Source organism: Mytilus trossulus, unplaced genomic scaffold (assembly GCF_036588685.1).
Source record: "Mytilus trossulus isolate FHL-02 unplaced genomic scaffold, PNRI_Mtr1.1.1.hap1 h1tg000373l__unscaffolded, whole genome shotgun sequence".
Lineage (NCBI taxonomy): Eukaryota > Metazoa > Mollusca > Bivalvia > Mytilida > Mytilidae > Mytilus > Mytilus trossulus.
In genome coordinates this window covers 1,896,293-2,024,782 of record NW_026963340.1, presented here as the reverse complement: position 1 = coordinate 2,024,782, position 128,490 = coordinate 1,896,293, and the positions used below count along the sequence as shown (strand labels likewise).

Below are 128,490 nucleotides of genomic sequence, written 5' to 3'. Positions count from 1 at the left end.
ATAAATTTAGAGTAGAATGTAGAGTGCTCTGGATTATAAAAAAAAATATCTGCTTTATGTCATGTCTGGTGTACACTCTTATATTTTGCATCGCCAACTATTCTCGTTATCTACACTTATGTTCTTTTTCACGGGTTCAACCGAACATAAAGCATTTCTTTTCTATACAAGGCTTAATAACACAAAACACAAATATACTATGGGATGTAGGTTTGCAGCATCCAGTCTTTTAATAATTTCATTCGGAACATAATAACATGTGAAAAAACAAAATTTAGAATGGCAGGTATTACGCCAAAAGACAGTCCTTAACACATTATCTTCACTAGAAATATGATCAACAGCCTGAACAATCTACAAAATATAATTACAAAAATTAGAAACAATTCACAACTACATGTAAATGAATGAAAAGAGAAAATTGATTAAATACTGTAACTTTGGACAGTATACATGTGCATCTTTTGAATTGTACAATTCTATAACAATAATCTTAATATACGTGTGAAAGACAGTACCAGTCATATAGAACAACAATTGTTTTTGTTTCAAATCAAACAAAAAAAATAGATAAAAGTCAAACAGACCTTAACAGCAATTGAATTAAACGTGTAGACTGATTGAATGCAAACCGTCGTATGATTTAAATCCCGCTTAGGTATAAACGGGTGAATCTACCCGTGCAAATGACTACGCATAACGGTATTCGTTAAGCCTTATAACGAAAAGAAATTTATTTATGTTCTTTTTCACGGGTTCAACCGAACATAAAGCATTTCTTTTCTATACAAGGCTTAATAACAAAAAACACAAATATACTATGGGATGTAGGTTTGCAGCACCCAGTCGAGACAAAAGGCGAAAGAGTGCCAAGGTATAAGAAACAGAAGCGCCTCCTCATCGTAAACTATACAAACTAAATTGTTTTTGTCTAACCCTATTGCGCTTAAAGCTTATCTGGTTCTAGTATAAGATGAAGGCTTATATATTTTACTCAATACTAAGGTATCTTCTTGTGGCTGCAAAGAACAAAAATGTACTCCGAAGAATCAATCTTAAGACTTGCTAATTAAGTGAATAAGTTGGTTTATCAGTAATTGCTATCATAACTATACTACCTTGTCAATAAATATCGGTCTTGCTATTGTGAACTATAGTATCAACGTGTGTTTTATGAAAACTGATATCACTCAATATTATAAGCTAAAAGTCTTTGTATCTAAAAAATCAAGCATACGCCAATTATAACATACAAAGTAACATATATATTGTTGAACAGGTTAGAATTATCATGATACAGGTTAAATAGAAAGTTAACTTCTTTCTTTTGTATGGGTTTCGCCTATCCATCAAGTACAGAGAATCACGGCCAGGTCCGCATATTACACACATGTACACTGTTTAATCTACAGTTACAACACCAAAAAACATAAAGCGGCAAGGTCCACATAAAGATATTTTTAGCATCAAGTTTCAATACAAACATGGAAAGATATGCAGTATCCTATCCTTCAAGGACAGAAAATCACGGCCAGGTCCGTGAAACAAGCGGCCAGGTCCACATATTTAACATATGTACACTACAATCTACAGTTACAATATCAAAGAAACAAAACAAAATATCAAGGTCCGCATAAAGACATTTTTACTCAAAATTCATTCATTCATTTAAGAATCAAGTTCCAATCCAGACATGGAAAGATAAGCAATATCCTATCCTTCAAGGACATAAAATCACGGCCAGGTCCGTGATACAAGCGGCCAGGTCCGCATATTACACACATGTACACTGTACAATCTACAGTTACAACATCAAAAAACTTAAATGCGGCAAGGTCCGCACAAAGATATTTTTACTCAAAATTCATTCATTCATTTTAGCATCAAGTTTCAATACAAGACATAAAAAGATATGCAAAATCCTATCCTTCAAGGACAGAAAATCACGGCCAGGTCCGTGATACAAGCGGCCAGGTCCGCAAATAAAACACATGTATACTGTACAATCTACAGTTACAATATAAAAAATTAAAAAGCGGCAAGGTCCGCATAAAGATTTTTTTTTTTTCCCAAAAATTCATTCATTCACTTTAGCAACAAGTTTCAATACAAGCACATTTGAAATAAACCTATATTCGTTTAAACCGAATTCTCAGCACATCCCCCGTTGTAAAAATTAGGAGGGGTTTCATACTCATCAAACTCTTGCACTAAACCAACAAACTTGCCGGTGTCAACAGACTCCAGTATCGGCCACAAAACTGTTGATTTCATGTAAAGGATACCCAATGTACCGTTAGCTTTACATATAATTGATTATGTTTTACAGTGTAAGCTATTAACGATACATGTGACAAGAGCAAATTATTATCGATTGACCAGTCAATCGTGAATGCATCAATTATAAAAATATCCTTTTATCAAAGGATAAAAAAAAACTTTAAATTATATCTTGGGAGTTAAGCATTGTCACTTTTAGCAAACCGATCTAATCTAAAAGGTCCCAATATTTTATTAAAATAATGGAAAATTCTGTCGGACAACGACCAATCGTCAAAATCAAATATTGTCTTATACTCATCCGCGGTAGTATTCAAAGTTCTTGGTATCCACTCAATTTTTAAACACATCGAGTTTTCTATACAAAAGATAACAAATCTCAATAGCTAATTTGGGCAAATCCAGTTTCATACTGCCAACTGCAGATATTTTAGCTACGTTTTGTTAATCAGTGTGTAGTTTAAAATTTATTTTAAATGATCCGAATGCTTTCCAAGTCAAAATCACTGCCTTAAATTCTCGCAAAGTTGACCTTGAAATTTTAGTGAGACACGAGATCTAACTTAGCTCCAGAGTCCCAAGAGGATCGATCATTTACTAAATGATGAAAGTGACTTGTCAACATTATACATAATTTACCTAATACGGGTGATAATGCAATAAGTTTACCAATATCCGCTGCAACTTTCTTTGCAGTCGTATTACAAAGATTTATAAGTGCTAAAACAATACTATTCAAAATATTCGTACATTTTCTATGTCAAAATTTTACAAGAGGGCGTACCATTTTAGTGAAAATGGAACAAGCTGAGCTCAGCACAAAAGACAAAGCTGAAGTGTTATATTTAACTTGAGTGTAACTTTTCTATGAAAAACACAAGAAATTTTGTGATTCAACATGCATTTTTATATGAAGGTACCCCGATGATGTTTTGAATCAAACTTAAATGCAAATTTTTTAATTTTCTGCATACGTTTTGGACTCTTTTACAACCTTGTATTTAATTTTAAATAACATTTCGTATTGAAGTACGTCACTACGTGTCTGATGTCAAGAATCAACACCGATAAAGAATTTTAAAACAACAAAAGGGGGAGTGCTAACTTCCTTAGCGACTCCCGTAAAATACCAAAAATACAGAAGTAGGTGCATCGGTAATTTTCAAAATATAGCCAGATTCAAGTATAGGCAAAACTAAATTTGTTAAACTGAACTCGGCCAATAAAAGTTTTTCTTTCCAAAAATGTAGGCTATAATATAATTGACCTTTTACATTATAAACTTGTACCAACTCGTTGTCATACTCATATATGTCTAAACATAAATTGAAGTCAATCAAAGATAATACCTCATTTGTAACTGCTGGTGTTGTAAGACCGCTTATTTCGGGACAGTTAGACGACCAATGTCCAGTGGAAAACAACGAGAAAGCATCAGCTGTAGGGTTGCTAGTGGGTTTTTCATCTTCACTCCTATGATGACTTCTTGCAGGTGCACGTTCATGAGTACTTTGGATTTCCTCGTCAGACATGAAGGAGAAAAAGTCAAACAGACCTTAACACCAATTAAATTAAACGTGTAGACTGATTGAATGCAAACCGTCGAATGATTTAAATCCCGCTTAGGTATGCACGGGTGAATCTACCCGTGCAAATTACTACGCATAACGGTATTCGTTAAGCCTTATAAAGAAAAGACATTTATTTATCGAATATGTTTCTGAGTCCAACGGATTCAATTTCTTGTACATTTGGAAGACCAACGAGACATAGAAGCATGTATTTTGGTGACACATAAGCTTAACTTAAAAATGGATTAGCAAGAGTAAAACGTATTTCAAGATCTAGTTTTAGAATTGTTTAGCGAAATGAAAAGGGGTCCACACGGGATAATTGTAAACTTTTGATATTCCGATGAGCACAAAAAAATGTGAATACTAAATTCAATTCAAGTATATAATGTATTGATATATATTTCTGGAGTTTTATTTACTTTTATGATTTCCTTGATAGAATGTTGCTGATTACAAGGAAGCTATAAAATCTAGAGTTCCTAATGATGAAGTTGAAATCACCCCTTCGTAAATTTAACAGTCTTCATCACCAGTTGTTTAACCGTTATGGAATTCCCGTCCCACAGATGATATCGGAGATGTTCCTCGTGCTGTTGCTACAATCCCATTCCCTTTTTAAGAATGTGACCTACCAAATTAGACTATTTACCGGGTTTGAAATAACATGAGCTACACGACGGGTACCACATGTAGTACAGGATCGGCTTACCCTTCCAGAGCACATGATATCACTCCTAGCTTATTGTGAGGTTTGTATTGCTTAGTCTTTAGTTTTCAATGGTGTGACCTATTTGTCCGTTTGCCTTTTTCAGTTTATTTTCGATCTATAAGTTTGAATGTCCCTCATGTATCTTTCGGCCCTCTTTTTCAAACAAGTTCAAACATGTAATGGTATATTAAGTGTGCGTATAATGGGTTATGCTAGTTTAGCGTCAGCTCAGTATGGTAACGTCTATCAATATGAAAACCAATCCCACGAATTTGCATAATTCTTGATCATCAGATTGAATTATGCAGTTTAAATAAGTCTATCCTTGTAAAACTTATCAGAAAATTCTGACACAGAAAACTTTCAGGTTCTTATGCCTGATTTCCAAATTATTTTACCAAATCTCGATTAAAAAAGCAAAATCAGGATCAAATTAATATATCGTTGACCGAAATTGTCTTTCAAGGGTGTCTAATTTAAAAAAAAAATTCTTGTAGTTACCATCCTTGTGTACATAATCATTGTTGTATTATTCAATATTAAATTAGTTACTCAAACAATTCTTATACGAGGGTTATAAACATACGAAAATAGAGCGTTAGTCTTGTTATGAGATGTTGTACGAATGCAGTAGAACCACTGTATAAAGTACACATGAATTGTACAATTAGTTCAACAATTGATTTCTTAGAATGTTTAATTGTTATTGAAAAATAACTTATGATCAGACCGAACCGTCACTAGCATTTTGTTATAAGGATTGTGCGATAAATATTTTTTAGTTTCCTGATAGAAGTTCTTTGAATTCACCGTTTTTAATGACCTCGTTTTGATTTACTGTTCACAAGACTTGTAATGCTACTTCTTGAATTGATGGGTTTACAACTTTCTATGTCAATAAATCTATAAATATCAGAATCGCTAAATACCCGAACAGTCGGTGTGATTCTCTACTGTAATATCTCGCCAATTCTATGTAAACTCTTTTGTTTTATGAATCAAAATTCCTAGACTTAGCAATTTGATCTATTTAAAAGTTTCGTACTGTAAAAATAACAGAAGAATACATTAAACAGATACATTTAACCTACAATGTTTTATTTATTTGAATTGTTTTTATCTATGGGTTGTTGTTAAAAATCTACATAGGACAAATTATATCACATGTTATTTAAAAAACGTCATACATTGAACTAAGATAATCTAAGCCTGGAATAAGAAAATCCTTAGTTTTTCGAAAAAATTCAAAGTTTTGTAAACAGGAAATTTATAAAAATGACCACATCATTGATATTCATGCCAACACCAAAGTGTTAAGGTGGTATGGGTGTCTTTCGCCATCTTGGATTGTAAAAAAAGAAAATCTAAGGTCCATATTTTCTATCAAATTAGCAAAATTTAATGCAAAAATGCAGATATTTCATGTGTTTTTACATTTAAAAGATCCAATTTATAAGAATATAACTTACAAATATAAATATATGTACAAGTGTAGATTATTTTTGGTTGTTTTTAAATATTTTGAAATTGTCATTTTAAGGGGAGGTAACTCTAAAATAGTGCATTTTCTGTTGGATTGTTCATGGAATTTTCCTACTTTGTATTTTAGCCGGGAAAAACGTACGGTGACCCTATCTTTTCTTTTGATAGTATCAAAGCATTGTTTGAAAGCTATATTTTCCTAATTTATTTTACAATTCTATCATTTCGTTTAGTTTCTATTCACAAAATGGTGTTTTTTCCTGTATAATCCATACAAAATGTGTCATTTTGTCACGACCCGTAGTTTGAAAAAATGCACGGTGACCTATCATTTTTATAATATTTTCTAACATGTATCAATAGATACTACATTTTGGCAAAGTATGAACAAATCTATCATTTTTATTTTAGACTCCCATACCACCTTAAACTGTTAAACTGTTACAGTTACTCTGATCTGAAAAAAAAAACACTGTAAAGTTTGTAAGTTACTTTTGTTGTTCTTTTTTATGACGATGTAATTTATGTTCACATTGTTTAAATCGAATTTGATTCTTTTGAAACGTATTTTCTAATTCCCATTACTATTACATATAATAATATTTTGTATATATGTCTTGGTTTGAAATGGATATATGTTTTGCTTCAATTCATCTTTATATAACATACATGTAAGTTAAGTCACGTTTTGGAAAGTGCGAAGCGTTTGTACGGTCTATATTGCTTGTTGTAGGGTAAATCATTATACTTTACTCGAATAAAGGGTGAGTAGTAACCTCTGATTAATAGTTGTTAGTAGATCTATGTTAATTGATGTATCATTGTCAATTTGTTCAGTTTCTTTAGTTACCTAATCTGACATTGGACTCGAACTTCCTTTCAACTATGTGTTATTGTGTGTATTGTTTTCCTGCATTGGCTAGAGGTATAAGGGGTTGGTTGAGATCTAAACAAACAATGTTTAACCCCGCCGTATTTTGCACCTGTCCAAAGTCAAGAGCCTCTGACATTTGCTAGTCTTGTTTGATTTGTTATGTCTGTTTCGGAGTTTAGTATGACGTCTATTATCACTGAACTAGTAAACACTTTTATTTAGGGGCCAGGTATTTAAAAATCAATAATAGTTTGGGTGGAGTTTGTGTAGATCAGTTTTACAAATGTTTTATAGAGTGTTATTGGTGTTTTGATCGTTTTATGTATTGAGCATACAAATGTGTTTTCAAAATTAACAACTAACGTACCTTGGATGGAGCGAGATGAGGAGCTCGTTAGTTAGTTACTAATTTCACAATCTAATTAGATATTATGAAGTATATCAAATACATACCATGGACATTTAATCATGGAGGTTGTAAACTGATTTTTCATGGGTAGTAACAACCCTTTGGCTAAAAAAAGTTACATACTCATCAAATGTATTTAAAGTGAAAATCATCAGAACAGAACCCCTCTTCCTCTAATCATTCGCAAATTCACAGCCGTGGACCAAGCCATTTTAAAGTCTAACACATGCAAGTCATAACCAGGGGGCGGTGTAGGGGTGGTGTTTCCATCATTACTTATTTTTCTACAAAATTATACATTCAAGTAGTTTTTATTCTTGTGATTGATTAGTTATCATTATATCAATATTTTTGATAAGAAATAAAATCGTAAATTCTATGAAATATTTGAACCTTGTGATATTGAATTGTGTTCAATTTCCTTCACGACACTATGCCAGAACTTTCACGAACCGATCGCGAAATTAAAACAGCATTACTGATTATTCATGATATTCGTTCGATATAACAAAGGACAGCTGTCTATTTATTACAATGACCATACTTAAAAAAATTATCAAATCATACAAGATGTACATTTACACTCATATGTAAAAATACACTGAAAACGCCATGATTAACAAATAACAACGCGACAAGTAGACAAACATTAGGACACACATATAAGGTCAAGATAAGGGATTTTGGTGAAATTTGATAAAATCAGCTGGATTTCACTCAAAATAAAGGACCAGGAAACTGGAGCGCAGGCGTCGACATGCTTAATATTCAAATAAGACATGTGAAATGTCTTAACAAACATTATTTATAAAAGATCTTTGTTGTCGACGTATGCGCTCTATGTTTCCTGCCAAATAATCTTTGGAAATTTACCCATTTTCATTGATTTTTTCGTGAAAAATCAATATGAGTACAATTTGTGACGTCATAATGAAACGCAGAAACGTAAAATTTTCAACAGAATGGCTAATCTCCTATCTAGTCAATGTATTAACTATAATTTATCGTGATATTGGTCAATAAATCCGAATTTGAAATTGACGCTAAAAAGGGGGGCCATTTTAGGACCTTATCGAACATACTCCTTTCATAAATAAAAAGAAAATTTCTTCAAACATTTTTTTGAAAGGATTAATATTCAACAGCATAGTGAATTGCTCTAAGAGAAAACAAAATTTTTAAGGTCATTAGAACACATTCATTCTGTGTCAGAAACCTATGCAGTGTTAACTATTTATTCACAATCCAAATTTAGAGCTGGATTCAGCTTGAATGTTGTGTCCATACTTGCCCCAACCGTTCAGGGTTCAACCTCTGCGGTCGTATAAAGCTGCGCCCTGCGGATCATCTGGGATTCATTTAAAATGTACGCTCTCGTTAAACAATGGAAATTAACGCTGTATATTTATATAAACGATCAATCTTGTAAATAAATAAATAAATAATCTTCATTTTAAGAGGATGGTACCATTAGTTAAAACTAATCTTCCTGAGAGTCCTCAAAATAATAATAACATAGTTATAAGTACACACAGTATTATAAAGTTATATTATACACAATATACAATTGTATTGAAATAAAAATGAAAAGGCATATTAATTTGCACAATTGATGAACATAGAAAATTAAAGAATAAATAAAATTTTGGACGTTACAGATAATAATGAATTGCTTCTTATATATCATTAATCATTCATTATCAGAATCAAACTGTATGTTTACATAAAATGCAAAGATTATGAGATAAAGATACCATTTTCCCCCTATCCTTTATGGTGTAGCCGTGATACCTGATACCGATAGAGCTGTTGTTCCTCTATCTGAATATCAGTCCATACAGTTTATAAACACTACAACGATGAAAAGAGACAAGAAAGTTAACGTAGGATTTACATGTTATGGTATCACTGCTGGACGCGAGAGAGTGCACGTTGGTGGTGAAGGTGAAATTATCAAAAAATTTGACATCAATAGGAAAATTCTTAAAATACATTTGTAATTCAACAAGGATTTGATTGTATTTTCTTCATTGCATATGATGATATACATGACCAATTGATTGTTAGATGTCTTGACAAACTCCTTTGGAAAAAATTAGATGGAACACTTGTATACAGTAAAGACGTTTCAGGATTATCCGGAATAACGCTTGATAGACAGGGGAACATTTATTGCGGTAGTTCCACGACCAACAACATACAGAGAATATCATCAGATAAAAAAAAACAAGGAAAAAATGCTAAACAAAGACAATGGCATTAGACATCCGTCTGGAATGTGTTTAAGCAATTACTTCACCAAACAGTTTGTCATTAATAACGTTGACGAGTCCGTATATGTGTTCAAATGCAAGTAAAAAAGGAACGAAAGATACCAGAGGGACAGTCAAACTCATAAATCGAAAATAAACTGACAACGTCACGCTAAAATGAAAAGGACAAACATATATACAATAGTACAAATGGCACAACATAGAAAACTAAAGAATAAACAACACGAACCCAACCAAAAACTATGGGTGATCTCAGGTGCTCCGGAAGGGTAAGTAGATCCTGCTCCACGTGCTTCACATAGAGGTATTATAAACTTCTACCATGACTGCATATAAGCTTATTTGCGATTTTGATCGGCTCATGTTTCAGTTTAGATTGCACTTTAAGGATGTACTTGGGTCAGGTTTAATAACATCCGTCAGATGTTCGAACTCCTTGAATTTTTTCTCTTCGATACAGGATAAAATATCGTGCCGTCCAATAACACCAATTAAGTTTTCAATTAAGACTTCAACAGATCATAAAAGGTTACTAAGTAAAATTCAAGCAAATTCTAGAGTTTTTATATTGTTTTTTAATTTGAGATTTAATAAGTCATAGTAGTGCAATGAAAATATAAGGTACGCACGGTTGGTACAGTGTCCGGCTAGGATCAAGGTTTTGCCAGTGAGTCTGTCCATTTTATCGATGGTAGATCAGGATTTTTCGAGTGATAAACATGCGATCAGGTCAATTAACTATTAATTCGTAATTAAAATAGTTTTTACATAATTACCAATCTTATCAAATGTTTAGGTTTGAGCGTTCCTGATGAAGGTAATTCCCGAAAAGCCCTTCGGACGCAACAAATTATTAAACGTGTAGTTTTCATTTTTTTGAATACAATACATGTTTTGAGAAACAAAGAAGCACAATGTCCATGTATGTAACCAGTAAATTCAGTATTTGTTATTGTCCGTCTTTTTACGAATCTTTTTCGAAAATATCTTCGATTACAGATTACTGTCGGTTAGTTGAGAAAATGTAATTAATTACAATCGATTAAGATAACAGAATACGATTAGCCAATCCCCGATTCCAAATTCACCATTTGGAACTCTTGGTTAAATAACTTACTTGTGAGCAACAACCCTCTCTCAAGAAAATCATGATAGGAAATACAAGCACGGGAATATCGTATTAATTGGGAGATATATACCCCCTATTCAGATGCTGCTCGAATGTTTCTTCTAAGAAATGGTAATTTCACAACTGGAAAGCTGAAGTCATCTCTTTTGTCGTAAAGTTTTGTTTCAACCGACCCTCATTGTCAATTTCTAGATGTAAGCCAAGATATGAAAGTTGATGATGATGTGTGCTTCAAGTGTGTCTTAATATAGATTTATATAGTTTTCTACTTGTCATCCTATTGACGTATAAAACGAAATAAATAATGTTGTATCTAAAGCTTAATTTATTATGATAAAACAGTTTCAAATATTACAAAAGATTGTACATGTTTTAATAAAATAAAGGGCTGCGCTATGAGCGCATTATACGGCCGTTGCAAAAACTGGAAAAATACCCCTTTTTAAGTATGAAAATTCAAAACTGGAAAACGAAAAATCTGACATTTATAAAAATTGAAAGATAGTTTCAGTCAACAGATAAAAACCATTCACCAAAGTTTCATAAAATTATGCGAAAGTGTTTATTAGTGATTGTCCGGGATTCGAAAACTGGAAAATCCACCCTTTTTTAAACCTAAAAAATCATAACATGGAAACGTAAAATCTGAAATTTATAAAAATCGAAAGGAAGAGTACGTCAATAGATATAAACAATTCAACAAAGTTTCATAAAAGTTGGCGGAAGCGTTTTTTTGTTCGTCCGAAGTGTGGACGACGGACGGACGAACAACGGTATACCATAATACGTCCCGTCTGAGGCGGGCGTATAAAAACGGATCAAATTTCTTTCTAACCCTACTTTTACCGCTGAAATATTACACACCGATGACTTCTGAAGTAGACATCCATTAAAGACGGTTTATTAGGTAGCAGATCTTTTGGGTAGTAATAAAACATAGTTTGTTCATGTTCAACATGATGCTTAAATAACATCTCAATGGCTGTATGTTATCCGTACACATGCATATATGCATGTCAATTTCCCAAACCTGATGAAGTAAATATATAAAAACTACAACTTTTTTGAGAGGTTTATAGTAATATTTGACATCTTAAAAACGAAGTAGAAAATGCAACAAGAAATACACAATTGAAACGACCACGAACCAAGTTTTCTTTACTGTAAAAGCCATACTTGTTTCTCTCTGACTATTCATGACGTCTTCATAGTAAATCCATTTAAGATTAAATGTGTTATAATTGATGTTTTAGTATACGTTATAATTAGCTTTGAACTGGCAGTCAGTAACTGCTATTACTTTCAGATCTATACAGTCCGTACTTATTGTCTTTTTGTTGTAAGGATGTATGAGCAACTTGCCACGTCCACTCTGTTGTTGTTACTTTTGTTTGCTTTGAAGCTATATGTTGGTGAGTTCTGGCTGTTTCAATTGAATTTGATAATTGATATATAAATCTAAAGCGATAAATACTCCAACAGTCTGCATAATTAGCAATAGTGTAATAACTTGGCAATGCTATGCAACTCCTTCTCTATTGACTAAGGTGTTATAATAAGCAATTTGGTGTATTATAAAATCTCTTCAACATAACAACCGAATATGTTTAAGATTTTTTATCTAAACAGGTGTATGTTATCTAAAATCTTTAACTGAATTGATTTTATTTTTATGTATGTGTTGATGGTAATCTTACTAGGGCACAGTGAATGAGGAAGTGGTGTTTGAAAACGTCGTATATGGAATTTTAATCTTAGATAAGGTAGATATTTACATAGTTTTGTCGTCAAGAAATGTTCATAGTTATTATTCGGTGGAATAGTATTTTAATTGTTTGTTTTTCATAAACAAATGATAAACTGGTCTTCTGATCTAGTATAACAAGGTACTGTATGTTAGTTACTTTTGTTGTTATTTAATTGAATATAATTTGTAAAATAGTTATTATAATAATTTATTTCTTATAACATGCTACAGGTTGACATTGGTAAAAACGAAAGTGAATTAAGTTTGAAATAAAATTATTTCCCATCGCCAATTCAGCGTGTCAGTCACAAGGAGACATCTTTTAATTTTTAAAATGTCCTTTGTCCCCATCTGACAGACATACTTTCAAATTGGTATGTTACCGAGAAGACATTCTTACTATGGTTGTGGCCTGTCATCTACTTCTTGCATTCATACATATTTTTCGAATCACACTGTACGAAATGTGATGCAAAAAGTGATATCAAAATCAACGTAAAATTTGATTGGTTTAATCAGAATCACAAGACGGTATTGCGACATTGCGTTTGTTCTTTTGTTATGCAATTCATGACTTCAAATGTTAAGATGATGTACATTTTTAGGTCATTGATGACTTCCACAGGTTAAGATGATGTACATTTTTAGGTCATTGATGACTTTCACAGGTTAAGATGATGTACATTTTTAGGTCATTGATAACTTTCACAGGTTAAGATGATGTACATTTTGACAATGGAAACGGTCGTTGGTTATTTTTTAATATAAAAAACATTTGTGCATTTCACCTCACAATCTTCATTTTGTAAAATTTTAATACATTCTGGATCATACAAACATTCTTTTGATGTCTGATGTTAAAGTTTGACACCGAGAAAGTAAAAATGTTTTCATACTGGAAGCCGAAGCCTCGTTTGCTATTATATTGAAATTAGATAACTCTAGTTAATATTAAGCGATGGGCACATCAATTTTGTTTTGTCGATGTGCAGCAAAGATTATTTTTTTTATAATTCAGTTTCAAAAGCTTCTAATGACATGGTATCGGTAAATACATACCATAAAAATTAGAATAACAAAAAAAAACGAACTCCAAGAAATATTTGAATCGTAAAGTCCTTACCAAATGTCAGAATTGATCTTTATTCATATGTTGTCGTTATATTTCTAACTAGGGCACATTGTATCATATTGAATTGTTATATTTAATCGTGATAAATCAAATTTAAATTTTACCATAGGGAGGTATTGCATACATCATTTTATCTTCAATAAACGAAAATAGCAAATAGACTGTAAAGCAATCTGCGTTTATGTTTCTACATCTGTTTTCAGATTTAATACAAAAAGGTTGGTAAGTTTCTTTTGTTGTTATTTTTTGTATGATGATGTGCTTTAGGCTCTCATTATTTCAATAGAAATTAAATTATTTTAAAAGAAATAAGAAGCATTTTTCTTTTCATCTATATCGTCTAACCCTTTTTTAATTTTAGTTTGGATCGAAATAGATATATGTTTTGATTTCCCTTTTCTTTAAGTAACTTATATATGTAAGTAAAGTCACTGTTTGAAAGGTGCGAGTCGTTCAGAGGGTCTATATCGCTGATCGCAGGACAAATGTCTATTTTTTATGGAACGAATTTAGTAAGCCGCAATTGTTATTGTTAATTTTCAATTCTCTTCAACTTTGTATTCAATTTTGCCTCCCAACGAACTGTTTTGATTCGAGTTTAACTGATGAGTTTTTCGTAAACAAAACTTTCGTCTGGTGTACACAATTAGTACATGGTATCTTTCACGTTTTTTTATACCATTTAAAATTATTGTCAGTAGCATTAACAAAATATTTGTTAAAAATTGGGAAATGTATACCAATTTGATATTTCTGATCGTAAAAGATGTTTTTTCAAAAATCTTTGAAAGATTTCAAAACTTTCTGTTATCAACACAATCTCATTCAAAGTTGTAACATTTAAAAATAATTCACAATCCGCAAATTTACAGACCATGCTATAAATTGATATTATATTATGTTTTCCTGCATTTTTTTTACATGTATATTCATTTTCCTAATATAATTTTGATAGGTCACAAACACTTTATTCATACCCTTTCCGTAAGTATAAATACCTTGCCCGTTAATGAGGAGATATAATGTTGCTTTAACTGCATAAGTAAAACAATTTCTAGGTAAGGAAAATAAGCTTTAGTAATATATTATAAATCTTTAAACGCCAAAATCCTGAATAAAAAATATTTGGACTGGTCCGTACGTGCTAAATATTAGCAAGCAGTTCGACAAATATGTAATAAGTTATCTATAAATTTATGTTTGCTTCTTGTGGGATGAATACTCGCAAATCTAATAAAATATGGCGCTCATTTTCTATTTTTTTTAATCGCCAAGTACGTGCTCCCGATTTCGTGCCACATGAGCTACGTAATGTCACAACTTAATATGGTACTGTGAAGTACATACGATGAACATTTGATATAAATATATCTTACACATATTACACACGTTTTCGTGTGATATGGAATAATTCGGTAAGTTTTCATTCAATTGCAAGCCAGAACGAATAACACTTAAAATTTACACTTGCAGCGAATAATCTTATTATTCACTGGCGAATAATCTTATTATTCACTCTCGAATAACCTTTTTAGTTCCTTGATTTGTAAACAAGTTATCTCCAATGAAAATGACGTCACAAACGTCAATAAACAAAATGGCAATGTTCAAGTTACAGAAACTCCATCCAGAGACGGCTTTGGAGATGAATCTAGCAGGGTTTCCCCTCAGTCAATTATGTTTTTGGTCATCTCTTACGCCAAAAAACTATATTTTTCGCCACTTTATTATTTTGTTTTTCGCCAAGTAACATAACTATATTTTCGTTTAACATTTTCCTTTTTTCTACCAACCCCTTCCCCCCTACTAAATGAGATGATATTGTCCAATTACAAACTTGTCTTAGAGTCTACATTAAATGGACAACTGTGTATTCACTAAAATTACCATAATGTCAAGACGATAAAGTTATTATGATATTTGTTGTTCATGGCAAATACTCAAATATTGTATCGCTTTGATTTCACCCTTTCCTGTTTCATCGAAAAACCGTACAGCCATAGCCTCAAAGACATTGCTATTTGTACAACGTACTTGGTTTTTATTTTATATCAGGCGATTCTTATATTGTTTATACTTTTGCCTGATTTTTTATAAATTATAATATTGAGACAACAATTATCAAGTTTCCCTGCAATTTGAAAAACAAACTCAAATGGAATTTGAGGTTTTGTCGAGTTGAGTTGTCGTCGTATTGGAATATACTCTATATTTTCAATTTTGCAGTCGTCGGTTATTAAACAGGTTCGATAACGGAAATTTTGCTTTGGTAGTTTTAATCAAATATCATTCCGATCTTACAACAAAATTCTTATCTGCTATCAATTAATTAAAAGGTTTTCTCTTTTTGGTTGAAAACATGCTTATAAGTTGTAAGATCTAATATGAATAAATGTATATGCACATAATCCCATACAGGATTTAATAAACCTCAACCGTATAAATACACAAAGGAAAATTCGGAAAACAAGAAATCTAGGAGAATCTTTTGATCTAAAGTATATTAAAAACACATTACTTATTTTTCAGACGTTTTTCTATGGCAACAGCTAGTTTTTGTAAGCCTTGCTCTGAAGCTGACAAGTCTTTAACAGCAACTAAATATTGCTCCGACTGTGAAGATAAACTTTGTACAGACTGTGCTGATTCACATTGCAGATTCAAAGCATTCAAATTTCATCATGTTATCGACCTGTCGGCTTTCGGATCAAATAAATTCATTTTGCGAAGAAAAACTGCAATGTCCATTCAGAAATGATATTGGATTATTACTGCACAGATCATGATATCGTTTGCTGTAGAGCCTGCATATCTAATGAACACAGGGTTTGTCAGAACGTACTCCCATTGGAACTTGCCTCGAAGGATGTAAAAAAGTCTACACTGTTTAACGATGTTATGGAAGACATAACGCATCTTATCACAACATTGAATGCTTTACACAATAACCGACAGTCAAACTTACAATTATTGAAGGAATCTAAATCAGCAATTACTAAGCAGATCCGAGGAGTGAAATCTAAATTGTTGAAACAAATTGATGAGTTGGACTTACAACCAGTTTCTCGTCTCTCCAACGAAAACATGAAAAGGAAATTAACCAACAAAAGCAACAAATATCACAAGTCTTGGTCGATGTAGAGGAAAACAAAAACAAAATGGATTTCTTAAGAGATCACGGATCAAAGAATCAGCTTTTTGTATTCTTGCGACAACAATTAACACATATTGATAGCACCGAAGCTAAGATTCAACAGATGGTATCCAATTCACAAGAAATCAATATTATCTTTGATGAAAAGAAAGATGTCATGTTGAATCTCTTGGGTCCCTGCTAGAGTATGTCCAACCTTGTCTAGTTCAATACAAACCACGGAAATGTCAACACGCCCAAATAAAGGCAGAACCAATGAAATACATTATTGGGTTTGAGAAGGATACAAGATTAAAACTTGAAATTGGCGAAACATATGCTCTTCGAGATGTAACAGTCACAAACGATAATAAGCTACTTATCACTAATACATCATCATTCTATCCCAAACTCTATGTTTACAGAGACTGTGAAGATTATGAGACAGAGATAAGATTTTCCTCCGAACCTCATGGTGTTGCTGTGATACCTGGTACGGACAGAGCTGTTATTACCTTACCTAACGAAAGGTCTATACAATTCATAAATACTAAAGATATGACAACAAAGTTAACGTTGGGTTTACATGTGTTGGGATCACTGCTGTGCGTGACAAAATTTATGTTGGTGGTGTAGATGGTGTAGGAGGTATTATTAAAATATTACACACCAATAGGTCAATTTTGAAAACAATGAAACAAGAATCTGATTGTATTTGTTTCATAGGATGCGATGGTAGAAAGGAAACATTGATTGTTAGGTGTCTTGACAAACTCCTTTGCATCAAATTGGATGGAACACTAGTATACAGTAAGGCCATTTCAGGAATATCAGGTGTAACACTTGATCGACAGGGCAGCCTCTATTTCTGCGATTACCATGGCAGCAACATTCAAAGAATATCATTAGGTGGGAAATGCAGTGAAAAAATGCTGAACAAAGACAATGGTATTAACAAACCATATGGAATGAGTTTTAACAATGGCTTCACAAAACTGTTTGTTATTAATAACCAATATAAGTCCGTATGTGTATATAAATGCAAGTACTTGTAAACACTTGAAAACTTAAATTTGGATTTTTATAAAATTGTGTTATCCACATGTACTTAGTAAATATATCTAATTTGTTTGGTTTTTTTTGTACAATTTTCGATTTTCATTTGATGTTTAGAAGAAAATAACAATATAGTTCAAATTTTCATTTAATAATGTCGTCTGGCATGGTGTTATTTTAAAGGAAGGCGTTGAACATTGATATATAGCTCAAAACGTCATAACATAGCAAATTCAAATCCATGTTTGATGTTTACATGTTAAGCAAAAGTAGTATACCGATGTTTAAAAGTCATCAATCGATTGAATGAAAACAAATCCGGGTTACAAACTAAAACCGATGGAAACTCATCAAATTTATAAGAGGGAAACAAAGAAACAACATAACACTGAAGTGCATAAAAAAAGCAAGCGACAATTTGAAACACAAATTACAAAGGAAATACTAACAAGGAGAGCAAAAGAGGAATAGAAAGACATTTGAAATATATATATATATATACGATAGCAAGTAAAATGATTTAAGATAAGCGTGCAAAAAAAAGAAAAATACTCAATATCAAACAAAAAAGTAGACCCCCCCCCCCTACAAAAAACCCAACCAAAAATGAAACAACAATCAAACAAACAATAAAAAACCCAGTTAAACGCATATACACAAAAAGTCAGAAAAAAGGAAGAAAAAACTAACAAAAAAAACCCCCGAACAAAAACAAACAGAGATTGAAATCCCAAAATCTTAAAAAAAGGAAGTACATAAAAATAACAATTAAACAGATATGACAAAAAGGTGTAGATTCAACATATAAAATAAAGAAAAAATAAGTAAACAACTCATTTCCGCTCAATATATTTAAAATCTTACTTTTTTTAGTAGAAAGTTGAGTGCTCTGGATTATTATAAAGTATCTGCTGTATGTCAATTTTGGTGTTCACTTTTATATTGTGCATCTACATCTGTTATCTACACTTATTGAATATGTCCAACGGACATATTTTATTCCCCGGATTCAATTTCTTGTACATTTAAAAGACCAAGAAGACATACAAACCTATATTTTGGTGACACTTAAGCTTAACTTATAAATGGATTAGCCAGAGTAAAACGTATACCAAGATCTTGTATTAGCATTGCTTAGCGAAATGACAAGGGGTCACACGGGATACTCGTAGACTTATTGTATTCCGATGAGCACAAAAAAAAATGTGAAAATTAAATTTAGTTCAAGTATATAAAGTTCTTGTATATATTCCTGGTGTTGAATTTCCTATTATAATTTTTTTGATATAAGGTTGCTGCTCACAAGGAAGTTATTAAATCTAGAGTTCCTAGTGGTGATGACGAAATAATCTCTTCGTAAATTTAACGGTCGCCAACACGAGTTGGTTGACCGTTACGGAATATCCGTTTCACAGATGATATCGGAGATGTTCCTAATGTTGTTGCTACAATCTCGTTCATATTTCACGAATGTGACCTACCTTATTGGAATATTTATCGGGTTTGAAATAGCATGAGCTACTCGACGGGTACCCATGTTGTTCAGGGTCGGCTTAACCTTCCAGAGCACATGATATCACTGAGGTTTGTGTTTCTAAGTCTTTAGTTTTCTATGCTGTGACTTGTGTACTTCTTTATTTTTCTGTTTGTTTTTTTCATGCATGTATTTCTACTATTATATCTCGCCAATTCTGCGTAAACTGTTTTGTTTTATGAATCAAAATTCCTATACATAGCAATTTGGTATTGTAAAAAGTTTCGTACTGTAAAAATAACATGCGAATACATTTAACTGATGCATTTAACCTACAATCATTTATTTGTTTGATTTAATTTTTATCTATGTGTTATCGTTAGAAATCTACATAGGACACATTATATCACATGTAATATCAAAACTTCATACTTTGAACTTCTTACATTAGGGAGGTTTATCATATGATTGTCTTCATAAACATTCATAGCAAATATACGGATTTTGTGTGTTTTCTTAAACTGTAACTCCAATATAAAACAACACGGTACAGTTTGTAAGTTACTCTTGTTATTCGCTTTTTATAACGATGTAATTAAGGTTCACATTCATCAAATTGAATTTAAATAATTTAAAAAAGCAGTTTTTATTTTGCAAAACGGTTAAGGATGTTCGCTTTACTGTTGACAAATAACATGCTTTTTAAAAGACTTTTATAAATTGATAATATATAAATAAAGAAATTAAAAAAGCATAACAAAATGGAGGGTCCGTGTGCTTGTTTTCAAGAAATAAGCCATTGAAAATTTGGCGGGAAATAATTCTTCATATATTTAAGATTGGCAACTTTTTTGTTCCAAATAGTATGAAAAAATACAGGGATATTTTTTGCCTTTATTTGACGTATATTTTGCTTTATTAATTTAATAAAATAATGAAAAGAAAAGAAGGCTTTTTTGTTAGTGGGCATTTTATTAAATTGCAAACATGGATAAAATCAGAGGATCTCGAAAATCTGACAAAAATTCAAATAACAGAGAAGCAAAATCCTTAATCAAAACATTTTTTTGTTAGTTGAAATGTATATATGTTTTGTTTACTTGGTAATCATTTAACTTATATAATATGTTAATAGTTATCAAAGGTACCAGGAGCTCGATGGTATAAATCCGTCTTTATTTTAGATATAGGATTTCGCTGTTTTTTCTTCAAATGAACTTTATCAAATACAAGATAAGACTAGAAAGAAAACATGGCGTTACCGTTCATATTGGCTCACAATCGGCCTAGCTACGAAAGGGGCATGCATTTCTGTTAAGGGACTTTGTTTCATTTAGAACTAATAGGAGTTAAGAGGTAATATCGAAATAAATAAAGAACTTAATTACAGAAATCGTTTAGTTTATTTGAAAAAATAATAATATGGGTCACCGATGAGTTAAAAAAGATGTTTCAGTTTTAATGAAAAGAAATAGTTTTTTGGCTTAAAGGGAGATAACTTGTAGCTTTTGTATTGATATAAATATTTTAAAACTCAGCTTGGGCTAAAAAGAATTGATTTTTTGTGTTGATTTTAGTACCATTTCATAAAGTAAAAACAAATAATGTAATAGATATAACTAGTAATGAAAGCATTTTTTACTGATTTTTCTTTTGTTCCCTCAAAACTCTTTAAGTCACGGTATCGAAAGTGCGATTTGTTTGATTGGTCTATCTCGCTTGTTGCACGTAGATTAAATGCTTTAACTTCCACGAACAATAGGAGATTGCTAAATTCTTAGAAATAGTTCATGTATTGTTTAAGGTCAAGGAACAGTAAATGGGCTATGTTGCAGATTTTGCTAAAAATTTGCATACAACCTTGGCTTGTTGAACTACAATTGAAAATCGAAAAAAAATACATTTATCTCTTTTATTATCTAAAAAATAGCAGATTGATTTCTTTTAATATGGGTGAATATTTGTATAGAAAGCACATAAAATCAGCGAAAAACCTTCTAAAATTTGTCTTAAAATCGCCAAATCTCTAATTCTACTCCATAGAATTTTCTTAAAAAACTATATATTGTTGACACATAAATTTCTGTTTTAATAATATAAAATAATCATAGGGTCACTGACTTCGTTTTTTGTCCAACAATCAATTTTTTTACCTTGTTGGTAGTGAAAAACGTCAAAAACCAACGTTTTACGGCCTGCAACGCGATAACGTTACGATTATTTTGACGTTTTGTTGGATTTTTTCACTTAAGACGCAACTTTGAATGATGAATATCGTAAAAACGAAGTCAGTGACCCTATCTTTATTTTGCATCATTATAACGGAAATTTATGTATCAACAACATATATTTTTTTAAGAAAAATCTATGGAGTAGAATTAGAGATTTGGCGATTTTAAGACAAATTTTAGAAGGGTTTTCGCCGATTTCATGTGCTTTCTATACAAATGTTCACCCATTTTGTAAGATTTCAATCAGTAATATTTTAAATGATAATTGAGATAAATGCATTATTTTTTCGATTTTCAGTTGAAGTTTATCGAGCCAGAGTTGTATGCCAAATTTTACTAAAATCTGTGACATAGCCCATTTACTGTTACTTGACCTTAAAATGGGTTTACAGTATGCAATTCATAAAATAAAGCAAGGTTCTTTCAATAAATTTACTGAGTTCATTTATAAAATCGAGACAAAACCAAAAACACCCATGTAATCGGAAAATATAAATTGATAGAACGAGAAACACCAATGAACCGCACAAACAAAGGACTATCACTGAGCACCATAAATATAGTTTGTCCAATTATGTGTCGCATTGGTTTTCTCCTGTTTTCAGTCCGGATTAACAGCTATGACCTTATGCACATTGGTATTCTTATTTTGTACTTTTTAAAGAGGATATTTTCAATGTAATCATTTCCCACCCAGTGTACAAAGCACAACTGTATATCCCTTGCGAAAAGGCAAGTATATCATTGTTTCGATTTGTAGAGTATCTCTTACTAAAGAATCTTGTATACCAACTGTAACATTTCTATATGTTAGGTCGAGTGTGTTATGTAATTGTATCAGGTTTACATGCATAAGTATGTTCACTCATATCCATTTGATACAGTTAGAGAACATCAGAGATATTAATTAAGATATATATTTAGATTTCTTTTTTGACTAGTGAGCCCTAATGATTTGCATAAGGTGCCCTACTGAATTTATGTAAGGTGCACGGAAGGCTAGGAGCCCGGATTACCGGAGCATTCGGATTTCCGGAGCACGGAATATACGGAGCCCGGCTGCCATAGTAGTTTATATTTGTATCCGGACTTGTAGAAGTAGCATAAAAGAGAGGAAGAGCGTGAGATAAAGGAGGAGAAAGAATTTATTTTGAGAAGAGGACAGTTACGTTTGGAGAGTAGAGATGAGAACTGTGTTGTTGAGCCTGAAGTTAGATGTACATTTTGTTATAATTGTTACTTTTTATAGTCGTGTGATTTTAATAATACATTATTGTACTTTTTTTCAAATTCGTGTTTATGTTCACTTACAAGACTTCGTTCAGACTGCATTAGGCTCCATTTATTTATTGATGTGACCAGGATTCCCTTAATCACGCTACCAATAGATTTCTAGAGTACCCTGTTAAAGATTATACTTGGCATTTGTCGTCCGTGTACAAGTGAATGGCACAACATGCAACTTATACACCCCAAATCATAGCACAAACACAGCACAAACACACGGATACACACTTTAGTTTAAAGTTGCATCACAACTTCTTTATCGTCACACAAACAACCATAAGCACGGTGGGTATGGTTGTCCTGCGAGAGAACGTACTGTGCTGGTGATTTGGTCCTGACAGGTGCTGGTGGGTCCTGATTCTGTGCTGGTGGGTTTGTTTACATTGTATCAGAACGGCAATAAAACGACTGTTTTGTTGCTTAATTTTTCTCTGATGTGTCATAAGTACCATGCAAAGTATATTACAACAATATTATATTGCAAAAGTCGTGCAAGTTCGTTAAGCGGAATTGTCCTGACGCTGTGCTGGTGATAAGAAAAACGGTCCTGGTTCTGTGCTCCTATGTCCTGGTTCTGTGCTTTTATATTTTAGTTAAAAGTGGCATATATTCAAGATCATTGATGCTGTACTGTTATTGACTAATTAGCTGTTGGTCTGCTTTCTTGAAATTGACATTGTTGTGAATCTGTTTACTGTTATTATGAGAGAAAAAATACCCCTATTTTTTTTTTTTTTTAAATTAACTGTAATCTTATTTATTGGCCTGTTAATGGAACCCTTCTTGCCCCCTTTTAAGACAAGAAAATATGTTTACGATTTTCGGGATTACGATCATTTTGCTAGATCACCAAAATACGTTGTAATTTATACAATACTTAATATAAAGAAGATGATGTGGTATGTTTGTTGTCAATGGACAAATTTCCATAAGAAACCAAATGAAGTATGTGTTAACAACTATACGTCATCGTATGACCTTCAACAATAACCCATAAAATAAAAATGTGAAAGGTGTTGCATAAAAATGGAGAGCAAAATATAGAACAAAGGACTTTCTGAGCGTTTGAATCATGTCTTTCATTTGTCTTTAGCAGCTTAAAACACATTTGTTTGTGAACAATTGAGTGCTGACTATAAGAATGACAATAGTATTGCGGGTTTGTCTGTTTGGTGTTTTTTTAGGAGGGTGTGGGAGGGAGGGGGATAAGCTAGAGCGAGGTTACAGTGAAAGCTTGGAATAGTTTCGCGTAAGATTTAAAAGTTGTATTGTAAAAGAAGAATGTATCTTATAAGCCTCGGTCACACCTTACCGGATAGCCCGAACGGACGGCTAACGGATAACTTTTTCTCAATCCGTTTATGTCCGTTAGACGTCCGTTCTAATCCGTTAGGCGTCCGTCCATATCCGTTGCATGTCCGTTAAGCGTCCGTTTTATCCGTTGACGTCCGTTCTGTCCGGTGGAAAATTTTGAGCATGTTCAAACTTTGAACGGACGTCCAACGGATGAAATGTCAGTTGAACGTCCGTTAAGCATCCGTTTTGTACGGTACTCGTCCGTTTTGTATCCGTTACGTATCCGTTATGTGTCCGTTTGGCATTCGTTACATGTTCGTTAGTACACCAACGGACTCCCAACAGATACAAATTTTGTCAACGGATAACTTTTTTTTTATCCGACAGGTGTCCGTTCGAGCTATCTGGTAAGGTCTGACCGAGGCTATAGCTATTAAGAATCACTTGCTGTAAGATTTTTCCAACATATTATTTTTTTTGTCTAAGCGGTTATCAGGTAATTGTTTTTCGAAAATTCGATAGAACACTAAAAAAACACCATTTTATGAAAGGGCAAGCTAGAATATGTCAGAGAATGAAGACGAGATAACCTAGAAAACACTAAGATTTCTTAGCTTTTTCATTTCAAAATAAATATTTTTGATAAAGAATTACGGGGGAGGAAGTGAACAATGTGTCCTACTTTTCTATATTTAAATATTTTTCATGAATAAAAATCAAATGTGCCTTGATTATAATTGAAAATGAGTAAATGAAAAAAAATACCCAACTAAAATACACTTTTATTTTAATATTGGTAATATCACAAAGCTTTTAAGTTTTGTGTGTCAAACACACCATCTCTGTAGTTATGACTCCTTACTAAGATATTTCACTGCATTCATTTTTTTTCTGCATTTTTTTGTGAATTGTGAATTCATAGAATTATTATATTAAAATGTAGCCTTAATTTATATTTAAAAAACATAAACACGCCTGGAAAGTAAAATGCGTACTCGGCTGTCTGTAATCGACCATTTTTAGACACCCCAGGATCCTAAAAAACAAGCCGGGGTGGGGGTTCAAAGATGCAAATTAAGTACTTATATCAATATTTTATCTTTTCGTGTACGGTTTATGACAATGTCAATTAAGAAATGTGCAAACTGTAATAGTTTCAAAACAGCACAGACAATGAATAATAGAGATATAATTTTGTACATATATCAAGGGGAAACTTCTTGCAAAGCATTATTATTTATAGTTCATTATTGTATTTAGTAGAAAAAAGAGAATTTAGTGAAAATAAAATCACTATTTTTGTAGAAAATTCACAGACCTTTGTACAGAGATTTTTGTTATCTTTAGCATGGGATCAACACAAGGGTTCATTACCGAGTAAAAAAATCAAAATGTCTATCTACCTTGCACATTTCAGAAAATTCGGATTAGATAACGAAACTGGGTCCAGCAACATTTGTAAGCAATTTAAGATTTTGACCCTCACAGTTTCCATTCACCACAAATATTCTCGTTACAACGAATCATTTTAAATACAAAAATGCCAGTTGCAGCCTTTTGTTTATCTATTAATATATGTATACGGATAAAGTTATGAAAGGCAGCAGGGTCATCAGGGTGAGGAGTCCATGTCATCTGAAATAAATGCTAAGCATAGATCTAGAAAGCGACACATAATCATGACATTAACTTAAACTCTCTTCTTTTCCACTTTTTTCGAACAAATTGACACATAAAATGAATTATATAGTATTGTGGAATTTTTAACTTATTTTAGATACTATATATTGTTCTCTGATATTTGACGAAAGATGTTGCCCTTTTATGTTATTATGTAATACAAGTTAAGATCATTTGAAAACACATATTAAACAGCCAAATGGATGCACAAGAGCTAAAATAGGAGTCATAGATCATGTTGGCAACAATTATCTGCCCATTATGTAATACAAGTTAAGATCATTTGAAAACACATATTAAACAGCCAAATGCATGCACAAGAGCTAAAATAGGAGTCATAGATCCTGTTGGCAACAATTATCTGCCCAATTTTATTGATTTTGTAACATTTGTTTCAAATATGACCAACTTCTTATCCAAAATCACCAGCACCGTATCAGGACCCACCAGCACAATGACAGGACCCACCAGCACAGTATCAGGACATGAATAAATTGAGAAAATGCTAAATTTTAAAAATTGCAATGTTTTTTTCACAAAATTGTTTTGTCGTGTGGATTGCGGTATAAAAAGCGGACTCTATGAGCATTTTTGTTTTATTTTTTCAGTTCGAGATTTTCTGAAAATGAGCATTTTTGTGTTACGCTTACTGAAACAGTTTAGAGGGTCAATTTTTTAATGGTTTATATATGAACCCGTAAGAAACGAAATTGAAAAATCTCAACTGTTTTCTTCCATTTTTTATGAGTGAAAACGTCAAAAATCATCATTTTCGTCTTTGTTTACATTTTTTCATTGATCACCAGCACCCGTCAGGACCGAATCACCAGCACAGTACGTTCTCTCGCAGGACAACCATACCCACCGTGATAAGACTATAAAATTATACCGATTGGTCCCTTCAAAAATCAGACTTAAAATTTATCTGAAAATAAAATATCCAATAAAAAATGCTCAATACGTATACATGGTATAAATCTGAACTTAGGCACAATTTATATGGACCGATGAAACTAAATATAATTCTGACACAATTCAGATGTTTTTCATCGTTCTTGAAAAAAGTAAAAACACAAAAATACCGAACTCCGAGGAAAATTCAAAAGGGAAAATCCAAAATCAAAAGGCAAAATCAAAAGTCCAAACACATCAAACGAATGGATAACAACTGTCATATTCCTGACTTGGTACAGACATTTTCTAATGTAAAAAATGGTGGATTGAACCTGGTTTTATAGCTAGCTAAACCTCTCACTTGTATGACAGTCGCATCAAATTCCATTACATTGTGAACGATGAATGAACAAAACAAACATACTCAAAGAGTAAAAATGTCAAAAATAGGGGTACAGCAGTCAAAATTGTGTTATTTTATTTATTGTGTTATTGTGTTGAACTTTGACTTGTTGAGAGTCAATACACCATTTCCTTTTTGACTGTTCTTTATTCACACACTTGAAAAAAATCTGATGAACAATCTAAGATGGCTCCCTGATGACTTTATATTAAAAAGTAAAAACACAAAAATACCGAACTCCGAGGAAAATTCAAAAGGAAAATCCAAAATCAAAAGGCAAAATCAAAAGTCCAAACACATCAAACGAATGGATAACAACTGTCATATTCCTGACTTGGTACAGGCATTTTCTAATGTAGAAAATGGTGGATTGAACCTGGTTTTATAGCTAGCTAAACCTCTCACTTGTATGACAGTCGCATCAAATTCCATTACATTGTCAACGATGTATGAACAAAACAAACATACTCAAAGAGTAAAAATGTCAAAAATAAGTTAAGTTATTAACATCTGGTAATCCGAACATTTCGTATCAACACTACGTCAATATATTCAAACATTTATTATAGTTTATTAAAAGCTCTGAGAGATTTCTTGTCAAAGATATATTACTAATAGTGTATTTGTGGTACATCCACGTCATCATCTTTATCATCATTACCTCTTTTTCCGTTTTATTTTTTCATCTTTTTTCAATAAATTGAATCTTAAAGTATTTTTGCATGCTTGTATTTATATTGTGTTGTAATTTATTGTTATTTGGAACGGGCCTCAAGTAAGCTTGTGCCTAATCTATTTTACTTCGAGTAAATGCAATATGTAAAAAATTAAAACAAAACATGCAACACTTAAAAATCGGTTTCTTTTTGAAAGAACTCACGTTTGTGACATAAATATCAATTATATGGGCATTTTTATAAATTTTCTGTTTACAAAACTTTGAATTTTCCGAAGAACTAAGGATTTTCTTACCCCAAGGAGTATTTGGCACAATTTTTTGAAATTTTGGGTCATCAATGCTCTTCAACTTTGTATTTGTTTGGCTTTTTAACTGTTTTGATCTGAGCGTCACTGATGAGTCTTATGTAGACGAAACGCGCGTCTGGCGTATTAAATTATAATCCTGATACCTTTGATAACTTTTGTGAATGATCATTATATCGAGCCAATTTAAGTAACTATAAGGTATTTATATATTTCTTTCTGGTCGCATTAGAGTATACTCGACGTGTTAACAAGACGACTCGTTTATAGAACGGTATTCACTATGAATGGTTTACCGTCGGTAGTTTTAAGTCATATACCATTCCAATCTTATAACAAAACGCAGTTCTGCTATTAGTTAACGGATGGTTGTTTTTTCTTTCTTTTAAAAGGCAATTGAATGTTCAATTCTAGAATGGTGAACATCCTATGTACAAATTTGCATGCATAAATTGATAAATTGAATCTGCTAAAACTACTCTATAAAATTGAATTCAGAAAATGAAGGAAAACCTTTTGATTAGAAACGTGAAGAACACGTTTCATTTTTATTTACTATTTTTTTTCCAGAAATCATTCTATGGCATCAACTAGTTTATGTGATCCTTGTTCCGAAGCTGACAAGTCTTTAACAGCAACAAGGTATTGCTCAGACTGTGAAGAAAGACTTTGTACAGACTGTGCAGAATCACATTGCAGATTCAAAGCTTTTAAATCTCACCATGTTATCGACCTGTCGTCCATTGGATCCAATATTCTTATGTCCGCGAAGAAACACTGCAATGTCCATTCAGAAATGATATTGGATTATTACTGCACAGATCATGAGATCGTATGCTGTAGAGCCTGCATATCTAATGAACACAGGCTTTGTCAGAACGTACTCCCATTGGAACTTGCCTCGAAAGATGTTAGAAAATCTGCACTGTTTAACGATGTTATGGAAGACATCACGCATCTTATTACAACATTGAATGCTTTAGACAATAACAGACAGTCAAACTTACAATCAATAGAGAAATCAAAATCAACAATAACTAAGAAGATCCGAGCAGTGAAATCTAAATTTTTGAAACAAATTGAAGATTTGGAGCGTGAATTAACGACCACTTTGTCATCTCTCCAACGAAAACATGAAATCGAAATCAACAAACAAAAGCAAGAAATATCGCAAGTCTTGGTCAATGTTATAGAAAATAAAAACGAGATGGATTTTTTGAGAGATCATGGATCTAAGAATCAGCTTTTTATTTTCCTTCGCCAACAAGTAACAAATATTCATAGCGCTGAGGCCAAGATTCAGCAGATAGTATCCGATTCACAAGAATTCGATATTACCTTTGACGAAAAGAAAGATGGTAAGCTTGAGTCTCTCGGGTCACTGTCAGAGTATGTTCACCAATGTCAAGTTCAATACAAACCAAAGAAATTTCAACAAGCCCAGATAAAGGCGGAACCAATGAAAAACATTATAGGGTTTGAGAAGGATACAGTATTAAAATTTAATACTGATGTGGTAAAAAATGTGTTTAGTGTATCCGTGACAGATAATAATAAGCTCCTCATTACTAATGCAGCATCCTCCGATCCCAAACTGTATGTTTTCAGAGACTGTAAAGATTATAAGACAGAGATAGAATTTTCCTCCGCACCTTATTGTGTTGCTGTGATACCTGGTACCAACAGAGCTGTTATAACCCTACCTGACGAGGGGTCTATACAATTCAGCAATACTACAACGATGACAAAGGACAACAAAGTTAAAGTCGGATTTTGTTGTTGTGGTATTGCTGCTGGACGGGACAGAATTTACGTTGGTGGTACAGGTGGTAAAAAATGTGTTTAGTGTATCCGTGACAGATAATAATAAGCTCCTCATTACTAATGCAGCATCCTCCGATCCCAAACTGTATGTTTTCAGAGACTGTAAAGATTATAAGACAGAGATAGAATTTTCCTCCGCACCTTATTGTGTTGCTGTGATACCTGGTACCAACAGAGCTGTTATAACCCTACCTGACGAGGGGTCTATACAATTCAGCAATACTACAACGATGACAAAGGACAACAAAGTTAAAGTCGGATTTTGTTGTTGTGGTATTGCTGCTGGACGGGACAGAATTTACGTTGGTGGTACAGGTGGTAAAAAATGTGTTTAGTGTATCCGTGACAGATAATAATAAGCTCCTCATTACTAATGCAGCATCCTCCGATCCCAAACTGTATGTTTTCAGAGACTGTAAAGATTATAAGACAGAGATAGAATTTTCCTCCGCACCTTATTGTGTTGCTGTGATACCTGGTACCAACAGAGCTGTTATAACCCTACCTGACGAGGGGTCTATACAATTCAGCAATACTACAACGATGACAAAGGACAACAAAGTTAAAGTCGGATTTTGTTGTTGTGGTATTGCTGCTGGACGGGACAGAATTTACGTTGGTGGTACAGGTGGTAAAAAATGTGTTTAGTGTATCCGTGACAGATAATAATAAGCTCCTCATTACTAATGCAGCATCCTCCGATCCCAAACTGTATGTTTTCAGAGACTGTAAAGATTATAAGACAGAGATAGAATTTTCCTCCGCACCTTATTGTGTTGCTGTGATACCTGGTACCAACAGAGCTGTTATAACCCTACCTGACGAGGGGTCTATACAATTCAGCAATACTACAACGATGACAAAGGACAACAAAGTTAAAGTCGGATTTTGTTGTTGTGGTATTGCTGCTGGACGGGACAGAATTTACGTTGGTGGTACAGGTGGTACTATCAAAACATTAGACCCCAATGGGACAGTTCTAAAAACGATTCAACAAGGATCTAATAATATTTTCTTCATAGCATACGATGATATTCATGATCATTTGATTGTTAGTTGTGTTGGTAAACTCCTTTGTGTAAAATTAGATGGAACACTAGTTTACAGTAAGGACGTGTCAGGTACAGCAGGTGTAACACTTGATCGACAGAAGAACATCTATTTTGGCGGTTTTGAGACCAACAACATACAAAGAATGTCAACAGATGGAGAAAATTGTGAAGAAATGCTGAACCAAGACAATGACATTGACCATCCATATGGAATGTGTCTTAACAATGACTTCACAAAATTATTTGTTATTAATAACTTTCTTGAGTCCGTATCTGTATTCAATTGCAAGTAATTATACTGGCTAACAACGCAACTATCTAAAATTGAATTTTTATAAGTTAATACCAAATATACAAAAAGTGCATAATCTTTAGTTTTCTGTGTAATTATTTTTAAGTGAAGGAAAACAATACGCAATGACAATTGATACTTTTCATTCACAAAAGACTGAAGCTGATAATAGAAGCCTGCTTAAAATCAATAATGCCAAACGAAAGAAACCAAACTATTGAAGAAAAAAAAATTATTATCGTGCTTAATCGACTGTTTAATCAGATTAAATTAATCTAAATAATACACTGATAGTGATATTATATAGATATAGGAAGTTGCAGTATGAGTGCCAATGAGACAACTCTCCATCCAAGTGACAATTTATAAAAGTAAACCATTATAGGTCAAGGTACGGCCATCAACATGCAGCCTTGACTCACATCTGTTAACTTCGTGACTAGTAATACAGGTTATCATATTTATGATACGATGTGTTCTACAAATTCATTTTATACCTCACCAAAACAAAACCAGAACCAAACAACTTCAACTAATACACGTCACAGGTTGCCTGGATCTTTACAACAGTACGAATATAGCAGCTCTGAAACATTATAACTATCTGCTTAGAGAAAGTAGAGAGATATTTTAAAAAAGACTTTAATATACGAAATGTAAAAATTGAATTTACAAAAAAAAACACCTTTTTTTGTCTAAAAATAGTTAACAATATCCACAAATGCGCACACATCAACACACACATACAAAATCATCGAAAAAATAAACTAAAAGCTAAAAAAACAAGCACAAATTCAAATTTACGTTCACATGAAAATTCAAAAGAAAAACCTAATAAAAAATCTAAGGTTTTTTTTATCCATAAAGTTCTATTTTGATATAGAATGTGAAAATTCAGTTTAAAATATCATATCCAGCATCGAATGATTATTTAACACTGATTTAAAAACAACAATTTGTTTCTATTCCTTTTTTCTAAATAAGATATGCGAGATAAATTGTTACTTCCGGTTTTACCTGATATTTCATTCTATACTGATTCCCAAAATATGTTGTTCAATATACTTTTACATTATATAAGTACAGAAAATAGCTACTTCCGGGTTACACAATGTCACTTTCGGTCGCCTTTCCATGGTAAAGTGCTTTGCAACGTAATGCAAAAATTCCCATGGCTTTATCATGAATGAGGTAACACAAAGGTCAAAATCTAGAACGTTAATTTCAAAGTCATAAACCAAGGGCTGTAAATCAAAAACCATAGGTCTTAATTATGTATGGTTATATTGAGTTATATCACTTTATGCATTATTTTCATTATAAGAGGGCAGACAACTCCAATTTAATGTAAGTATGTTGTTGGAATGTATTTTGATATGAAAAGTTGTGAAACTAAGTTTAAAATGTCAAATGATAGCTCCTAGTAACATGAGTAAGCTGATTCCAAAAATATATTGTTTCCATTGTTAAATAAGGGAGATAATTTGTTACTTCCGGTTTGAAAAATGTTACTTACGATTATATTTGAATATTTACTTGACACTGATTCCAAAAATATCTGGTTCTATATACCTTTATATTAATAAAGTACAAAAAATAGCTACTTGCGGTTTACAAAAGGTCACTTCCGGTTGTTTTTTTCAAGGTTAAATGGTTTGATACCTTTTTCTAAAAGTTTTATAGTTTTATCATGTATACATATAGAATAAAGGCAAAGGTCAAAATCTAGAACGTCAAATTAAGCAATGACCTTGAGATCAATTTCAAGGTCATAAACGAATGACCTCAAATCAAAAGACCATAGGTCTTAATTATATTTAGTTAATAAGTTATATCACCAAACGCGTATTTTTAAATACGAGAGGGGAGAAAACTCCCTTTTACATTCAACATACGCTTGCAATCAAAATTTACATCTTACGACATGTCGCAACTGACAATTTAGTAAAAATAATTTGTTGATATCTTATACAGTCTTTGGATATAAGTGAAAATAAGCCAAATTCAAATATAAGAATATGACCTTGACCTTTGACCTTGACCTAATTTTTATTTTTTTGGAACCAAGGACCTCAAATCAAAAGATCCTAGGTCTCTATCACTTATGGTGTATAAGATAGAAATTCATATCACTCATATCAGATGCATAAGGGGAAATAACTCTCATATGGAGCGGTCATATCGCTTCGGTCAAAATAGGACAAATCATGCGAAGGATATAACGAGCAATTTTGTAGAATAAATTTGTCATAATCTTTTACGGTTGCGAAGGAGTTGCGCTACCAAGGAAAACAGTGTTTGGGGAGATAACTCCTACAAAGAAAAGAATTCGTTTACGCAGGGTAAATTTCAAAAGCGCATAAACTGTTCGATATCATATACCAAATATCTAAGCGACATACTGCGAAACAAACATTTATCGCAAGAACAAAATTAGGCGGAAGAAAAAAAAAAAAAATTAAAGGTCTTTCCATTGAAAACAATGTATTTTAATATGAAAGTTGTAATATTAAGTTTAAAATGTCATTTCAATCGTCAACTGATAGGTTATTGTACGCTGATTCCAGAAATATATGGTTTCTATACAATATTTTTTTAAATAAGGGAGATAATTTGTTACTTCCGGTTTGAAAAATGTTACTTCCGATAATATTTGAATATTTAATTGACACTGATACCAAAATGATCTGGTTCTATATACTTTTTTATTAATAAAGTACAAAAATAGCTACTTCCGGTTTACACAAGGTCACTTCCGGTTGTTTTTTTCAAGGTTAAATGGTTTGATACCTTTTGCCACAAGTCTCATGGCTATATCATGTATACATATGAGCTGAAAGCAAAGGTCAAAAACTAGAACGTCAAATTAATCTATGACCTTGAGATCAATTTCAAGGTCATAAACCAAGGACCTCAAATCAAAAGACCATAGGTCTTAATAATATTTGGTTAATCAGTTATATCACCAAACGCATATTTTTAAATACAAGAGGGGAGAAAACTCACTTTGACGTTTAACGTACTCTTGCAATCAAAATTTATGTGTTACGACATGTCGCAACTAACAATTTAGAAAAAAAAATATGTCGACATCTTGTATGGTTTCTGGAAATTACTGGAAATAAGCCAAATTCAAAAATTAGAATATGACCTTGACCTTTGACCTTGACCTATTTTATTTTTTTTTGGACCTAGGACCTCAAATCAAAAGATCCTTGGTCTCTAGCACTAATGGTTTACAAGATAGAAATGTATATCACTTATATCAAATGCATAAGGGGAAATAACTCTCATATGGAGCGTTCATATCACTTCGGTCAAAATAGGACAAATCATGCGAAGGATATAACGAGCAATTTTGTAAAATAAATTTGTCATAATATTTTACGGTTGCAAAGGAGATGCGCTAACAAGGAAAACAGTGTTTGGGGAGATAACTCCTACAAAGAAAAGTATTCGTTTACGCAGGGTAAATTTCAAAAGCGCATAAACTGTTCGATATCATATACCAAATATCTAAGTGACATATTGCGAAACAAATGTTTATCGCAAGAAGAAAATTAGGCGGAAGAAAAAAAAAATAAAAAAATAATCAGAAGAAAAACAATAGGTCTTTCCACAGAAAAGTGGAAAGACCTAATAATTAGAAGAAAAACAATAGGTCTTTCCACAGAAAAGTGGAAAGACCTAATTAGCAAAAATTAAAATTTACAATATGATCTTGACCTCTGACCTTGACCTCATTTTCTTATTTTTGAATCAAGAACCTACAATTAAAAGATCCTAGGTCTCTTTCACGTATTGGTTACAAGATAGAAATGCATATCACTTATTTCAAATGCATTAGGGGAAATAACTCTCATATGAAGTGTTTTTATCGCTTCAGTCAAAATAGTACGGGCGAAGGATATAACAAGCAATTTTATAAAAAAAAAATTGTCGCTTTTTTTAAGGCTACATAGGAGATGTAGTCAAAAGATAAACAGTGTTCGTGTATATAACTCTTACAAAGAAAATTGTTCGTTTAAGCAGGGTGAAATTCAAAAGCAAATTAATTATAAGATACAATATGAGAATTATCTAAGTGGCATATTGCGAAACAAATAATTATCGCAAGAACAAATTTAGGCGGAAAAAAAAATTGAAAACCAATTGTTCAGAGAACATTTCAAAGTCTTTCCACATCAATAAAATTAAGAAAAGATCATAGTTTCTTTAAACTGATGGGGATGAATCAATGGTTTCTATTTACTTTTGAGTGAAATTAGGGAGATTATTAGCTACTTTCGATGAACAAATGATGAAGTGAACGTCACTTTCAATCTACAATATTAGATTCTTTCACACTGATTTCAAATAGTTTCTATATACTTTTCCCAGTAAAAAGGGAGAAATTGTCTACTTCCGGTTTATAAAAAGTGACGTCTTATCTCAAGTGATACTTTATAAAAGTATAAAATGGATTAAAGTAACAATTACGAATATATAAAAGCATTTTTATAACAGGTTTATCAAAATACAAACACTTGAATACCAGTTTTATAGATGAAGGTCATATACTCCTGAAAAGTTATCAAGTATGTTTTTAAAATTAAAGAAACGGAATAAATTATTTAAACATAAATAAATATCTGGATACGGTCAGATTATAAGAGTGTGAAAAAAATGAAAAAAGTTCTGATTTACAACTGTTACTTAACATGGGTAATACAGCTAAACAAAATATACTATGTTGAAGGGAGTTAATTCTAATTTTCCATATGATAATTCACCTTATTAAAAGAAATATCTTCAAAATGTGATGTGAAATGGGGAAAATACATATGCCTTACATTTATTTTATAACCCTAAAGTGTATTTTCTATTGTTTTTGTCAATCTGGCCCAACACTTACTTTTCTAATATACCAAATGCTCCTTCAAAACACTTTATAACTGGTTTCAAAGAGCTTCCAATCCATTAACATTTACAAAAAATGAACTTTATGAATTATTGTGTGGCCTTGCATACAGCGACTGAGTGAATATTTGTCCATAGGGGTAAATCAGTAAAAAATCTTCAAATAAATTTAATTCTTATCAATAAAGTTGAATTCAATGTAAACATGATTGACCTTTAGAAAACAGAAGCTTTCATATATCTAGTATAGCAAATAGCTAAGACTAAATATAAGCAACACACGATTTACAAAGTATGATATGGCCGAAAACGTCAGTCGGCTCCTTATAAAAGTTATTTTCCTCGATATTGGTTCTGATCCGTAGTTGTGTTAATTGTGTTTGTTTTACGGAATTCAAAGTTAATAGTGAAAAACAAAAAATGATCAACAGGGCAAGATCTATGTTTGATCTGCTCCTGTAAAAGTTACTCTCTAATGATATGCGACATTTGTCTGGTAACCGTATCTTAAAAATAGACATCCGCAGACTGGAATCTGTACAAAGAAAGTTCACAAAACCGGTAAAAGATGTTTATCATCTTAATTATGAAGACAGAATACGTTTATTTGGTTTGTCAACCTTGGAATATCGTAGGGATAGGAATGATATGATACAAGTCTACAGAGCGTTGCAAAGTATAGATGATTTCGACTGTATGAGCCTATTTACTTTAAGCACCATCTAATAATACTAGAGGTCACTCAATAAAACTTTTTAAAAACAGTGTAAGACTACACATAGACTTAATACTTGTTCAATTAGAGTAGTGGATCAGTGAAATAACCTGTCAGATTTAACGCTGACGACAAAGACTCTGATTACTTTTAAATCTGAATTAAATCGTCCCCGAGGGTATTACCAGCCCATACGTCAGCACTTCGGTGTTGACATATCAATTATATTGTAATTTTTATGAATTTTCGGTTTACAAAACTTTGAATTTTTCGAAAAATTAAGAATTTTCCTACCCCCCGGAGTAGATTACCTTATCCGTATTTGGCACATCTTTTTGGAATTTTGGGTCCTCAATGCTCTTCAACTTTGTATTTGTTTGGCTTTTTAACTGTTTTGATCTGAGCGTCACTGATGAGTCTTATGTAGACGAAACGCGCGTCTGGCGTATCAAATTATAATCCTGGTACCTTAGATAACTATTTACACCAATGGGTCGATGCCACTGCTGGTGGACGTTTCGTCCCCAAGGGTATCACCAGCCCAGAAGTCAGCACTTCGGTGTTGACATGAATATCAATTATATAGTCATTTTTATAAATTTTCTGTTTACAAAGCTTTGAATTTTTCGAAAAAAATAAGGATTTTTTACCCCCAGGAGTAGATTACCGTAGCCGTATTCGGCACAACACTTTGGAATTTTGGGTCCTCAATGTTCTTCAACTTTGTATTTGTTTGGCTTTTTAACTGTTTTTGATCTGAGCGAAGATAAAGGTATAAAAGAATAAAGCTATGACTGTGTCCTCACGTTATAAGTGTGTTCTGTTTGGATATTTTAAGTGAAACTGTTTATCAGGTAGATCTTTTATGAGGCATTGCCCTTGAGCGTACGTTGATTTGTTGGTGTTTTTTAATGTTACAGAAACTGAATATTGAAAACAAATCCAATTCTTATAACGTTGCCGAAATAGTGTGTTGATAAGTCTGTTTTAGTCAAAACCATTGTATGGTGAGTTTCACCCAATTTTCTCAGAAGCTCCTGCATCATTCATATATCTTCAAGTACACAACATAAATGCTTGATCACAGTTTCATTTAAGAGTGCTAGGCGAGAACGCATACATAGCTTCTAACACATTTGTAATATTTGTTTCCCATACAGTTATTTGATTTCATTGGCAAACAAAAAATCATATCTTCCAGATAGTCGATGACAATTACGTACAATGTAGTTATATAATCAGGATTAATAGACATTACATGATATGCCTCGACATAGATTTTTTGGCAGTGATACGGAAATTCTCTTATGTATTTTTCAGACTCTGTATGTTAATTGATTTTCTGAAGAAATATCTGAATGCACATTTAATTTAAACAGCTTCAAGCATTCCATTTGCATTGTTAAAAATGTTAAACATGTTAAATGATGACTAACTCTTTTCTATTTATACATTTTTGCGTCCTTGAAAATCTCATCTTGTGCACATGAGAGTGTATCTACATTTTGTACTTTGTTTCGGTACATTCGATGTAGCTAAACAACAATCAGGTAAGTTGTTTGTTATACAATTGCTTTAAATATGATTAATATTTGATAGAAAGTAAATAAACAATAATACCGAACTCCGAGGAATATTGCATAACAACTGTCATATTCCTGACTTGATACAGACATTTTCTTGCGCAGAAAACTGGTGGATTGAAAATAGTTGGCTACAGATATATAATAATTAAATGAAACTGAATCTATTTCGATATAATGAAAATCAAAAAGTTTAATGGCATTATTTGGCACAATAAATTTGATTAATAAATAACCAAGTAAATATTCAAAAACTTTTTCTTATAGGTCACGAGATTTCTGAGATTGGATAACTCGGAAGTGTATGAAAAATCAAGTCCACGTTGTTATTACATGTAATTAAACAGAAATGGGAAAACTTCTGTTTCTGAAGCCTTCCGATATTCATTATAGTCAGGATTCTATTTCAAATACATTTGGAAAGTCAACAATTCATTCGGATAAATATATCGGCGAAACATTGGATAAACTTATAAATGGAACAGTTAATTTAAACTATATACCAACAATAAGTGTGTTTATATACAACAATAAATGGTTCACCACAGACAATCGCAGATTGTGGGTGTTTCGAAAAAGCGGACGAACTTGGAATATTTAGTTATATTTTCGTTTCACAAATTCAATATAACAATTCGATGAAATTAACTACAACAAATGATGGACTAACTGTCCGTGTTCGGGGAAATAACCCATGTGGACACACATGGCGTCGTCTTAGCGACACAAGGTATACAAACCCGCATCAAATCAATACTGAATCATTTTCATCGAACCTGACGACTCATAGGCGGGAACCAAAAATTTCAAGATATAAATACGGCGATGGTTCATCAAATTATTTTATGTCTTTCAATGAATTTTGTCCTTATTCAGAATTTGAAAGCTTTTTAGAAAAATCTAGACAATCGTATTCTAGACCATAACTTATTCCAATGATCACCCAGTTGAAAGAAGGAAAACAAGTTCAGTTGAAAGAAGGAAAACAAGTTCAGTTGAAGAATATCAAATTAATTATAACAGCAATGAAGAATCGAGGATGTGGCTTGTTTTTTTAAGTGTTGCAGCTGTTGCTGCTCTTTTCATCTTGTTTGAATTATAGTAGTCTTTTTTGTCGAGCCTTCGACTTCAGTCGAAAAAACGAGACTAAGCGATCCTACATTCCGTCGTCGTCGGTGTCGTCGTCGGCAGTGGCGGTGTCCACAAATATTCACTGTGTGGTTAAAGTTTTTGAAATGTAAATAACTTTTTCAAACTATACTGATTTCTACCAAACATGGAGAGAAGCTTGTTTATGATCATAAGATAGTATCCAGAAGAAATTTTTGGAAAAATAAAATTCCATTTTTTCCGTATTTTACTTATAAAAGGACTTATTTTTTTTTTCTGAGGGGAAACCTTACATTCACTCTGTGGTTAAAGTTTTTAAAATTTTAATAACTTTCTTAAACTATCCTAGGTTTGTACCAAACTTGGACTTAGTGATACCCTCAGGAAACAAATCTCTACAAGCAGTGGCATCCACCCAGTGGTTGAAAAAAAAATCATCATAGATACCAGGACTAAATTTTATATATACGCCAGACGCGCGTTTCTTCTACAAAAGACTCATCAGTGACGCACGAATCGAAAAAAGTAAAAAAAAGACTAATTAAGTACGAAGTTGATGAGCATTGAGATCCAAAATTCCTAAATGTGTTGCCAAATACAGCTAAGGTAATATATGCCTGAGGTACAAAAGCCTTAGTATTTCAAAAAAATCCGAATTTTGTAAACAGTTAATTTATAGATATAACAATATCAATTATAATTCATGTCAGCACAAACAGTGCTGACTAACGGGCTTGTGATACCCTCGCGGAAATACATCTCCACCAGCAGTGGCATCGACAGTTGGTTGTAAATGAACTCATCATAGATACCAGGACTAAATTTTATATATACGATGATATCAGATGGAAACGAATCATTGCTCCAATTCCCGATGTTAATAAACGATTTGTTTAATTTCAACTAAATTTTGTAATTTTTTTATAGTAATGCAATTGATTAATATTTTCTTTTCATTCGCTGCATACACATAATTATATATTATATATTTCTTTTATATTGTTTAAAATATTAATTGAATTGGAACTGTCTACTCAAATTTATCCTACATGAACGTGAGTTACTATTATATAAATAAATGATTTGTTGACTTATTGATGAAAAATTGTGATATAAAATACATTTTGCAACCTTTATATTATATTCATTATTTAGGGGAAAATGAAATTTTGAGCCTGTTTTTTTTTTTTTTTTAACTTCTTTTGACTATTTTAGTGAAAATTTGCAAACATGGATCATACTTAGTGGACTGAGTCCTCAATATTTAAAACAACTTACATCAGTTTATATATTTTGAATAGCAAACACACTTAACTTTTTACCAAGAATATACCTACAGCTTTCATGAGCACACTATTTCATTGAGAGATACATGTATTTAACAAATATTTGATGCATTCCATCTGTGATATTAATGGCTTCTATCTGTTAATAAACAGACATTTGAGAATTTTCAGATACTTTTTATTTAATTATATATGTAACCTTAACGCCATTGTCATATATCACGAACCTTGCAAACGTGACATATTCCAAGCAGCTCATAACTCTTATTCACATACTGAGTGCCTTCTCAGGATTGGGTCTCAAAATACATTTTTAGGAAAATCTGACTCTTCCACACAGCATGATGATTATAAGCAGAGAAAAACATTTAAGTATTGTTTTCCCACCCTTTCTCTACAGTATAAAGATTAGAATATACAATCATTACTTCCCCTAAGTAAGTCTTTAATCAATACTTTATGTGTCTTTCTCTACAATGCCAACTTAATTTTTTGTCTGTGGTCTCCGACGGATATTTGTCTTATTGGCAATCATACTACATCATTGAGGTTTTACATATATTGTTACGGAAGGGCTAATGAAAGATAAAAACCTCCTTGTATTCGGTAACATTTACAGAATCAGCTTCATTTATTAACATATTTCTTATATTTTTGGTGTTAATTATACCCAAATAGTTTGATTCATTAGTTTATAAGTTAACATTTCGATGTCAAAAGTATTACTGAACAAAACATTCATATTCTCAATAGTATGTTTGATATGAAAATGCTATAGACATGATTCACCTATGAAGATCATTGTTAGGGTTGACTTAATTATTAGGGGTGAATATTTTAAACAAAAAATAAACATATATGAATTAGAATAAAATATCAAAACAGCAACTCAAATGACATTTTCTACGATTCAAGTAACGTATTGATATCAACACACATTAATCTAATAAGAAGTATTTAAAAAAGGCAACAGTAGTATACCGCTGTTCAAAACTCATAAATCCATGGACAAAAAACAAAATCGGGGAAACAAACTAAAACCGAGGGAAACGCATTAAATATAAGAGGAGAACAACGACATAACACCGAAACATAACACACACAGAAACGGACCAAGCATCAGACAAAACACCACGAGAATAACAAATATAACATGAAAACCAAATACATGAATTTGGAATAGACAAGTACCGTGCCACGTCTTATCTCAATATCTCAAAAATAAGAGAAAACACAAACAACTCAACGTTAAAATGCAACACACACATAAACGAACAATAATATAACAATGGCCATCTTCCTGACTTGGTACAGGACACTTTTAAAGGGGAATAAAAGTGGTGGGTTGAACCTGGTTTTGTGGCATGCCAAACCTCGCACTTTAATGGCAAAGTTAAATATAGCATTGAGATTACAACATAATATTACAGGACTACAATACAAATTGGAGAACATATTAGACAAAGAAAAACAATTCAATTGAGAACACTTTTTTTTATATTACAAAGCAATTTACGAAACACATGTATGACATAAATGATCCAATGACAACCACTGAAACACAGGTTCGTGACTTAAGACTGGCACATAATAGATATTGTGTGTTTAACAAGGATTTTAGCGCTCAACCGGTTTGACTACTTGTATCCCGAGCACAGAAAAACCTCTGCATCAGGAACTCTTTTAAGGCAAAGCATGCCCTAGGGAAATAAATTTCAAATGCATTATATGTTTTAGAAAATTAAAAATCTATTGGGATTTTGCATTGCACGTTTCTTTGTCCCTACAGAAGATGATAATTAAACAAACCACCAATTATTATCAGGTATCTATTGTGCTTCTATTGTAGAATACAACCAATACTGCTCCTCTCAATTAGAAAGTTCTCAAACCTCTTCCCCAAATTGTAATATACTTTGTAAACAAACAGTTTCTATAAATAAAAGTGAAAAACCCAGAATATTCATTTATCGTATATAATTTTAGATATATATTTGATTTTTTGAAATTCTTTATCGAAAGCGAATGTACAAGTTTGTATCACCTAATGTTGAACAGAAATGGGCTTGTATCTGAAACCTTCCAATATTCATTATAGTCAGGATTCTATTTCGAATACATTTGGAAAGTCAACAATTCATTCGGATAAATATATCGGTGAGACATTAGATGATCTTATAAATAGAACGATAAATGTAAAGGATATACCAACAATAAGTGTATTTTTATTAAATAAAAAATGTTTCACTACAGACAATCGCAGATTGTGGGTGTTCCGAAAGGCGGAAGAACTTGGAATATTACATTCTATTCAAGTGAATCAAAACTTGTACACAGTTTCATCTTAACTTACTACAACAAATAGTGGATTAACAGTACGCGTAAGGAATAATCCGGGGGGACAGACATGGCGTCGTCTTAGTATGGGACAGGTTAGAAACCAATTTCAAAACAATACTAGTACTTCGAACCGAGTGAATATATGTCAAAGAAGAAATCCAAGGCTTACAAATACATCGTCGTTCTTATACGAAAGTAAATCATCCTCTTTCCGGAATGGTAACCAAATCCGAAAAACCTCAACAATCTTATTCTAGACCATCAACTGTTATCAAAGAATACTCATATCATGAAAGGAAAAAGAGTCCAAATTATGACCAGATCAGTGACGATAGGAAAAAAGAAGGATCGAGTACTTGGCGTATTTTGCTAAGTGTTGCAACAGTCGGCGCCCTTGCCTTTTTTCTATTGAAACGATGATACTTTATCTATAAATATTTTTATGATTTCAATTTTGATAATAAATTTTAAGAAACCTATTTGAAACGACATCTTTATAACGATGGCAAACAGCTTTAGAGTTAGTTTTGCAGTTTGGTAACCATGTAAACTTCGAATGATATCATTAAATGTTTTCAGTTTCTTTTTTAAAATATTTTGAGATGTACGTAGTCATTCACCATCTGCAAGTTCTAGTTTGGTGTCGACAGGATCCACTTACTCTTCTGGTCAATATTTTGTCAAAGGAGAATCGAGGTATTTTGGTTATCCGAAGAACGACAGAACTTGCTATAGTTAATTAAATGATGGAATAAAAATTCCAGAGGTGAATCATATCAAATCGACAACGTTTAATTATCGTGGATCAGGTTTACATGTACGATGTGGCGATACCGGTTCATTATCGTGGATCAGGTTTACATGTACGATGTGATGATACCAGTTCATTATCGTGGATGAGGTTTACATGTACGATGTGGCGATACCGGTTCATTATCGTGGATCAGGTTTACATGTACGATGTGGCGATACCGGTTCATTATCGTGGATCAGGTTTACATGTACGATGTGGCGATACCGGTTCATTATCGTGGATCAGGTTTACATGTACGATGTGGCGATACCGGTTTATCAAAATGGCATCAGCTCAGTAAAGAGAAGATCTAGAAATCAATACACAAACTATAATCATTGAACCGTTCACATTCGTCAAAACAACAAATCAATCTTGTTTTGTATCACCATGTTATTTATAAAAAATTTCTGTGTAACAAGCAGTCAAACTTAAACGGCTGTTTCCATGACAGTGGTGTTTAATCACATCAAGTTTTTAATTTGTTTCGTCACATTTCCTTCTATACAAGGGGAGAGGGATCAGAAAGATTACAAATGTTAACAGAGTTTTGAAAATGTATTATATATTATGACTAATCAAATAAAAATAAAGTATCAATCAACATTATAACTGTATCAAGTATGGCGTACTTCGTTTGAATAAATATAATATTAGGCTGAAGTTAAAACTTTGCCAATTTTCTTTTAATTAAAAATGTATATTGAACAATAAATCAGGTTGAGAAATACTGTGTATAATAGTCAGCATGTAATCTATTCATAAATGTTATGTGTAATACAGATAGTAGATTTACGTTTGTATTTAAGTTAAATACCACAGATATTTGTTTCATCACACAGACAAAAAGAAACCTGTGATCTTTAACATTGAGTACATGATTACATATTAGTTATTTCAATAACATGAATATAGTTCGAATAAAATAATGTGACTTTGTTAATGTATATCTAGGGTGTATGGATGGAAGGGTAATTAAAGGTTGAATAGATTTATCAGGATTACTATAATAGAACTATATGAAAATAAAGTGCTGTTATATGATTGACAATGATACACTCTTAATAAGAGGACATTAAAAAATGTACGTTCTCATTATTCCTTCGACAAGCCGTCATTTATGTTCGTGCGTACCAATTTTAGTGGTTTGAGGAAAATTTGCATATTCGTGGATAATTGATGTCGTGGTTTTTGCAAAGTCATCATACGTTCCTTTATAAATTTTGTAATTCGTTGAACGTTTGAATTCGTGGTTCTTTTGTACCGACGAAATCAACGAAAATTAGTATCCAACTAATATAAATGAACCCACAGTAGTCAGCTATGAAAAGATTCGAAAAATAACAAAATAACAAACGAAATAATGATGGGTTGAACAAGGTTTATTGATCGCCAAACCTCTCACTAATATAGCAATGTTAAAAATATAATTGACAGGAATACAGTACAAACAAAATTAAACACTGTCCAGAAAATCTATGACTAAGGGTTTGAAACGGTTTTTTTTATATTCAATATTTATAGTTACATAAAAGTTCTGACTACTGGTTTGCTAAAACCTGAACCTATGGTAACACCGACACAGTGTTTGTACAACGTCACCAATATAAAGTAGAGAATCAAAATGTTGAATATATAAATATGCACAACTATCATTACATTTGTTTTACTCGTTTGGTTGAGATAATGCAGATATGAAATTGAAAGTTGAATCTTTTTTATTTAATAAAATATGTCAAAAATTATATATCTGAAGGGAACGCAAATTGATTTGTAAATTGTTTTGTAAATATCATATATATATATATATAATTCTGTAATACATTTTGAATGATAAAGCGGAAGAGTTTCGGATTTTTAAACATCAAATACTTACACATGTTACAGGTTGTGATAAACATGATAAAAGCAAAACAATATATATATATTTATTAATATATACTTAGTACATGACGTAAGATCACTACACGTAGATTACAAAAACAAAAGCAAAAGTACAGCACTTTCGTTTCTGAAGTTTGGCAATTCCGTGTTGAATTACTTTCGGATTGTATTTTTTATGATTTTCCGAACACAACAATGTCCTTCCGATCGTTTAAACTCTGATCGTAATACATCAAAGAGGAATTAAGAAATAATTTGAATCAAGTCGTTATAATTTACAAGTATCTGTGATTTATTTTGTAAAGACAGCTTTCTCTATTACTAATACAAGGATTTGAACTACTTTTCAGTGTTCTCACTACTAATTCGATGATTAATATCAATCGTGGACCTATTCATAACGTTATTTGCACTTCGGTATATTTTCTTGGTGATGAAGCATAGAAAAACATAATATATTTTCTGAAAATCGTATTTCAACAGTGAAACCTACTTTGAATAGAAGCAGGTATGTATCTTAGGCCAGCAGAGATATTCTATTCACAGGATTCAATTGCAATTACATTTGGACGATCAACAAACCATAGAAATGTGTATATTGGAGACACATTAGACGAACTTATAAATGGATCAGCCACAGTTAAAAGTATTCCTGCGATCAGCGTCTTTTGGCGGGATGACAAGTGGTTCACCCATGATAATCGAAGGCTTTGGGTATTCCGAACAGCGGAAGAACTTCGGATATTGAATTCAATTCCAGTGTATGAAACTTATGGTATTAATTCAAATAAGTTTACCACACTCAATGGGGGATCAAGTGTGCGTGTACGAGGTAATGCTGGCGGATTTGTCTGGCGTCAGCTCTGTACGGAAAGATCTATTAATCAAGATGAAAACTATGGTCGTACACATAAAAGTATGTATGTAAAACCAAGTCGATCTTCTCCTACCTTATCAGACAATTCTGATACCGAAAACTCTAATGAATATTATCCCGGATTGCCAAATTATTCAACACAAGAATCGATTGAAAACACAGAATCAGTATCTAATGGATATATACAAGACGGTAGAGATGACGAAAATTTGTGTTGCAAGTGTACATGTGTGTTAATTTGTATTTTTGTATTTCTTGTTCTTGTCATCCTATTTTATTCAACGGCATAATTAATTATATTAATTGATTTTAAAATAGGAACAAATACAATCATAACCAAAAGTTTTATTTACAATTTTGTGTGTGTTTGTTTGAAACATATGACGTGATGCTGTACTTATACCGTCATTGACATTGTGTTATTGTGCTATTGTAAACTTTTTTTAATTTCGGTTTTTCAATTTTTACAAATGTCCTTTGTCCATATGTCTTTTCTGCCTTTCTTTGTTACATTATTGTTTGTTTTTCATATTGATTAAGGTTAACACACAATGTTACTCCTTTTTTACCTATTATATGTCTTTTTTTAGGGTCACACATCGTTGTCAATATAACGAAATTTTATGCGATTGTCATACTCGAACAAGCCTGTACCAAATCAGGTGTAGGACAGTTGTTATCCATTTGCTTGAGCTTTTGTTTGTTTGCCATTTGATTAAAAAATTGTCCGTATTTTTACGTTTGAATTTTCTTCGGAGTTCAGGATTTTTGAGAGTTTACTATTTAATTGAAGAATTGTAAGAAGTGGATGAATGCCAATAAGATCAATTTGCACATTACAGATTATTTATAAATTCTGTAAAAATTTCTTACTAAACCAAATTATTGACAGGTTATATTTTCTATTTAAGGAATGACCGCAATATTTTTTCTGTCTATGAAGAAATAACATAAAAGATTTGGTGCACACTGAATAAAGCGCGTAGCGGGTTATTTAACAGTGTGCACCACATTTTCTATGTTTTTTCGAATAGAGAGAAACAATATTACAGTCATTTCTTTTAATTTAATTCTGAATTTCATTTTAAAACAATGAAAAAACGTTGTTGACGTCACGGTCACATGACTACGTTATGTCTATAGGCTGAAAATAACGTCAGCCAATCAGAAGCCGCGTTACATCCAAAATTAATTTATATCACTGTAGTATACGTTTTGTGGTAAAACATTTGATTATTTTGGATCATCGCCAGTTTGTTAGTTTGTTGAATTGTTCAAACATTTTGCATTACATTGATAAATATAAAATATTCACATACCGTATGATTGAAAGAACTATCAAGATTAAGAAATACATACTCTGGAAGTCATTATTTATGCTCATGTTGGTGTATATAAGAGAATGGTGATAATTTTATATGCATATTGACGCTTGAATGTCTTTCGAGTTGAAATGCGTGGATTGTGAAGTGTTCAATTGAATAAAAATACATTTTGAAATGGATACCTAATTGTATTTATTAAATACAATCATACGACATACGTTTGAAATTTTCATTTCTTAGAGGATTATTGTGAAGAAGTAATCGATCATGAGATTTCTTAATTTTGACCTACAACATGAAGAATTTAATAATTTATACTGAATATTTTGGTATTTATTGTATTTCTGTTAATCAGTAGAAAATGTTTGTTTTGTTTTGTGACATATAATCGGGAAGCAACTGTATAACATTTTAGATCTGCGGCTATTGTAAAACAAGGACGAAAGATACCAGAGGGACAGTCATACTCATAAATCGAAAATAAACTGAAAACACCATGGTTAAAAATTAAAAGGACAAACAGACAAATGTAAATTTGTGTTGAAGAAACCAATGATGAACATAAATTGAAATAAATGCTGCTTTGGCATTTTTGTAAAAATTCCTTATATCCCAATATACAGAGACAAAAGTAAAACATAACAAATAATACATGGTTTACTAAACGTTTTTTATATTTCTAAATTCGTATATTGCTTAATATGAGGATATAAATCTTCGTCATAGTCTTCATTACAATTTAATGAACAACTGTTGGTTTTCCTCTGTTCCAAAGGATTCCTAACACTTTTTAAAGCGAATTTGAACGTTCAAAGCTTATATCCTCTAGTAAATTATTATTATGTAATAATTTGTCAAATCAAAAATACCGTTTTGTGTCAGTTATTATTCAAAATTTAATCTACTTATAAGACATTGCATCATAAATATACAATGTAAGATAAACCTCAGAAAATGTTAATTTTTAAGTTTGTGTCAAGCTGAAAAATCAAAAAAAGGCAAGGTTGTTCAAGCGTTTTAACAGTTTCGTGTTCATAAACATTTTATATTTTGTAATGCAGCCAAAGTGACTAAAATAATTACTAGTTTACCATCGCTGAATTAAACTGAAGTGTAAGAAAAAGTTTCATAGTATGATATGGGTTACTTTTTTTTTAGGAAAAGAGAGTCTGGTTCATTGATGTATAACACACTGTACTAAAAAGATTGTGCAAATTTAAACATGTGTGCAACATTTCAATGGATGTGATTTCCAGAAGATTCCTGCCTACACAAATCTTTCGATGCAAGACTTTTTAATCGAACGCTATGTGATTTTTGTTTACCATCAGTGAGTTTGTCTGTTTCAGGTGACCACCAATGTGTTTAAACTGTTAACCATACTCTTCTAGAGCATGTGCCTGGGAATTTCGTATCGTTGAATTTGTATTTATCATAGATAGAAACGGGCGGGTTATTGGGTTTAATAGTTGCTTTTTTTTATTTTGTCTTGACAGGGATATTAGGTAGAAGTTAAACAAACAACATTAGTACGTTTTCGACCATATAGTCCATCATTACTCAATAAATTTAGAAATTAATATACAAAATTATTTGAATGGTGAAGTCAAACGAACTTATGCACAGACGTTTTCAAACGTGTAGTCTTTTTTAGTAGCAAGAATTTAGTTATACAAAAAATTACATGAAATCATGAGAATACAATGTTAACTTTAGTTACCAATGAAAATGATACAAACAGCCCAAAGTCTACCAGAGAGGATGAATAATTATTCTCCTACAATTAGACAGGTATCTATGTTCTGTTATGCATCGGTCCGAGTCTGCAACAATTGTATATGAATAAGTGGATAGTATCAACGGACTCATCAGGCGCGGATTCAGAGGGGGGTCCCTTTTTTTGGACGATCAATGCATTTGAATGGGGACATGTAATTTAAAATGGCTGGATCCGCCCTTGCTCATTACAACACATATAAAAACTCAACAAGAACAAAAAAAAAGAAAAAGAAAGAAAGGAAAAGATGACATACAATAAAAACACTTATAATTGAATGAAAATGAAGTATACGTGGTTCATTCATTTCGTTTTAAAATATCAAAACAGGGTACGTTTATGCACACTGTTTGGTATTATTTCGTATGGTATCGTTAAATTTTTGTATTCTAAATGAACGTTAACATGGTTAAGTCGATTGTTTTTTTGTTTTTTTTCAAATTTGGCCATTTTGTTGTGTCTGTCTCTGACTTTCCTCTTTATTTACTACTTGGCCATCTTTTTGTATTAAGGATAAATAAGAAAAAATATTTTAGAGTGAATATAAAATCTACATCTTTTAACAAATTTACATTATTGTTTTTTCTGCATTAAACATGTTATACGACATCTGTCTGTGTCAATATTTCCGTAAATGATATTTGAAAAAACAAATATATATACTGTAGCTGGTATGATTATCTATTGTATATATACTGTAGCTGGCATGATTATCTATTGTATATATACTGTAGCTGGCATGATTATCTATTGTATATATACTGTAGCTGGCATGATTATCTATTGTATATATACTGCACCGGGGGGGGGGGGGGGGGGGGGTCTCAACATGGGATTTTGGGTACAGGTGTGCAGCTGGAATTTTAAAAACACCCCCATTCATATATTGAATAATTGTGAAATCCCTACCTATACATATATTTCAGATCATTTCACATCGAAATCATAACCCATTCATATATTTATCAGCTCAAATAGTACCTATATGCATATACAATCTTATTATACATCAAAATTGCACCCCATTGATATATTTGACGGATCAAAAAAGGGACCCATTCCAGCGGCACATATGTATATACCTTTATATAGGAAGAGACCCCTCCGTGATATACTGTAGCTGGCATGATTATCTATTGTATATATACTGTAGCTGGCATGATTATATATTGTATATATACTGAAGCTGGCATGATAATCTATTGTAATTATTTGGAACTCTAGCAATGAACTCTTTGGGTTTTTTAAATTGACCAAGTCGTATTTATTTTTAACCAGGAAGTGTAACTAGGCGGATAACAGCGCCACATAGTGTTCAAAATCGTCATACATTAAATAAAGATACGATAACTACGTATTTTTTGTCTTCAAGATCCAGTATTACATATTAAGAAGAATTCGTAGTACTGTTCTCATTTAAATCCATCAGGTATGTTTTCTTAGTTTTGAAGTAGTTATTTTAACATGAAATTCGGGTTGATAAAATGGACGTTTAAAACCGAAAGTAAATATCTTCACAATACTTTCGTCATTTTTTTCTGTTTATCTTGTACATATGTTACATCAAAAGTATCTGCTTTTTAAAAGCAAATGATGTCAATGGATATATTTCTTTCTCTGAATCGTTTTCTTGTAATTGATATACTTTTTAGTAAAAATCACTGTAAGGGAAGTGCGAATCGTTTAAACGGTCGATATCGTTTGTTGTAGGGTAAATATTTTATTTTTACGAAACAAAGGGCGAGTGTAGTTATTCATGAGAATTTTTTTTGGTTTTATGCATTGATTTGGCCTTCCAATTATTTTTGATTCCCGCGTAATTGAGAGACTTATGTAGACGATAAATGCGATACGCGAGTCTAGTGTACAAAATTATGAGCCTAACATCTTTGATTAGATGTTAATTATAATGCCACTGCTGGTGGTGTTTTGATTCCACGAGGTTTTCACGAGTCTAGTAGTCAGCACTTCTATGATGACATAAACTATTTTTGATATGGTCATAATGGAAAAAAAATTATTTAGGAATTTATGGTCCTCAATGCTCTTTAAGGTGGTATGGGTGTCTTTCGCCATCTTGGATTGTAAAAAAACAGAGAATCTAAGGTCTATATTTTCAATTAAGTTAGCAAAATTTGATGCAGGAATGCAGATATTTCCTGTGAATTTTCATTTAAAAGAACCAATTTATAAAAATATAAATTTTTATACGACCGCAAAATTTGAAAAATTTTCGCGTTATATTGCTATCACGTTGGCGTAGTCGTCTGCGTCGTCGTCGTCGTCGTCGTCGTCCGAATACTTTTAGTTTTCGCACTCTAACTTTAGTAAAAGTGAATAGAAATCTATGAAATTTTAACACAAGGTTTATGACCATAAAAGGAAGGTTGGGACTGATTTTGGGAGTTTTGGTCCCATCATTTTAAGAATTAGGGCCAAAAAGGGTCCAAATAAGTATTTTCTTGGTTTTCGCACTATAACTTAAGTTTATGTTAATAGAAATCTATGAAATTTATACATAAGGTTTATGACCATAAAAGGAAGGTTGGTATTGATTTTGGGAGTTTTGGTCCTAACAGTTTAGGAATAAGGGGCCCAAATCGGGGTCCAAAATTAAACTTTGTTTCAGTTCATCAAAAATTGAATAATTGGGGTTCTTTAATATGCGGAATCTAACTGTGTATGTAGATTCTTAATTTTTTTTATCCCGTTTTCAAATTGGTCTACATTAAGGTCCAAAGGGTCCAAAATTAAACTTAGGTTTGATTTTAACAAAAATTGAATTCTTGGGGTTCTTTGATATGCTGAATCTAAAAATGTACTTAGATTTTTTATTATTGGCCCAGTTTTCAAGTTGGCCTAAATCGGGGTCCAAAATTAAACTTTGTTTGATTTCATCAAAAATTGAATAATTGGGGTTCTTTGATATGCCAAATCTAACTGTGTATGTAGATTCTTAATTTTTGGTCCCGTTTTAAAATTGGTCATCATTAAAGTCCAAAGGGTCCAAAATTAAACTAAGTTTGATTTTAACAAAAATTGAATTCCTGGGCCTCTTTGTTATGCTGAATCTAAACATGTACTTCGATTTTTGATTATGGGCCCAGTTTTCAAGTTGTTCCAAATCAGGATCCAAAATTATTATATTAAGTATTGTGCAATAGCAAGAAATTTTCAATTGCACAGTTATAAATTCAGCAATAGCAAGAAATCTTCAATTGCACAGTAGTGTGCAATAGCAAGAAATCTTCAATTGCACAGTATTGTGCAATAGCAAATATTTTTAATTGCACAGTATTGCACAATAGCAAGAAATATCTAATTTCACAATATATTGCAATAGCAAGAAATTCCAATTGGATTTCAATTGGAGTTATCTTTCTTTGTCAGGAATAGTATTTAAATCAACTTAAATCATTGTTTTATACAATATACAATGTATATTCACTTTTACTACCAACTGATAGATTAAAACAATCTTTACCATTCAGTCATTGTCAGTGATAACAACCACTTTTTTACATTTTAATATTTTATGATGAAATTAAATGAGTAGTTATTGTTGCAAACTTCATTGAAAATTTGAATTTAGATCAGTTTTGAAATAAGGGTAAGGGGGGGGGGGGGGGGGGGTCATTTTTTAAAATTTCAGATTTCATAAATAAAAAGAAAATTTCTTCAAACATTGTTTTGACAGGATTAATATTCAACAGCATAGTGAATTGCTCAAAGGATTTTTTTTTTTAAAAGTTCATTAGACCACATTCATTCTGTGTCAGAAACCTATGCTGTGTCAACTATTTAATCACAATCCAAATTTAGATCTGAATACAGCTTGAATGTTGTGTCCATACTTGCCCCAACCTTTCAGGGTTCAACCTCTGCGGTCGTATAAAGCTGCGCCCTGCGGAGCATCTGGTGTTACAAGTGTAGATTATTTTTGGTTGTTTTTGAATATTTTCAAATTGGCATTTTAAGGTGAAGTAACTCTAAAACAATGCATTTTCTGAAGGACTCTACATGAAATTTTCCTATTTTGTCTTTTAGCCGAAAAAAACGTACGGTGACCCTATCTTTTCTTTTGATAATCTCAAAGTATTGTCTGAAAGCAATCTTTTCCTAATAAATTTTGAAATTCTATTATTTTGTTTAGTGTTCCTGTACATCGAGAAAATGCGCGGTGGCCTATCATTTTTAGATTTTTTTTGAACATGTATCAATAGATACTACATTTTGACAAAGTATGAACAAATTCTATCATTTTTATTTTAGACTCCCATACCCCCTTAACTTCTAATTTTTTTGGCCTTTTAATTTTTGTTTAATTCGAGAGTAACTGATGAGTCTTGTGTAGCTGAAACGCGCATCTGACAAAATTACAAAATGTCAATCCTGGTATCAATGATGAGTTCATTGACATTTCTTTTTTTCTAGGGCAGATATTGCTTTAAAATATATAAAAACAAAACAAAGTCATAAGAAACCCAAAACAAACAATATAACACAACAATGGATTCATGCGCATTTTTTTTATGAAACAACGAGCTCATTCACCCAGTTTCATATCATAATACATGATGTAATATACAAATAACATTTTGCACGATCCAATTAAGGCAATGGACCACCGTTTTTTTTTTAAATGATGTTTCAGATGTGTACTTGTTATGATAAGATTAAAAAAAGAGGGACGAGAGATACCAAAGGGACAGTCAAACTCATAAATCAAAAACAAACTGACAACGCCATGGCTAAAAATGAAAAAGACAAACAGAAAAACAATAGTGCACGTGACACAACATAGAAAACTAAAGAATATACAACACGAACCCCACCAAAAACTAGGGGTGATCTCAGGTGCTCCGGAAGGGTAAGCAGATCCTGCTCCACATGCGGCACCCATCGTGTTGCTTATGTGATTACAAATTCGGTAAAAAGTCTAATTCGGTGGGTCAAATTCATGAAAGGGAAAGGGATTGTAGTTACGACGTAAGGAACAAATCCGATATCATTTGTGAAACGGTTATTCCATAACCGTCAACCAACTCGTGATGGCGTCCGTAAAATTTACGAAGGGATGATTTCAACTTCACCATTTGGAACTCTTGGTTTCATAGCTTCCTTGTGAGCAGAAACCCTCTTTGTCTTCAACCGACCCTCATTGTCAATTTCTAGATGTAAGTCAAGATATGAAGCCGACTTAATTGTATCTGTAGTATCCGTTATCTCCAATTCGATGGGATAGATGCAATCAACATAGTCACCAAATTTTGAATTGTTTAGTGAAAGAACGTCATCTATATAGCGGAAAGTAGAGTTAAAGGATATTGCTAACTTCTTATCTTTCTTCCTAAGGAGTTCCTGCATGAAGTCAGCCTCATAATAATAAAGAAACAAGTTAGCAAGTAGAGGGGCATAGTTTGTTCCCATTGGGATGCCGACAGTCTGTTGAAAAACACGTCCTCCGAACGTAACAAATATGTTGTCAATCAAGGAATCAAGCATCTTGATAATATCGGTTTAAGAGAATTTTTTGTTTGAATCAGATTCTTTGCAAAGTAGGATTTATCCCTCCCTAAGACAAGATACTTGTATCTACGTTGGTCATTCTTTTTTATGAAGCAAAGTAATACCAACTCTTTTAATTTGTCTTTTAGTTTGGAATGTGGAATACTTGTGTAAGAGTAGAAAAGTCAAATGTTTTAATACTGTTACAAGATGAAAGAGAGTTAGATTGTATGTACTCTAAAAGATCTTTGGAATTTTTAAGTATCCACATCTGATTCACTCCACCTCTAGAATAGGCAGTTTCACAATAACTTTGAAGCCCGTCTTTGATTGCTGATAAAATAGATGTTAATAATTTAGAAAGGGGTTTAGTGGAGCACTTGGAAGACCCAGCAATATACCGTTGTTTGTAAGGACACTTATGTAGTTTAGGTATCCAATACAGTGATGGAAGATCCAGTTCTTCATCTTTGGTTGAAATACCAAAGGAACAAAGAACAGACCTATGATTATCCAGGATTTCCTCTTTGGTAGGAGTCGTGAGGGTATATGTTGAGTTTCCAAGTAAATTGTCTATACCTAATTCGTTTATCAAGCAATTAATGCATTGATGGACCCATTCAGTTTCTTAATTCTGATTTGTATTAACGACCTCACTGCCTTAATCCATTCAGATAGAGTGTCTACGTCTTCCTTCTCGCGCTTAGCCCATTGCCTGGCATAATCCTCGACTGAATCCATCAAAAGTTTAAAGTTGTATTTCCAATTGATGGATTTAGGCTCACGATATTTCGGACCTTTCGATAAAACGTTTCGTAGAGAAGTGTTATTAACAATGTTAAGGTCACCGGTAATAACGTGGCCAGCAGGATTAAATGTGAATTGGGAACTAGCACAAGTGCAATCAGGAGGTTTAGACTTGAAGTCGTCAATATCGAGATCCTGCAAAACGCGTTTGTAATTGAAAATGTTAGTTGCAATAGGTTTAGTATAGGTACATGTATAAGAAATTATTGGTACAGACTGGTCTTTGAAATAAGGAGGTATTTTCGATTGAACTAATTTATGATGAAGGATATTGCCTAGGAGTAAGTTCAGTAAGACCTCTTTTTGGCCCCAAATTATAGCAGTTTTAGAAAATTGTGAAAATGTAATCTTTAAGCTATATTTTGGAAAGTTAAATCCTTCTGCTACATAAAAATGAGCTGTTTTTTTACAATACAATGCACAAATATCGCTTTCTAGCATCCATAAGTCATGGTAAATTACTGAAATCTTCAAAATGTTGGCATTTTGGTTATATTTTGGACGGTTTCCGTCTAAACTGAAAGTGGCTGCATTCGTGTTCATTCATAAAATTGAAATGTAAGTTGTATTTGATGATAATACAAAACATAAATAAAGATTGAGGATGTACACGGCTGCGGCAACTTTCATTTTTGAGAAAAACCATCTGAAAAGTGACGATTTTTTTTTTTACATATTTGATAGAATATTCATATTTAAGCTTGAATCAGAGCGTTTTTAATGACTTAATCAGTTAAAATCTTTCACATAAACTAATTGAATCCATTGAACTAGACACTTAAGTGTTTAAAAAGTGTCCAACATTTGAGGCCAAAATCGGCCCTTATCGGACCTACTCCTTTAAAAATGATCAAATTATTATCATAATAAATAGTATTATTAAAATATACTCAAAATCTCCAACTGTTACTTCAGTTTAACAAGACGACTTGTTTATGGTACAGTATCGACAATGAATGGTTCAGCTGTGGTAGTTTAAGTCATATCACAAGATCGCAAGCAAGATTTATTAACCTTTTACTGCTAATCTTGTTCATCAAGGAAACTGGCTTTAAAAAAAATATGTAGACAATTATTATGATTTGGAGTATAATCAAACCACACTAATCCTTTATTTCAGAAGGTTTACTATGGCATCAGCTAGTTTCTGTGATCCTTGCTATGAAGCTAATAAGTCATTAACAGCAACAAAATATTGCTCTGACTGCGAAGAAAGACTTTGTACAAAATGTGCAGAATCACATTGCAGATTCAAAGCTTTCAAATATCACCATGTTATCGACCTGTCGTCCATTGGATCCAATAAACTTATATCAGCGATGAAAAACTGCAAAGTCCATCCAGAAATGGTTTTAGATTATTACTGCACAGACCATGAGATCGTATGCTGTAGATCCTGCATATCTAATGAACACAGGGTTTGTCAGAACGTACTCCCATTGGAACTGGCCTCGAAGTATGTTAGAAAGTCTGCACTGTTTAACGATGTTATGGAAGACATAACGCATCTTATCACAACATTGAAAGCTTTAGACAATAACAGACAGTCAAACTTACAATCAATGGAGAAATCCAAATCAACAATAACCAAGCAGATCCGAGCAGTGAAATCCAAATTTTTGAAACAAATTGACGATTTGGAGCGTGAATTAACAACCACTTTATCATCTCTCCAACGAAAACATGAAATCGAAATCAACAAACAAAAGCAAGAAATATCGCAAGTTTTGGTCAATGTCATAGAAAAAAAAACCGAGATGGATTTTTTGAGTGATCATGGATCTAAGAATCAGCTCTTTATATTCCTACGCCAACAAGTAACAAATATTCATAGTGCTGAGGCAAAGATTCAGCAGATAGTATCTGATTCACAAGAATTCGATATAACCTTTGACGAAAAGAAAGATGGTAAGCTTGAGTCTCTCGGGTCACTATCAGAGTATGTTCAACAATGTCAAGTTCAATACAAACCAAAGAAATTTCAACAAGCCCAGATAAAGGCGGAACCAATGAAAAACATTCTAGGGTTTGAGAAGGATACAGTATTGAAACTCAATACTGATGTGGTTAACACTCTTATTAGTGTATCAGTGACAGATAATAATAAGCTCCTCATTACTAATAGAGCATCATCCGATCCCAAACTCTATGTTTACAGAGACTGTAAAGATTATGAGACAGATATAACTTTTTCCTCCGAACCTCATAGTGTTGCTGTGATACCTGGTACAGACAGAGCTGTTATTACCCTACCCAGCGAGCGGTCTATACAATTCATCAATACGACAAAGATGACAAAGGACAACACAGTTAACGTCGGATTTACATGTTATGGTATTACTGCTGGACGTGACAGAATTTACGTTGGTGGTACAGGTGGTACTATCAAAACATTAGACCCCAATGGGACAATTCTAAAAACGATTCAACAAGGATCTAATAATATTTTCTTCATAGCATACGATGATATTCATGATCATTTGATTGTTAGATGTCATGACAAACTCCTTTGTATCAAAGTAGATGGAACCCAAGTATACAGCAAAGACGTTTCAGGTTTAGCAGGAGTAACACGCGATAGGCGTGGTAACATTTACTACGGTTGTTACTATGCCAACAACATACAGAGAATATCATCAGATGGGGAAAACTGTGAAGAAATGCTGAACAAAGACAATGGCATTTACCGTCCGTATGGAATGTGTTTTAATAACGACTTCACGAAACTGTTTGTAATTAAAAACGAAGGTAAATCTGTTCGTGTATACAAATGCAAGTAAATGTTTTTATGAAACAACATGAGTACTTGAATTTATATTATGTAATTTATCGTGTTACTTAAACATACACATATAAAGTGCAAACTTCTTTTTTATATTTTCTGTTTAATTTTCGCTTTTGTATGCGGTTACGAAGAAATAATATTCGGAGAAAAATAAGTAAAGTACAAACAAAGACGAAATAAACAAAAATGAACATAAAGATTGAGAATAAAAGTGGAAAAAAAAAAAAAAAAAAAAATAGCGTACATAAATAGCACGCATTATTAAACAATACAAGCAAACAAATGTTAAACAAACATTTACAAAGTCTTCGAAAAAAAGATGAAAAAGCCAAATAGAAATGAACAATTTAAACTCACTTACAAAGAAAAATAAAATACCACAAAAAATCAAATAAAAATTGTAGATTCAATATATGAAATGATTCAAATGTTTACACAATTCATCTGCACTCAAAATATTGAAATTGGTACTTTAATTTAGAAACCACATTTATTGTTATGCAGTGTCTGTTGTATAGTAGTATAATGTTTGGTGAAAATCTTTATACTGTGTATCGCCAACTTGTTTCATTACGTAATTTGCACTTGGTACTTTTTTGGGGGATGATTAAGAATACAATATTACAATGTATTTCCTATTTCCTATTTCCTCTTAATACCGCATTTCTATAACGAATCCAACTTTGAGTAGTTATGAATGTTGATCTGCGGCTAACGGATTTTTTTCCCCTCGGGATCTAATTTTAAGTACATTTAGAAGACACATTAGATGAACTTATAAATGGATCAGCCACAGTTTCAAGTACTCATATAATCAGCATGTTCTGAGGGAATGACAAGTTCACACAGGATAATCGCAATATATGGGTAATCCGAACAGCGGAAGATGTTTGGAAATTAGATTCAATTCCTGTGTTTGAAACTTAAGGTAGAAATTCAAAAAAATTAACCACACACAATGGGAAATCGTGCGTGTACGAGGTAATACTCTCGGATTGTCTGGCGTCAGCTTTGTACCGAAAGATTTATGAATTAATATGAAAACTATGGTCGCACTCATTTGCACGATTATGGATTAGATTATAATGGTATGTATGCTCTGCAACCTAATCAATCTTTTCCTACCTTATCAGGCCATTATGATACCGTAAACTCTGATGAATATTATAAGTTACATAGTGTGTTAGTGACCTAATATGATATATACAGGGTCAGTAAATTCCATATGGGGTGAGAGGTCATTTGCACACTATGTAACGAATTTATCTTACCGACTATCTTTCTTTGTTGAATTTAGGCTAAAGCTTTCTTATTTGCTATCATAACACATCTCCTTATTTCTGTATTAAAAATGTTCAAGTGTTCAATTTTAAGAACCTTCTTCAATTGATCTGCACAAAAAAAAACTAATGTAAACGATTAATAACTATGATAAACAACCTTGATATAACAATATAAAACAGAACTTTCAATATTTTAAATAATTAAACAATGCCTAAGTGGCAAATTCACTACTAATCGCGTATTGAAATAAGCCTCGCCTCCCTACTAACCTAATATTGAATATGCACGGTCTCCACGAAGTCGCTTTTAACCAATCATATTCCTAGAAATGTATTTGAGGTAAGATAATATCCCGGATTGCCAAATTATTCAACACAAGTATCGATTGAAAACACAAAATCACTATCAAATGGACATATGCAAAACGGTATAGATGAAGAAAATTGGTGTTACATGTGTGTTAATTTGTGTTTTGCTATTCCTTGTAGTTGTCATTCTCTTGTATTCAACGACATAATTAATGTTATATATTAATTTATATCAAATAAGGTAATACTACGATCAATCAAAGGGTTGCCTATGTGAAATCTGCGTAAGTTTTATTTACAGTTTTTTGTGTGTTTATTTGACAGACAATAACAATCAAAACCAAGGAGTAAACAAAAACTTACAAAACCAAAAGACATTTACATGAACAGATATAAATAATAAATAAGAAACAACACGAACTCCAATAAAACATATGACGTGGTGCTGTACTTAAATATCCCGTCTTTAACATTGAGTTATTGTGCTATTGAAAATGTTTTGTATTCCTGTATTTCATTTTGTTTATGTGCTTTGTTTACATGCCTTTTTTGTTACTTTGTTACTTTTTTGTAATGTTATAGTGATAAAGATTATAACCCAATACTGAATGCTATACCCCTATTTTGATATTTTAGCCTATTAAGTCTGTTTTTTTCACACATTGTTGTCAATATAATATGTATTATCTGCATAAGAATATACCTGTACCTAGTCAGAAATTTGTTGTTATCCATTCATTTGATGCGTTTGAGCTTTTGTTTTTTCCCATTTGATTAGGGTCTTTCTGTTTTAATGTTTGCATTTTCATGGGAGTTCAGTATTTTTGCGATTTCCTTTTACATGTAAAATTGTAAGATGTCGGCCGAAGAATGCCAACACGATCAGTTTTCACATTACATATGATTTGTAAAAACATTTTTTACTAAACCGAATAAATGACGGGTTATATTTTCTTTATTTCTGTAGCATATACATATCGGTGTGGTATATACATTTAATGATTTGGAACATCGCCATTTTGTCAGTTTGTCAGTTGAGTGAACATGTTGAATTGTTAAATATTTTAAAACCGGAAATTGTAAAAGATAACATCGTATTCACCTACATTGGGAGGCGTATTATTAAAATTTAAAAGTTAATAAATTTGAAAAAAATTGTGCTGTGTTAATGTATATTTTTAGCTGCACATTGACACTTGAATAATTCAGTCAGTCTCCTTTCAAATTGAAATGCTAGGATTGCGAAGACTTCAATTGAATACTTTTGAAGCTAGATATCTTATTATATTTATGGAATAAAACTATAGTACAAACGTTTGAATATAAAGTTCTCAGTGGATTATTGTAAACAACTTTTCATACTGTATATTTTGGTATTTATTGCTTTTTAATTTCAATAAAACATTTTTTGTTGGTTTTATATTTTGTTGATTTTCGGAAAGTAACTATAGAACATTATAGACGTATGGATTTGTAAAGTTATAATGTACAAACCCACGATGAAAAGTAATAACCTGTACAAAATAATAACATGTTCATGGCATATATGTGTACAGAGCCACTTCATATGTATCAAAGAAGCACAAAAAGGCACATGAACAAAACACATTAGCAAAAATGAAAGCCAAGAATACGAGCATTACCATAGAACAATAACACAATACCAGATGAACAAGTGCCGAGCTACGTCAAATGAATATCAATAAAAACAGACTAAACATAAAAGTAATATTACTAAACATATATAAAAAAAATAGTATACAACGTAGGTATCCCGAATCTCAACTTCATGACCATCTTGTATTTGTGAAGTTGATACGGAATATTTATCAACAAGGTCGATGAATCTTTTGAGAAAAATTACAAGATGTTCTTTGATATACTCCTGGTTTAACAACTTTCTTCTCATAAACTTGTGACGTTTTACAAAGGCTGAGTAAGAGTTGCAAGCTCCTGAATATGGAATAAGTTTGAAAATGTATATCTCATATGCAGGTGAAGTTGGTATATTGCCACTATGGTGGAGAAATTGATAATTTTATTAAAATTAAAATCGTCTCGTTTGCCATAGATTATGGTACTGAGATGACCGAGTATGTCAAATTCGATAAATAAGTCTAAAAATGAGATGAAGGAAGTCGACTCTGTTGTTACTTTAATTTCAAGTTTTATGGAATATATCAATGGAGTCCAATCAGAAAAGTTTGGATTGTTAGTGGAAGGAACCTTCGTCTGTTATTGTAATTGTATGTAATTGTATGTCAAGCTTGCCATAAAACTATACCTGCAGTGTCTCCAATTAGGTTTGAGTATTGAATCAAATTCATTTTTTTGTGGTTAATATACTGTTTTGAAATAAAAAAAAAAACCAACAAATAATATCATACCATATTATTCACGATCCGATTGAGACACTTGACCACCGAACTTTTGTTTTTTTTTATGCCATCGACGTATCGAGGATTATAACATTTTATAATTGTACGTCTCTACTTCATTGTGTCCAAAAAATATTTTCGTTCACTTATTTTAGTTTGCATCATCCAAGTGTTAGAACATCATCAATATTAATTTGAGAAATTAAATGACCTGGCTTCTTTGATATTCTTGTTTTGACAATTGTCTGAAGGATCTCCGATTCATATAGAAGTAAAAAGATGTCGACACAGAGAGGCGCATAGTTCTTCCACATATGAATGACGACAATTTGTTGAACAAGTCTACCTCCAAATTAAATAGATATGTTGTCAAAAAAAAAACTGGCTACGTTTATTTACGCTCTTTTTTTGAACGCTACTTGGATATTTGTAATAGTTTATTGGCTTTTTTGAAATTTGTTTGTCTTTGACCTTGTCTGTTACTGAAATTTGTTATTGTATGTTCATCATTTCGTTTTAATGACAAATGAAAAAAACATATCGTTAAATGAATATAAAATCTACCTATGTTATAAAAAATCATGATATCTTTTTTCTGCACTGAATGTTCTTTGGCTAAAACAATAATGAAATGTTTAAAAAAAAATCATTCACTTAGTTTCAATAAGTAGCCATATTTGAACATACAAAATGCCATTATAAGAACTGTTTGGCTGTATTAATAAAAATAACCCCACTATTAAAGCAGTACCCCTTTCTGAAAACAGGCAAAATTTGGAAATCTGTCATGTCTACTAAATGATCTGTAAATCTCATTCTAGTCTATCTTTTTGAATGTTTTCCTATTATTTGGATACTGTGGAGCTAGAAGAGTATTCTTATCTATTATTTTTATTTTTTCCCTCAAGTTTTAGGGTATGATATATCAATGAAGTCCAATCAGACAAGTTTAAATTGTTAGTTGAACATGTTGAAAGAAACTTCGTCTGTTATTGAAGTTTGCAATTGTATGTCAAGCATGCCATAAATCTATACACATGCAATGTCTCAACTAATATTTGAGTATTGAATCGAATTCATGTATTTATAGTTTAGATACTGTTTTGAAATAAAAAAAACAAAAAACAAACACAAAATAATATCATACCACATTATTCACGATCCGATTGCGACACTTGACCACCGAACCTTTTTTTATGCCATCGACACATCAGGGAACATTATATTTTCCAATTGTACGTATCTACTTCCTTTCGTATTTTTTTAAAAATTTTCGTTCAATTATTTTAGTTTCAAGTGTTAGAACATCAACAATATTAATTTGTGAAATTAAATTACCTGGCTTGTTTGATATTCTTGTTTTGACAAGTGTCTGAAGGATCTCCGATTCATACTACGAAAATATAAATAGGTCGACAAGGAGAGGCACATAGTTCGTTCCCCTAGAAATGACGACAATTTGTTGAACAAGTCTACCTCCAACATGTCCAAATTAAATAAATATGTTGTGATTAGAAAACTGGCTACGTTTATTTACGCTCTCTCTTTGAACGCTTCTTGGATATTTTTAATTGTTTTATTTGCTATTTTGAAATTTGTTTGTCTTTGACCTTGTCTTTGACCTTGTCTTTGACCTTGTCAGAACGTACTCCCGTTGGAACTTGCCTCGAAAGATGTTAGAAAATCTGCACTGTTTAACGATGTTATGGAAGACATAACGCATCTTATTACAACATTGAATGCTTTAGACAATAACAGACAGTCAAACTAACAATCTATAGAGAAATCTAAATCAACAATAACTAAGCAGATCCGAGCAGTGAAATCCAAAATACTGAAACATATTGACGAGTTGGAGCTTGAACTTACGACCAGTTTCTCGTCTCTCCAACGAAAACATGAAATGGAAATAAACAAACAAAAGCAAGAAATATCACAAGTCTTGGTCAACGTTATAGAAAATAAAAACAAAATGGACTTTTTGAGAGATCATGGCTCTAAGAATCAGCTGTTTATATTCCTGCGACAACAAGTAACAAATTGTCATACCGTCGAGTCCAAGATTCAACAGATCGTATCCAATTCACAAGAAATCAATATTACCTTCGACGAAAAGAAAGAAGTCAAGCTTGAGTCTCTCGGGTCACTGTTAGAGTATGTTCAACCATGTCTAGTTCAATACAAACCAAAGAAATTTGCAACAGGCCCAGATGAAGACTGACTCAATGAAACGCATTATTGGGTTTGAGAAGGATACGGAAATAAAACTAAAAAAAAAATGTGAAATTTTCTCTTGGAGATGTATCAATCACAAATGATAATAAGCTACTCCTCACTAATGATGAGTCATCAGATCCAATTACTCTATGTTTACAGAGAAGATAAAGAATTTGAGATAGAGATGACATTTTCCTCTGAACCTAGATGTGTAGCTGTGATACCCGGTACAGACCAAGCTGTTGTTACCCTACCAACAGCTAGGTGTATTCAATTTATAAACACCACAACGATGACAAAGGGCGACAAAGTTCACGTGGGGTTTCATTGTTGTGGTATCACTGCTGGACGTGACAGAATTTACGTCGGTGGTCAAGATGGTACAAACAAAACATTAGACACAAATGGAACAATTCTAACAACAATTCAACAAGGAACTAGTTATATTTACTTTATGACATATGATGATACTTATGATCAATTGATTGTAAGAGTTTATGACAAACTCCTTAACGTCAAACCAGATGGTACACAGGCATACAGTAAGGACGTTCCATGATTAACAGGGATAACACTTGATCGACAGGGAAACATTTATTTCTGCAATTTCCAAGACAGCAACATTCAAGAATATCATCAGTTTGGGAAAACAGTGAAGAAATGCTGAACACAGACCATGGTATTTACCAGCCGTATGGTATGAGTTTTAACAATGACTTCACAAAACTGTTTGTTATTAATAACTGTTATAAGTCCGTATGTGTATACAAATGCAAGTACGAGTAAAACAACATAAAAACTTAAACATGGATTTTTTTTTATAGCATTGTGTTATTCACATATACATAGAAAATATATATAGCTTGTTGATTTTTTTATTATCATTTGATCATTATATTTAGAAGAAAATAACAATAAAGTTTTAAAGTTCCATTTTTTAATCTTGACTAGCATGACGTTTTCTTAAAGGAAGGCGTTGAAAATTGATATATAGTTCAAAACCACAAAACGTCATGCCATAGCAAATCCAAATCAATGTTTGATGTTTACATGTTAGATTTGATATAGGCAAATGTAATATACCGCTGTTTCAAAGTCATAAATCGATTGAGAGAACAATTCGGGGTTAAAAACTAAAACCGAGGGAATCACATCAACTATATATAGAACGGAAACAAAAAAACAACAGAACACTGAAGTGCAAAAAAAACCCAAACCCGACAAATGAAATATTAAGTAGAAGGAGAGAGACAACAATATTTCGAAAGATAGTGCGAGCAAAGCGCAAAGAAATCAATTTAAATATATATATATACGATGGCAAATAAAAAGATTTAAGATAAGTGTACATTGAATAAAATTGAGAATGGAAATGGGGAATGTGTCAAAGAGACAACAACCCGACCAAAGAAAAAAACCAGCAGAAGGTCACCAACAGGTCTTCAATGTAGCGAGGTTGTTGTCTCTTTGATAATTCCCCATTTCTATACTCAATTTCAAAGAATAGAAAAATACAAAATAGCAAACCAAAAAATGCAACCCCTCCCCAAACAAACCAATAAAAAACCCAAATTAAACGTTTATACACAAAAAACCCGAAAAACAAATAAAAAAACAACAACAAAAAACAAACCACAAAAAGAACAAAAGGAAATTTTCAATCATATAACAATAAATTACTTTAATATAACAGTAAAACTGAAATGACAAAAAGGTGTTGATTCAATATATGAAATTAGAAAAAAATAAGTAAACAACTTATCATTGCTCAATATATTTAAAATAGTACTTTTTAGGATAATTGTTAACTTTTTGTATTCCGATGAGCACAAAAAATGTGAATACTAAATTCCAATCAAGTATATAATTTTTTTTGAAAAATATTCCTGGTGTTTAATTTAACTTTTATGATTTCCTTGATAGAAGGTTGCTGCTCACAAGGACGCTATTAAACCTAGAGTTCTTATGGTGAAGTAAATTTAACGGTCACCAACACGAGTTGTTTGACCGTTATGGAATTCCCGTTTTACAGATGATATCGGAGATGTTCCTCATGTTGTTGCTACAATCCGGTTCACTTTTCAAAAATTTGACCTACCAAATTAGATTATTTACCGGGTTATAAATAACATGAACTACACGACGGGTACCACATGTAGTGCAGGATCGGCTTACCCTTCCAGAGCACATGAGATCACTCCTAGCTTATGGTGAGGTTTGTATTGCTTACAGTACATGCAACCTTAGGCGTTACTATTTCAGCGATCAATCAGCGGTCATCGATCAGTCACCGATCAGTCAAGTTCGCGTCAAACTCACGTCAGCAATCCGTCAGACTTATAGTAAAAGTAATAGACTGATCGGACTGATAGAACCGATCGACCTTGATGACGGATTGACCTGTAATACGTCACATGATAAAATAATGCAAATTACGGAATCTTAGTTTCGTTTAGTTTAATTAAAATGGCAACTAGTGAAAATCGAACGTTCAATGATCATGATGATACATTTTGCTTCAATAATAATAATTTAGCAAAGTTTCATTAAAAAGAAATGTACAGATAAAACCTAACATACATATTATTATTAAAGACTGGTATTTTTGTTTTATTTAGGTTATATATTTTCAAACACGGCGGGTTTTAAAACGGTGTCTACATCGCGATTTTTATTTTTGTATTTTCCAAACATACTCGGGAAAAGCTACGATTTGTATAGTTAGAACAAGGATTTGCATAGCTATACAAATCCTTGTTATCATCATAAAATTCATTAAAAAAAACTTATCATAATAAAGGACTTTCTATATATATATTCCTGTCACAATCGAAGCCTACAAAATCTTAATAAAAAGAAGACTAATTTTATCTGACACTATTAATTTCATAAAAAAAAACTATTCTAATCTATAAAGAGTACAAAAATCAAATGGTGGTCAATAGTTTTTAGTAAAATGAAGAAATATTTGCATTTAAGGCAACGCAAACTAAAATTAAATATTTTTTTCCTTAACGTAGACATATTTTATGAAGAACAGTCAATTCTGATGTACAAAAAGTACTGAAATCATATGACGGTTAATAGTGTGTATCAAAATAAATCAATAACTGCATTCTTATTCCACAAAAATAAAAGTTTAAGTATTTCAATTCTCATTATATCTCAATTCTGATTAGATGACTTGTCTCAAGATGGTAAAAATAACTGATTTCAAATAAAATAGCATCATTTCTAATAAAAAGAAGACTAATTTTGGTTATTTTCAACAATGCCAATAAAATAATAGTATGATTTCTCTGACACTCTTTTAATTTCATGAAAAAAACTATTCTAATCTATAAATACTACAAAAAATCCAATGGTGGTCAATAATTTTTACCAAAATATTTTCATTTTAGGCAACGCGTACAAAAATTAAAAATCTTTTTCCTTAAAGTAAGCATATTTTATGAAGAACAGCCAATCTTGATGTACAAAAAAGTACTCAAATCATATGACGGTCAATAATTTGTATGAAAATAAATCTACGACTGCATTCTTATTCAACAAAAATAAAAGTTTAAGTATTTTAATTCTCAGTATATCTCAATTCTGATTAGATGAGTTGTCTCAAGATGGTAAAAATAACTAATTTCAAATAAAATAGCATCATTTTTAATAAAAAGAAGACTAATTTTGGTTATTTTCAACAATGCGAATAAAATTTTAGTATGATTTCTCTGACACTCTTTTAATTTCATGAAAAAAAACTATTCTAATCTATAAAAAGTACATAAAATGCAATGGGGGTCAATAATTTTTACTAAAATATTTGCATTTTAGGCAACGCGTACAAAACTTAAATATCTTTTTCCTTAAAGTAAGCATATTTTATGAAGAACAGCCAATCTTGATGTACCAAAAGTTCTCAAATCATATGACGGTCAATAATTTGTCTGAAAATAAATCAACGACTGCATTCTTATTCATCAAAAATAAAAGTTTAAGTATCTTAATTCTCAGTATATCTCAATTCTGATTGAATGACTTGTTTCAAGATGGTAAAAATAACTGATTTCAAATAAAATAGCATCATTTCTAATAAAAAGAAGACTAATTTTGGTTATTTTCAACAATGCCAATAAAATAATAGTATGATTTCTCTGACACTCTTTTAATTTCATGAAAAAAACTATTCTAATCTATAAATACTACAAAAAATCCAATGGTGGTCAATAATTTTTACCAAAATATTTTCATTTTAGGCAACGCGTACAAAAATTAAAAATCTTTTTCCTTAAAGTAAGCATATTTTATGAAGAACAGCCAATCTTGATGTACAAAAAAGTACTCAAATCATATGACGGTCAATAATTTGTATGAAAATAAATCTACGACTGCATTCTTATTCAACAAAAATAAAAGTTTAAGTATTTTAATTCTCAGTATATCTCAATTCTGATTAGATGAGTTGTCTCAAGATGGTAAAAATAACTAATTTCAAATAAAATAGCATCATTTTTAATAAAAAGAAGACTAATTTTGGTTATTTTCAACAATGCGAATAAAATTTTAGTATGATTTCTCTGACACTCTTTTAATTTCATGAAAAAAAACTATTCTAATCTATAAAAAGTACATAAAATGCAATGGGGGTCAATAATTTTTACTAAAATATTTGCATTTTAGGCAACGCGTACAAAACTTAAATATCTTTTTCCTTAAAGTAAGCATATTTTATGAAGAACAGCCAATCTTGATGTACCAAAAGTTCTCAAATCATATGACGGTCAATAATTTGTATGAAAATAAATCAACGACTGCATTCTTATTCAACAAAAATAAAAGTTTAAGTATTTTAATTCTCAGTATATCTCAATTCTGATTAGATGAGTTATCTCAAGATGGTAAAAATAACTGATTTCAAATAAAATAGCATCATTTCTAATAAAAAGAAGACTAATTTTTGTTATTTTCAACAATGCCAATAAAATAATAGTATGATTTCTCTGACACTCTTTTAATTTCATGAAAAAAACTATTCTAATCTATAAATAGTACAAAAAATCCAATGGTGGTCAATAATTTTTACCAAAATATTTTCATTTTAGGCAACGCGTACAAAAATTAAAAATCTTTTTCCTTAAAGTAAGCATATTTATGAAGAACAGCCAATCTTGATGTACAAAAAAGTACTCAAATCATATGACGGTTATTAATTTGTATATAAAATAAATCTGCGACTGCATTCTTATTCAACAAAAATAAAAGTTTAAGTATTTTAATTCTCAGTATATCTCAATTCTGATTAAATGACTTGTTTCAAGATGGTAAATATGACTGATTTCAAATAAAATAGCATCATTTTTAATAAAAAGAAGACTAATTTTGGTTATTTTCAACAATGCGAATAAAATTTTAGTATGATTTCTCTGACACTCTTTTAATTTCATGAAAAAAAAACTATTCTAATCTATAAAAAGTACATAAAATGCAATGGGGGTCAATAATTTTTACTAAAATATTTGCATTTTAGGCAACGCGTACAAAACTTAAATATCTTTTTCCTTAAAGTAAGCATATTTTATGAAGAACAGCCAATCTTGATGTACCAAAAGTACTCAAATCATATGACGGTCAATAACTTGTATGAAAATAAATCAACGACTGCATTCTTATTCAACAAAAATAAAAGTTTAAGTACTTTAATTCTCAGTATATCTCAATTCTGATAAGATGAGTTGTCTCAAGATGGTAAAAATGACTGACTAGTTTTAAACAATGCAGATGAAATTTAAATATGATTTATCTGACATTCTTTTAATTTAATGAAAAGCGACCTTTTCTAAACCAGAGACATATAATACAATTATATATAATGTATTATATGTCTCTGTCTAAACTATAAAAAGTTCAGAACTTCAATGGCGGATTATCGGCATTTTCGTAGGTAGAAGTTCATGTTAACTGAGACATATTATGTATTATATATGTTTCTAATGTTTACAATATTTAATACAAAACTATTAATCAACAGAAACAATTTAACGCTTTAATTAAGCATCTAATATAACTGTTATACAATTTTTACTTTTTTATTGCAACCAAATTCACGTGTAAATTATGGTGTCTTCGTCGAGGTCCGCGTTCATTGATCGTAAACACTGTTGAGTTCGGTTTACATAAGAATTTGAAATATATACGTATCCGTCCGATCCGTGCATAAATCTGATTTACTGATCGATCGATGACCGTTGTCACGGTAACTCCCACATAGGTTATTTGACTTATCTGACGGATCCTATGGGTCACCGATCACCGATCAGTCATCGATCAGTCAAACATCCGTCACCGATCATTCACCGATCAGTCAAGTTCACGTCAAACAGTAACGCCTAAGGTTGCAAGTACTGTAGTCTTTAGTTTTCAATGTTGTGACTTATTTGTCCGTTTGCCTTTTTCAGTTTATTTTCGATCTATGAGTTGGAATGTCCCTCATGTATCTTTCGGCCCTCATTTTCAAACAAGTTCAAACATGTAATGGTGTATTAAGTGTGCGTATAAAGGGTTATGCTAGTTTGGCGTCAGCTCAGTACGGAAACGTTTACCAATATGAAAACCAATCCCACAAATATGCACAATTCGTGATCTTCGAATTGAATTATGCAGTGCAACTAAGTCTATCTTTGTGAAACTTATCAGAAAATTCTGACACAGAAAACTTAAGGGTTCTGTTGCCTGATTTCCAAATTATTTAACCAAACATTGATTAAAAAAGAAAAATCAGGATCAAATAAATCTATCGTTGACCGAAATTGTCTTTCAAGGGTGTCTTATTTAAAAAAATAATTCTTGTAGTTATCATCCTAGCGTACATAATCATTGTGATATTAATAAATAATGATTTAATTTGGGATGTAACGCGTCTTCTGATTGGCTGACGTTATTTTGTTATGAGCCCATAGACATATTTAGTCATGTGACCGTGACGTCATAAAGGTTGTTTTTATGGATTTCTACTGTTTAGAAAGGAATTTAGAATTAAATTATAAGAAATGACTGTAAGATTTTTTCTGTCTATTCGAAATAACATAAAAAATGTGGTGCACACTGTTAAATAACCCGCTACGCGCGTTATTCAGTGTGCACCAATTTTTTTATGTTATTTCTCCATAGACAGAAAAAAATATTACAGTAATTCCATAATTAAATTAGTTACTCAAAAGGCATACAATTCTTATACGAGGGTTTCAAACATACGAAAATAGAGCTTTAGTCTTCTTATGAGATGTTGTACGAATGCAGTAGAACCAAATCATAAATTACACATAAATTGTACAATTAGTTCAACAATTGATTTCTTAGAATGTTTAATTGTTATTGAAAAATAACTTATGATCAGACCGAACCGTCACTAGCATTTTGTTATAAGGATTGTGTGGTTTAATATTTTTTAGTTTCCCGATAGAAGTTCTTTAAATTCACCGTTTTTAATTAATTCGTTTTAATTTACTGTTCACTAGACTTGTAACGCTACTTCTTGAATTTTTGGGTTTACAACTTTCTATGTCAATAAATCTATAAATATCTGAATCAATTAATACCCGAACAGTCGGCATGGTTCTCTACCGTAATATCTCGACAATTCTAAACTCTTTTGTTTTATAAATCAAAATTCCTAAACTTAGCAATTTGATATATTTGTACTGTAAAAATAACAGAATAATACATTAAAAAGATGCATTTAACCTGCAAGTTTTATTTATTTGAATTGATTTTTATCTATGGGTTGTCGTTAGAAATCTACATAGGACACATTATATCACATGTTATATTTAAAAAACGTCATACATTGAAATAAGATAATCTCTGCCTGGAATAAGAAAATCCTTAGTTTTTGGGAAAATTCAAAGTTTTGTAAACAGGAAATTTATAAAAATTACCACATTATAGATATTCATGCCAACACCGAAGTGTTATCTGTTAAACTGTTACAGTTACTCTGATCTGAAAAAAAAACCCACTGTAAAGTTTGTACGTTACTTTTGTTGTTCTTTTTCATGACGATGTAATTTATGTTCACATTGTTGAAATCGAATTTGATTCTTTTGAAAAGTATTTGCTAATTAGCATTACTATTCCATATAATAATATTTTGTATATATATGTAGGACTCGGAGGTGCGATGGTACTACGAACCGCGATGGTCACGCTGAAGTGCGATGGTTAACACGCCGAAGTGCGATGGTCACATTGTGACGTTAACTTGTTGATAGATACGCTTAAGTGCGATGGTCGTTACGCTGAAGTGCGATGGTCCACGCTGAAGTGCGATGGTTAGCACGCCGAAGTGCGATGGTCACTTTGTGACGTTAACTTGTTTATAGCTACGCTGAAGTGCGATGGTGGTTACGCTGAAGTGCGATGGTCCACGCTAAAGTGCGACAGTTACATTTTAAAGTTAAATTATTTAAAACAAATACGCTGAAGTGCAATGGTATGCCAGTAACAATGATTAGAAAGCTAAATATGTTTTATATAAATACAAAACTGTAGGTTTTTCCGTTTGAATTGTTTAACACGAGTTATTTCTGTTCTGAGTGAACCTATGCTCTGTGTTGAAGGCCGTATTTTAACTTGAAATGGTTAACTTTACACATTGCAGCTTGGATTGACAGTTATGTCATTCGCACTCATACCACATCTTCTTATATATTTAAACTTCTTCAATAAAATAAAGATTTTAGCAATGTGACTATAAGTAGGTAGAAAAAATAAAACAATTTCAATTTAAGTGCATAATTCATGCAATATGCAATGAATGAATATTTAATACAGCAAATTAGGACGAATTAAGTATTTCGATAAACAGTGAATTTTATTGTTCTCAAGGTCTTTCACTGTGTACACTCTCCATTAGAATCATCCATCTGAATGTCCATAATCATCCCCTTCTTCCAATACCCTGACAGAAATACATTTGTTCCTGCGCTAAGTGCTGAATTTGGTCTAAAATCTATTGTGTCATTAATATTTGGATTAAATGTTTGCATTTCCATCACTTGGGACTTCCTAGGAAACAACTCAACAGGATACAAATCCCTATCCCATGCTTCTCTGTTCTGTTAAAAATAGTAACGGTACATGTATTAGTTTCAGTTCATTTTTAAAATAACTTGCAATGTATAACTTAAAACAAATAATGTTTTGCCTGACATTTTAACAACATATGTTTAATCTATTTTGTACTTATCAATTGCTATTAAAAATGTACATTTGTATTTAATTTATTATGCTATATTCCAAATAAAATTTAAAAAAAAATGAACATATTAAATGGCTCAAGTCTATTCATATTCGGTGTGATCCAAGGCTCCGTTTTAAAGGCCGGACATTGACCTATAATGTTTTACTTTTATAAATTATTATTTAGATGTAGAGTTGTCTCATTGGCACTTACATCACATCTTCCTATATCTATATACATAATTCATTCTAATCTGTTCATTTATAATTTATGTAATGTTTGCATTTTGTGTGTAAACAGTATTATGTATGCTTCAACTCAATAGCTACACTGTATGTATAGTACACTATGTGAAACTTATCTTAAGTGTTTGCCTTATTTAACAGACTTAAAATAATACTTTATTTTATAAAATTACCTCAGTGTAAATATTGGAATCAGAATATCTCCGTTTGTTTGAATTAGTCTGCATTGCATTGGCTAAAAATCTTTTAGCATATATTTCCCGGTAATACGGGCTTACTTCAGTCTGAAAAAGATTAAAAATTAATTACTAATTCATATATTATTGCAATATAAATTTTATTGTTTAGTATTCTACCAAGTTTAATGTTGAATTAAAAAAAAAGCTGGAAATTAAAAACAATGTCTATAAATAAATTCACATTTATTTATTTCAAATTTTAAGAATTTATTCCCATTAAGATAATGTAACAAAAATGTGCAAGTCAAAAATAAGTAATCAAGTACCTGCATCATATCAGTGTTGCAAACCATCTGTGAGTTTGTAATGTCAGCCAAAGGTGTTCCATGCATCATATCAGTGTTGCGAACCATCTGTGAGTTTGTAATGTCAGCCAAAGGTGTTCCGTGCATCATATCAGTGTTGCGAACCATCTGTGAGTTTCTAGTGTCAGCCAAAGGTGTTCCATGCATCATATGAGTGTTGCGAAGCATCTGTGAGTTTCTAGTGTCAGCCAAAGGTGTTACATGTATCATATCAGTGTTTCGAACCATCTGTGGATTTCTAATGTCAGCCAAAGGTGTTCCATGCATCATATTAGTGTTGCGAACCATCTGTGAGTTTGTAGTGTCAGCCAAAGGTGTTCCATGCATCATATCAGTGTTGCGAACCATCAGTGTGAGTTTGAAGTGTCAGTCAAAGGTGTTCCATGCATCATATCAGTGTTGTGAGCCATCTGTGAGTTTGTAGTGTCAGTCAAAGGTGCTTCATTGTAAATGTTACTTCATTTTTCTATCGGGGCCTACATGAAAATAGGTATACAAATACTTAGTAAACAAAATATATGTTATCAGATATTAAAATAAGAAAATAAATTGTTTTAAAAAGTTGCAACATATGTTAAATTAAACAATACTAATTAACGTTTTAAATCAAAATTAGAATGAGTAATTAATAAGGCACTTTAAATAGATAAACTAAAACCACAAGAATATATAAAATGTTAAAAAAATCTTACAATCTTTTCTAGTTTCTGTCTCCACAGATTTTCCAAATACTCCTGATTTGACAATTGTCTCTCTTGTGAGGGCGCAATAGATAACTCGTTCATATGTGCACACTCTGGTACTGGTACAATGGATACCCCATCTGTATGCACAGATTGTGGTGTAGTGCTTCTGTCCTTAACGTGTTCCTGTAGTAAATTATTTGTAAAAATAGTAATAATTCTAAACGCTGTATTCATATATAATTACTTCTTGACTAAAATAGCTATTTTTGCATAAATATTCTTTTTGAAGAAATATTTCATTTTTTATCTTTTTAAATAAAAGTAATGAACAAACAGTATAAAAGTATAAGATAATTTATTTAGCTTGTTTGCACCGTTTTGTAAAAAAACAATCCTCAGTACAATAGTTATCATGGTTATATACATGTATTTCTCTTTAAAAACAGTTGTACTGTTACACCGTGACTGTCCGATGTTAAAGGTATGGTTGGGATCTCGCTGACATATGTAACCCCGGCACATTCTGTATGTACATAAATTTCTCAACACGACGGGTGCCACATGTGGAGCAGTATCTGCTAACTCTTCCGGAGCACCTGAGATCACTCCCATTTTTTGCTAGGATTTCTGTTGTATGTGTACTATTATTTGGATTTTTTTCAGCCATGGCGTGATCAGTTTATTTTTGATTTATGAGTTTAACTGCTCCTTTCGGATCTTTTGCCCCTCTTTCAGGCAGTTAGTTTTCTCGTTTAAAAAGTTTTACATTTGTTTTTGAGAGGTCTTTTAAAGCTAACTATACGGTATGGGATTTGCTCATTGTTTAAGGAAATACGGTGACCTATCATTAAAAGCTGTTTAAAATTTTTGTGCCATTTGGTCACTTGTGGAGAGTCTCATAGGAAATCATACATGTAACTCATTTTCTTTTTTTTTTATAAAAGAAAAATATTTAAAACAGTTATTAAAAAACAGACCGTTTGTTTTAAACTGTCAACACTAAAACTATGTTCCTCGTTTACTGTATCCTGTGATGTTTTTTTGTTGACTTTACCATTTAATTCATGCTGTTCAGCTACTTTCTGAAGATCGAGCTGTTTTTGCTGAAAAACATACAAGTAAAAACATGAACTTTATATTCGAATTGAATTCGTGTATATACTTATTAAAAACGATTCCACATCATCCTAATTTCCCCCTAAAAACAACATTTCGCTTTTAAAAGTCCTTTTTTTCATCTCTTACAGTTATTTTCATTTTGTTTATTGATATTGAAATACGGATTAACTATAAAAAGTATTTTTATAACTAAACATAATGCGTTTTAATTATATTGTAAAAACATATTAATGTTAGTTTTTATTATAACACCAGGTATGAAACATTGTTATAAGAGAAACAAAATAATTTACGTTTTAAGAGCTGTGATTGCAGTTGTTTACCAAATAAATCAATAATACAATAATACCTGACTATTTTCATTGACTACTGTATTTTCTACTGTTAATTCTTCCGTATCAACATTATCTTCTACATCCAGGTGTGCACTATCCAAAAATGCTTTTTCTTTTGATGTCAAATTGCATATTGGTACCTAATATTGAAAGATTAAAAGGATAACTATTAAAAGAAAAAGGAATTCGGTTTTAAACATGTATAAAATATTTGCAACTGGACTTTTTTATTTAACTTATACAACTTTAGCGAACCCATAGTGTAAATTGTTCAAATTTTAAAACTTAAAAATGCTAAAGCCTTTCGGGTGTTATATTTTATTCCTTATTAGTACACTTATAAATATGTCTAAAATACTTGCTACTGAACGTTTTTATACCAATAAATAATACATGTACGTAAACGTATTTAACGTGAAAATTATACTTTTCAAAACTAATATTGTTATTAACTTGTATGAAATATTGGTCACTGTACATGTAAAAACCACTATTTTTCTCCATGAAGTTATTTTATATCTGATGATGTCTACAATGTGCAAAACATATATCTTCTTGAGGTCCATTTGCCATCTACTATTAGGATAGGTTGCTGGAATTGGCCTTCTTGTTCTTTGAGTTTTAGGTAAATCAACTGCCGATAGGCACTGTTGGCATTTAATGTTCAGCTTAAACAGTAAACGAATATTTTCCCGAACTACTGGGAAAAAAGACTTCCTCAAAGTTTCGTATACCGTATCACTTTTTCTATGATCAGTTTTGTGATTTTTTTGAATTTCTTCCAAAAGTTCACCTTTTGACAAGACTTTTCTGTGGAATTCAGTAACATTCGTGCTCCTGTAAAATATACTGTCCAAGTCTTTGTCGTATAAAAAATTGGACACATATTTTCTTATACTAGTTTCTCCCATCTGAAGACCTAGTACATCCTTTATTCTTTTTGCTCCCCATGATTTGTTGGTATATTTTGCCTTGCATATTGAAAAAAACTTCATCCTGCACTGCCCAAAACTGTTCCGGACTTGGATAGTTTGTAACCTTTTTTTCCGTTCGTTTGTTATAACAAAGCCTTCGTCAACAAAATCTTCTTTTCCTTCCTGCAATTCCATACCGTTTTGTTTACGAAACGTTGTATTTCAAAACGTCATAGTATTTAACGTCATGGTAACTTGTTTTAAAACGCGCGAATATATAAATTACATTAACGCGAACTTTTGCATTATTTTAGGAATAGCTATATTTTAGCATTTACAATTATTTACGAAAATTTTAATTATTGTTTTAATTAATGCATTTATGCATTTTTGCTTACTAAATTTTATTTATCATGATTTTTATTATAATAACATATAATGTTCCAACATGACCATCGCACTTCAGCGAATGAACCATCGCATTTCAGCGTGGACCATCGCACTTCAGCGTCCCATCGCATCTCCGAGTTCTATATCAATATAAACCATCTCATTTCGGCGTGAACCCTCGCACTTCAGCGTGACCATCGCACTTCCGCGTCCCCGTCGCACCTCCGAGTCCTACATATATGTTATGGTTTGAAATGGATATATGTTTTGCTTCAATTCATCTTTATATAACATGTAAGTTAAGTCACGTTTTGGAAAGTACGAAGCGTTTGTACGGTCTATATTGCTTGTTGTAGGGTAAATCATTATACTTTACTCGAATAAAGGGTGATTATTAACCTCTGATTAATAGTTGTTAGTAGATCTATGTTAATTGATGTATCCTTGTCAATTTGTTTATTTTCTTAAGTTACTTATTCTGACATTGGACTCGAACTTCCTTTCAACTATGTGTTATTGTTTGTATTGTTTTTCCTGCATTGGCTAGAGGTATAAGGGGTTGGTTGAGATCTAAACAAATCATGTTTAACCCCGCCGCATTTTGCACCTGTCCAAAGTCAGGAGCCTCTGGCAGTTGTTAGTCTTGTTTGATTTGTAATTTCTGTATCGAAGTTTAGTATGACGTCCATTATCACTGAACTAGTTAACACTTTTATTTAGGGGCCAGGTATTTAAAAATCAATAATAGTTTAGGTGGAGTTTGTGTAGGTCAGTTTTATAAATGTTTTTTTAGAGTATTATTGGTATTTTGATCGTTTTGTGTATTGAGCATACAAATGTGTTTTTAAAATTAACAACTAACGTACCTTGGATGGAGCGGGATGAGGGGCTCGTAAGTTAGTTGCTAATTTCACAATCTAATTATATATTATGAAGTATATCAAATACATACCACTGACATTTGATCATGGATGTTGTAAACTGATTTTTTATGGGTAGTAACAACCCTTTGGCTAAAAAAAGTTACATACTCATCAAATGTATTTAAAGTGAAAAGCATCAGATCCCCTCTTCCTCTGGTCAGTCGCAAATTCACAGTCGTTGACCAAGCCATTTTAAAGTCTAACACATGCAAGTCAAATACAGGGGGTGGGGTAGGGGTGGTGTTTCCATCATTACTTACTTTTCTACAAAATTGTATATTCAAGTAGTTTTTATTTTTGTGATTGATTAGTTATCATTATATCAATATTTTTGATAAGAAATAAAATCGCAATTTCTAAGAAATATTTGAACCTTGTGATAATGAATTGTGTTCAATTTCCTTCACGACACTATGCCAGAACTTTCACGAACCGATCGCAAAATTAAAACATCATTACTGATTATTAATGATATTCGTTCGATATAACGAAGGACAGCTGTCTATTTATTACAATGACCATGCTTACAAAAATATCAAATCATACAAGAGGTACATTTTACACTCATTTGTGAAAATACACTGATAACGCCATGATGAACAAAAAACAACGCGACAAGTAGACAAACATTAAGACACACAACACAACACAGAAGACTAAATTCTGATCAACACGAACCCCTCCAAGAATTAGGGGTGATCCCAGGTGCTTTGGAGGAATAAGGAGATCCAGCGCCACATCTGGCAATCGTCATGTTGCTCATGTAGTGCAAAGCCGGTTATAAGTCTATTTCGGTAGGTCACATTCAGGGACAATTGGACAGGATTATAGTTACGACTTAGGAACATATCTGTTATCATCTGTGAAACAGATTTTCCTTAACAGTAAACTTACTCGTTATGGCATCCATAAAAATTACATGACTACTTGGTACTCTTGGTTCAACAGCTTTATCATAAGCATCAACTTTCTGTGAAGGAAATCATGATTATAATATACAAGCCTTCAATTTCGAATCAACTGAAAGATATATACTCCATATACAAGCGTTGCTGGAATGATGCTACATAGACATGGAAAGTTAACAATTTGGAAGCTGAATCTTCTGTCGTAAAGTTTTGTTTAGTGACCGACCATCATGGTCGATTTCTGAATGTAATTCAAGATTTGAGGCAGTCTTAATTGTATCTGTTGTATCCATGATCTCAAGTTCGATTTGATTGATGCGTTAAACATTATCTTTTGTCAGTGAACATCATCTATATCATATATATAGCGGATAGTAAAGTTAAAAGATACTGCTAACTTCTGTTGTTTATTACTAAGAAATTCCTATATGCAGGCAGCTTAATATGAATAAAGAACAAGTCGACAAGAAAGAGGACACAGTTTTTTCTCATGGAATTGCCGTTGTTTGTTAAAAAAGATCCTCCAAATAAATGTTACAAACATTAAACAGGAAATCAGGCTGATTAAAAAAAAATGTTGTTTGAATATGAGAATATTTTTGCAAAGTATGATTTATCCCTCATTTAGACAATTTACTTGAACGCTTTAAGCGATAACAGACAGAAAAAACTTACAATCAATATAGAAATATAGATTTTTACACTGCAACAAGTGTATGACGATATTCCTCCACTCGAGACAGTTAAATTTTAGTATGTAAAGCGCGAGGCTTGCCGAGCCCTTTAATTAATAAAATTTGACTGTCGAGAGTGGAGAAATATCGTAATACACGAGTTATAGTGTCGGAATCTGTTTCTCTAATGCTTTTTATCGTTCTTTTTCAAAGATTTTCAGAAAATTGTGCTCTTTATATGCGACGTCATCAGACAAGGTCGCCTTTTTCATGACAACACTAGGAAAATTGAAAAGAAAACAAAACATTTTGACGTCATAATCAAATTTAGACTAATCATTTGCCGAGACAAGATTTTTCACTAGTGAGGAGAAATATTTTTCTCACACCGGTCAGAAAAGCTGAAAATAGCACAAAAATTAGAGAATTTTAAATCATCAATAACTAACCAGATTCGAGCAAAGCTGTTAAATCCAAATCCGAGTTGGAGCGTGAACTTTCTACGAGGTTCTCATTTCTTCAACGAAAACATAAAAAAAATAATAAACAAACAAAACCAAGAAAAGTCACAGGTCTTGGTCGATGTAATAGAAAATAAAACCGAAATGGATTTCTTACGAGATTACGGATTAAGGAATCATATCTTTATATTCTGGCGATAAAAAAGTAACAAATATTCATAGTACCGAGGCTAAGATTCAGCAAATCACAAGAAATCGATATTATCTTTCATGAAAAGAAAAATGTTAAGCTCGAGTTTTTCAGGTCACTGTTAGAAAAATTACCATCCACGTCTGCTTCAATACAGACCAAAGAGATTTCAACAGGCCCAGATAATGACCGAACCAAAGAAACGCATTGTCGAATTTAAAAAGGATGATACAGAATTAAGAGTTAGAACTGAATCCTATGAAAATAAAAGAGGGACGCAAGATACCAAAGGGACAGTCAAACTCATAAATCTAAAACAAACTGACAACTCCATGGCTAAAAATGAAAAAGACAAACAGAAAATTAATAGTACACATGACACAACATAGAAAACTAAAGAATAAATAATATTTTGGATGTTACAGATAATAATGAATTGCTTCTTATTAATCATTCATTATCAGAATCAAAACTCTATATGTACAAAAAATGCAAAGATTATGAGATGAAGATGCCATTTTCCCCTATCCTTCATGGTGAAGCCGTGAAACCTGATACCAATAGAGCTGTTGTTACTTTATCTGAATATCAGTCCATAAACACTACAACGATGGAAAGAGACAAGACAGTTAACGTAGGATTTACATGTTATGGTATCACTGCTGGACGCGAGAGAGTGTACGTTGGTGGTGAAGGTGCAATTATCAAAACATTAGACATCAATAGGAAAATTCTTAAAATGCATTTGTAATTCAACAAGGATTTGATTGTATTTTCTTCATTGCATATGATGATATACATGACCAATTGATTGTTAGATGTCGTAAACTCCTTTGGATAAAATTAGATGGATAACTTGTATACAGTTAGGACGTTTCAGTATTATCCGGAATTACGCTTGATAGACAGGGGAACATTTATGTCGGTGGTTACAGGACCAACAACATACTGAGAATATCATCAGATTAAAAAAAAAAACAGAGAAGAAATGCTGAATAAAGACAATGGCATTAGACATCCGTCTGGAATGTGTTTTAACAATGACTTCACCACACTGTGTGTTATTAATAACGGTTGCAAATCCGTATATGTATTCAAATGCAAGTAAAAATATATGTCAAAGAATTTAGATTTCTTTATCAAAATGTAACTTATATACAAAAAGTATAGTTTTTAGTTTTACTATGGAAGATCATTTTCTTTTACAATAAAACCTGACTTTTCATTTAAAAACTGTGTGAACTAGTATGAAATTACAAATATTTTTAACCCATAATGGCAAATGCGAGAAATTAATGTATTGTAAAAAGAATAGGATAAGTGACGTATATTTATCAGCTTGAAAATAAGGATACTTTTAGATACTGTAAGTGCTCTAAAATCATTGACCGATAGTGATATTCTAGAAAACGGAGGTGATTAGGAAAAATTAGTAGATACTTTAACACGTGTGTTACCTATGCAATGTTAAGAGTGCAAGACATCTATGTACATTGTATTAACCATATATTTTGTTTAACAAAGGTGATATAAATATTTACCTTGAATGCATATAAGCTTATTTGCGATTTCGATCGACTTATTGTGGATTCATTTACGTTCGTTGGTATCAGTTTTCGTGGATTGAAGAAAACTTGCATTTTCGTGGATATTTGATTTCGAGGCTTTTCAATCTCAGAACATAAAGTCTTTTTTGAATTTGAAATTCGGTCAACATTTGAATTCGTGGTTCACATGTACACACGAGGCCCACGAAAATTTGTATCCACGGAATAATAATGAATCCACAGTATGTTTCAGTTGAGATTGCATTTTAAGGATGTACTTTGGTCAGATTTAAGAACTTCCGTCAGATGTTCGATCTCCTTGATTTTATTTGTTTGATACAGGATAAAGTATCTTGCCCAATAATACTCATTTTTTCATATAAGAGTTCATTAAATCATAAAAGTTTAGTAAGTAAAATTCAAGCAGATTCTAGATTTATATAATTTGAGATCTAATAAGTTATAGCAGTGCAATGAAAATATAAGGTAAAAGGCTGAGGCAGCTAATTTTCCGCCGTTGTAAAAACTTAAAAAATAAAAAATATCTTGAATACGGGTTTCACAACATGTCATTGATTTTAGCTTATTTTATTTCTTAACTTTTGACTTTAATTTTCAATATTTTAAGTTCTATATTGTTTAATTTCACCTATTATAATAAGTACATCTTTTAGAGTATTTTCTAACCTGTAATGTGTAATAAATACACGATAGTCTATCAAGAATTCATTTATCAGGTAACGACAAGCAGACAATTAAATTAACCAGTTAGTTTAATCAAAGCAAGTTATTATTTGTTCATTTTTTGATTATTTTTGTTTGTGTGCACATCCTGTTTGTTTAAATCTTGTTTTTGTGAAACTCCTATAAATTTAAGCAACGATGGTTTATCGATGCGTTATCATTGTTTACAGACAAACATGGTGATGTTCCAGCAGTTAAAATAGCAAATAACATTCTATTTAAATGCAAAATTCTTTTTTTGGAATGTCTATCTACAGATTTTTAAAAAGTTTGCATCGAATCTGAGAATCTGACATATACCCATATATTATTCACGAAAGAGAATATTTTAGTAACTTACTAATCTATCGTTTTTTCCTTTTATATTTAAAACAATGCCAATAGTTCTGCATAACCCTTTGTCTTACCCATGATTGCAACTGTCTGCGTTAGGGCACCTGTAATGATGATTATAAGTTTGTTCTGGTAAATTTAAAAAAGTTAAATACAGAATCTTATAATCAAACTTGTCCGTTCTGATGCTTTTTCATGATCTTGATGTTTGTTTCTGTCAACGATTTATATCAATCCATTAAGGTTATCATGTTAAAAAGAATCACTGGCAACTGATGCCTGAAAAAGTTTGACATTATACTGTATGTTATAGAATATATGTTGTTGTTTGTCTTTCCCCGAACTGTAACGGTTGTTTTAAATTGTCCATCATTGCGAATATATGAAAAGTGAAAAAACAACACGGTAAGTAGTATATGCAATATTCCTCTTAATAGATAGAAAACATTGTAAATGTGGTGTGAGTGCCATTGAGACAACTCTCCATCCAAATAACAGTTTAGATAAGTAAACCATTATAGGTCAATTTACGGCCTTCAACACGGAGCTTTGGCTCACACCGAACAAAAAGCTAAAAAGGGCTCCAAAATTACTAGTGTAAATTCATTCAAACGGGAAAACCAACGGTCTAATCTATATAAAAACGAGAAACGAGAAACACGTATAAATTACATAAACAAACGACAACTACTGTACATCAGATTGCTGACTTAGGACAGGTGCAAACATTTGTAGTGGGATTAAACATTTTAATGGTACCAAACGTTTTCCATTTTTCTTAAACATTAGCATATTTATCTTTTTCTGAAACAACAGCATATTTACCCTTTTCTGAAACAATAGCATATTTACCTTTTTCTGAAACTATAGTATATTTACCTTTTTCTGAAACAATAGCATAACAGCACAACACAGCTAAGTATGCTTTAACACCTTTCTGTGTCACTCAACCTTTAAAACCTCAAAACGATAAAATACCCCTGCAGTCGCATGTATAATCATGATAATTATGTATAATAATATTTTAGTTATGTCTTTTTTTTTATTTTTTATTTTTATTTTATTTAGTTATCAAATTCTCACAAAAAATTATTCGATTTATTGAAAAATCGTTTTGCATTAAATTTAAAATTTATTTGATTTATTAAACTAAACTAAGTAGTGTTTAAAAATGTCATACATCAAACTTTATCATCCTTATATAATTTCTACATTAAGTTCTAGTATTGTCTTAGTGTTGTCTTCAAGAACCAGTATAGCAAGTTAAACAGCAGAAAAGTGGTGGTTGATTTTGAATCTGTTGATCTCGTTTAAATCCAACAGGTAAGTCTTAATTTAGCAGTGGTATTATTTGTTTTGACGACGAGCTAATTTTAGATTGATATGGTTTAAATCGAAAGTAAATTATTTCACAATCTGTTCTTTATTGCGTTACTGTTAAACTATTACAATGAAATTTCCGTTATTTTATTACTTCGATTTGGTTTAAAATGGTTAAAGTTCTTACTGTTTGTCTTCTATATAGAGACATCACTGTCAGAGAGAGTGCGAATCGTTTGAACAGCCGATATAGGTTGTAATAAGGTAAATCTTTACAATTATATTATACTAGAACACACCCGTGATATCGCGGGTCCGTGACTGAATTAAGGTGTATAACTATGCCCAAGCCTTATTTTAGTATTAGTATTGTCATCTGATAAAGTCATGCCGATGTATAAGATACACAGTTTTCCTCTGCTTTCAAATATTTCTGTTTGAACCCGTCGAACTGGAACTTATCAATTATTGATAATATTAATTATTTGGAAAACAAAAGGTCCTGGAATGGAGTATGTTTTAATCAACAACATTGTCCTATATTAGTTGTAAATGAAGATGAATTCTTTGATTCGCTGTTTTACGTCATGTATGCCCACTAACAAATTGAAAATTGTTCCTCATTTTTAGTCTTGTTATCTTAGAAAGTCTTACTGATTAAAATACTACAATAGGTAGCTATTTGACAATTTAGTAGTGTCAACCCTGTGATTTTGACCCGTGGATATAGCATATTAACCCTGAATACACCGTTTGGTGGTGCGCCTGTCAGATGCGGAACGTACAGATTAGGTAATAGGTAACAGGTGGAAATACTATTGGTATCGGTATCAGATTCGACCCGGAACTTCTTAGTTATTGGCAATACTAATTCGTGGAAAACAAAAGAGCCTGGAGTGGTGTCATTTTCAATATACACCTTTGTACTATATTAGTCATATATAAATTTGATTTTTTGATTCGTCGTTTTTACGTGATGACGGCTGAAAAATTGGACTACGTAATTTTAGTATACTTATAATATAATGATTTACAAATAGCGGTTTGGTTTATTAAGTTGCTAAAGTTATTTTTCTTGAAACATATTTTAAGCAACTTCCATAACTACATAGTATATAGTTTGTTGTTGTCTCAGTTTTTAATAAAAATAAAAATAAATCCTACCTTTAAAAAAAATAAATCGATCCTTTTCAAAGAAACCACACATACACTTTACCGTACTATGTGCCAAACAATTAATCTAGTTTCAAATACATACAGCCCGTAACAGAGACATGATCGAATTGATGTTTCTTTACCGTCAAAATTAGCTACGTTATCGACAAACTTAAGGTAGCAATACACAGTTAGGAGTTTAGTTTCGCATTATGGCCCCTGTGGATTTTTCAAATAGGAAAGTTATTGTGTAATAAAATTCATTTTTAGACAGATGAGTGCTAATTTAGCCTTCAAAGGTGGTTTATAAGAGCATCAAGATTATGTTTGACATGTTTTATGGGCTGTTTTCTGTTTTTCAGTCCGTATTTTCATAGCTGGACCGGCCATCGGTCCAGAAATTAATGTACTGTTTACAAACACTCTTTTTCTACACGAAGTTTTTGACGCAATTTTACAAAAAAATGAGACGAAAGACATATGATTTTCATTGGATTTGCTGAATGATATATGTACACAGTTTCAGAAAAGGTAATACTTCAAGCGATTGAAATTCGACTTTTAGCCAAATTTTGGGGAAATATGTGACATCTTTCCCCCCCTTTTTGCAATATTTTATAACAAATAAATGCAGATTGTTGCCATGGATACACCAAAAAGAAATTATATTTTGCAATTTTATATACTGGAAATAAAATCTATGGAGGATTCTGATTACATACATATGCCCATATATGACACAAACAGTAAGCTTGATATTGCAAGAAAGCAATGAAAAGGGAATGGTAAAATTCATAAGGGCAAATTTTAGTATTTTTTCCTAACTGTTTATTGCTACCTTATGGCATGTTTACCAAGCTCAGAAGGGTATAATTTAAGACTTTTCATGCCACAAATCTATTGATATTTAGATTCAAAATCAACTTCTGAGTAAATTAAGTGTTTAACAATGACAATATGTGTCAATTTTATTGTTTACAGTCCTTAGCAACCAAAATTAGACATTTTGACACTGGGCTTATATTTGTACTCTTCGGCTTAACGCTTGCTTCTGATGGACTGGGCTGCATGTAGTAGCCCAAGTATTGAACGCGTTGGTTTTTTTCTTGCGAATATGTCACATTATTATTTTTATCAAGATTTCATGTTACATTTTGGCATATATTAAATGTATAGTTAAATCAGATGTAAGAAATTGATACCCTAACACCAAGTTTTTTAATCAAGTCTGTGGTATGCAATAAGCATACAGATTAACATTTTTATGCTTAAAATTGCTAAATTTTGTACAATGTTGCATCATCAGAGATCTTATTATGATATTCAACATTAAAAAACTGACAAAAGAGATACAGTTTTTAAGATTTGGCTAAAAATTGAGGTAGAGACAAGATTTTACACTTTGACTTGGCACCTTTCTTAAAATCAGTTTTTGTCGCGTTTCAGTGTCAACTGCTAACCTTCATAAAATATTCATTACTCTATCAATTTTCAAAAATAAAAGGCCATTTTACTTGTTTTAGCTAGCAGAACTCAGAAAATAAGTTAAAAGGGAGAATTTGAAAAAAATATTTACTATTAAGGTAGCAATACACAGTTAGGAGTTTAGTTTCGCATTATGGCCCCTGTGGATTTTTCAAATAGGAAAGTTATTGTGTAATAAAATTCATTTTTAGACAGATGAGTGCTAATTTAGCCTTCAAAGGTGGTTTATAAGAGCATCAAGATTATGTTTGACATGTTTTATGGGCTGTTTTCTGTTTTTCAGTCCGTATTTTCATAGCTGGACCGGCCATCGGTCCAGAAATTAATGTACTGTTTACAAACACTCTTTTTCTACACGAAGTTTTTGACGCAATTTTACAAAAAAATGAGACGAAAGACATATGATTTTCATTGGATTTGCTGAATGATATATGTACACAGTTTCAGAAAAGGTATTACTTCAAGCGATTGAAATTCGACTTTTAGCCAAATTTTGGGGAAATATGTGACATCTTTCCCCCCCTTTTTGCAATATTTTATAACAAATAAATGCAGATTGTTGCCATGGATACACCAAAAAGAAATTATATTTTGCAATTTTATATACTGGAAATATAATCTATGGAGGATTCTGATTACATACATATGCCCATATATGACACAAACAGTAAGCTTGATATTGCAAGAAAGCAATGAAAAGGGAATGGTAAAATTCATAAGGGCAAATTTTAGTATTTTTTCCTAACTGTTTATTGCTACCTAATTGAGTAGTGACCGAACTATTGGTACTTTAACGTTAAAAAGATTGACAATGCTGACAAACTTTCATGTGTCGATAATCAAGTTTAATACCGATAATATTGAAAATAATTCTAATAATATGAAACAAAATATGTCCATGCACCATTTCGATTGGGCGAAAAGTAGTCATTTCTTTAAAGTCAGAACAGAAAAAAAAAAGATTTATGGAAGGACGTCTTGATGGTATTATTTCCTTTACAATTTTACCCAAAACCAAAAGAAATATACTGGTAAACAATTTAAAAAAAGGTGTTTGATATGAATGAAGTCCTTTATTTTTTCGGACTACAATGTGTATCGTATGTGTGATGGATTTTAATTCAATCAATAACTTTGAAATGTTTTCTCATATGTATACACAAAAGGGAGGACTGGTATTTGTACTTCTGTTCGAATATGTCTTCGTCCGTTTCACATGCCAAACTTTTTTCTAGTACAGTTTAAACGGGAAAATTTTGTTGAGAATTTTTTATAATATGACAAAATAACGAGCAAAGCTATTTCTTGAAATGGCAGCCACAGAGAATAACTTTTTTTTCGTAAAAATCAGTAAAAAACAATTTCTCCAAAATATACCATGGCCAGGACCTGACAGTTTTTAGAAGTGTACAAATGAAACTCGTCCGGAAAACTGCGCTTGCTTGTCATCTTGAGGGATCATGCAACATTTCACCTATTACCAATAAACAACATACGTTCTCAATTACTGAAAAAGTTCTAAAAGATAATTTCAAATCAGAGTAAACATATTAACTTCCTTATATACAGTCGAATTTGTCTATAGGTTACACAAAGCTGGTTCTTAAAACGTTTGTATCAGGGAAAACATTTTTCTTTGACTTTAAAAACATGTAGGAGAAACGGATTTCTTAACTATTCACATACAACATTTCGTATATCTGATTTTTTTGTTCGATAACGTAAATTATACGACTTTTTTTATGACTACGTGAACATGCGCCATCATTATTTTTGCTGCTCTTTAGGAAGACAATTTACAATTGTGCAGTGAACGGAGGCACTTATACATAACCCTATAATTCTGTTTGGAAACAAGAATAAATTCCAAATACATAAATATACATGTATGAAATTCAATATACATGTATTATATGTCGTGTACATGATTGGATTTTGTAGATTTAACTACCGCACAGGAAAAGTATCATGGATTTCGAGGCTTTCATAATCAAGGTTTTGAATTGTACCCTTGTTGAAAACCTGTGGAGACCTCTACAGTTCCTTAACACATCAATTTTTGTTTTGTTAATTGAGTGCCGTCTCCCTGAACATGCTAACACTTAAGTCATATCTTTTCATTTTCATATTTTTCCCTGTTTGTCTCTGTTGTCTTGATTGTTGGAACGATTAGTGGTATCTAACAATATTTACGAAAACTTTCTGAGAATTATGAATATTTCTTCTCTGTCAGATATGGATCATTACCAATGATAAAATTAAATGCATTCATCACATCTTATAGAGGTTTAAAATTTAAATATTTGTCAATAACTGAAGATATAGAGCAATTTTCTCTTCAACATTTCAAATGTTAAAGGGTATATTTGTATTTTTTACTTCGATTTGAAGGAAATTTATTTAATTTTTTTCTGTGACAAAGTACAAGCATGTCGGTATTGCAACAATGTATGACTGACATAATCCCGGGGACATACAAAACAGATAGTAGATATATGTGCAATAATTCAGCTTCCTGTACATGTTCATGAAGTTCTAAATTTTAATGTTGATTTCTTTAAAAAACACCATTTCTTTACAATAAAAAATCTCAAAATATCCGTTAACAATGAAAGTTTGACCATGAAAACTCACATTTCTAAGAAAAGCAGTCGTTTAATTGATTATAAGAAAGTTTCAGTATATCATGTCAAATTTCTTTAATTTGAGAGTTTTCCATTAGTTACAAATGTAGCTCCATGTCTGATGGTGAAATAAAAATGAATGTCTCAGAGAGTGGTGAATTAGTTTCCATAAGTGACCGATGAATGACGCACTCGTCGAGCTGTTTAAAAGATTTGTGTTTATGACTAAAATTTATATACAACTTCATTTATAAATTAATCTGAATTTCATAGCGCGTCGTCACAATAATGAAAGTAAAAAAAAAAAATCTATAACCAGCAGATCTATACTTCTATAAAGAAAGTATTCTGGTTCAAAAGGGTATTTATTATAAAATGGTCTTAACTTTAGAATAGATAGTTTATCATAGAAATCTTAAACGAAAGTTTCGACAACTTTAAACAGAAGAGATTTGAATATAAATTTAACTTTGAATAAACACTGAAATAATTTTAATTCCTCGAGGGTGTAAAGAATAAACCAACAATCTCAATCTTCAAAAGTGTCTTCATTGCACTAACCGACGAGTTCATGTTTACAGTAGAAACAGTGGATGTGACTCAAATAAATTCATTATCATTGTAGTCATGAATATTTATCGCTTATATCAAATTACAGTCGAAAACCAGGTTGAAATAGAACAAAAAAATTGAAGCTTTTAGTTAGAGAAGGCGATAAAAGAGGGACGAAAGATACCAAAGGGACAGTCGAACTCGATAAATGTTTACTGTATTGTTTACTATAGTGACAAAATTTTTAAAAGTTAAAAGAAATAAACAATATTGCAATTTTCTTCTTAATTACGAAGTGTTTTATTTTAAAAACACCATTTGAATAAGTTTTCAATTTATATATCAAGTCGACGACATGGGTATCTTTCAAGTTGGATGACAAAAAATGCATCACCTCCGATTTTTTTGAAAAAGTTACCACGGACGGAAAACATATCAATCTATTAGTTCAGTAATTTTCATGCCTGCCCTTCCATTATGCGACTGAAGAAAAAATCCAAAAACTGAGTAAAAATTGTATCGAAAAGAGAAAATCGAGTGCACCTTTTTATGGTAGGGCGTGTTTGAGTTGAGTATTTTGTCTTGATATCGTACATATATTTTTTATTGGTTAAAATTGAATTATTTGTCCCTTTTATTGGTTTTCTGAAAAAATACTGCATTTGCTCTTTACCGTAGTGTAATCTTATCTTAGATCACAATCTCTGCAATTTTGCAGTAATATTAAGACTTTTCATTTTGCTATGCTTTACACTACTTCCATGCTCATTCATATCTCATTTGTTTTCAGAAATTTCTCTATGGCATCAACTAGGTTCTGTGATCCTTGTTCTGAAGCTGACAAGTCTTTAACAGCAACAAGGTATTGCTCAGACTGTGAAGAAAGACTTTGTACAGAATGTGCAGAATCACATTGCAGATTCAAAGCTTTCAAATATCACCGTGTTATCGACCTGTCGTCCATTGGATCCAATATCCTCATGTCCGCGAAGAAAAACTGCAATGTCCATTCAGGGATGCTTTTGGATTATTACTGCACAGATCATGAGATCGTATGCTGTAGAGCCTGCATATCTAATGAACACAGGGTTTGTCAGAACGTTCTCCCATTGGAACTGGCCTCGAAGGATGTAAAAAAGTCTGCACTGTTTAACGATGTTATGGAAGACATGACGCATCTTATTACAACATTGAATGCTTTAGACAATAACAGACAGTCAAACTTACAATCTATGATGGAATCTAAATCAACAATAACTAAGAAGATCCGAGCAGTGAAATCCAAATTTTTGAAACAAATTGACGATTTGGAGCGTGAATTAACGACCACTTTGTCATCTCTCCAACGAAAACATGACATGGAAATCAACAAACAAAAGCAAGAAATATCGCAAGTCTTGGTCAATGTTATAGAAAATAAAAACGAGATGGATTTTTTGAGAGATCATGGATCTAAGAATCAGCTCTTTATATTCCTTCGCCAACAAGTAACAAATATTCATAGCGCCGAGGCCAAGATTCAGCAGATAATATCCGATTCACAAGAATTCAATATAACCTTTGACGAAAAGAAATATGGTAAACTTGAGTCTTTCGGGTCACTGTCAGAGTATGTCCAACCATGTCAAGTTCAATACAAACCAAAGAAATTTCAACAAGCCCAGATAAAGGCAGAACCAATGAAAAATATTCTAGGGTTTAAGAAGGATACAGTATTAAAATTTAATACTGATGTGGTAAAAAGTATTTTGAGTGTATCAGTGACAGATAATAATAAGCTCCTCATTACTAATACAACATCATCCGATACCAAACTGTATGTTTACAGAGACTGTAAAGATTATGAGACAGAGATAGCTTTTTCCTCCGAACCTCATGGTGTTGTTGTGATACCTGGTACGGACAGAGCTGTTATTACCCTACCTAACGAAGAGTCTATACAATTCATCAATACGACAAAGATGACAAAGGACAACAGAGTTAACGTTGGATTTACATGTTATGGTATTACTGCTGGACGTGACAGAATTTACGTTGGTGGTACAGGTGGTACTATCAAAACATTAGACCCCATTGGGACAGTTCTAAAAACGATTCAACAAGGATCTAATAATATTTTCTTCATAGCATACGATGATATTCATGATCATTTGATTGTTAGATGTCATGACAAACTCCTTTGTATCAAAGTAGATGGAACCAAGTATACAGCAAGGACGTCTCAGGTTTAGCAGGAGTAACACGCGATAGGCGTGGTAACATTTACTACGGTTGTTACTATGCCAACAACATACAGAGAATATCATCAGATGGGGAAAACTGTGAAGAAATGCTGAACAAAGACAATGGCATTTATCGTCCGTATGGAATGTGTTTTAATAACAACTTCACGAAACTGTTTGTAATTAATAACGAAGGTAAATCTGTTCGTGTATACAAATGCAATTAAATGTTTTTATGAAACAACATGAGTACTTGAATTTATATTATGTAATTTATCGTGTTACTAAAATATACACATATAAAGTGCAAACTTCTTTTTTAGATTTTCTGTTTAATTTTCGCTTTTTTATGATGTTACGAAGAAATAATATTCGGAGAAAAATAAGTAAAGTACAAACAAAGACGAAATAAACAAAAATGAATATAAAGATTGAGAATAAAAGTGGAAAAATAAAAAAAATAATACAATAAATAGCGTACATAAATAGCACGCATTAGTAAACAATTCAAGCAAACAAATGTTAAACAAACATTTACAAAGTCTTCGAAAAAAAAGATGAAAAAGCCAAATAGAAATGAACAATTTAAACTCACTAACAAAGAAAAATAAAATACCACAAAAAATCAAATACAAATTGTAGATTCAATATATCAAATGATTCAAATGTTTACACAATTCATCTGCACTCAAAATATTGAAATTGGTACCTTAATTTAGAAACCACATTTATTGTTATGCAGTGTCTGTTGTATAGTAGTATAATGTTTGGTGAAAATCTTTATATTGTGTATCGCCAACTTGTTTCATTACGTAATTTGCACTTGGTACTTTTTTGGGGGGTGATTAAGAATACAATATTACAATGTATTTCCTATTTCCTATTTCCTCTTAATACCGCATTTCTATAACGAAACCAACTTTGAGTAGTTATGAATGTTGATCTGCGGCTAACGGATTTTTTTTCCCTCAGGATCTAATTTTAAGTACATTTAGAAGACACATTAGATGGACTTATAAATGGATCAGCCACAGTTTCAAGTACTCATATAATCAGCATGTTCTGATGGAATGACAAGTTTACACAGGATAATCGCAATATATGGGTAATCCGAACAGCGGAAGATGTTTGGAAATTAAATTCAATTCCTGTGTTTGAAACTTAAGGTAGAAATTCAAAAAAATTAACCACACACAATGGGAAATCGTGCGTGTACGAGGTAATACTCTCGGATTGTCTGGCGTCAGATTTGTACCGAAAGATTTATGAATTAATATGAAAACTATGGTCGCACTCATTTGCACGATTATGGATTAGATTATAATGGTATGTATGCTCTGCAACCTAATCATTTTTTTCCTACCTTATCAGGCCATTACATAGTGTGTTAGTGACCTAATATGATATATACAGGGTCAGTAAATTCCATATGGGGTGAGAGGTCATTTGCACACTATGTAACGAATTTATCTTACCGACTATCTTTCTTTGTTGAATTTAGGCTAAAGCTTTCTTATTTGCTATCATAACACATCTCCTTATTTCTGTATTAGAAATATTCAAATGTTCAATTTTAAGAACCTTCTTCAATTGATCTGCACTAAAAAAAACTAATGTAAACGATTAATAACTATGATAAACAACCTTGATATAACACTATAAAACAGAACTTTCAATATTTTAAATAATTAAACAATGCCTAATAGGCAAATTCACTACTAATCGCGTATTGAAATAAGCCTCGCCTCCCTACTAACCTAATATTGAATATGCACGGTCTCCACGAGGTAGCTTTTAACCAATCATATTCATAGAAATGTATTTGAGGTAAGATAATATCCCGGATTGCCAAATTATTCAACACAAGTATCGATTGAAAACACAAAATCACTATCAAATGGACATATGCAAAACGGTATAGATGAAGAAAATTGGTGTTACATGTGTGTTAATTTGTGTTTTGCTATTCCTTGTCGTTGTCATTCTCTTGTATTCAACGACATAATTAATGTTATATATTAATTAATATCAAATAAGGTAATACTACGATCAATCAAATGGTTGCCTATGTGAAATCTGCGTAAGTTTTATTTACAGTTTTTTGTGTGTTTATTTGACAGACAATAACAATCAAAACCAAGGAGTAAACAAAGACTTACAAAACCAAAAGACATTTACATGAACAGATATAAATAATAAATAAGAAACAACACGAACTCCAATAAAACATATGACGTGGTGCTGTACTTAAATATCCCGTCTTTAACATTGAGTTATTGTGCTATTGAAAATGTTTTGTATTCCTGTATTTCATTTTGTTTATGTGCTTTGTTTACATGCCTTTTTTGTTACTTTGTTACTTTTTTGTAATGTTATAGTGATAAAGATTATAACCCAATACTGAAAGCTCTACCCCTATTTTGATATTTTGGCCTATTAAGTCTGGGTTTTTTTCACACATTGTTGTCAATATAATATGTATTATCTGCATAAGAATATTCCTGTACCTAGTCAGAAATTTTTTGTTATCCATTCATTTGATGCGTTTGAGCTTTTGTTTTTTCCCATTTGATTAGGGTATTTCTGTTTTAACGTTTGCATTTTCATCGGAGTTCAGTATTTTTGCGATTTCCTTTTTACATGTAAAATTGTAAGAAGTCGGCCGAAAAATGCCAACACGATCAGTTTTCACATTACATATGATTTGTAAAAACATTTTTTACTAAACCGAATAAATGACGGGTTATATTTTCTTTACTTCTGTAGCATATACATATCGGTGTGGTATATACATTTAATGATTTGGAACATCGCCAGTTTGTCAGTTTGTCAGTTTAGTGAACATGTTGAATTGTTAAATACTTTAAAACCGGAAATTGTAAAAGATAACATCGTATTCACCTACATTGGGAGGCGTATTATTAAAATTTGAAAGTTAATAAATTTGAAAGAAATTGTGCTGTGTTAACGGTTAATGTATATTTTTAGCTGCACATTGACACTTGAATAATTCAGTCAGTCTCCTTTCAAATTGAAATGCTAGGATTGCGAAGACTTCAATTGAATACTTTTGAAGCTAGATATCTTATTATATTTATGGAATAAAACTATAGTACAAACGTTTGAATATAAAGTTATCAGTGGATTATTGTAAACAACTTTTCATACTGCATATTTTGGTGTTTATTGCTTTTTAATTTCAATAAAACATTTATGAAGCTACGAAACGGAAAAATACTAAATACTAAACTTGTTCAAAGGGTATCTACACGTCTCAATCTTCAAAATCGGTTATCTAAAAATACTACCATCGCTAACATTTTTAACAATAAAAATCGTGGTTACCCTTCTATCGATAAGTGTCATGCCAAAAAATGACTTACATGTCCCCGTCTTTCCACCAACAATACGGTAAGGTCCACGTTTAATGGTCGCACATTTTCTTTAAATTTTGAAACTGATATTACGTGAAAAACAAACAGTATTATTTATTTACTCACATGAAACAAACCGGGATGTGGTATTCAGTACGTAGGAGAAACTGGAAGATATTTATCAAAACGCACTCAAGAACATCTGTATCGTTTTAAAAGACCTAATAAATTCAAAAGTATCATTTACCAACACCTTAAGAAGCACAACCATCCTTTTAAATATTTAGCAGTTCAACCTTTAGAAGTAGTAAATAAGCAGCCTGGTGAATCGCATTCAAAGTTTGTACGATCACGGAAAATAATTGAATTAAATTGGATTAAAAAATTACAGACAGTTTACCCTCTCGGTCTTAATGATAATATCATGGGAATTGGTAATATATCTAGAACCAATTCCGTTAACATTTTGGATATTGTTTCTAAAACTGTTCGAAAAAACCGTTCTCACGGTTGTAGAACAAATCGCAATCAAAGAAAATTTCGAGCCAATCATACCAATATTTCGGATCTAATTTCTATTTCAAAAAACAACGGCAGACATTATCTGTTAACAAAACTCTGTTCGTTACCGGTTAATAAGTTAAATAAAATTTTGGAGGATTACAACACAATTTCATATAGCAGTCCTAAGTATGAAATTGTTCAAATTATTATGGCATATTGTTATTCTAAATTATTTCCCAAAATTGATCGCCCTGAAGATCATAAAAAACATTTTATTAAAATTAAGTATGTCAATAAAGGCTTTGATTTTGTAAATATTGCCGGTATATTTAACGACCATTCTGTTAAAGAACAAATTCCGGGATATTTTGACAATACTGAACTACCTCTTATTTGTTATATTTACAAGAAATCTACCCGGAAATTTGTGTTTAATTATAGTCAATTGTGTAAAGATGTTAATATCAGTGAAAATACACCTACTTCATGTAATTGCAGTAATTCCGAATATATTTATGGACCCATTTCCCATGTTATAACAGGAGATCTTAACATCGTTCAAGACCGAGAGTTAAAATCATTTCTCAGTAAAGGACCTAAATATCGTCCCCCGTCAACTATTAATTGGAATGAGTGTCGTAATATCATCCACGACTCACTCCATACTTACTGTATGAAATGGATAAAACGGGAAAAAGCTGACAAAAAATCTTTGGACTCTTTTTTTAATTCAGTAATGAAGATAGTTGATATACGTATTCAACATTTTAAAGTACATTTTACTATTAACAATAACCACAATAAACCTATTTCTCGTATCAAACATAAACTAAAAGAACTAACCAAGGAATTTGTTTTTGTCCCGGCCGATAAAGCTGCTAATAATATTATTATTGTTTGACGTAAATTTTACATTGAGGTTCTGAAAAAGGAAATCACCAATTCACCAACATTCCAACTGACTCCATTTTCAGAAAACGAAATCTGTAACAAACATAAACTTTTAGCCACCGCTTTACAAGCAGAGCCAAATACAATGAAAGTCCCAACTATGTATTGGCTTCCGAAGCTACATAAAACCCCTTACAAATATAGATTTATTTCGTCATCAAGCCATTGTTCAACTACTAAATTGTCTATTATTCTTACCAGCACACTTGGTACAATTAAAAACCTTATAATAAATTGTTCAAATAAGGCCTTCGAAAATAGTGGAATAAATTACTTTTGGAGTGTCAAGAACTCGTTGGAAGTACTTGATAAATTGCATGCTTATATTGGTGATTTTGAATCTGTTCAAAGTTTTGATTTTTCTACCCTATATACCACATTGCCTCACATTCTCATTAAGAAAAAATTCACACACCTAATTAAATGGGCATTCAAAAAATCAGAATGTGAATACATATGTTCAAACTCTTTTAGGTCATTTTTTAGTAGCAATAAACAAAAAAACTATGTTAATTGGACATGCTTTGATACTATATATGCCCTGGAATATTTACTAGATAACATTTTTGTTCGCTTTGGGGATTCCGTATATCGTCAGATTATCGGAATTCCAATGGGGACTAACTGTGCACCACTTATTGCGGACCTCTTTTTGTATTGTTACGAGTTACAATTTATGACAAAAATAAGCAAAGACCCATCAAAACAACATCTGATAAACAAATTTAATAATACTTTTAGATATTTGGACGATATTTTGGCTCTCAATAATGACGACTTCAGTATGTATATTAATGAAATTTATCCTGGTGAACTTACTTTAAATAAAGCTAATACTAACAATGACCACTGCCCTTTCCTCGATCTTGATATCTATATCACTAACGGAAAGCTGAATACTAAAATTTATGATAAAAGGGATGATTTTTCATTTCCTATCGTTAATTATCCGTTTTTAGATGGTGACGTTCCCTTGTCACCATCTTACGGTGTTTATATATCTCAACTTGTACGATTCGCTCGTGTATGTAACAATGTTTTAGATTTTAACGAGAGAAATTTATGTATTACTGAAAAATTATTACACCAGGGTTTTCGATATCACAAACTAGTCAAAACATTTACTAAATTTTATCATCGGTATAAAGACATCATTCGTAAATATAGCTCAACATGCAGACTTTTTATACGTTCAGGTATTTCACATCCAATTTTTTATGGAAATATTCTTTATAAAGCACAAAGGTGTCAGTATTCACCTCATAAACTTACAAAACCTTTGAATAGACTTATTAAGAAGGGATATAATTACGATACTGTTGTCAAGTCATTAAAGATTGCATATTTTGGCGTTACTATTGAGTCACTGATAAGGTCTTTGCGTCGGAACTAAACACATTTATTCTAAAAACAGTTGTTGGCATGACACGGGTTATGTTCTTCTCATATATGTTATGATGGTATGATACTAAACCCCTTACGGGAAGGATTGTGTCTGATGTTCATATGATGAAATCATAATCTTTCAGTCAGTTTAATTGAAGTCTGGAGCTGGCATGTCAGTTAACTGCTAGTAGTCTGTTGTTATTTATGTATTATTGTCATTTTGTTTATTTTCTTTGGTTATATCTTCTGACATCAGACTCAGACTTCTCTTGAACTGAATTTTAATGTGCGTATTGTTATGCTTTTACTTTTCTACACTGGTTAGAGGTATAGGGGGGGGGGGGGGGGTTGAGATCTCACAAACATGTTTAACCCCGCCGCATTTTTGCGCCTGTCCCAAGTCAGGAGCCTCTGGCCTTTGTTAGTCTTGTATTATTTAAATTTTAGTTTCTTGTGTACAATTTGGAAATTAGTATGGCGTTCATTATCACTGAACTAGTATATATTTGTTTAGGGGCCAGCTGAAGGACGCCTCCGGGTGCGGGAATTTCTCGCTACATTGAAGACCTGTTGGTGACCTTCTGCTGTTGTGTTTTTTTTATTTTGGTCGGGTTGTTGTCTCTTTGACACATTCCCCATTTCCATTCTCAATTTTATTTGTTGGTTTTATATTTTGTTGATTTTCGGAAAGTAACTATAGAACATTATAGACGTATGGATTTGTAAAGTTATAATGTACAAACCCACGATGAAAAGTAATAACCTGTACAAAATAATAACATGTTCATGGCATATATGTGTACAGAGCCACTTCATATGTATCAAAGAAGCACAAAAAGGCACATGAACAAAACACATTAGCAAAAATGAAAGCCAAGAATACGAGCATTACCATAGAACAATAACACAATAATAGGTGAACAAGTGCCGAGCTACGTCAAATGAATATCAATAAAAACAGACTAAACATAAAAGTAATATTACTAAACATATATAAAAAAATAGTATACAACGTAGGTATCCCGAATCTCAACTTCATGACCATCTTGTATTTGTGAAGTTGATACGGAATATTTATCAACAAGGTCGATGAATCTTTTGAGAAAAATTACAAGATGTTCTTTGATATACTCCTGGTTCAACAACTTTCTTCTCATATACTTGTGACGTTTTACAAAGGCTGAGTAAGAGTTGCAAGCTCCTGAATATGGAATAAGTTTGAAAATGTATCTCATATGCAGGTGAAGTTGGTATATTGCCACTATGGTGGAGAAATTGATAATTTTATTAAAATTAAAATCGTCTCGTTTGCCATAGATTATGGTACTGAGATGACCGAGTATGTCAAATTCGATAAATAAGTCTAAAAATGAGATGAAGGAAGTTGACTCTGTTGTTACTTTAATTTCAAGTTTTAGGGAATATATCAATGGAGTCCAATCAGAAAAGTTTGGATTGTTAGTGGAAGGAACCTTCGTCTGTTATTGTAATTGTATGTAATTGTATGTCAAGCTTGCCATAAAACTATACCTGCAGTGTCTCCAATGAGGTTTGAGTATTGAATCGAATTCATGTTTTTGTGGTTAATATACTGTTTTGAAATAAAAAAAAAAAAAAAATATATCATACCACATTATTCACGATCCGATTGAGACACTTGACCACCAAACTTTTTTTTTTATGCCATCGACGTATCGGGGAGTATTACATTTTATAATTGTACCATGTGTACGTCTCTACTTCATTGTGTCCAAAAAATATTTCGTTCACTTATTTTAGTTTGCATCATCCAAGTGTTAGAACATTATCAATATTAATTTGTGAAATTTAATGACCCGGCTTCTTTGATATTCTTGTTTTGACAAGTGTCTGAAGGATCTCCGATTCGTACGAAAATAAGAAGATGTAGAATACAAAACCGAACAATATTCCTGTGCAGCCGGCATAATTATATATTGTTATTATCATTACAATTTTTCTATATACAACTCTAGAAATAAATAGTTTGATTTAGATATTGAAACTTCATATTTCATGATTTAAAATGTATTTAAATTGTGTGTTTATTTTTAACCAGGAAGTGTGCTTATTTTTTTAACAGCGCCACGAAGTGTTTAAAAGCATCATACATCACACAGGTGTATTACTGTTGTCTTCAAGAACCAGAATTACTAGTTAAACAGTAGAACCGTCGTGGTTTTATTCCTAATTAGAAGCTTTACGAAAATTAATTAGGTATGTAATCTAATTTTGTAATATTTTTGTTCATGAAGATATAAACTAGCTGAGGTAGATACCGTTAAAACCGAAAGTAAATATTTTAAAAATCCTCTGTTTATTCCGTTTATGTTAAGATATTCACATGCTACTTTAAAAATATTCTGTTTTGTAAAAAAACTAATTTGGGTTCAAATGGATATCTTTCTTTCTCTGATTCTTCTTTATGTAATCGATATTCAGGCAAAAATCACTGTTAAGAAAGTGCGAATCGTATCTTCAATAAGATTTGTGTATTGAATCGAATTCATTTATTTGTAGTTAAGATACTGTTTTGAAATACAAGAAATAAAGCAAACAAATAATATAATACCATACTATTCACGATACGAGTGCGACACTTGACCACCGAACTTTTTTTTTTATGTCATCGACGTATCGGGGAGTATTACATTTTACAATTGTACGTCTCTAGGGAAAACGGTAGCATTTGATTTTCCCAGCATTAGGTTGGCCTTTTGTGTACCCAAGACAGGTGAAGGAAGTCAAATTAGGAGCGCTGTGATTGGATGTAAGGTACAATATATTTTTTTATTTATCTATGAATAACTGCAGTGTGTAAATTTATAAAATAAATTTTAAAACCTATTGAAATATTTTCTAGAGAATTATTCGAAAAGGCTTACAAAATTTCAAAAATTTGATGCAAAATGACGGTGGGCATGGATAAAATAAACTAGCTCCGTTGGAAATTGGTCATGATACTATTTGGCTTTAATTTTTAGAACACAATAATAAAGTTGTAACACCACACATAACTGTTTTGTTAGGTTTTTATTATAAAAAACTGGTAAATTTAGAAAATGTTAGTATTGTCGCCTATGGCAGAATAAATAGTACCGTTTTCCCTATACTCAAGATAGCAAGGGAAATCAAAATCAATCAGACTTCAGTCATATTATACTATTTTGAAGCATTTGATAAGAACATTTGATTTTTATCACAAAGAATATAGATTTTTATCTGAGAACAGTACTGTGTTGAGAAAAGTGCTGAGTCATCATAATAAGTCAAATTGGTGGGTACTGATATAAAACTTTATTCTAGGGTGTCAATATTAACTATATTGTATAAACTGCACCAAACTATTGTTCTTTTGTATTTGTTTTCACCTTTCGCAATGATTAATTCAATTCGAAAACCCAGAATTCAAGTCGCGACAAATATTTTGAACTGAAATATTTGCCTTTTTGCTGTGGAATTCCCTAAATGTTTCGATATTATCTGGTTAAGTTTGTACTGCTTATATAGTAAGGCAGTATTTGGTCATACTAGAAGCATTTTCACTCTTAGAATTGCTCATCTAAGAAAAAAGAGGCCCACTTGAGGCTAAATTTAGATAGAATTTATACTCTCCTGTGTAAAGAATTGCTCACATTGTTGGCAATTCATGCAGCAAATATTTCAATAGTGCTTCATTTTGTAGTTTCTATCTTTTATTATATCAGGCATATATAATTTGTCATTTTGTACTGTTTGAAAGGACTTTTATTGGAATTTAATACTCCCAAGGGACATAATTCAGCTTTTTCATAGATTAATACTGGCAACAAAGGCAACTTTACAGCTGAGTATTTTGCAGATTTAATGTTTTAAGTGTCTAATATCCTTGTTTTTATCATCTCAAGAGAGAATAATGTATTTTATAACCAGCTCTGAAATTTTGAACCACAATATGGCATATACTAAAGCATGGACTGGAGATTAGTATGACAAATCTTGAATTTGTGCTTATGTTGTAAATTTTGGATAAAATGTATACAAATTGAATGGAACTGTCATTTTTATCTGTTTAAATGGAAATGTTTATTATTCTTTTTAGATAAGATAAGATATAGTTGGATACAGGTTGTTTGTTAAGCCTTATCTGAAAGAAGTAGAGAAAGAGGTAAATCAACATTTAAGGGTGGGGACATAAAATTATCCATTTTTCTTTAAGTAATGGGGACATACAAGTATTAGTTATAGTCAAGGTTTCCACAATAACCCAGTATTGCATGGATGGTGTTCTAAATATAATTTATAGCTTTGTGTCACAGTATAGGGAAAACGGTAGTATTTAATTTTCCCAGCATTAGGTTGGCCTTTTGTGTACCCAAGACAGGCGAAGGAAGTCGAATTAGGAGCGCTGTGATTGGATGTAGGGTCAATATATTTTTTTATTTATCTATGAATAACTGCAGTGTGCAAATTTATAAAATAAATTTTAAAACCTATTATAATATTTTCTAGAGAATTATTCGAAAAGGCTTACAAAATTTCAAAAATTTGGTGCAAAATGACGGTGGGCATGGATAACATAAACTAGCTCCGTTGGAAACTGGTCATGATACTATTTGGCTTTAATTTTTAGAATACAATAATAAAGTTGGAACACCACACATAACTGTTTTGTCCAGGTTTTTATTATAAAAACTGGTAAATTTAGAAAATGTTAGTATTGTCGCCTATGGCAGAATAAATAGTACCGTTTTCCCTCTACGTCCTTGCGTCCAACAGATATTTTCGTTCACTTCTTTTAGTTTGCATCATCAAAGTGTTAGAGCATCATCAATATTAATTTGTGAAATTGAATGACCCGGCTTCTTTGATATTCTTGTTTTGACAAGTGTCTGAAGGATCTCCGATTCGTACGAAAATAAGAAGAGGTCGACAAGAAGAAGTGCATAGTTCGTTCCCATAGGATTGACGACAATTTGTTGAACAAGTCTACCTCCAAATAAAATAGATATATTGTCAAAAGAAAACTTGCGACGTTTATTTAAGCTCTTTCTTTGAACGCTACTTGGATATTTCTAATAGTTTATTGGCTTTTTTTAAATTTGTCTGTCTTTGACCTTGTCTTTGACCTTGTCTTTGACCTTGTCTTTGACCATGTCTTTGACCATGTCTTTGACCTTGTCTTTGAGCTTGTCTGTTACTGAAGTTTGTAATTGTATGTCTATGATTTCGTATTAATGACAAATGAAAAAATAATAGCGTAGAATGAAAATCTTGATATCTTTTTTTTTCTGCACTCATCATGCTTAATGTTCATATGGACCCTTTGGCTTCACTTCCAATTTTACTCTGAGTACAGACAAACCTGTGCATCTGGAAAAAGATACATAAAATTAAAATATATAGTATGTTTAAAAAAATTCAAAACTTAACTGGATTTTGCAGTCCACATGAACCTTGATAGAAAATATTATAAGCTGTTTGTGTCAATAAATCTCTAAGAATATAAAACCGAAAAATATTCCTGTGCAGCCAGCATAATTTTATATTGTTATCATCATTACAACTTTTCTATATATACTTCTAGCAATAAAAAGTTTGATTTAAATATTGAAACTTCATGTTTCATGATTTAAATTGTGTGTTTATTTTTAACCAGGAAGTGTGCTTATTCTGTTAACAGCGCCACGTAGTGTTTAAAATCATCATACATCACACAGGTGTTTGACCGTTGTCTTCAAGAACCAGAATTACTAGTTAAACAGTAGAACCGTCGTGGTTTTATTCTTAATTAGAAGCTTTACGAAAATTAATCAGGTATGTAATCTAATTTTGTAATATGATTATGAATTATGAAGAGCTAAACTAGCTTAGGTATATACCGTTAAAACCGAAAGTAAATATTTTAACAATCCTTTGTTTATTCCGTTTATGTTAAGATAGTCACATGTTACTTTAAAAGTATTCTCTTTTGTAAATAAATTAATTTGGTTTCAAATGGATATCTTTCTTTCTCTGATTCTTCTTTATGTAATCGATCTTCAGGCAAAAATCATTGTTAAGAAAGTGCGAATAATATCTATGTTATAAAAGTGCGAATTTAAAATGATCGATATCACTTGTTGTAGGGTATATATTTTACTTTTATAAAATATGGGTAGATTGTAGTTATTAGAAAAGAGGGTCGAAAAATACCAGTGGGACAGTCAAACTTTCAACTGACAACGCCATGACTTAAACAGAGACATAATATCAGACAAATAACAGAACACAATACACATGATACCCAAAATAGAAAACTAAAAACAAAGTAACACAAACCCGACCAAACATTTGGGGTGATCTCAGGTGGTCCAAAAGGGTGAGCAAATCCTGCTCCACAATATCAAATGTTCGGAATGTTATACACAATGGTTAGTACCACAATATACAGATATACTTTGATTTGCGTAGTGAATACATTACAATTAGCATTATTAGGAAAACGATCAAATCATTTTAATATGCTTATTGCCCCTTTACTAGGTAAATTATGTCTCTCGTCTTTTTTATTCCTTTTCTGTTCTGGTTTAAAGACAATAACAATCAAAACCAAGGAGTAAACAAAGTCTCACAAAACCAAACGACATTTACATCAACAGTTATAAATAATAAATAAGAAACAACACGAACTCCAATAAAAAATTGGAGTAAAATCAGGTGTTCCGGAAGGATAAGCATTTCCTGCACCGTATACGGCACCCGTCGTGTTATTTCTTTGTTCAGTTCGGTAATGATGAAAAGTTATTATGACTGAGGAACATTATCACCCCATATTTATTGGTATTTGTACAATGTAGTTATAAGAAGATGTGGAATGAGTTTTCATTAGCATGATTAGACAAATTTCCATCCAAGTCACAATTTGTAATAGTGAACCATTATAGGTCAATGCACGGTCTTCAACACGGGGGTGTGGCTCACACTTAACAGTTAGCACTAAAAGGTCCCTTAAAGGCTAGTTTACCTTGTTTTCAAACATGCAACACTTACATTTATGCATGTTTGAGTTTTTGTGTATTTAATGTCGCATTTGGATATACTGAACATCTCAAAATTTGACTATGGATGGTTTGACTCTGGTAGTTTTAGTCATATATCATTTCGATTAATTACAAAAAAAATTAGATTAAGTTTAAATTCTAGATTGTCAAATGTTAATTGCTTATACTGCTTAGAAAAACCTGTATACAATAGTGAACATGAAGAAAAATCTTTTGATTTAGAGTATAATAAAACCGCATCTCCTTTTTTTAGAAGTTTTCTTATGGCATCGGCTAGTTTATGTGATCCTTGTTCCGAAGCTGACAAGTCTTCAACTGCAACAAAGTATTGCTCTGACTGTGAAGAAAGACTTTGTACAGACTGTGATGAATCACATTGCAGATTCAAAGCCTTCAAATCTCACCATGTTATCGACCTGTCGTCCATCGGATCCAATAAACTTATGCCTGCGATAAAAAACTGCAATGTCCATTCAGAGATGCTTTTGGATTATTACTGCACAGACCATGAGATCGTTTGCTGTAGAGCCTGCATATCTACTGAACACAGGGTTTGTCAGAACGTTCTCCCATTGGAACTGGCCTCGAAGGATGTAAAAAAGTCTGCACTGTTTAATGATGTTATGGAAGACATGACGCATCTTATTACAACATTGAATGCTTTAGACAATAACAGACAGTCAAACTTACAATCAATGGAGGAATCCAAATCAACAATAACTAAGAAGATCCGAGCAGTGAAATCCAAGTTTTTGAAACAAATTGACGATTTGGAGCGTAAATTAACGACCAGTTTGTCATATCTCCTACGAAAACACGAAATGGAAATCAACAAACAAAAGCAAGAAATATCGCAAGTCTTGGTCAATGTTATAGAAAATAAAAACGAGATGGATTTTTTGAGAGATCATGGATCTAAGAATCAGCTCTATATATTCCTTCGCCAACAAGTAACAAATATTCATAGCGCCGAGGCCAAGATTCAGCAGATAGTATCCGATTCACAAGAATTCAATATAACCTTTGACGAAAAGAAAGATGGAAAGCTTGAGTCTTTCGGGTCACTGTCAGAGTATGTCCAACCATGTCAAGTTCAATACAAACCAAAGAAATTTCAACAAGCCCAGATAAAGGCGGAACCAGTGAAACGCATTCTAGGTTTTGAGAAGGAAACAGTATTAATACTCAATACTGATGTGGTTAACAATCTTAGTAGTGTATCAGTGACAGATGATAATAAGCTGCTTATTACTAAAGCAGCATCATCCGATCCCAAACTGTATGTTTACAGAGACTGTAAAGATTATGAGACAGAGATAACATTTTCCTCCGCACCTCATGGTGTTGCTGTGATACCAGGTACGGACAAAGCTGTTATTACACTACCTATTGAGGGGTCTATACAATTCATAAATACGACAAAGATGACAAAGGACATCAAAGTTAACGTTGGATTTGCATGTTATGGTATCACTGTTGGACGTGACAGAATCTACGTTGGCGGTACAAATGGCACTATCACAACATTAGACTACAGTGGGAAAACTTTAAAAACAATTCAACTGGGAGTTGATTCTATTTACTTCATGGAATACAATAATTTACATGAGCAGTTGATTCTAAGATGTCCAGACAACCTACTTTGTATCAAAGTAGATGGAACACTAGTTTACAGAAAGGAAGTTTCTAGAACAGCAGGTGTAACACTTGATCGACAGAAGAACATTTATTTTGGCGGTTATGAGACCAACAACATACAAAGAATGTCATCAGATGGAGAAAATTGTGAAGAAATGCTTAACAGAGTCAATGGCATTGACTGTCCGTATGGAATGTGTTTTAACAATGACTTCACAAAATTATTTGTTATTAATAAGCTTCATGAGTCCGTATCTGTATTAAAATGCAAGTAAATATACATTCAGCTGCAAGAAGTTAGTTATATGAGAAGTAATAACGAAATGAGATATGGCATACAATTAAAATAATGACAGTAAATGTAGTGGGGTTAATAATTATTTAGTTTTTGCATACCAAAACTCGTCCACGATTATTCGAGGGTTTTCGTAATTTCTTTCAGTTAAATTTTCAGTTTCATACATGTTCTTAGTGGATTGTATTTAGGCTTTTTATTTGTTTTGTAAATATAGGATATACATATTGTTGTTTGTCCTACATTCCCCTCCCCCTCCCCGCGTGCATTTCCCGAACTAAAAGACTGTAATTGTCAATCAATGCGTATAAATGTAAAGAGAAAAAAAACATCATTGTAAGGTGAAAACTAATTCGATTTCCTCTTTCATGAGGGGTATCGGAGGGGTATCGGAGGGTCATGATCCTGAAATACCGGGCTTAAAATCATGAAACCCCGAGGTGTCGATTTTTTAAGGAAGTTAAATCCCGACATCCCGAAATTTTAAACATGGATTCCCGGATCCCGAAATGATCAATTCCAAAATCTCGAGCTAACAAATACCGATCCCGATGTCCTGATAAAGGTCCAGTTGGATAGATAATACATATTATATTGATTTTACAGTATTGGAAAGTCGTTAAATTGAAAGTTTGCTTTAACGCTTTTCTGTGCCAATTATTTTTTAAACATCAAATGGCATCAAATATCCCTTATGCATAATCATCTATTGCAATTTATGGTTATGTATTTTTTGTTTTTTAAGCATCAAATTATAACAAAACATTATTTGATTTATTGAAACATCGTTTAGCATGAATTGTTAACTTTTATTTTTTTTTACCGAGGTGTCGCAGGAAGTTAAACTAGACTGATTACAGCGCCTCGTAGTGTTTAAGTATGTCACGTATCAAACTTTAGTATCTCTTTATAATTTCTACATTAAGTACTGGTATTGTCTCAGTGTTGTCTTCAAGAACCAGGGGCGTGTTTTCTTGTTCTTGAATTGGGAAGATCTTTTGGCTCTCTTCCACCTCTTCTTTTTCAATAGGTGGTTTAGACAGCAGAGGCACAAAACAAACATCGTCGTTTAGTATAAATGACATTCAAAAATAAATTAATGAATGAAGATATACTAGAATGTGAGCTTTGTTATAATCGTTTTTATGGTATTACAGCCTTAGTAGGATATATCTGTAGGACGATAAGCTGGATGAATATAAGAACTACACGGACAGTAACAGTTAAGGGACAACTATTTGAAAATCTAGAGACGGGATTTTGATTCTTCTTTAGGTACAGAAAACCATCAACATTTTGAAGATTACTTTCCGGCGCATGTCTGATTGAGGTTGCTAGTTCATTTCAATTTTTCTTTTATTTATTAAACTTTACTATTTTATTGAACTTTTATTTTTTTACATTTTTTTTATTATATTTTCATAAGTGATGAACGCTAATTTCAATACTCATGATTGGGCTAGTAGTCAGTTTAAATCGATAGATGAGGAATGAAAAAGGAAAGAGGATTTCATTATTCATTTTAATTTGTCGCTAATCATGCCTATTGTTGTTTTGCTCTTACCAGGCAACAATATTCTTAAACGAAAATCTCCTGTCCCCCATCCCAACAAATAAATAAATATTAGATGTTTTTTTCTTATCTAACTCAAGTTTAAATTGATGCTAATTTTTAACGCCCAGTGACAAATATTTCATGCATGTTCAGGAAAACACGAGAGAAAAAGTCGGGTATATAATATTAAAACGAAGAGATGTGATATGATTGCTGATGACGCAACTGTCATTATATGAAGTAGTGGATGGAAGCAATAATAGAAACCGTAAGGCCTTCAACAATAAAAAAAACAACCTGATACTGTAAAGTCGTTTATAAAACGCCATGAAAGTGTGAAACAATTCAAACGATAAAACTAATACGGCCTAATTTAGTATACAAAACAAAACAATTTGAAAAATACCAAATATGAGTTGAGACATGAACCAACGACAAACACTAGACTACATGCTCCTGACTTTGGACAGGTTCATAAAGAATATGGCAGAAGTTGATCATATAAAAACGAAGATGTGGTATGATTGCCAATGAGACAACTCTTCACAAGAGACCAAATGATACAAAAATTAACAACCGTAGGTCACCTGACCATACGGCTTTTAACAATAAGCAAAGCCAATACCACATAGTGAGCTATAAAAGGCCCCGAAATCACAAATGTAAAACAATTCAAAGGAGAAAACTAACGGCCTAATTAATGTATAAATAAAGTGAACGAAAAACAAAGAAGTAACACAGCAACAAACGGCAACCACACAGAGTTCCTGTCCCAAGTCAGTAGCCTGTAAGTCACTGATTTACAGGCTACTGACTTGAGACAGGCACATACATACATAATGTGGCGGGATTAAACATAGAAGCGGGACCCCAACTCTGGACAGTGATTCAACAGTACAACAACTAGTTTGTGAGCGCTCGATCCTCCTCGAAGCTGAAACAGTAGTGTAGCAGTACAATATAAGAACAACCTGTGCAAATCAGTTGCAATTTGATTAACTGAAAAGATCGGTACATTGTAATCATTAATCAGCCAAAAATCTGATTACACGTAATTCAATTTAATCAATTACTTTTCTAAATACCCTGTAATCCTGATTACTTTATGATTACACTCTGATTACAATGAAAAAAATCTTAAACTGTGTTTATGGTCAAGAAAGGAAACTTTTTGTTATTCCTATTCAATTTATCTTAAACATGTTAAGATAGTTAGGTTTACTTTTTTTTTTTATATAAAACACGACAATTGATTTGTATACTTCAGTAAAAATTAAATGTTACAGTATTGAAAAGTCATCAATAGCCTAAGAAGAGACATATAATATAATTATATGTTTCTGGCCTCAGTAAAAGATATTGGTCATAATACTCACAATTTAAAGATGTACATATATATATTTGATAATAACTGTTATATTCAAGTAATACTTTTCTTCAACCCTTAATTATAATCTTTTGTTAATGTTGTGATTTTTGTCATCTTTGAATTGGCAGGTAGGAAACCAATTAAGGTTTGTTTTTATTGCAATTACCAGCTGAGTATAGCTGTAGGACAAAGTTGGACAAATATCTTGTTTAAAATAAGCAAATGTTTGTATGTATTTTAAAAGGCAATGATTTTTTAAACTTGTGTTTTGTTTACAACTTGATTAAACTGGTACAATTTCATCCATATTTTAACTCCCATAAATTGCACTTTGAAACAAATATAAATTAAAGTCTAGAATATGTCAGAAGACAAACAGTAAATGCTTTTTATAAAGCTATATTCAATTGAAGACAATATAACTCAGAGATTAATTATGATAAAGTGCAATGGGTTGTAACCAGTGACACTATGTTCATGTATGTATGAAGTGAACTTTTGAGGTTTATTACATAGATGAAGTTTAAAGTTATCATTTTATAAAATAGCAAACACAATACTTTCTAAAAAATGCTATAGTTATATATTAAACATTTATTCATTCACATCATGCAAAATGTATTTTTTTTTATTCATTGTAATCAGATGTAATTATGATTACTTTGCCAATGTAATAATTAATTTAATCAGACACTTTCAGAAATGATGTAATCATTAATTTAATTTAATCGTACAAATGACAAAGTAATTGTAATTTAATTAATCAATTACATTGAAAGTAATCGGACCCATCTCTGTCCCGCCTACAAAATGTTTTAATCTTTGAATTTTTTTATTTTTATAAATCTTAGTGGACGGGTGATTGGATTTTTGTTGCGTTTTTATTCTGCCTATAAACGGAATATAAGATCGAAGATTAACGAACAACAACAGTTCGATCAAAGAGTCCATCATTACTTAGTGTTAAAAAAATAACATACCAATTTATTTAAATGATGAAACCAAAAGAACACACAGTAGCTAATAAACGTGTAGACTTTAATAGAATTATTCAGGAATAAAATGAAACAAGAGAATACATTAGCTGCTGTTACCAAATGGTACAAACAGACAGAAGACACATATAGTCAACTAACACTTCTCCGACAAAAAGACAGGTATCTATGTACAATATTTGAAGTTTTACATCGTCCCGAGTCTGCCGTTCTGAATAAATGTTAACAACACCAAAAAGAAAAAAAAAGAAAAAAAAAAAGACCAGACATGCAATGAAACCAATTGACTGAAAACGTTATTTGGTTTACTCATTTTGTTTTAACATATCAAAAGTTAAATCACAAAAATACTTAACATCGAGGATAATTGGATAATTCAAAAAGGAAAATTCCTTATCAAATGGGAAAATCAATCGAATGGAAAACATCTGTCATATTTCGTGTGTCAAGATCAGTTTCCGTTTCAGTGTTGTAAACTAGTTGCAACATTAATTTTAGTGTTTTTGTCCAGATTTATTTCAGTATCAGTGTTTGTGTCAAGATCCGTTTCTGTCTAAATGTTTGTGTCAAGATCGATTTCTCTTTCAGGTTTTGTGTCAAGATCGGTATCTGTTTCAGTGGATATGTCAAGATCGGTTTCTGTCTCAGTGTTTGTGTCAAGATCGGTTTCCGTTTCAATGTTTGTGTCAAGATGAGTTTCTGTTTCAGTGTTTTTGTCAAATCGTTTTCTGTATCAGTGTTTGTGTCCTAATCGGTTTCCATGTCAGTGTTTATGTCAAGATCGGTTTCCGTTTAATTGTTTGTGTCAAGATTAGTTTCCGTTTCAGGGTTTTTGTCAAGATTGGTTTGTCTCAGAATTTGTGTCAAGATCAGTTTCTGTTTCAGTGTTGTGTACTAGTTGCAATATAAATTTTAGTGTTTTTTGTCCAGATTAATTTCATTGTCAGTGAATGTGTCAAGATCAGATTCTGTCTCAATGTCTGTTTTCATATCGGTTTCGATTTCAGTGTTTGTGTCAAGATCAGTTTCCATTTCAGTGTTTGTGTCAAGATCGGTTTCTGTCTCAGTGTTTGTGTCAAGATCGGTTTCTGTCTCAGTGTTAATGTCAAGATCGGTTCCCGTTTCAGTGGTTGTGTCAAGATCTGTTTCCGTTTCAGTGTTTTTGTCAAGATCGGTTTCTGACTCAATTTTTGTGTTAATATCGGTTCTTGTTTCAGTGTTTGTGTCAAGATCGGTTTCCGTTTCAGTCAGTGGTTGTGTCAAGATCGGTTTCCGTTTCAGTGTTTTTGTCAAGATCGGTTTCTGACTCAATGTTTGTGTTAAGATCGGTTCTTGTTTCAGTGTTTGTTTCAAGATCGGTTTCTGTTTCAGTGTTTGTGTCAAGATCAGTTTCTGTCTCAGTGTTTGTGTCAAGATCGGTTTCCATTTCAACGTTTGTGTCAAGATCGGTTTCTGTTTCAGTATTTTTGTCGAGATCGCTTTCCATTTCAGTGTTTGTGTCAAGATCAGGTTCTGTTTCAGTGTTTGTGTCAGATCGGTTCCTGTTTCAGTGTTTGTGTCAAGATCGGTTCCCGTTTCAGTGTTTGTGTCAAATCGTTTTCTGTATCAGTCTTTGAGTCCATATCGTTTTCTGTATCAGTGTTTGAGTCCATATCGGTTTCCATTTCAGTGATATGTCAAGATCGGTTTCCGTTTCATTGTTTGTGTCAAGATCAGTTTCTGTTTCAGTGTTTGTGTCAAGATCGGTGTCTGTTTCAGTGTTTGTGTCGAGATCAGTTTATGTTTCAGCGTCTGTCTACAGATCGGTTTCCGTTTCAGTGTGTGTGTCAAGATCAGTGTCAGTGTAAGTGTTTATGTCTAGATCAGTTTCCGTGTCAGTGTTGTGTCCATATCAGTTTATGTTTCAGTGTTTATGTCTTGATCAGATTCTGTCTCAATATTGTTCTGACATTGTCATCACTAGTACTTGTTGTCAATGTTATTAAATTTTCTTTAGTTTCTAGAGTGTCAAGTTATTCTTTTGGAAGGGCTGAAGATGACAAGCCAACTTTATGGTCACCTCCGAATAAATCTGTATACGGCGACTTGTCAATCATTCAAGGTGTGACCTGCGGGGAAAATAAAACTTAGAATATTTTTAAAAATAATCAGGGAATGCCAATTCAACAAAAAAAACCAACAACAACAACAACAACAACAACAACTTGAATCATTATGTTATTAGCAGTGACTTTGAATTATTAGTAATTTTCAATGTAGATTTTTCTGCTGAAGTACCTTTGATATGTACTAATGGTAATTACAGATAAGTGATATTGTTTATGAAGTTGCAATACTATCAGTACATCTCAGTTTATTGATAATTTATAGCCACTGTCAAAGAAATTATGGTCTAGCAGCAATGTATTAATAAGCAATGATGCTGTCCATCAGATTCCCTTTCTAAATTTTAGGTGAACAGGTAAGACATATCTCTGTGTCAACAATTTATTTAGAAATATTTTATATTATTTTTAAAATAGAATATTTTTGCTGTTATTATTAAACAAAAATTAAACTATGATTTTTTTCTTTTAATTATTTCTTTAACAAAATATATACCTGTTTTATCGACCAGTGTGAGTAGTTATTCTCGTAGGTCCAAGAAATCATCATAATGAAGCCGCGTCGGATAGAAATCGACCTTATACAAAACAAATCTCAATTTGAGTTTTGTTCATATTAATCTTGCTGATAGTCATACAATTTGAATACAAAAAACCGTTTTACTCTACTGTAACTTTCTTTTTAAAAAAGTTTCGCCATTTCAAAGTTTTGACGTATATTTAACATCAGATCTCACGAAAACGTCGTAAAACTAACGTTATTGTGCATTGATTTTATTCTGTATCGGTCCTTTTCTCGCAATAAAGAGAGACATGAAAATTAATCATACATTGGTATACAATATTTAATTTAATTTATAAGATTGTTACAATGAAGCAATACATGATTCTCAAGTTTTCAATCCAACTTTATATTATATTTTATGTAAGCGTTTGATCTTTCGAGTGTTCTACCATGCATTATATTTAGCTCTTGCCAAAGAAGTTTAAGATCTTTAATTACATTAGCCGTGAATTCCTTTCAGTTCCCTCCACTCCAATTTCGATTTAATAAAACAAAAGTTATTGATAAATATCAATTTCCAAAATATATAAATGCACCAGTCACTTCCCAAACAGAATGTTATTCACCAATTATCTGAAAAAGACTTCGATTTAATAAGGTATAACGCATGTACAATAATATTCAAATAATACAAAAAATAGAATGAACGGGAGGGTGGGTAACTTAAACGTGTCATTAATTGACTAGTAAACTATTCGAAATGACCAGGGAATATAAAACGAACGATAAATGTTTGAACAAAAAGGTAACGAGTAATGTCGAACGGTAACGAGAAATGTCGAACGGTAACGAGTAATGTCGAACGGTAACGAGAAATGTCGAAAGCATCCAAGATGGAATTAAGTATTTACAATTAATTAAAAATTTAACAATTCCCTCCATTCCCATGTCGATGTAATAAAACAAAACTCAACACATAAGTAATGGTTATCATATTGTGGCATAAATAAACATTTACAATCATACATATGTCATAAAAAAATTCTCATTGAAAGTCCATATAATTATAAATATCAATTTCCAAAATATATAAATGCACCAAACCAAAGGCCACTTTAAAGTGTTCGGTGTTAAAGAAAACACTACATTATGATATAAACATACCTGATAATACAAACAATAACTACTGGAATTCTGCCAACTTAAATAGGTTCACAGGTAAACCAGAGGTAGAAGTAATGGTCTAGCCCAGCTTTTTTGACTAACATCTTCTGAAAAATAAAATAAAAAAACACAAAGTAGCTTGACCAAAAAATACATGTAAATACAATATTCTATAATTACAAATGATTAACTACAAAATCTATAAAAAGTTTCGTATAACTGAAACGCCAAAAAAACTTAAATGTGATCTATTTTTACAAAACATTTACTTTTACAAATAGACCCTGGTTGCTGAACAAAATGCTTATAAGTTTTAACAAATACAATATTTTTCTTCAAAGTTAATTTAGCCAAAGCTTTATTACAATCTGTTACAATTTGTTTAGTGTCCTCAAAATTTGTGGGTCTTGACAAAATTGCTGAAACTGTAATTTACTAGATAAACCATGAAGTTAACGTGTCATGAATTGACCGGTAAACTATTTGAAATGACCAGGGAATATAAAATTTACCTGAAGTGAACAGGTATTTCTATAAATGTTTGTACAAACAGGTAACAAGAAATGTCGAAAGGTAACGAGTATTGTCGAAAGCATTCGAGATGGAATTAAGTATTTTAATCAATTAAAAATTTACTCATTATCACTTTGCAGCATATGTGGAGCTCCCAAAAGTAAAAAAGTCCGTGTGTTGGTAAGCCACTTTAGCTGCTTTTTTAAAGGTCACAGTACACTAAATTTGGTTAAGTGGTCCTGGTAGTGCATGATCCACCTTTACTCTTCATCTGGACATGACTGATTTAAAAAAGAGTCTACTTGATAACGGGAATGAAAGTATGGAGAAGTGTTAGGACGAACAACTAATTAGGTGCTTACAGATGGACTTTTTTCAAATACACAGTTAACATATCTGAATGAAAAGTCTGATAATATATCTGCTGATATTGACAAATTGTTTTTAACTCCTTATATTTTTTGTTCATGCCTCCATGACCGACAACTCACAAATGTGCAGTTCTAATCATCTACTGTACAATAGTAAATTATTTCGTCACATTTACGAATGCGTTTTTTCAATGCCTGCTACACTTAAAACATCATATTGACTTAAGAAATATCTTTGAAGAGCAGTCTTTTTGGAAATTAATTTTGCCTGCTTTATTACCAATAGTCTCTCTGTATCTTTCACGTGTACATATTGAGTTATTAGAAGATTTATTGTCATCACACAATTTAATTATTTCATCATAAACTTTCTTTTCTATATTGCTTTCCATCTTATTACGTGAAACTGATATGGACACAAACACTAACATTGAAACTGATATGGACACAAACACTGAAATATAGAAACCGATATTGACACAAACATTGAGACGAAAATGATCTTGATACAAACACTGAAACTGAAATTAGTTTTACAACTAGTACGAGAACTGAAACTAGTGTTGAAACGGACACAAATTTCAAAATAATTACGTCCCATTGCTTTTTATGTTAAATTCCTCCGTTTCAAGCAGGCACACCTCTTTTATTTTAAGTTCAAATAAAGTGGCAATCATTGCATTTAAAAGCAACACTTTATAGTGTCTTGTACTGAAAAATCAACATACCTTGCATGGCATATAAGAAAGAACTGGTTCCTGGAACTTCAGATGTACCAAAACAGGTACTTCAGATCTGACAAACAGACAAAATGTACCCTCTTTTTAAAATTTGGTGCAGTTTTTTTAATATTCAAAACTAAAAGTCCAAAAGTGTTCTACAATGATCACCAGTCCTTCAGCTTTCATTTGATACCAAAAATACCTAAATATTCTACATATTTTGAAAGTTACACTCATGCGTAGGAACTATTTTGTTTTAAATATGAACTACTTTCTGGTATGTGCATTCTGGCCGGGCCTGAATTAGTGGTGTTACACCTATAACAGAACCAAACTTGCTATATTGACTTGAGCATTACTTTTTTTCATTCTATGATCTAATTCAAGCAATAAAAAACATATAAAGCTTTAGTCCAAAGACTATTTTATTACTTCAACGCTCATATTGGACTGGTAGTAACATATGGGTTATTCAAAGAAAACTGCATATGTATATTACCAGTGACCAATATACTTTTTTTATTCTAAATATCATTATTTTATTTATTAATTTCTATTAGGAAAGCTATGCGCTTACTAATAGTCATATTTTTATCAGAGGTTCTTCATTAAATAAAAATATATTAGTCCGAGCTTAAGACATAGATGAGAAATTATCCCCCCTTTTTTCTTAAAATTCAAAAAAAGCTTTTTTTTTGTATGAACCATAAATTATGTGGTAAAATATATATAAAAAAGAGCAATTTATATATCCCTCAGCTATATAACTTGCTAAACTGGTTCAAAATTGCATGCACAGTGAGATTTTAGAATTCTTATATGAGTATATACCATTTGCCTACATTGTAAAAGGCTACCATAAGAAAAACAAAAAATCTTGAAAAATCAGAAAATTATTTTGACCAAGACCTATTCTGTTCCATATACAAGTCATAAAATACATGTTTTATGGATTTCAATCAGAACAAATGCAAAAATAAGAACTTGGAGTCAAGTCCTAACTGCATGCATGTTGTATGACCATAAAAGGCTAACATACTTGAGTATGCCAATTTAAGAGCTTAAATTTCCCATAAGCAGGTTGGTTGACAAAAAAAGATGATTAAACATGATTACTAACATCATATTTGACTTATTTTCATTGGAATAGGTACAACTTCTAAAAATTGGATTTCTGGTGATTCTCTGTAATAACAGAACCAAACTTGCTATATTGACTTGAGCATTACTTTTTTTCATTCTATGATCTATTTCAAGCAATAAAAAACATATAAAGCTTTAGTCATAGACTATTTTATTACTTCAACGCTCAAATTGGACTGGTAGTAACATATGGGTTATTCAAAGAAAACTGCATATGTATATTACCAGTGACCAATATACTTTTTTTATTCTCAATATCATTATTTTATTTATTAATTTCTATTAGGAAAGCCATGCGCTTACTAATAGTCATATTTTTATCAGAGGTTCTTTATTAAATAAAAATATATTAGTCCAAGCTTAAGACATAGATGAGAAATTATCCCCCCTTTTTTCTTAAAATTCAAAAAAAGCTTTTTTTTTGTATGAACCATTACTTATGTGTTAAAACATATATAAAAAAGAGCAATTTATATATCCCTCAGCTATATAACTTGCTAAACTGGTTCAAAATTGCATGCACAGTGAGATTTTAGAATTCTTATATGAGTATATACCATTTGCCTACATTGTAAAAGGCTACCATAAGAAAAACAAAAAATCTTGAAAAATCAGAAAATTATTTTGACCAAGAGCTATTCTGTTCCATATACAAGTCATAAAATACATGTTTTATGGATTTCAATCGGAACAAATGCAAAAATAAGAACTTGGAGTCAAGTCCTAACTGCATGCATGTTGTATGACCATAAAAGGCTAAAATACTTGAGTATGCCAATTTAAGAGCTTAAATTTCCCATAAGCAGGTTGGTTGACAAAAAAAGATGATTAAACATGATTACTAACATCATATTTGACTTATTTTCATTGGAATAGGTACAACTTCTAAAAATTGGATTTCTGGTGATTCTCTGTAATACAACTGTAGGAAGTACACCACTAATTCATGGTCCCATTGCTTTCTATGTTAAATTCCTCCGTTTCAAGCAGGCACACCTCTTTTATTTTAAGTTAAAAAAAAGTGGCAATCATTGCATTTCAAAGCAACACTTTATGGTGTCTTATACTGAAAAAATCAACATACCTTGCATGGCATATAAGAAAGAACTGGTTCCTGGAACTTCAAATGTACCAAAACAGGTACTTCAGATCTGACAAACTGACAAAATGTACCCTCTTTTTAAAATTTGGTGCAGTTTTTTTAATATTCAAAACTAAAAGTCCAAAAGTGTTCTACAATGATCACCAGTCCTTCAGCTTTCATTTGATATCAAAAATACCTAAATATTCTACATATTTTGAAAGTTACACTCATGCGTTGGAACTATTTTGTGTTAAATATGAACTACTTTCTGGTATGTGCTTTCTGGCCAGGCCTGAATAAGTGGTGTAACACCTATAACAGAACCAAACTTGCTATATTGACTTGAGCATTACTTTTTTTCATTCTATGATCTATTTCAAGCAATAAAAAACATATAAAGCTTTAGTCCAAAGACTATTTTATTACTTCAACGCTCAAATTGGACTGGTAGTAACATATGGGTTATTCAAAGAAAACTGCATATGTATATTACCAGTGACCAATATACTTTTTTTATTCTCAATATCATTATTTTATTTATTAATTTCTATTAGGAAAGCTATGCACTTACTAATAGTCATATTTTTATCAGAGGTTCTTCATTAAATAAAAATATATTAGTCCAAGCTGAAGACATAGATGAGAAATTATCCCCCCTTTTTTCTTAAAATTCAAAAAAAGGTTTTTTTTTGTATGAACCATTAATTATGTGGTAAAACATATATAAAAAAGAGCAATTTATATATCCCTCAGCTATATAACTTGCTAAACTGGTTCAAAATTGCATGCACAGTGAGATTTTAGAATTCTTATATGAGTATATACCATTTGCCTACATTGTAAAAGGCTACCATAAGAAAAACAAAAAATCTTGAAAATCAGAAAATTATTTTGACCAAGAGCTATTCTGTTCCATATACAAGTCATAAAATACATGTTTTATGGATTTCAATCAGAACAAATGCAAAAATAAGAACTTGGAGTCAAGTCCTAACTGCATGCATGTTGTATGACCATAAAAGGCTAACATACTTGAGTATGCCAATTTAAGAGCTTAAATTTCCCATAAGCAGGTTGGTTGACAAAAAAAGATGATTAAACATGATTACTAACATCATATTTGACCTATTTTCATTGGAATAGGTACAACTTCTAAAAATTGGATTTCTGGTGATTCTCTGTTATAACAGAACCAAACTTGCTATATTGACTTGAGCATTACTTTTTTTCATTCTATGATCTATTTCAAGCAATAAAACACATATAAAGCTTTAGTCCAAAGACTATTTTATTACTTCAACGCTCAAATTGGACTGGTAGTAACATATGGGTTATTCAAAGAAAACTGCATATGTATATTACCAGTGACCAATATACTTTTTTTATTCTCAATATCATTATTTTATTTATTAATTTCTATTAGGAAAGCTATGCGCTTACTAATAGTCATATTTTTATCAGAGGTTCTTCATTAAATAAAAATATATTAGTCCAAGCTTAAGACATAGATGAGAAATTATCCCCCCTTTTTTCTTAAAATTCCAAAAAAGCTTTTTTTTTGTATGAACCATTAATTATGTGGTAAAACATATATAAAAAAGAGCAATTTATATATCCCTCAGCTATATAACTTGCTAAACTGGTTCAAAATTGCATGCACAGTGAGATTTTAGAATTCTTATATGAGTATATACCATTTGCCTACATTGTAAAAGGCTACCATAAGAAAAACAAAAAATCTTGAAAAATCAGAAAATTATTTTAACCAAGAGCTATTCTGTTCCATATACAAGTCATAAAATACATGTTTTATGGATTTCAATCAGAACAAATGCAAAAATATGAACTTGGAGTCAAGTCCTAACTGCATGCATGTTGTATGACCATAAAAGCCTAACATACTTGAGTATGCCAATTTAAGAGCTTAAATTTCCCATAAGCAGGTTGGTTGACAAAAAAAGATGATTAAACATGATTACTAACATCATATTTGACTTATTTTCATTGGAATAGGTACAACTTCTAAAAATTGGATTTCTGGTGATTCTCTGTAATACAGAACCAAACTTGCTATATTGACTTGAGCCTTACTTTTTTTCATTCTATGATCTATTTCAAGCAATAAAAAACATATAAAGCTTTTGTCCAAAGACTATTTTATTACTTCAACGCTCAAATTGGACTGGTAGTAACATATGGGTTATTCAAAGAAAACTGCATATGTATATTACCAGTGACCAATATACTTTTTTTATTCTCAATATCATTATTTTATTTATTAATTTCTATTAGGAAAGCTATGCGCTTACTAATAGTCATATTTTTATCAGAGGTTCTTCATTAAATAAAAATATATTAGTCCAAGCTTAAGACATAGATGAGAAATTATCCCCCCTTTTTTCTTAAAATTCAAAAAAAGCTTTTTTTTTGTATGAACCATCAATTATGTGGTAAAACATATATAAAAAAGAGCAATTTATATATCCCTTAGCTATATAACTTGCTAAACTGGTTCAAAATTGCATGCACAGTGAGATTTTAGAATTCTTATATGAGTATATACCATTTGCCTACATTGTAAAAGGCTACCATAAGAAAAACAAAAAATCTTGAAAAATCAGAAAATTATTTTGACCAAGAGCTATTTTGTTCCATATACAAGTCATAAAATACATGTTTTATGGATTTCAATCAGAACAAATGCAAAAATAAGAACTTGGAGTCAAGTCCTAACTGCATGCATGTTGTATATCCATAAAAGGCTAACATACTTGAGTATTCCAATTTAAGAGCTTAAATTTCCCATAAGCAGGTTGGTTGACAAAAAAAGATGATTAAACATGATTACTAACATCATATTTGACTTATTTTCATTGGAATAGGTACAACTTCTAAAAATTGGATTTCTGGTGATTCTCTGTATTAGGAAGTACAACACTAATTCATGGTCCCATTGCTTTCTATGTTAAATTCCTCCGTTTCAAGCAGGCACACCTCTTTTATTTTAAGTTCAAATAAAGTGGCAATCATTGCATTTCAAAGCAACACGTTATGGTGTCTTGTACTGAAAAAATCAACATACCTTGCATGGCATATAAGAAAGAACTGGTTCCTGGAACTTCAGATGTACCAAAACAGGTACTTCAGATCTGACAAACAGACAAAATGTACCCTCTTTTTAAAATTTGGTGCAGTTTTTTTAATATTCAAAACTAAAAGTCCAAAAGTGTTCTACAATGATCACCAGTCCTTCAGCTTTCATTTGATACCAAAAATACCTAAATATTCTACATATTTTGAAAGTTACACTCATGCGTAGGAACTATTTTGTGTTAAATATGAACTACTTTCTGGTATGTGCTTTCTGGCCGGGCCTGAATTAGTGGTGTTACACCTATAACAGAACCAAACTTGCTATATTGACTTGAGCATTACTTTTTTTCATTCTATGATCTATTTCAAGCAATAAAAAACATATAAAGCTTTAGTCCAAAGACTATTTTATTACTTCAACGCTCAAATTGGACTGGTAGTAACATATGGGTTATTCAAAGAAAACTGCATATGTATATTACCAGTGACCAATATACTTTTTTTATTCTCAATATCATTATTTTATTTATTAATTTCTATTAGGAAAGCTATGCGCTTACTTATAGTCATATTTTTATCAGAGGTTCTTCATTAAATAAAAATATATTAGTCCAAGCTTAAGACATAGATGAGAAATTATCCCCCCTTTTTTCTTAAAATTCAAAAAAAGCTTTTTTTTTGTATGAACCATTAATTATGTGGTAAAACATATATAAAAAAGAGCAATTTATATATCCCTCAGCTATATAACTTGCTAAACTGGTTCAAAATTGCATGCACACTGAGATTTTAGAATTCTTATATGAGTATATACCATTTGCCTACATTGTAAAAGGCTACCATAAGAAAAACAAAAAATCTTAAAAATTAGAAATTTATTTTGACCAAGAGCTATTCTGTTCCATATACAAGTCATAAAATACATGTTTTATGGATTTCAATCAGAACAAATGCAAAAATAAGAACTTGGAGTCAAGTCCTAACTGCATGCATGTTGTATGACCATAAAAGGCTAACATACTTGAGTATGCCAATTTAAGAGCTTAAATTTCCCATAAGCAGGTTGGTTGACAAAAAAAGATGATTAAACATGATTACTAACATCATATTTGACTTATTTTCATTGGAATAGGTACAACTTCTAAAAATTGGATTTCTGGTGATTCTCTGTATAACAGAACCACACTTGCTATATTGACTTGAGCATTACTTTTTTTCATTCTATGATCTATTTCACGCAATAAAAAACATATTAAGCTTTAGTCCAAAGACTATTTTATTACTTCAACGCTCAAATTGGACTGGTAGTAACATATGGGTTATTCAAAGAAAACTGCATATGTATATTACCAGTGACCAATATACTTTTTTTATTCTCAATATCATTATTTTATTTATTAATTTCTATTAGGAAAGCTATGCGCTTACTAATAGTCATATTTTTATCAGAGGTTCTTCATTAAATAAAAATATATTAGTCCAAGCTTAAGACATAGATGAGAAATTATCCCCCCTTTTTTCTTAAAATTCAAAAAAAGCTTTTTTTTTGTATGAACCATCAATTATGTGGTAAAACATATATAAAAAAGAGCAATTTATATATCCCTTAGCTATATAACTTGCTAAACTGGTTCAAAATTGCATGCACAGTGAGATTTTAGAATTCTTATATGAGTATATACCATTTGCCTACATTGTAAAAGGCTACCATAAGAAAAACAAAAAATCTTGAAAAATCAGAAAATTATTTTGACCAAGAGCTATTTTGTTCCATATACAAGTCATAAAATACATGTTTTATGGATTTCAATCAGAACAAATGCAAAAATAAGAACTTGGAGTCAAGTCCTAACTGCATGCATGTTGTGTATCCATAAAAGGCTAACATACTTGAGTATTCCAATTTAAGAGCTTAAATTTCCCATAAGCAGGTTGGTTGACAAAAAAAGATGATTAAACATGATTACTAACATCATATTTGACTTATTTTCATTGGAATAGGTACAACTTCTAAAAATTGGATTTCTGGTGATTCTCTGTATTACAGAACCAAACTTGCTATATTGACTTGAGCATTACTTTTTTTCATTCTATGATCTATTTCAAGCAATAAAAAACATATAAAGCTTTAGTCCAAAGACTATTTTATTACTTCAACGCTCAAATTGGACTGGTAGTAACATATGGGTTATTCAAAGAAAACTGCATATGTATATTACCAGTGACCAATATACTTTTTTTATTCTCAATATCATTATTTTATTTATTAATTTCTATTAGGAAAGCTATGCGCTTACTAATAGTCATATTTTTATCAGAGGTTCTTCATTAAATAAAAATATATTAGTCCAAGCTTAAGACATAGATGAGAAATTATCCCCCCTTTTTTCTTAAAATTCAAAAAAAGCTTTTTTTTTGTATGAACCATCAATTATGTGGTAAAACATATATAAAAAAGAGCAATTTATATATCCCTCAGCTATATAACTTGCTAAACTGGTTCAAAATTGCATGCACAGTGAGATTTTAGAATTCTTATATGAGTATATACCATTTGCCTACATTGTAAAAGGCTACCATAAGAAAAACAAAAAATCTTGAAAAATCAGAAAATTATTTTGACCAAGAGCTATTCTGTTCCATATACAAGTCATAAAATACATGTTTTATGGATTTCAATCAGAACAAATGCAAAAATAAGAACTTGGAGTCAAGTCCTAACTGCATGCATGTTGTATGACCATAAAAGGCTAACATACTTGAGTATGCCAATTTAAGAGCTTAAATTTCCCATAAGCAGGTTGGTTGACAAAAAAAGATGATTAAACATGATTACTAACATCATATTTGACTTATTTTCATTGGAATAGGTACAACTTCTAAAAATTGGATTTCTGGTGATTCTCTGTTATAACAGAACCAAACTTGCTATATTGACTTGAGCATTACTTTTTTTCATTCTATGATCTATTTCAAGCACTAAAAAACATATAAAGCTTTAGTCCAAAGACTATTTTATTACTTCAACGCTCAAATTGGACTGGTAGTAACATATGGGTTATTCAAAGAAAACTGCATATGTATATTACCAGTGACCAATATACTTTTTTTATTCTCAATATCATTATTTTATTTATTAATTTCTATTAGGAAAGCTATGCGCTTACTAATAGTCATATTTTTATCAAAGTTCTTCATTAAATAAAAATATATTAGTCCAAGCTTAAGACATAGATGAGAAATTATCCCCCCTTTTTTCTTAAAATTCAAAAAAAGCTTTTTTTTTGTTTGAACCATCAATTATGTGGTAAAACATATATAAAAAAGAGCAATTTATATATCCCTCAGCTATATAACTTGCTAAACTGGTTCAAATTTGCATGCACAGTGAGATTTTAGAATTCTTATATGAGTATATACCATTTGCCTACATTGTAAAAGGCTACCATAAGAAAAACAAAAAATCTTGAAAAATCAGAAAATTATTTTGACCAAGAGCTATTCTGTTCCATATACAAGTCATAAAATACATGTTTTATGGATTTCAATCAGAACAAATGCAAAAATAAGAACTTGGAGTCAAGTCCTAACTGCATGCATGTTGTATGACCATAAAAGGCTAACATACTTGAGTATGCCAATTTAAGAGCTTAAATTTCCCATAAGCAGGTTGGTTGACAAAAAAAGATGATTAAACATGATTACTAACATCATATTTGACTTATTTTCATTGGAATAGGTACAACTTCTAAAAATTGGATTTCTGGTGATTCTCTGTTATAACAGAACCAAACTTGCTATATTGACTTGAGCATTACTTTTTTTCATTCTATGATCTATTTCAAGCACTAAAAAACATATAAAGCTTTAGTCCAAAGACTATTTTATTACTTCAACGCTCAAATTGGACTGGTAGTAACATATGGGTTATTCGAAGAAAACTGCATATGTATATTACCAGTGACCAATATACTTTTTTTATTCTCAATATCATTATTTTATTTATTAATTTCTATTAGGAAAGCTATGCGCTTACTAATAGTCATATTTTTATCAAAGTTCTTCATTAAATAAAAATATATTAGTCCAAGCTTAAGACATAGATGAGAAATTATCCCCCCTTTTTTCTTAAAATTCAAAAAAAGCTTTTTTTTTGTATGAACCATCAATTATGTGGTAAAACATATATAAAAAAGAGCAATTTATATATCCCTCAGCTATATAACTTGCTAAACTGGTTCAAAATTGCATGCACAGTGAGATTTTAGAATTCTTATATGAGTATATACCATTTGCCTACATTGTAAAAGGCTACCATAAGAAAAACAAAAAATCTTGAAAAATCAGAAAATTATTTTGACCAAGAGCTATTCTGTTCCATATACAAGTCATAAAATACATGTTTTATGGATTTCAATCAGAACAAATGCAAAAATAAGAACTTGGAGTCAAGTCCTAACTGCATGCATGTTGTATGACCATAAAAGGCTAACATACTTGAGTATGCCAATTTAAGAGCTTAAATTTCCCATAAGCAGGTTGGTTGACAAAAAAAGATGATTAAACATGATTACTAACATCATATTTGACTTATTTTCATTGGAATAGGTACAACTTCTAAAAATTGGATTTCTGGTGATTCTCTGTATTAGGAAGTACAACACTAATTCATGGTCCTATTGCTTTCTATGTTAAATTCCTCCGTTTCAAGCAGGCACACCTCTTTTATTTTAAGTTCAAATAAAGTGGCAATCATTGCATTTCAAAGCAACACTTTGTGGTGTCTTGTACTGCAAAAATCAACATACCTTGCATGGCATATAAGAAAGAACTGGTTCCTGGAACTTCAGATGTACCAAAACAGGTACTTCAGATCTGACAAACAGACAAAATGTACCCTCTTTTTAAAATTTGGTGCAGTTTTTTTAATATTCAAAACTAAAAGTCCAAAAGTGTTCTACAATGATCACCAGTCCTTCAGCTTTCATTTGA

The 128,490-nt window shown here is 31.6% G+C and overlaps 3 protein-coding genes and 1 long non-coding RNA gene across 4 annotated transcripts; 3 read left to right on the top strand and 1 right to left on the bottom strand.

Moving 5' to 3' along the window:
* The first annotated feature begins 17,018 nt into the window (after positions 1-17,018).
* LOC134702012 (uncharacterized) lies at positions 17,019-31,216 on the top strand. Its single transcript, XM_063563122.1, has 3 exons — positions 17,019-17,272; positions 28,618-29,876; positions 30,564-31,216. Exons 1-3 carry the CDS (start codon positions 17,019-17,021, stop codon positions 31,214-31,216), a joined length of 2,166 nt encoding a protein of 721 aa, XP_063419192.1.
* Positions 31,217-51,129: 19,913 nt separating this feature from the next.
* Positions 51,130-58,899, top strand: LOC134702011 (uncharacterized). Its single transcript, XM_063563120.1, has 2 exons — positions 51,130-51,233; positions 57,240-58,899. The coding sequence occupies exon 2, from the start codon at positions 57,250-57,252 to the stop codon at positions 58,897-58,899; it is 1,650 nt and encodes a 549-aa protein (XP_063419190.1). The 5' UTR covers positions 51,130-51,233; positions 57,240-57,249.
* A 15,127-nt stretch (positions 58,900-74,026) lies between these two features.
* Positions 74,027-77,391, bottom strand: LOC134701982 (uncharacterized). The gene is made up of 4 exons (XR_010104286.1): positions 77,264-77,391; positions 76,773-76,898; positions 75,802-75,978; positions 74,027-74,195 (listed from the first exon to the last, which is right to left on the bottom strand). It is a non-coding gene; the product is annotated as an uncharacterized LOC134701982 (long non-coding RNA).
* A 14,878-nt stretch (positions 77,392-92,269) lies between these two features.
* Positions 92,270-93,700, top strand: LOC134702010 (E3 ubiquitin-protein ligase TRIM45-like). Its single transcript, XM_063563119.1, has one exon. The coding sequence runs from the start codon at positions 92,270-92,272 to the stop codon at positions 93,698-93,700; it is 1,431 nt and encodes a 476-aa protein (XP_063419189.1).
* Positions 93,701-128,490: the final 34,790 nt, after the last annotated feature.

What these genes read in the sequence shown, in the direction of transcription:
- LOC134702012 (XM_063563122.1), top strand. Translation starts at nt 17,019, where the DNA reads ATGAAATACATTATTGGGTTTGAGAAGGATACAAGATTAAAACTTGAA. An exon ending in ATTACCTTACCTAACGAAAG is followed by an intron (nt 17,273 to 28,617) that starts GTCTATACAATT and finishes TTTTTTTTCCAG; the next exon opens with AAATCATTCTATGGCATCAA. An exon ending in TTACGTTGGTGGTACAGGTG is followed by an intron (nt 29,877 to 30,563) that starts GTAAAAAATGTG and finishes TTACTAATGCAG; the next exon opens with CATCCTCCGATCCCAAACTG.
- LOC134702011 (XM_063563120.1), top strand. Translation starts at nt 57,250, where the DNA reads ATGGCATCAGCTAGTTTCTGTGATCCTTGCTATGAAGCTAATAAGTCA.
- LOC134702010 (XM_063563119.1), top strand. Translation starts at nt 92,270, where the DNA reads ATGGCATCAACTAGGTTCTGTGATCCTTGTTCTGAAGCTGACAAGTCT.